General features: G+C 44.2%; 1 protein-coding gene and 1 long non-coding RNA gene across 2 annotated transcripts; one reads left to right on the forward strand and one right to left on the reverse strand.

Annotated features, from left to right (window-relative positions):
- The first annotated feature begins 3079 nt into the window (after positions 1–3079).
- Positions 3080–106336, forward strand: EFCC1 (EF-hand and coiled-coil domain containing 1). The gene is made up of 8 exons (XM_075833828.1): positions 3080–3955; positions 15585–15985; positions 95943–96058; positions 96935–97061; positions 98978–99143; positions 100374–100532; positions 103831–103900; positions 105442–106336. Exons 1-8 carry the CDS (start codon positions 3305–3307, stop codon positions 105570–105572), a joined length of 1821 nt encoding a protein of 606 aa, XP_075689943.1. The 5' UTR covers positions 3080–3304; the 3' UTR covers positions 105573–106336.
- On the reverse strand, positions 43940–49646 carry LOC142658093 (uncharacterized). The gene is made up of 3 exons (XR_012850032.1): positions 49526–49646; positions 44873–45105; positions 43940–44028 (listed from the first exon to the last, which is right to left on the reverse strand). It is a non-coding gene; the product is annotated as an uncharacterized LOC142658093 (long non-coding RNA).
- Positions 106337–144179: the final 37843 nt, after the last annotated feature.

The following is a 144179-nucleotide window of genomic DNA, read 5'->3' on the forward strand; positions in this document are numbered from 1 at the left end:
CCAGAGGAAAAACTGCAAGGTTTTATGATTATTTTTTAATAAAGATAATGACATAGAAAATAATAGTGAATCACCTAAAATTCTTTAAAAATATGTTTAAAGGGTAGCTAAACGTTTGACAAACTTCTGACATGTCATAGTGACATGTCAGAAGTTTGAATTGGTGGGGGTCCGAGCACTGAGACCCCCACCAATCGCTAGAATGAAGCAGCTGAAGTGCTCGTGTGAGCGCTCAGCTGCTTCGTGTCTGTTCGGCTTTTTCCGAAAAGCCGATGTATCGGAGTACGGGCTCATAGACTTTCTATTGAGTCCGTACACCGATACATTTATTTCCGGAATCAGCCGAATAGACACGAAGCGGCTCAGCGCTCACACAAACGCTTCAGCTGCTTCGTTCTAACGATTGGTAGGGGTCTCAGTGCTCGGACCACCACCAATCCAAACTTCTGACTTGTCAAACGTTTAGCTACACTTTAACATTAAAACGTTATTTAAACAATAGGTCATTTTCTGATGACATATTCCACATGGCATGCGCCGCTCCCACACAGTCCAAAAGTAAGGTCTTCGGCAGAGCGACATCCGGTGCCATTTTCATGTGGACCGGAAGCCGTGGCCGGACAGTAAGATGACTACTTCCGGTCGCAGCTTCCGTCCATATGTTCAGAAGCAAGGACTAGGAGCGGAGGGAGCAGAAGCAGCGGCGGCGACAGAGGCAGGAGCAGGTAAGTTATGTTTGTGTATGTGATGTGTGTGTATGTTCGTATTATACTGTGTGATTACCACTGTATCTAATCCTCCTACACTGTGCATTCGCTCAAAAAATGGCGGCACACAGTGTAGGAGGTTTGAACATTCAATCCCCTCCTTTCTCCTGGCACTAGGAGGGGGGATTGTTTGAGCACACTAGAGCGAGTGTGTCTACTCCAATTTTGCAGCATAAAGCAATGAGGTTGCTTTGCCACATGCCAATGCTGCAATTTTGGGAATTGCTCCCTCTAGTGACCAGCACATGGAAATGTTATAAATTAGAACCTAATTTATAATATTTCCTGACTTGTGAAAAAATGTAAAAAATTAGAACAATGTGTAATCATTTATATACTAACAGTTTAACTAAAAAAATAAATTAATAGATTTTTCTAGCGACACATTCCCTTTAAGGGTCAAAATACAGAAATAAAAGTGTGAAAGCAGCAGGAAACTTTCAGTTAGCAACAGGAAGGGTGATGTATTTCAGCCAGTCTGCAATTCCCTATTATAATTTTGTTATTATTGGATTCTCTCCATTTATCCAATAATAACATGCAAGGCTGAATGGGAAATTTTAATTCCCTGCCACTTGCTCAAGAGGAACCAGCATTGTCATCAAATCAGTGCATTCTATTCTAAAGATGCATTAAAGGGGTTTCCAGTCTCCAAAAATAGATGGCCTATCCATGGGTCAGGATCCGACTCCCCAGATCCCCGCCGATCAGCTGTCTTGAAGGGGGTGCAGCACTTGTACGAGCACTGCTTCCCCTTCATTTCTACTTGCTCACTGTGAATCTTCAACACGGATGTAGAGGCGATTCACAGGTTTTGCAGCCTTTTCTCCTATTCACTTCAATGGGCGAAGATGGGTGCAATACCTGTGAATTGCCGCTATATGTGTGTCGACGATTCACAGTGAGCAAGTAGAAATTGTGCAGCCCCTGTCCATACTCTCTATTAGCCAGAATGTTGAGAAAATAATGGCTATTGCTCTGACTCCACAAAGCCATGCATTATACGGTCATTCCTTGATTTGAATGCCCGCTGCAGAACTTCACATTTCCCTCCCAGCTTTTGGAAAAATGAGTAGCCACCGGCAGCTTTTAAACATTAAATATTTTAAAAAGTAATTATGAAGCCCAGTTTGTGCCAAAACGCACTAGCCAATATTTTGAAAAAAATATTTATAGCTGCATTAAGTTGTTTTTTTTCACTTACGTAGCAGACAGAGGTGAGTTATCAATGAGAATGTACAGTATAAATTTGCACCTCTCTAGACACTTAAAAAGTAACTTAACGTTTTAAAAACTTTTGACATGTCATAGTAACATGTTAGCAGTTTTGATCGGTGGGGAACGAGCACTGAGACCCCCACCGATCGCTAAAACGATACTGCAGAAGTTCTCAGGTGAGCGCTGTGCTGCCTTGTTTCTGATCGGCTTTCCTGAGACGAGCGGTGTGAGGACCATAGACTTTCTATTAAGCATGTACACCGCTCGGAGGAAAGCTGATCAGAAACATAGCCACATAGCGCTCACACGAGCGCTTCTGCCGCTTCGTTTTAGCGATTGTTGGGGGTCTTCGTGCTCGGACCCCCACTGATCAAAACTTCTGACATGTTTCTATAATATGTCAAAAGTTTTTTTAAAGTTTGTTACCCTTTAAAACAAGTTTTGAAAAAGAAAGGGGGCATGTCTTAAAAGGCGCCAAAGATATGGCTTAAAATTCTGTCGCAAATTAAGCCAAGTCAATTGTGACGAAAAGTGCCTAGCAAGTCTAGCTAGATGGATCAAATTTATCATACAGCCTGCACCCGTTATAAATTTGGTGCATCGTCTGACTGCCTGGTTTAAAATGTAGTAAATATGTCCCAATGTGGTTTTTTTCTCCCTTCTTCATGTATTATCAGACACGTTGTATGATAAAAGAGGAGATCACTCAACACAGCAAGAACCACACACATGCAGTTTTGTTGCAATATTTTGGCACAATAGTGATAGGACTCTCAGCTGCACTTATATCACTTAGAGGGTCATAATAACTATAGTGATGCAGAGTAGTACTTGGAGGGGGCGGGGGTCCTGTTACAGAGGGTGCACAGGAGCTTCATTACAACTCTAAACTCTTCTGAGAATCTGGACTACAACATAAATTGACTTTTGAACAATTGGTGAAATAAAGACAAACTCAACAGCAAGAAGGAACTTTATTAATATACAATAAGAATGTGTCAGGAATGAGGAGCAGAACAGAACACTGACCAGAGATGTCTTGTGTGAACCCTCCTCCTACAAGGGAGGTACCAGGGATAATACTAGAGGATCGCAGGGAGGTAGCTTGTTCAGCTACAGCCTCAAAGGACAGACATACAGAGCACAGCTCTCCACCGACACTTGTAGGGACTGTGCACACCACACATGGGACTCATACACCATCACACAACCCAACAATACAGCATATAACAAAGGACTTACACTGACTACAACCCGTCTACAAGTGACAGCTCACACACATCAAGGCGCAGAAAAGTTCTTGAAGACTGATAAAGTTTATGAAAGTTTTTGAAAAGTTGCCCAGAAGAAATAATCTTCACCAGGTAACCGTGGATCCAGCAGGTACCCACAGAGAATGCCCAGGAGCCTCTGAGCTGAACATGGAGCCCCTGGGGGACCAGTGTAGCCCACTGCGGCCAGCTCGCAGGACCCAGTGGCTGGTAAGTGCCCTGGCCCATAACTACGGGCTGGACCACGGGCTGGATAATGAGATCATCGTTCTAGCCACCGGTTTGGATCAGTACCTGCAGGAGGTCTTCCATCACCTGGACTGGCAGGCACAGGGCACCATCTGCAGGGATGAATTCCGGACTCTTTGCAGGGTACTGGGGCTGGAGCCCGGCATAGAGGAGTGTGAGGAGTTGCTGGATGATCTCCCGGAGCGGCTCAGCTTTAGACAGTTCCATGCCAGGCTGTGCGGGTACTTCAGCTCTAGAACCGGCGCTACCAGGTTGCCCGTGGGTCGGGAGAGAGAACAGATCCGGGATGAGATCCGGCTGAGAAGCCCGCAGATGACAAGAAGTAGGGCACGGTCTGCGGGTGAAGATGAACTCCGGAGACTGCAGGGTGAGAACCAGCATCTCCGACAACTGCAGGAGGATCTGACGGGGGCGCTGCAGAGCAGTGATGCCCGCTGCCTGGCATTGCAAGTAAGTGCCAGGGATCTGAATTACTTCAAGTGAGGATATTTAGGAGAGCGGGGTGTAAACACCGGCCATTGCAGCCAATAAGGTTACAGCTCTTATTTGACCCTTTGAAAAGTATTTTGGGGTGTGTGCCACATTATGTGCTATTGCTTTACCCACGTTTTAACCCCACTGGCTTTTTACACTTTCTAAGCAGGATTGGGGGTGGCACTCACTATCCCAGGAGCCAATACACCTTGCAATCTTCTACTTTCATTTTTTTTCTATTGATCTCTATGGAAATAGTTATTGCTGGATGAATGAAGATTGGCTACTGTTTGCTGGATTGTCCCTCCAGTAATATAGGGCAAATGCCATCATAAACCCTGCTGTTGGCATTGCACACATCGGCCATGTCATTAGTAAGAACTAAAAGGGGAATTGTATTTGTAAGGGTGCAGTCGTACTAGCTTTGTATTTCCGCAGTGTAAACATACGCTGCAGAAAACTTTACAATGTATGCCTATGGGAAAAATATTTAGCAACGCAAGAACTAGAGAAATCTGTCTGAGTTGCAGAATATTTTTGCTGTAGGTGTACATTGTAGTTCACACTGCGGAAATACAAAGCTAGTACGCCATGTGTGAGTGCACCCTAAGTTAGCCCCAAAATTTGAGCTTAAGAAGGGGTTGTCTTTTGTTCAACCTCATGGGTCATGTTGTAGAAGAGCCCCATTAACTTTACAGAAGAAGATCCTTAGGTGGGCCAGTCCAACCCAGTGCGTCAAAAAGTTATTGTATGATCATAATTTGAGCTCATATTTCTTCAAGCGCTTACAATTACGTTGGCTTTGCACACACCGGCCATGTCATCAGTAAGAACTAAGAGGTATTTAGTAAGTATTTGTAAGGATACAGTCATACTTGCTTTGTATTTCCGCAGCAGAAGCATACGCTGCAGAAACTTTACAGTGTAAGCCTATGGGAAAAATATTCAGAAACACAATAACTGGAGAAATCTGTCCGAGTTGCAGAATGTTTTTCCCATAGGCATATATTGTAGTTTTCCTTCCATATTTTTACACTGTGGAAATACAAAGCAAGTATTCCACGTGTGAGTGCACCATAAATTAGCCCTAAATATTGACCTCAAGAAGGGGTTGTCTTCTGTTCGACCTCATGGGTCATGTTGTAGCAGAGCCCCATTAACTTTACAGAAGAAGAGTCTCAGGTGGGCCAGTCTAACCCTGTGTGGCACTCATCTGTGAGGCAAGTTAGGCCAAAATGTTACTGTATGATCAGAATTTGGGCTTTTTCTTCAAGCACTTACAATTTTCACAATGGTTCTTTCATGGAAAAAAATGTTAAGCTCTGTGCACACAGCAGTATTGTGGATGCGATTGGATCCTTTCCTATGGGATCAGGAACAGGAAAGCCTTTGCCAAATCTAGCTTTGGGAAAGGCTTTCCTGATCTAACTGGACAAGAGCCAATCCTGTCCTTGGCTCTAAATATACGAGTTGTGATACGTGCACAGAGAATTATCATTTTAAGTGTTAAAAATAAGTTAAATAACACTTTGTACATTATTTAAAACTTCTGGTGCCTAATCGGATATCAACAGGGTACCCCTTCTAATGTTAAAAATCATCCTCACCTTTAAGGGAAGGTTACATTTTTTTATTTTATAGCACACAAGATGCCATTTAAATAAACTCTTTCGGGACACTCAGGCCTCTCCTGGATGTCTGCAAGAGAGACATATCATAACAAGGTTTATCTGGACTCATCTGTATACAATGAATACTGAATGTTAAAGTGTAATTACAGTTTTATTGGTAGGTGGCGCAACATTACACGTGTCTGTTGTACTATAGTTGTAATCAGTTGCAACTTTTTTCAAAATTCTGTCTTTATTAGGAATTATTAGAAAAATTTAAGGAAAATGTGGTTACAAAGGCGCAGGACATCAGTCCACCAATTTGAAAGTAACATGTCAACGTTTTACAGAATGAAGACAAAAACTGTTAAACACAATATCATGCAAGGATACATTAAGTCCCGCATCAAACACCACTCAAAACACAGAGAGGAGAATATTCAGTCAGGGCACCACATCTATGCAAAAGTAAACTCCTCACTTATGGTCACCCAGGAGAGCACTATATTCAGTCAGTTGCAACTTTGGTTCGATCGGAGGTTTCTGCAGCTTGATTTTGTACATATTGTACCACTCAATGTTTTTGTATGGAAGCTTCAGCCACGCAACTATATTGTTGCGTGACTTTTGCACAACCAAAAATATTGTGTAGCCCTAGTCTTACGGTTAAAGTTTACAGAAACGTTTTCGATTTGAATGTGTCTTTTTGGCAGCAGGGACAGATTTTCAATAGCTTGTATATTGCAAGTACATTTTTTTCTTATTTCGCTACTTCCTTTAGCAATTAAAAAATGTGGTCTAAGAAAATCTCTTAAAATCAATTGAACTTTGTTTTGCAGAAAACAATGAACTTGTAGATATTGTTGTATTCACAGCAATTGTACCATATGGTTGATCCTTCCCCTGGATCCAGTATCGCAACTATAAGGGGGTACAGAGGATGCAGGTACACATGGGCATTGGAGCCCAAGGGAGCCCAAAAGGCTTTTTGTCCCATAACAGGACATCGGTACTATAAATAATGTCCTGCCCTGGGAGCCCTGATACAGATTTTGCACTGGGGCCCAGTAGTATCATGTTTCTGTCTGGCATAAGCTCCTTCGTTGTGCAGTTATTGCATATTACATTATATGGTTGTATATTAAATATAATTTATAGTTTAGCTGGTGAGGTTATAAGATAAAGTTATCTGATTTCAGATTGTGTTGGCAGATACCACTCTGACTTAACCTTGTGCCCTGGTAGCGCTTCTTACAGGCAGATCCCTATCTTCTGACATCTGGAATGAATAGACAGACGGCTCCGAATGATTTCTGCTTTATAAAGCCGTATTTGCCAGTTTTAGGGTCAGATGCATAAAATGTAGGGAAATTGTATTCCATATGGTACAGATTATATACCGGAATACTGGCTCCTTACAGCAAAAGACTATTACTCACAGTCACAATTCTGACATTGTGAGAGCTTAAAAGTGTTCTCCATATGGAGGGAGAGACAGAAAATGCAAAGATAAAAGTAAACATATGCAAAATCAAACCACACATGTGCATTACAGAACATGTGCAGAATGGACAGCTATTACAACATATCTGTCGTTATATACAGTGTATGTTTACAATGGAACATGACCCTAAATGTAGCTTTTGAATTCTGTCCCTAAAAGTAGATCACAGGGACTTAAACGGTGTTGGTTTACATAGCTATCAAATGCCATGGATCTCTCAGGACATAGATCTCTAAGCGTACATTCACACATAGCGATTTACAGCAGTGGCCAGATGTTACAGTGTAGATAGATAAAGAGGCTTCCCCGCTGTTAGATTGCGGGGGTCCGACTGCTGGAAACTTCTCCAATCACCAGAATGCAGCTCCTTCACAGGGAACTGCGACACATCCCCATTTAATTGAACGGAAGTACTGGTTAATGGTAACTGGTATGTTATACTATTGTGGGGTGATACAATATTTCTTGTGATACAAAATATTTATTAGTGTATGCTGCTTTCCTGACAAGCATTCCAATCACATCAAATATAGGAAAGCTTGGTGATTTAGCTGCATATATTTTAGTCTCTGTGTTTCTATAATACTGACAGTCATATTGCCTCTATTATGAAGACAGCTTTTGTGCCAGCCATAGTGTCCCATAAATTCCAGATAGAGCACCTTTAGGTTTCAGCAACTGTCTCCATAAGTCTCTGTTCACACCTGCATCATGGCTTTAGTTTATAACAGAAGCCACAACGCAGTGCTGCATCACTATTTTCCAGTCTAATTTTTTTTTTTTTTAAATCAAACCAGTTTTTATTGATAATACAACATATATCATACATCTCATTTACATTAACTTGGTTCCAACCGTCAATACATTTTCAGTTTTGTACAACATATACAGTTATATGTATCATAACTCCAACTTCCCTCCATCCCAACTCCCCCCCCCCCCCGCAGTACCTCCTCCTTTACCTGACTCATATAACCATTCTCTCTCCTGCCTCCTACTGATATATCCATACTTGCCTCCTGATCATTCCACCTTAAGGTGTATTCTACCTCCCTGCAGTGCCATAATTGTGTTCCCATTTTCCCCATTGCTTATCGTATTTGTGTATTGCCCCACGTTTTAGGTATATCCGATGTTCCAATGCCACCGTGTGATTAACGTATTCCACTAGCTCAGACACCTCCGGGGGATCCGCATTCAACCAATATTTTGCTATTAGTTTCCTAGCATGATACAAAACCTTTTTTATGGCCAGTAATTCAGCTCCATCTCCTCCCTCCTCCCCCATGCAGCCCAACACATAAATCTTAGGCTCCAACGGAAAAACTCTCCCAAATACCCTCTCTACCATACCTCCAACCTCCTTCCAGTAATCATTCAGCTTCGGACAACTCCAGAACATATGCTTTATGTCTGCCCCCTCAAACGAACACCTGGGACACTCCTGCGTTGGTCTGAGTCTCATTTGCATTAACACCTTAGGCGTCCTGTACACTCTATGTAGGAGAAAAAGTTGTGACCTCCTGTGTGCTACATTAATGGAGAGCATTTTGGGCGATTCCAGTATCTCCTCCCACTCATCATCAGTTATATTCCCCACATCCTCTTCCCATTTGCATCTGATCACCCCCATCGGATCTCCAAGGAATTTGGAAAGTAATGTACCATAGATCACAGAAATAATCCCTTTAGTGTCTTTTGCTCCCAATACCTGTTCCATCACTCCCATAGTAGAGCAGCCCAAGTCCACCAATCTACCCTGGGCCTGCGCCGCATGCCGCAACTGGAGGTATTGATAAAACATCCGATGTGGGAGTCCGAACTCCTCCTGTAACTGTGAGAACAATTTGAGACTTCCCCCCTCATATACCTGGTATACATATCTGACCCCAGCTTGTTCCCACTCCTGAAAGCCGTCCAAGATATGGAATTCCCATAAGTATGGATTATCCCATAGAGGCATATAATTGGAGCACCCAGTAACGCCCAGTATTTTTTTGCATTCCCACCAGACCCTATGTATCAATAGCAAAGTCGGTTTCCCTTTCGCCTCCCTCCTCAGTTTATGAGACTCCATTGCCTCTAGTATATCCTCGCCCCGACTCAAATGATGCACCAGTTTCCCACTAGAGTCCCACTCTTCCCTATTCTTCCAACCTTTAAAATGTTGTGCTTGGGCTGCTAAGTAATATATCCACGCATTTGGAATAGCTAATCCTCCCTTTTCCGTTGGTAATTGTAATTTTTCCAATTTAATCCTGGGGATCCCCCTTTTCCACACTAAGTCCCTAAACAGATTATGTATTCTCCTGAACCAATATTTAGGCAACCACACTGGGGCATTATGCATCACATAAAGAACCTGAGGCATCAGAATCATTTTAATCAGGTTTGCTCTTCCTAACGCTGAAAGTGGTAGTCCAAGCCATATTCTGGTCTTATCTTTTAGTTTGTCCAATAATGGTTTCACATTCAGCGCAACAAAATCCTGCACCCTCCCCGAGACCTTAATCCCCAGATATTTAAATTCCTTAACACAAGGTACAGCAATTCCCCCCACCACCAGTGGCACCTCCAATGGTTTGAGTGGCAGCAATGTCGACTTACTCCAATTAATTTGAAGCCCTGAAAATTTGCCAAACCGTTCCAATATGGTCATTATCAACGGCAGTGACCGAACTATCTCTCCCAGGAATAGTAAAATATCATCCGCATATAATGCTATGCGTTCCTCCAGCTCCCCACATCGAAACCCTTCTATACCCGGATGTTGCCTTACCACATTTGCCAGAGGTTCGATCGCTAGAGCGAATAATAGCGGGGAAAGTGGACATCCCTGACGCGTCCCCCTCTCTAGTCTAAAGGAATCTGACATCCGCCCATTGGCTCGAATCCTAGCCACCGGTTCCTTATACAGCAATTTTACCCATGTTATAAAATTATTCCCAAATCCGAACCGCTCCAAAACAGCCCACAGATACCCCCACTCCACACTATCAAATGCCTTAGCCGCGTCTAAGGACAACACTGCTCTACCCTGTGTATCTGCAGCCTCTGTCTGCAAATTCAAGAATAATCTTCTTAGATTAACTGCTGTAGATCTTGATGGCATAAATCCCGACTGATCCGGGCCCACTATCTTAGTCACCACTCTTGTCAGCCTATTAGCCAGAACCTTTGCCAAAATTTTTACATCTGCAGACAGCAGGGATATTGGTCTATAAGAATCCGGCTGTGCTCGATCCTTCCCCTCTTTAGGAATGACTACTATTGCCGCTTCATACATAGTCTGTGGCAGTCGTCCCCTGGCAAAACTATCTTGGAACACCTCTAATAACTCTGGCAGAAGCTCCCCCCCATATGTTTTGTACATCTCTGTAGGTATACCATCCATGCCTGGAGCCTTTTCATTTGCCATAGAACTCACTGCTTCCTGCAATTCCTCCAATGTAATTGGCTCTTCCAGCCACTCTCTCTCCTCCTCCCCTAAGGTAACCCACTCCATTTCCTCTAGATAGTCTGTCAATAGATCTTCCGGATAATCTACCCTCGTACGATACAGCTCGGTATAGAAGGACTTCAACACATCCAGTATGTCCCCTGTTTCTCCAACCAGTGTCCCCTCTTTATCCTGCAATTGGTGGATGAACGCACCCTCCCGCTGAGGCCTAGCCATATTTGCCAACAGTCTGCCCGTCATTTCCCCCTCCTCATAATATTTTTGCTGCAAAAACAACCTTTTATTAGCTGCCTGTTCCAGTTGATGTTCCTTTAGTAATTTTAGGGCTACCTTCCACTGGGCCTTCGTTTCTGCTGTATTATTAGCTACATAAGTCTCCTCGGATAATGTCACCCTTTCCAGTAGATGTTTTCCCACCTGTCGTGATCTATTTTTAATGGTCGTGATTTCCCGGATATACACCCCCCTGATATTCGCCTTCATAGCATCCCATAAGATATCTATAGGTACCGTACCTTTATTAAACTCAAAGTACTCCTGCAAGCTCGCAGTTATTATCTCCTCCCCCACTAGTCGTATCCAGAACGGATTTAGCCTCCAATGCAGTCTTAGCCCCCCTATCTGCGGACTAGTTCGAACTTTCAATATCATTGGGGAGTGATCAGACAGTGACCTTGGCAGATATTCCACCCCTTCCACACACTCAATCCCTAACCCGTTACTAAACATCAAATCTATTCTAGACAACGATCCATATGTAGATGACACACAAGAATATTGCGTAGTAGAGGGCCACTTTGCCCGCCAAATATCCGTGTACCCCACCTCTATCATGTACTTCCCAAACCGCGTCAGAACAGCCTCACCTACCCCCCCCCCCCTTTTGGAAATTTATCACGTCTTATATCCATTACATTGTTGAAGTCTCCCATAAGTATAGTCGGGACCATCGGCCAACTAGCCAGCCTTTCCAACACTTCTCTTATTGGAACCACCGAGTATGGGGGAGGCACATACAGTACCACTATTATACATTCCCAATTAAACAACTTACAATGTACCCCTACATATCTGCCCTCTCCATCTTTAAAGGAAGCCAAACAGCAAAAAGGTACATCCCTATGAACCAGGAGACTAACCCCCCTTGAATATGTGGAATGATAGGAGTGAAAGCTGTGTCTAATCCACACCCTATGTGCCTGCTGCACAGTATCAGCGGTAAGATGCGTTTCCTGTAGTCCCATCACTCCAGCAGACTGCCCTTTCAGAAAGTCAAATATAGCTCGCCGTTTTGTTGCCTCTCCCATACCTCTCACATTCCAGGACAAAAGATTTACCCTACCCCCCATCTATCCATTTTTTTTATCTGACAGAGGCCATTACCCTTGAATCCAGTGCCAATCAGAGCGTACTGCATTTCCAACTCCCTTTCCCTCCAAAACATTCTCCTCCCTCCACCCCCCTCCCTAGCCCGCCCAACATTCCAGAAACTTACCCTCCAAAGAGGGCCCGGGCTGATGAAGAAAACTCCACCAATGTGACTGTTCAGCTTCCCATTTACACTGCAGAAACACATCTTTTCCCACAATATAAACCTGAGAACCACAAACCTCCCGCCACCTTACTACCATAGATATATAGTATTTTAGTGACTCCAACATCTTCAATTAACCTGACATCTCTGTCTTTCCTTCAGCATTATAAACATAGAGGCTGCAGCCCCAAATTAGAACAGTAAATAAAATGCAGAAAAAACAATGCCTTATTCCCCTGTGCGGCGCATCCTCCTTTTTCATAGTAAGCAGAGTCCCCTCTTCAACCATCCACCTGATAATCACGCAGCAACTTCCTCTCGATTCTGACGAAGGCGATCCTCGTGACTGTCCAGCCATCTTAACGCATCTTTTGAGTTCTCAAAAAATTGTACAGATCCCAGCGCCGCAACTCGAAGTTTCGCCGGGTACAACATGGAGTATTGAACACGCAGATCCCTCAGTCGTCGTTTGATATCCAGAAATTGCATCCTTCTTTTCTGGACCTCTACAGAAAAATCCGGGTAAAATGACACTTTCACACCATTCACCCGTATATCCTGCTTTTCCCGGGCCTGGCGAAGAATTAAATCTCTGTCCTTATAATGAAGCAGCTTTACCAGCACAGGTCTTGGCGGCCGTCCAGGTGGACCCGGGCGAGTTGGTACTCTATGGGCTCTTTCCACCGCAAACAATGGTGTCAACGACTCCTTGCCAAACACCTCCAGTAACCATTTTTCGAAATAGGAATCCGGATTGGACCCTTCCACTTTTTCGGGTATTCCCACCATCCGTACGTTATTGCGACGTAAACGGTTCTCCAGGTCATCCGTTTTAGATAACAGATAAGTAACATCCACAGCTACCGCATTTACATCTCTCCTCATGGGCAGCATTCTGTCTTCCACATCACTGACTCTACCTTCCACCGCTGTTGTACGCTCCGACACCTTCTGCAGATCGTGCCGTATTATGGAAATATCCTCCTTTATTCCGCCCACCTGGCAAGTGAGTTTAGCTAGTGTGGCATTACATAGGCTTACCGCCGAAAAAACATCTGCCAACGTAGGCCCAGGCTTATTTGAATTGTGCGGGCCTCGATCCAGCCCTCCTCCTGAGCTGCCTGCAACATCTTCTCCATTCTCCTCCTCCTCCTCTGAGTCCACCTGTGCCCGCAGCGGTTCATATCTGGACCCGGAGCAGCCTGCCTGCTTTTTCCCTCCTCCTGTCATCTCTCCTCCAGCATCTGCCTTCACGGGTGTCTTTCTGGCAAAGCGCTCCAGTCGGGATGCCGCCGCCCCTCTCAAGTCTCTGCTCTCTGCCATCACGCACATGTCGGCGCCATCTTGTAATCCCAGCTCACTTTCCTCTGCCGCCTTAGACTTCCTTGAACGGGTCATTACAGCCTCCAGATTCTACAGAATAGTGTCACCAGGTTCTCCTCCTTCTCCCCTCTCTGCACAGGTATGTCTTTGTTAGAGGAATTTAGCCACAGGATGTGTTTCAGGATATCGGCAGCGGGAGCTCCGGTTCCTGCGTCCGCTCACATATGCCGCTAAGCCACGCCCCCCCTTTTCCAGTCTAATTTGATAGAGTTTCCAACACTGATGTGAATATAGCCTAAGCGCCAGCGATAGTTCTCCCATAAATGTGAGCCACAGTGGCTCTATAAGTGTTAGCCACAGTGACCTAGAGTCCTTTCAGCAGAGCAGGAACAACATTTTACTAACATTTAATAACTTATGTGCTGTGACACCTTGTTAACACCTGAAGGACAAAGATAGTTGGCTAAAACAACTTGATTTGTGAGGTACAGACCAGTCGGCATCGGTACTGTGCCTCTCAAATGGCTACATTTGTAATGGCTGATTCTACAAACCATTCTCAATAACAGCTGCATTCAGAGTTCTGCTGGTTGCTGCTTGTGTCAGCACCTAGTTACGGTCCCATAATGCAATACAATGTTCTACGTTCTGAGAAACTTTTTATGATAACGCCTAATGTAATAAGTGCATCTGCCAGAATGTAAAGAAGAAAGGCTAGCTCTGGATAAACACTAAAGAACAGGACAGTGCTTCCCAACCAGGATTTCCTGGGGTTCCTTGGAGACTGGTCAGGGGTTCCCTAGAACATAGTAGCAAGACCTGTCACTTTTACTGTTGTCATAGCAAACTGATTAGAATTTTCTCAAAGATGCTTGGCAAAACACATCTCATCCAGAATATAGAATTATAGAATGCTTTACCTCCCTCTGAACCAAACTTCTTTAAGGTAGGAATGGAAGTAGGGGTTCCCTGGAGGGGAAAAATTGGTCAGGGGTTCCCTCATGGTTACAAAGTTGGAAAACATTGGAACAAGGAGATGCAGAGTGTATGAGGTCAGAGCTAAGAAGGAGCCATTGTCACGATCTGTGGATGTGTGGACCCACTGGGCCGCACTGCCGTAACAGGGATGACAGCTGGCCAAACTACAGTGTACCGAGTCAATATATATAGACCAAGCACAAGGGTGCCAGTGATAGTCCAGACAGTAGTAACGGCAGGCACAGATGGGACCTTTGGCAGCAGGTGATGCAAGACGTAGCGGAGGACACCAGATGTGGTATAACACAGCAGACGTAATAGACAGCACAATGCGACTCCACACTAGAGATAGCACAAGAACAAGTACAGCACGGGTTACAGGATACGGGTAGCAGGGCACGGGAACACAGGGAAAAGGATACAACTACGGGACCATTTGCAAGACTAACAGAGGAATATAAACAATGCTCAGGCAAGGAGTGAAAGGGCAGAGCCCTTTTTATAGTCCAGGGTGATCATGGATTAATTAGACCATTTTACATGTGCGCACTAGCCCTTTAAGGCCTGGCACGAGCATGCGCGTGCACCCTATGGGAGACTGCAGAGCGGAGCAGAAGTGAGTTCTGGCGTCTCCTAGGAAGGAGACGCAGGCCAGCACACACAGATCCATATCCGCGGCCGTCGAGGGGTGAGTAAGAACGACGGTCCGCCGCCGTGGACTCTACAGCCATGATGTTACTCAAGATGAGTTCAACATAAGTAACTAAATGTTGCTAAATATTTTGTGTATGTTAAATATAGTTGTATACTATAAATGATAATCAAAAGTAACCTACAATTCAAGTGAAAACACAGAACTAATTAAATGTTTTATTAGAGGAAAGACTGCAATAATATTCCATTAAATTACTGCATAGTCTCATTGTTTTCAGATAGTAATAAAAGTCATTAGCTACGCAATATAATGTAGGGTTCATAGCATCTACAAAGAAAGCATTACTTTATTTTACAATATTGATACGTGACTCATAAAAAGTAACTAAGGTTGAAAGAAGTGAAAGGTTCATCATGTTCAAATTGAAAACGTGTTATGTGGTATGGTATACAATACAGTCAAGATCTAAATACAACAAATGTGAACAAGCCTCTATATGACAAATATGTATCAAGGCTGTTTTTGTTTTATGTTTTTGCAGGTCGGCCTGTATAGAAGTGGGGCCTCACAACCAATGGAGATGACTGCGACCACTTCTAACAGAAGAGTTTTATCTCAGAGTTACACTGTGACAACAAGATGTGTCCAGAGAGAGATCAACGTGATACAAAGCTCCAAAGGTGAACAAATAGAGGAAGTCCCCAAGGTTAAAATAGACTTGGAAGAGAAATTAAGCAATACTCAAAAAGTTCTGGTTTACTTGGAGGAATCTAATCAGCAGCTGTTGAAGGAGCAGGGAGAAATGAGGAGAAGGGTGGAAGATGCCCGTCAAGCAGTCTTGGCATGTTATAGTAAAGTAAAGGACTTGGAAGAAAAATCACGTAAACTTCCTGTTCTCCAGATGCATATAGACCAGCTGGAAACTCAACTAAAGTATTATAGGTAAGTGAGAAAATAGAATATAATGGGAGATTTACTTATCAAACTAAGTTTTGGTACTTTATGTAAGTGGTAGATTTTTCTCTATGTGTTTACTCTTTATTTATGGAAGAAATGAAAAACGTAAGAAAATTTTGAAAAATTAGCATTTTCCTTAATTTGAAATCAACTTCTAAAATGTATAATGATACAACGCAATTTAGTAAATAAATAAGATTTACTATATGTCTTTTTGCTAATAGCATACTTTTTTTATTTAATTTTTTTAGGACATTATAAAGGCTTATAAGTTCACTGGCAGTTTTTCTAATTTTCAACAAAATTTGCAAAAATTTGAAGTGGTTTTGATGGTCCTATATATTAAAAGCCCCAAATAAATCACCTAATTTTTAAAACTGCACCCCTCAACGTATTCAAAACCATATTTAGGCGTTTGTTAACCATTTAGGTGTTTCACAGGAAATTAAAGCAAATTTAATGTGAAATTTAAACATTTCATTTTTTTTGCAGATATTCAATAGAAATCAATTTATTCCATTAACACAGAAGGTTTTACCAGAGAAACACAACTCAATATTTATAACCCAGATTCTGCAGTTTTCAGAAATATCCCATATGTGTCCCTAGTGTGCTGCTTGACTTAAACACAGACCTCAAAAACAAAGTAGCACCTATGGAATGTTGGCGACTCCTTTCTATTAGGATGTTTATCAGGTACCATTTCATGGTTTGAAGAGGCCTTGAGGTGCTAATACATAAGAAACACCCCCTAAAAGACCCCATATTGCAAATTGCACCTCTCAAGGAGTTTATCTAGAAATGTAGTGATCATTAGGATTCTAGAGATATTTTGCAGAAATTAGTGTACAATGGATGTTGCAGAGTGAAAATATAATTTTTTCTATGTATATGCTATTTCAGTGCCACATATGTTGCGCTCTGCTTGTGCCATTGGAGACACATGCCTCATAAATAGTTGAGTGTGTTCTCCCGAGTACTGTAATACCCCATATGTGGTCATACAGATGTGTCCTTCTTTAGTTTATCTCAACCCGACATATCCCGAGATGTATGGCATGAGATGTTAAACAAACATGTAAAAATCGTATACCCCCAATGGATATCCTTCCGACTGATGCTATACATCAGCCATCCGTCATCCATAGACTCACATGTTTAACTAATACTTTTTTTTACTGGGTAGCTGTGACGGATGCCACCTGTCGGCCATCCGTCGTCCAAAGACTCCCGCATTAATGAAATGTATATGTTAATGTATAGTTGTTTTTTTTTATGGATAGCGCAGGATTGTATTGAATTGGTATCATGGCATATTGTATAACTTAAAGTGTAGCTAAACCTTGGACAAACTTCTGACATGTCATAGTGACATGTCAGAAGTTTGGATTGGTGGGGGTCCGAGCATGGAGTCCCCCACCAATCGCTAGAACGAAGCAGCTGAAGTGCTCGTGTGAGCGCTCAGCTGCTTCGTGTCTGTTCGGCTTTTTCCGGAAATAAATGTATCAGTGTACGGACTCAATAGAAAGTCTATAAGCCCGTACTCTGATACATCGGCATTCCGGAAAAAGCCGAACAGAAACGAAGCAGCTGAGAGCTCACACGAGCACTTCAGCTGCTTCGTTCTAGCGATTGGTGGGCGTCTCAGTGCTTGGACCCCCACCAATCCAAACTTCTGAGATGTCACTATGACATTTTAGAAGTTTGTCGAACGTTTAGCTACACTTTAAGGCAGTTCAAGAAAAGTTAAGGGAGGACACATCTGTAAACTACTGTGAGGGCACACTGCCAGGCTTGGAAGGGGCGCCATTTGGCTTTTGGAGTGCAGATTTTGCTTGGTAGTAGTTCTGTTTGGGGTTTTACTGGTATTTTAATTTATAATGTGGAGGCAAATAGAAGCTTTGCAGAGTATATCAGCCGTTGATGGAACTGTGTGAGTGCTTGTTTTTTTTAGCGGGACAAACTGTTTTTATTGGTACTATTTTGGGGTACATGCAACTTTTCGATCACTTTTTATTTAATTTGTTTAGGGACAAGGTGAGAAAAAAAGCTATTATTTTTTTAGTACAACTATGGGACTTGAAGGCCTGATTTTCTAATTTAATACATTGCACCACTCATGCAGTGCAATGTAGTATAAGGGTATGTTCACACGCTGAGCCAAAAACGTCTGAAAATACGGAGCTGTTTTCAAGGGAAAACAGCACCTGATTTTCAGACGTTTTTTGAGCAACTCACGTTTTTCGCGCGTTTTTTGCGCCGTTTTTTCGGCCGTTTTTGGAGCTGTTTTCAATAGAGTCTATGAGAAAACGGCTCCAAAAACGTCCCAAGAAGTGTCCTGCACTTCTTTTGACGACGCGTAAATTACAGGTCGTCGGCACAGTACGTCGGCAAACCCATTCAAATGAATGGGCAGATGTTTGCTGACGTATTGTAGCCCTATTTTCAGGCGTAAATCGAGGCATAATACGCCTCGTTTACGCCTGAAAATAGGTCGTGTGAACCCAGCCTAAATGTCAGTTTGAGGCAGCCTATTAGGCAATGCCTATGCATATGGCAAACCAGGAGGCCATTGTTAGGTCTCCGGTTGCCATAGCAAGCCTTTGGCACTCAACAATCGCTTGCGGGGAGCCCATGGGATACAGAGAGAGCCCCTTGTCTCTGTCAACCACTTAGATGCTACGGTCGTATATTACAGTCGACTCCCGCTTTGAGAAGTGCGGGCTCAACTATACGTAATGGAAGGGGTTGTTATTCCCCCTAAAGTAATAAAAAATCAACAATAAATCTAAATCTTTTTGTTAAGTTGGTGAAACATTTTCTTCAGCTGTTTCTTTTATTTGTTTCTGGAACTGGATATATCCTCCATTACATCTCCCACAGGAGTTATCATACTGTTTTCCAGACTCCTGAAGGGCAGATCTCCCTAGCAGGGCCGTATTTACCTCTAGGCAAAGTAGGTCTGCGCTGAAGGGAACGTTTACAAATGAATACACTGAACAGTATGTATTCATATGCATGTTATGTTACTATTTAGACACTCACAGTGCTGTGGGAGTGAGAGGAGGACAGCCAGGAAGGGACAAGGGCAAGGCTGCAGAGGGAAATGATTTTAGAGGGAAATACTCTTTAACTAAAAATCCCGCCAGCATCATTACCGAACACAAGCTTCCCACATCACAGCAGGATCGCAAATTGTGTGTTTCCTGATATAACTGAACGCTAACTCAAGCTTGTAATTTTATAGGCATCAAAGAAAATACAAAACTGCCACTGGCAAAACCAGAAGGCTTTACAACACCTCAATTAAGAACTATCATTAATGATTTCTGGCTCGTTATGCCTCTGGGAGTTAACATGTTCTCAAGCAAAAGAAAGAAATCAATAACTGTTTTATCTGCAGCCGATTCCTGCCATGGGCGCCACGGCTGTAAAATTAATCTGTAAATTATAGCTGTACACAAGAAGAGACATTACACCTAAAATTCTCCTGTTTAAACGGGATTAAATCCAAGGCATGCTTAATGCAATATATCTACATTCCTGTGATGTTCCTATCAGAGCACTCAATGCTAAGAAACCTGATCTGTCACATGTAAATACTGACAACATGAAAAGACTCTTAATTTTTATTTAAAAGGTCAATTGCACAATTTGAGTAATTATACATAAATGCAGCTTCAAAAAGTTTCATGTAGCATTAAAAGGTAGTCATAAAAGTGTAATTTCTGTGTAAGCTAAGTTCACACTGTGTTTGAGCACTATGTATGGCCGGACGTACTAAATGCCTATACAGTTGCATATGCCTGGCTGTGAAAAAAATTTATACTGTGAAGTAAACAATTTTCTTGTACGCCGTTGTATTGAAGCTTAGTCGTCTGTGCTGTTCCATACTGTTGGGGCTGCGAGATCCCATTTGTAGGAGCCCCAGTTACAGGGGAAAACCGCGCCCTGTGGTGAGATTAGTCACAGGTAAAGTTGATCTGCATAGCTGATCTGTATGACCCAGGCGATCACGGTAGAGCTGATCTGCATGACCCAGGCGATCACCGTAAAGCTGATCTGGCTGGCTCAGTTGATCGTCGTAGAGCTGATCTGGCTGACCCAGGTGATCGCCGTAGAGCTGATCTCGCTGACCCAGGTGATCGCCGTAGAGCTGATCTGGCTGACCCAGGTGATCGCCGTAGAGCTGATCTGGCTGACCCAGGTGATCGCCGTAGAGCTGATCTGGCTGACCCAGGTGATTGCTGCATCCAATAGACAACTCAGCGGTTGTACAGAGCCATTACCATCTTCATGAAGCCCAGCAGGAGTAACTATAGGACATTATATCTTGGTATCCTTCAATAAAGCTCTCAGTCCCAGACACATAAAATGAAATAGATTCCTCCATTTCTCTTCTTTGCCATATTAGCTTGTAATAAATGTGATATCCAGATTAGATCCAAACGCTCTACACAGACCATATGTTGCGTATCTGAGAATTAATACAAGTTTGACTCCACCCTTTTACTTAGCGTCTGACTTCCAGGTCACAGCTGCTCATTTGTGTGATTAACATCACATTTCTCACAATTTGTCCTAGATCAGGGAGAATGAATGGTGACGGCTTTGTTCTATAGATCACAGCCACATCCATCATCAGAATAATAACACTCTGCTCATGTTGGCAAGAACAAAATGAATATGTTTCTGGGATAATATCCTAAAGACTGAGTGTCGGTATATTTTATAATATGGGTTATATTTTGTGTTATTTTGTGCTCTACTTAGTTCGGATGGACTATATTTTTTGTCATTTAAAAACTAAAAATAGACATTTTTATTACTCACGTTTTAGTCATTCATTTTTATACATACTTTGATGAGAGAAAAAAGGAGCCTCTTTTTTTTTATTTTTAGAAACAGCGCCACTTTTGTCCATAGGTTGTGTCTGGTATTGTATGTGAATATTAAGCAAAATATTAAGCAAAAAGACCTATGATAAAGAAAAGTTGCATGAAAGTAGCACAGAAGTCATGTCTGAAGAAGTATTACACCTGTACTATATGCAAGTAGTGGCGGATGGCAGATTTATAAATTGAACTACAAGTTGCAGCAGTAGTTCAAACGTAAGTATACCCCACCTTGGAGTTTGTTATGCATTACTGTGAATCCCAATGGATTTAAAAAAGCCTTTTTTATCATCAATAGCAAAAAGACTCCTTAATGGGGTTGTATTCTTTAGACAATCCTTTTTTATCAGAAGGTACCCCTATTATAAGCTGATCATAGAGTGTTCCACACTTGGGACCCCCCAGCAGTCAGCTGTAATCTGTGTGGAAACCTGAATTCTTTGATATGAGATATTTCAAAATGTTTTTTTTTAATATATAAACCAGACAACCCCTTTAATATCAAACCGAATACAAGTGCGTACAAAGTGATTGCATCCATTACAATTATGAAACAAAAAATTATTGAATCCATTACCCCCAATTAGTATGATACTTCTAAGGGTACGGGCAGACGGAGTGGACCTGACATGGTCGCAACGCGACCAACAACCGCGCCGGCACCATGTAGGAGCGGCTGACAAATACCTCGTTAAGAGGTATTCTGGTGACATGCGCATGCGCACTGCCGCTCCATTCATTCTCTATGGGAGCGCCGGAGATAGCCGAGTGCAGTGTTCGGCTTTTTCCGGCGCTGCCATAGAGAATGAATAGGAGGTAAGTTGTTGTAATTTGCAAAATCGTGCGCCCATAAAGGGTGTATTAATTCATGGCCGCACGATTTTGCAGATAAAGGGTCGGTTTACCCGCGTTAACATGCGGCCTTTAACAGGCTGTTTGACAGCCGCACCAAACATGGTGCCGGCGCGGTTGTTAGCCGCGTTGCAATCGTGTCAGGGACGCTCCATGTGGCTTTACCCTAAATCATCCCAGCCATTTGGTTGTAGAAGTCACTTATTTAGTCACACAGAGTTTACATGTGTTCCATCACCTGTATCTAGAAGGTCCAGCAGGCTAGGGCTACATTGAGACGTGCACAGTAGTTGCACGACATAAGGTCACAATGTTGTGCTAGTACATTGCACCTAATGGTAGTGAATGTGGTTGAGTTATGACCCGCAAGTTGCGATACGGCAGTAGGCAGCAATCCATACCGGCTGAATTTCTGTGCGATCACATATACCATCATTAGGTACAACATTTTCATTAAGGCTGGGTTCACACGAGCACATTAACGTACGTAATGGACGGACGTATTTCGGCCGGAAGTCCCGGACCGAACTCAGTGCAGGGAGCCGGGCTCCTAGCATCGTAGTTATGTACGACGCTAGGAGTCCCTGCCTCTCCGTGGAACTACTGTCCCGTACTGAAAACATGATTACAGTACGGGACAGTAGTCCTGCAGAGAGGCAGGGACTCCTAGCGTCGTACATAACTATGATGCTAGGAGCCCGGCTCCCTGCACTGAGTTCGGTCCGGGACTTCCGGCCGAAATACGTCCGTCCATTACGGACGTTAATGTGCTCGTGTGAACCCAGCCTTATAATTCGCGCAGCCGCATGTGTAGCCCAAGCTTAAAAACTAGTCAAATAAACAAGGCAAAAGCAATTCAGCATTTGAACGTTATTAAATGGTACCAGTCATGTGATGGATATAAAAATGTTTTAATTCCATAACTGTATTGCTAATCTATACAGACAAGAATCAGGGAGTGCTATATTGTAATAGTACATGTTGCACAGTTCTTGAGTTCGCAGCTATGATTGGACATCCATTCATTTGTTTGTTATCCGTGATGTTCACCCCATAAATTTGCTAGCTTTTTTTATTAGGATCTTTAATATGGAGCATAATGTAGTTAATAACTTTGCCACATACTGTATAGGTCCAACAATGGTGTTTTCTCCGCTACCTTATGCTTTTATTTTTCTGTTTAGTTGCAATACTTTATTTTAACCCCTTAAGCCCATGGAGACACAGCCAATCTGTGTTTTTTAATTTTCGTTTTTTCCTCCCCACCTTCCAAAAGCCATAACCTCTTTTTTTTTTTTATCGACATAGCCATATGAGGGCTTGTTTTTTGCGGCACAAGTAGTAGTAGTTTTTCTTGGCACCATTTATTATACAGCATAATGTACCGGGGAGCTGAAAAAAAATATTTGTGTGGTGAAATAGGAAAAAAACTGTGATTACGCCATTTTTTGTGGGTTTCATTTTTACGGCGTCCATCAGGTGGGAAAAACTACATGTGCACCTTATTCTACATGTTTTGGTTTATGTTTTACCACTTTTAAAAAATATATATATATATTTTCTAAAAATACTAAGAATGTTTTGTGTCACCATGTTCTGAGATCCATAACTTTTTTATTTTTCCATCAATTTAGTAATTTTTGAACGGTGTGCTGCAGTTTTCACCGATACCATTTTGGGGTATATGCGACTTTTTGATCACTTTTTATAAAAATTTTCTGGAGAGCGAAGGTGACCAAAAAACAGCATTTGCGTGTCTTATATATATATATATTTTTTATGCCGTTCACGGAGCGAGTTAAATAACACTATATTGTGATAGTTCGGACTTTTATTGATGCGGCGATACCAGTTATGTTAGCTTTTATTTTTTTAACATTAATTTAGTACTTTAGTTGACTTTTAATCTTTTATTTTTTTTGGAACATAAAAAAAAACTTTATTTAACTGTTTTTTACTAGTCCTCCTAGGGGACTTGAACCAGCGATCCTTGGATCGCTTGCATGATATACTGCAATACTAATGTATTGCAGTATATTGTGTTACTGACAGTCTCCTTTGAAGCCCTGCCAGAGGCAGAGCTTCAAAGAAATACAAAGATTGCAGACCTGGGGGCCTTCATTAGGCCCCCAGGCTGCCGTAACAACCATTGTAACCAGCAAATCACGCAGCCTGGGGGGGAGGGGGGCGCGATGGCGTGTTTGAGGGGCCGCCCCTCTGATTCTAACAATTTAAATGCCGTGGTCGGGATTGAACGCGGCATTCATGGTGTTAAGCGGGCGGAATCAAAGTGAACTTCGATTCAGCTCACTGGAGTGAGGTGTCGGCTGTATAACACAGCCATCATCCGCCGAGTATGGAGCGCGCTCAAACCGTACCAAGGCTTAGAACATAAGCAGCAATTTCTCATATTCAAGAAATCAGTTCAGTTCTGTAGTGGCCTTGAGCCCATCATATGAGGGTTTCTAAGTATATTAGAAGACCCCTTAAAACACCCCATTTTAAAAACTAGACCCCTCAAAGTATTAAAAACAGCATTTAGAAAGTTTCTTAACCCTTTAGGCGTTTCAATTTAAAGCAAAGTGGATGTGAAATTTACAAATTTCATTTTTTTTTCAGAAAATCCTTTTTATTCCATTTCTTTCTGTAGCACAGAAGGTTTTATCAAGAAACGCAACTCAATATTTATTGCCCAGATTCTACAGTTTTTAGAAATATCCCACATTTGGCCCTAGTGTTCTAATGGACAGAGGCACAGGATACAGAATCAAAGGAGCACCTAGTGGATTTTGGGGCCTCCTTTTTATTAGAATATATTTTAGGCACCATGTCAGGTTTGAAGAGGTCTTGTGGGGCCAAAACAGTGGAAATCCCCCAAAGGTGACCCCATTTGGCAAACTATACCCCTCAAAGAATTTATCGAGGGGTATAGTGAGCTTTTAGACCCCACAGGTTTTTTTTATGCATTTTGTGTATTTAACAAGAAAACAGCTCCTTATTTCCAGACGTTTTTTTAGCAACTCACATTTTTTGCTGCGTTTTTTACGGGCGTTTTTGGAGCTGTTAGAGTCAATGAAAAACGGCTCCAAAAACAGCTCAAGAATTGACATGCATTTTTTTTTGCGGGCGTCTTTTTACATGCCGTTTTTGGAAAATGAGGCCCCGTCGGAACAGAACGCCGTATTTCCCATTGAAATCAATGGGCAGATGTTTGGAGGCGTTCTGCTTCCGTTTTTTTAGGCGTTCTTCGAAGCGTAAACACCCCGAAATAAGCCTGAAAACTTTCGGTGTGAACATACCATTAGGCTGTACAATTGAAAATCACATTTTTCTGATAAAACTAGCAAATTTTTATTTTTACAGGGAATAAAGGAGGAAAAGCATTTGAAAAGCAATTTCTGCCGATTACGGCAATACCCCATATGTGGTGATAAACTGCTGGTTGGACAAACTGCAGGGCTGAGAAAGGCAGGAGCGCTATTTGGCATGTAGATTTTGCTGGATTGGTTTCTGGGCGCCATGTCGCAATTTCAGAGCTTCTGAGGTATCAGTACAGGGAAAAGCCCTTAAAAGTGACCCAATTTTGGAAACTAGACCCCTTGAGGAATTCATTGTATTTTTCATGGGGTACATGCAACTTTTTGATCAGTTTTTATTCTATTTTTAAGAGGCGTGCTGGCTAAATAACAGCAATTCTACTATTGTTGTTTATTCCTTTTTTTTCACTGTCTGTCTGCTACATTAGCGGATTTACACGAGCGTGTGCGTTTTTGCGCACGTAAAAAACGCAGCATTTTGCGTGCGCAAAAGGCACTTAACAGCTCCGTGTGTCATCACATAGGATATGCAGCTGCGTGATTTTCGCGCAGCCGCCATCATTATGACACTCCGTTTGGATGCTTTTCTGTTTCCAAACATACTTTTGACTGCTGTTGCGCGAATAACGTGCGTCCCACGGAAGTTCTTCCGTGTGGTGCGCGTGATTTTCACGCACTCATTGACTTCAATGGGTGCGTGATGCGCAAAAAAACGCAGAAATATAGGACCTGTCATGAGTTTTACGCAGCGGACTCACGCTGCGCAAAAATCACTGACAGTCTGCACTGCCCCATAGACTTGCATAGGTCCGTGCGACACGCGTGAATAACACGCGGGTGGCACGGACGTATATCGTGTTCGTGTAAATCCGCCCTCAATGACATATTCACTTTATTCTGCGTGGCGATACGATTACGGCAGTACCATATTTTTATAGTTTTTTTAATGTCTTATGGCGTTTGCACAATATAATACTTTTTAAAACAATATCATTTACTTTTTGTGTTGCCATATTCTAAGAGCCATAACTTCTTTATTTTTCCATCAAGAAAGCAGTGTGAGGACTTGTTTTTTGCGTAATAAAGTTTTGATCAGTACCATTTTTGGGTACATGCTTCTTTTTTATCTATTTTTATTACATTTTTTTGGGAAGTGAAGTGACCAAAGGAATGTGATTCTGGTATGGTTTATTATTATTTTCTTTTACGGCGTTCACTGCGCAGAATAAATATTGAAATACTTTTGTTGGCCAGGCCGTTATGGACGCGGCAATAGCAATTATGTATAGTTTTTTTTTGTTTTTTTTATTTTTTTTTAATAATAAAGGACTGATAGGGAAAAAAGGGGGATTTTGACTTTTATTACTTTAAAATGTTCATTTTTTTTATAAAATTTATTTTTTTGTCCCACTAGGGGACTTCAAGGCATTAAGCCGTGATCACTATTCTAATACACTGCACTAATGCATAGTGCAGAGTATTAGAGCTGTCAGCTTCTCACTGAAAGCAAGCATAGTGGGTCCTGCCTTTGTCAGGGCCTACCAGGCTTCCATAGATGGCATACCCGGCGGCCATTGTTAGGCCTCAGGTTGCCATAGCAACCATTGGCGCCTGCGATTATGTCGTGGGATGTCAATGGTGTTTTAACCTTTAAGAAGCCACGATCGCTACTGAACGTAGCTTCTAATGGGTTAATCAGCAGGGACCACCGCGATCAGTCCCTCGGGAAGGAGCTGCGGCAACTGCTGTACGAGACAGCAGCTGTCACAGCTCCTGTGTGCATCGGGAGGGGGGACGAAATGGCAGTTCCTCCTGTGATGTACTATTCTGTCACTGAACGCGAATGATGCGCTCATCATGACGGAATAGTAGGTCAAGGAGCGAGAAGGGGTTAAGAAAAAATCTTAAAAGTCTTAAATCTCATTAGAATTGCTGCTACCATGATTTAACCTGTGTGTTAAGGCGCAGAGCTTTGTATCACAAAGGGTGGTCAATAGATATATTTTTTCAGCATTCTTTCCATAAAACAAGATGATGTAACATTGGGAGAGCACCAAGTATCTGCAGATGTGAACTCTGCTATGTTCTCTTGAACTCAAAATAAGGACTGAACTGTTGCTCACATTCCATACCAAACAGAGCTTTTAATGTGTAATACTATTCCATAAGATAATATCACCATAGACATATAGTTTAAATATAAAATACCCGGAGTATTATACTTCTTTCTTCTAAATGTGTTCTGTTAACAAATATATGTAAAATAAAAATTACATCTACTCCTCTCCTTTTCCTGAATTGTACCACAGACTATATTATCAATTAGAGAACTACATGAGGTGATCTAGTACATAGCCATACTTGTGTGAGAAGGTAAAAGGCACAGACAAAGTAAAGTAATTCACCAAGTCTGCAGTAATAGTATTGCATATATGTCTAGGGCTAACAGAGCAAGAGAAAGACTCAGGTATACTGGTTACCAGTAAGCTAAGCAGCAGCACTTAATGCCAAGCAGCTGTTACAAAAGCAAATGCGATTTTGGAGTGTAAAAAAACTGTGATAAAAATGTAAATATAGTTGCTCTACAAATCCCTTGTAAAATCTTACTTCCCAAAATGGCTTGAAGGGGCTCTGTGCTCCTCTACACCAAACCACATCTTTATGGACCTTGCTTTGTGCCAATCATAGTCAGGATATGATCCTGGAGACCCCTGTGTCCCAGGCACTAGTATGCCATGGATGGCTTTTTGTGCTGGATTAAATCTTTAGCTTCTCTTGATTCCTGACCCTCTGTATTCCTTGCCTTGATTGGTCTCACCTTTGTGGCTCCTATATATGGCTGGACATGGCAGTACCTTCTTGATAGATTATTGAGCTTCCTGCTTATGATCTAGGGCAGGGGTCTCAAACTCGGCCGGGTAAGTGGGCCTCATATAGAAAAAATGGAAAGTTTGATGGGCCGCATTACTTTCAAATTTGATACGATACAAAATTATTGTTAATCAATTAGTTATTTGAACTACTATAACACTATATTACTATAATAATAATACTACATTACTATAATAATACCGCTAGGTTTAAAATTTGAGATATTTCTCCACGTGCTTTTTCCAACAATCCAGTTTTCCAGTTTAAGTGTCGCTAAATGCAGTCCGGCGGCTCAGTTAGCAGCGTTTGGCAGACACACATGTCGAGATTGGGCAGCCCCTTTTTAGATAGGGCCACAGTGCCCTCGGTGGATGCTGCCGCAGTGCCCTCGTTGGATTCTGCCGCAGTGCCCTCGGTGGATGCTGCCGCAGTCCCCTCTGTAGATGCTGCCGCAGTGCCCTCTGTAGATGCTGCCGCAGAGTCCTCTGTAGATGCTGCCGCAGAGTCCTCTGTAGATGCTGCCGCAGAGTCCCCTGTAGATGCTGCCACAGTGCCCTCTGTAGATGCTGCCACAGTGCTCTCTGTAGATGCTGCCACAGTGCCCTCTGTAGATGCTGCCACAGTGCCCTCTGTAGATAATGACACAGTGCCCTCTGTAGATAATGCAACACACCCCTAGATAATACCACAGTGACCTCTGTAGATAATGCCACAGTGCCTTCTGTAGATGCTGCCACAGTGCCCTCTGTAGATGCCACAGTGCCCTCTGTAGATGCTGCCACAGTGCCCTCTGTAGATGCTGCCACAGTGCCCTCCGTAGATACTGCCACAGTGCCCTCCGTAGATGCTGCCATAGTGCCCTCCGTAGATGCTGCCTCAGTGGCCTCCGTAGATGCTGCCACAGTGCCCTCCGCAGATGCTGCCCTCTGCAGATGCTGCCACAGTGCCCTTCGCAGATGATGCCACAGTGCCCTCCGCAGATGCTGCCACAGTGATGTCAGGGGCTTGCCCAGAGCTGGAGTACGGAGCAGAGCCGCTTCTAGCACTCTGCCTGGGATTCCAGCTCTGCTCCTGACATCACTGTCCATATATGTACAGAGATGTCAGGGGCAACCCCAGAGCTGGAGTCCCGGGCAGAGCGCTAGTAGTCTCTTCCTGGGACTCCAGCTGTGCTCCTGACATCACTGAGACTCCTGCTCTGGGGAAGCCCCTGACATCATTGTCGATGTATGGACCGCGATGTCAGAGGCTTCCCCAAAGTCCCAGAGCAGAGCCTATACTAGCGCTCTGCCCGGGACTCCGGCAAGCCACAGACATTGGGTGTCCAAACATGGACACCGATGTCAGGGAATTCCACAGAGACCCGGAGCAGAGCCGATACTAGTTCTCTGCCCGGTACTCCGCTCTGTGGAGGACCCTGACACACTGTCCATATATGGACAGTGATGTCAGGGAATTCCACAGAGTCCCAGAGCAGAGCCGATACTAGCGCTCTGCCCGGGACTCCGCTCTGGGGAAGACCCTGACACAGTGTCCATATATGGACAGCGATGTCAGGGAATTCCACAGAGTCCCGGAGCAGAGCCTATACTAGCGCTCTGCACGGGACTCCGGCTCTGGGGAAGCCCCAGACATCGCTGTTCATATGTAGACAGCGATGTCAGGGAATTCCAGAGTCTCGGAGCAGAGTCTGTACTAGCGGTTCTGTGTCCCGCGGGCCACATGCTTGAGACCCCTGATCTAGGGCCTCTCTGTCTCATGCTACTACTAATTCCTGTTTATCTGTGTACTGAACCTGTACTGTTTTCTGAACACGTCTCTGCCTCATGTAACTACTTATTTTAGTTTATCTGTGTACAAAAGCTAGACTGTCACTTGGTTACTATTGCTGTTTGCACCTTCCTGCCTGATCATTTCAGCCACTATACGCCGAATCTGCCAAAGTCTAGCCCAATATGGTGTCTGCTGGAACAAGTTTTTTTGACAACTATAAGGAAACAAGTTGCTGAATTACAAGCATTTGACTCTACTTATCAAGAAAAAAAGAGTTTATTGAATTATAAAAATGTAAAACTTCAAGATCTTCCACAGATTCAACTTCTCGTATGCTACTACAATCAAAGTTCAGTGGTGATCGTCGCCATTACAGAGGTTTCCTTAACCAAGGGCGCATATATTTTCAAATGCAACCTGCATTAACCAGTGAAAGGAAAAAAGTATTTATTTATAGTCAATCTTCTGACAGATGAAGCTCTAGCGTGGGCCACTCATTATGTAGAAAAGAATAGTAAAATCCTAAATTATTTGGATGATTTTAACACTCATATGAATCAAGTTTTTGATGATCCTAATAGTTATGCCACAGTTAAAGCTAAACTGCATAATCTGCGGCAATAAATACTGTCTTTTGCTGAATATACTTCAGAATTTTGCCGCTGGGTAGCTGATACCACGTGGAATCTTAAACGGAATGTGTCGCTAGAATATATATATTTTTTAGTTAAACAATTATTATTTAAATGATTACACATTGTTTTAATTTTTTTAATTTTTTCACAAGTCAGGAAATATTATAAATTAGATTCTAATATTATAAATTAGATTCTAATTTCTAACATTTCCATGTGCTGGTCACTAGAGGGAGCAGTTCCCAAAATTGCAGCATGGTCAATGTGGTAAAGCAACCTCATTGCTTTATGCTGCAAATTTGGGGTAGACACACTCGCTCTAGTGTCCTCACACAATCCCCCCTCCCTTATTCTGGCTAGTGCTATGAGAAGGAGGGGTTTGAACCTCCTACACTGTGTGCCGCCATTTTCTGAGCGACTGCACAGTGTAGGAGGATTAGATACAGTGCTAAGCAGACAGTATAACACTAACATACACGAACATAATACACACATCACATACAAAAACATAAATTACCTGCTCCTGTCGCCGCTGCCGCCTCCGCTCCTATTCCTTGCGTCTTCGCTTCCTTGAACATATGGCCGGAAGCCGCGGCCGGAAGTCATCATCTTACTGTCCGGCAGCGGCTTCCACATGAAAATGGTGCCGGATTTCGCTCTGCTAACGAGCTTTGTTTTGGTCTGTCTGGGAGCGGCGCATGCGCCGTTCCCACACAGACGGCGTACGCTGCAGAGAATGGAACGGCTCCCATTCGCATTCTCTATGGGTATGTATGTGCCGTATTCCATCTCTGTATGTGTCGTTAATCGACACATACAGAGATGAAAAAAAAATGGCAGCCCCCATAGAGAAGTAAAAGTAAGAAAAAAGTAAAAAGTAGAACACAAGAACACAAATAAATAAAATGTATTTTAATATCATACTAAAAGCAATATTATATATATATATATATATATATATATATATATATATATATAAAAAAAATCATGACACCTTCCCTTTAAAAGCCAGAGAGAGCAAATTTCGGCAAGGCCTTTCAGAGCAAGTGAAGGATGAACTTTCCTGCTGAAAACCCAGATGAGTTGGAGGACTTAAATCACTCGTGTATTCGAAATGGTCTGAGACTTACTGAAAGAAGAAAAGGAAAGACTGCGGGCATTTAGAAATAATCCTGCTGTCATGGCTATGGGGTATGTGGACCCACTGGGCTGCTCCGCCATAGTGGAGCAGCAGCTGATCAAACAAAATGTCAATGGCAGTCACTAGGGAGAGAGTACCTGGATTGCTGGCTGGTGCCGGACTATCGTGAGCTGGCTTGTGCCGGAATATTGGAAGTTGACTTGTGCTGGATAACGGGACTTGTCTGGGCTGATGGACTTGAACGCAGATGTCGTCTCGGACAATGGACTTGAACACAGAAGTTGTCTCGGACAATGGACTTGAACAATGAAGTCGTCTCGGACAATGGACTTGAACACAGAAGTCGTCTCGGACAATGGACTTGGCAAGGACACTGGACACAGATGGTAAAGTCGTCTCAGACACTTTATTTGAACACAGAAGTCATCTCGGACACTTGACTTGAACACAGAAGTCGTCTTGGACGTTTGCGTTGAACACAGAAGTCATCTCAGACACTTGACTTGAACACAGAAGTCGTCTCGGACAATGGACTTGAACACAGAAGTCGCCTCGGGCAATAGACTTGATACGGACACTGGACACAGATATGGGATACAGGATACAGCTAGGGAACCATTTGCATGACAAACGCTCTGAAGACACAACATTGCTCAGACACTGAGGAAAAAGGCAGGATTTATTTTAAGAGGCATCTTTCATCCTTCCCTTTGGGTCGTCTGTTCCGCTCCCCACCATGTCTCAGGGTATGTGTACATCCTGGTTTGTTGCATGATTCTCTGTCTTTCTACACACTACTACAGGTCTACCCTGCCCTGATTTTGTGCAGAGATTCTTTATAGCCCACTCATATTTATCTGATGTTTAGATACTCTGCATTAGATGTTTAGTCATCTTCTCCTTATTTCTTTTTACATCTGGGCATTGCCATTCCACATACACGATCATTTCCCTGTGGGTCATTTGAGTGGTTTTTTGACTTCCCTAGGTTGGCTGACTCTGTACGTTTTTGGTCTTTTTCATCTGACCGCACTGTTTTTATCTCCTTATGTGGTCCATTCGTGTTTTATATTCTGTGATTATTGTTGTATTTTTTCTTAATAAAGATTGTTCATTTTTCTATATTATATAGTTGACTATCATTCTTAGGGCTATGTCCCTTTTTTGTTCGCTTTTGGTTGTCTACTTGTAATAAGGGACCCCTTTTCATGCCATTGCTTTGGTCGAGGTTTGTGTAGGTTTTTGAACACAGAAGTCGCCTCGGGCAATAGACTTGATACGGACACTGGACACAGATATGGGATACAGGATACAGCTAGGGAACCATTTGCATGACAAACGCTCTGAAGACACAACATTGCTCAGACACTGAGGAAAAAGGCAGGATTTATTTTAAGGGCCAGGTTTCTCAGAGATAGGTTAGGGTTAATTTTACTGGTGCGCGCGCTGGCCCTTTAAGGCTTGGCTCGAGCATGCGCACGCACCCTATTGAACAGACGGGGAGAGAAAGCAGAGAGCACAGCGTGCCGGCATCCCTGGGAAGGGGGATGCTGGTGAAGGGACACATTCCTGCTGTCGCGGCCGCCGGTAAAAGCGGGATGCCGGCAGTCTGCGGGTGCTACACCTGCCTTCTCCTTCAGTCAACTGGAGACCCAGCAAAATACTTAATCAAAATATGAACCTATGCATATTGATGTTTAATGCGAAAACCTCTTACTACACAGAAAAAGAGAGACGATTTACCGAAAATGTTTGCCTTTATTGCACGGGTTCAGGGCATTATGCTATTTATTGCCCAAATGAGATCTGTAGGACAAATGCTAACAGAACAGATGAAACTGAAGACATCTGATCTGTTTGATTAAAAAACACATTCAATTTCTCCTCTGGCACAAAATGAAGACAAGTTGTTGGTACCAGAGTCTCATTTTATAGTGCCAATACACATCTGCACTAAAACATGTGAGCAGTGGCGTAACTACTGCTGTAGCAGCCATAGCAGCTGCTTCGGGTGCCCGCGGCGTGAGGGGACCCGTGCCGCCAGCCATCACGGGCCCCCATGCCTGGAGGCGCCGCTAGCAGCCTATATGGCTGCTACAGCGGTAGCGACGCCACATTCAAGAGTGTCTGCGTCACAGGGCCCCCGTAGCCACACAGCGCTGACTGTGGTGGTCCTGCTTCCTGAATGCTGGAGCAAGGAGCTGACGGCTCCTTGCTCCAGCATTCACTCTGCCATGAGCGGCTCGGCGCAGGCAGGCGCAATGTTGTGATGTCATTGCCTGTCTGCGCCGAGTCACTCACAGCACTTACTGGAGGAGAAGGAACCTCGACCAGCCATGAGAACGGGGATAAGTAATTATGTTATTATTTTTCTTTTAGGCACTATGGGGCATTATAATGGGTAGGGACAGGGGCTGATATGTGGCATATAGGAGCATTTTACAATATGAGGGGCATTATACTGAGGGGGCATTGTACTGTGGGGACAGCTATGGGGGCATTATACTGTGAGGACAACTATGGATGGCATTATACTGTGGGGGCAGCTATGGTGGGCATTATATTGTGGGGCATTATACTGTGGGGGCAGCTATGGGGGGCATTATACTGGGGGACAGCTATGGGGGGCATACTTTGGGGGCGGCTATAGGGGCATTATATTGTGTGGGGGCATTATACTGTTGGACATTATACTGTGGGGCAGCTATGGGGGGCATTATACTGCATGGGGCATTATACTGTGGGGTCTGCTATGGGAGGCATTATACTGTGTGGGGGCAACTATGGAGACCATTATACTGTGGGTCACCTATGGGGGACATTGTACTGTGTAGGGCAGCTATGGGGAGCATTATACTGTGGGGGCAGCTGGGGGTATTATGCTGCGTAGGGGCAGCTATGGGGCATTATGCTGTATGGGGGAATTTGTTTGGGCATTGTACTGTATGGGAGCATCTGTGTGGGCATTATACTGTATGGAGGCATCTGTGTGGGCATTATACTGTATGGAGCATCTGTGTGGGCATTATACTGTAAAGGGGCATCTGTGTGGGCATTATACTGTATGGGGAATTTGTGTGGGCATTATACTATATTGGGGCATTATACTGTGTTGGGGGCACTATGGGAGCATGATACTGTGTGGGCTGAACCGGGTGTGTATGGGCGGGGGTTGGGTGGAATTGGAGGCGTAGCTTAAAAGAAAAAAAATTGCCGCTGTGCGCCGCATCGATTGTCCCTCTTTGTGATACTTGAAAGTATAGCACTATCTACAGGGAGGGCTGTATAGCACTGTATGGGAAGGCTGTATAGCTCTGTCTACAGGTGGCGCTGTATAGCACTGTCTACAGGGGGGCTGTATAGCACTGTCTACAGGGGGGCTGTATAGCACTGTCTACAGGAGGGGGCTGTATTGCACTATTTTCAGTGGGGCACTATCTACAAGGGCAGGCTGTCTGTAGCACCCAGGGAATGGGGCCCCAGTCAAAAGTTTTTGATGGGGCCCAGTGTTTCCTAGTTACACCCCTGCATGTGTGAATTCTTGTTCTGCTATGCTTGACTCTGGAGCTGGTGGAAATTTCATTGAATATAGCCTTTGCTAATGGTAATAATATGGCATTGTTGACACAGTCATATCCAGTAGACACTGTACTTTGTGTAGAAAGATTCCACATCACGTCCCTGCATTGACTATAGGGAGCTTAATAACTTCACATTTAAAAAATGAAATCCTCTCCCTTTAATTCCAGAATTAATTAAAAGACTTCAAACAGGTAATATATGTATACTAAGCTTGATCTTTGAGAAGTAAATAATGCCTCAGCCACTTTTCAACATTTGATCAATGATGTTTTCAGGGACTTAATTGATCATTTTGTAATGCCTACCTGATGATATCTTAATTTTTTCTGACAATTTAGGAGCATCGCAAACATGTCTGCACCGTACTACAACGATTTGAGAACATTTATTTTACATTAAACTTGAAAAAGTGACTATAATTCAATTTCTTAGGTACATTATATCTTCAAAAGGTCTGAGTATGGAGCCTAGTAAAATCAAGGCTGTTGTTGATGGCCATTTATAACCTACAAAATACCTCTAAACTCAACAAAAAAGGGGGCCTCTTAAATAGCAAGTAGACAACCTATACACAACCAGAAAAGAGCACAAAAGCCCAAAGTAGCAAAAATATTAAAACGTATTGTTAAAAAATGTAGACAATATATAACATAGTTAAAATAGGACCATAGAGGGATAAGGATACAGTAAAGGCAAGGTGAAAATATGCCATGTGGTATACAGTACAACACCCACAGATATCACTCAACTACACATTAATTCAAGTATAAACATATAGCACATAAATATAGTTCTCACATGTGTAGATGTGAAGATGAAATAGACACCAATGAATACAGGGCATACTACAGTATATAAGCCTACAAAACGTTAATTGAAAAAAAATGTGTGTAGGACCCTCGCATAAATGCATGAAAGTCAAATACAATGTAGAGGATCCCAACAAACAAGAACGAACCAAGTAGAGGGAAAGAATATATGTACAAAAATAAAAAATGACCATACCCTGAGACATGGTGACCCGGTAGCAGGCGGTAGTGTGGGTTGCACAGGAACCTCGACGCGCGTTTCGCCTAGGAAAAGGACCGGCTTTGTCAGGAGGCTAAATAATACTAAAAACCTGAATTGTTTTATAGAGAAAACAATGATACACCCTCACCTGCGTGTAGAGACAAATCGGCGCGAGAGCGGACATGATGCATAAGCCACATCCCCGGAGCGCCGCATGCACACGTACGGACGCCACAGAAATTACGTAGACGATAACACAAAGCGGCACCAGAGGATGCAGCGCACACAGCGCATGTGCATAATCGCGTCTGTGTCTGGAGCACTGGAGAGGTTCCCTCTAGTGGGGAATATGCAGAAAACACTAGAAGGATGCTCAAACATTTGTACTAAGTGAGTAAAAGAAAGAAAACACTATGGATATATCAGTATGATTATTAGCCGAATATCAATGGTTAAATAAAAGGGGGAACCACTATGGATATATCATGACCTGCCTAGGTAGAGTCGTGTGTTAACCTTAAACCATACTATCCCCCACCCCCATTTAGTAACGACACATGACACCGAGGTTGGATGTGAAATGGCCACAGCAGCCGTTTATTAATTTCACAGTTTTATAAAAACAATTTAAATCCGAAACATTCGGATAACTAGTTAGGAATCCACCAGAGAATTCCTCCTAATAATTCACATGACCCAACATGGGTCAGAATCATAAATAACAATTAAACGTTAACATTAACCCGAGCAGAGGAAGTCCTTGAAGCCCCTTCAGATGTTCCTTTCAAGAACACACCGAATTAGCCATCTGCAAACCACTAATTACCTCCAGCCGTAAACCAGCTCGGAAGCACCGTTCACCTCTGCAGAATGGCTCCAACCACTAGAAGTCCACTTCAAGGGGATAACACCCGTTGAAGCCCTCAAGTGATATACCGACCACTAGAAGTCCACTTCAAAGGGATAACACCCGATGAAGCCTTCAAGTGACATACCTTCTACCAGAAGACCACTTCAAAGGGATAACACCCGATGAAGTCTTCAACCATGTACCTTTTTTGGGGGACGCATACCCCCGATGCGACCCCCCCACCATTTTGTACTGACTGGCCTCAAGGACTCCCCCCGCCAGCTGCCATGACAACAGAACCTACTCCGGAAAAAAGAAAAACATGTTAAATAAACACACAAAATAAAACACAACGCTCATATACGGACGTACAGAAGACCTAAGGAGTAACAAAAACAAGGGTGGGAGGGTGGGAGCTTTGCTTCTTGTGTATTACTCCTCCCGCTGCTTCCGGCTCAATGCCGAGAAACAGCGGGAAGCGCAGTAACGGCCCCCCCGTCCCCCCTAGCTCCTCCCCGTCCCTCCTTCAGCTCCTTCACCTTTCCCTCACCTCTTAACATTAACCCTTTCCCTACCAGGACGGTCATGTCGGCTTCCCTCAAGCCTGCAGCTGCGTCCAGCCTCTTCTTGACCTGCCTAGGTAGAGTCGTGTGTTAACCTTAAACCATACTATCCCCCACCCCCATTTAGTAACGACACATGACACCGAGGTTGGATGTGAAATGGCCACAGCAGCCGTTTATTAATTTCACAGTTTTATAAAAACAATTTAAATCCGAAACATTCGGATAACTAGTTAGGAATCCACCAGAGAATTCCTCCTAATAATTCACATGACCCAACATGGGTCAGAATCATAAATAACAATTAAACGTTAACATTAACCCGAGCAGAGGAAGTCCTTGAAGCCCCTTCAGATGTTCCTTTCAAGAACACACCGAATTAGCCATCTGCAAACCACTAATTACCTCCAGCCGTAAACCAGCTCGGAAGCACCGTTCACCTCTGCAGAATGGCTCCAACCACTAGAAGTCCACTTCAAGGGGATAACACCCGTTGAAGCCCTCAAGTGATATACCGACCACTAGAAGTCCACTTCAAAGGGATAACACCCGATGAAGCCTTCAAGTGACATACCTTCTACCAGAAGACCACTTCAAAGGGATAACACCCGATGAAGTCTTCAACCATGTACCTTTTTTGGGGGACGCATACCCCCGATGCGACCCCCCCACCATTTTGTACTGACTGGCCTCAAGGACTCCCCCCGCCACCGCGAAACAGGCCTTGACCACCTTAAGCCTGTGAGTTCCTCCACACCACCACCGCCCTTTCTATGCCTTCTGCTATAGCCAAGCTCCAAATATCAATGCCAACCTCGGTCAGATGAACCCCGTCACTCCTCCAGAAATTCCCCAATCCTGACTCCAAATCCCTATGCCTCACGCAAATGCCCCCGTTCTTTGCCACAAAACGGGACACCGCCCGGTTAACTTTTATCCGAGCCTTATTGACTCTCTCCACCGATCTAGCTAACCGCCAATGCTTCCTTGGGACTATGTCCGACCACACTACCACCAACTTGGGATAAGATACCCACAAACACAACAAATCATGTTTGATATCCCGCACCAACTCACGAAAAGGGCGGACTCCTAAGTCATTCCCACCCACGTGCAACACTAAAACCTCCGGAACCCTATCAAGCCGCACATATGTCTGGAATTCCGCCAACACCCTGTTCCACGACATACCTCTAAACCCCAGCCAATGCACAACCGCATCCTGTCGCGGAATGCGCAACTGGCGACCATCCGGGCGGACGTCCGCCCTCAAAGCCCCCCAGTGCACGTACGAATGACCCATCAACCACACCAGACAAGGAGGCGAATCTGAAACGGAAAACACAGTTAGGCACCACCATATAACATTTGCAAGCATAAAAAACAAAATTACAACATATGGGGGCGGACATAGGACTTAAACCTTTTTGACTCCCAACGACCAATACGCCTCACCCCCTCATCATCCAACCCCCAGCGCCCTGCTTCCGTTGCTGCGCCAATCCGGAAGGAATGAGATGAATATGAGCCTGCCGCAACCCCAACCGCCGTCAAACATTTTTTAAAAACAGCTCCAAACTGAAACCTGGACAAGAACGACCCGTCCACATGACGTAACAAAGGCAAATCTGGAGACCCCCTGTTTTTTGTAAAACCCCGCATGCACTCTACTGGGCACATGACCGACCCCGGGAGAGCGAACAAAACTATCAGTTTTCCCTTCCCTAATTGGTCAGTTTTTGATCTACGCAACCATACCTCCAACCGATCTGCAAAAAGGCTCACCTCCCCAGATCTCAGCCCCCCTGCCTGTTTAGTACTTGGCGACACCAACTCACCTATTCTAAATGCTCCGAAGAACGCCAACGAGAAAGCCAACCGAAACAAATCTATTTCATCTGAAGAACGACATACCGATGCCAATGAACCGCCCAACAAGCCCAGCAAAGCAAACGACACCGGCCTTCTACTATCCGCCTCCACCCTACCTCTGCGCAACCCCTTCAAAGCCTGCGAAACCAGAAATTCCTTCGATACATCCCGCAAGCCCCGCAACTTAAGCCCAAACGCCACCGCGGATATAAACCGGTTCACCTTCGCTACTGAAAACCCCCCCTCCCAGGCATCCCCTAACCAATACAAAAGTGCCACCAACCTGTCTCTATCCGTATTAACATCACCCAACTCTCTTACCCACTCCTCCCACTGCCTCCAACAAGCAGCATACGCCCTCCACGTCGTGCGCGCCAAAGACCTTTGTAACAGCTGCTCTACGGGACCGATACCAGATCCCATAGATGATCCGGACACGCCAAACCGAGACGTTCCGCTCCCGGGGCCAATTGCCGAAACCGGTCCCACTGCGAGCGAGAAAGAGCATCAGCAACACAATTCCGTACACCCGGGACATGCACCGCCACCACCCACGCGTTCAGCGACAAACACACCAACACTAAATGTCGCAACAATTGAACTACCGGAGGAGAGGACGCCGTGATGTTATTAATGGCAAGCACCACCCCCATGTTGTCGCAGTAAAAACGGACCTTCTTATCCCTGAGCCTGTCCCCCCAAATGGTAGCCGCCACCACGATGGGAAACAGCTCGAGCAGGGCCAGATTCCGCGTCAATCCACTGGACACCCAGCTAGCCGGCCATTGACCCGCGCACCACGGACCTCCCCCGTAAGCTCCAAAGCCACCCGCCCCAGCCGCATCCGTGAAAATATTCAGATCACTCGTATCCTGCGCTGGGGCCATCCATAGCGAGCGACCATTGTACTGGCCCAAGAAGTCATCCCAAACCTGAAGATCAGCTCGGTGCTCCTCCTTGAGCCTCACAAAATGATGCGGCGCCCGCACTCCCGCCGTTGCCGCCGCCAACCTTCTACCAAACACCCTCCCCATCGGCATAATCCGGCAGGCGAAATTCAACTTCCCCAGCAGCGACTGAAGCTCCCTCAGCGACATTTTCTTCCTTCTACAAGCCCGTCGCACCTCCAGCCTCAAAGAACCCAGCTTATCCGCCGGGAGCCGACACTCCATTGCCACCGAGTCAATTTCGATTCCCAAGAAACAAATCGTCGCTACCGGGCCCTCCGTTTTTTCCGGCGCCAAAGGGATCCCAAAATCCCTCGCCACCTTCTGCAGGGCATGAAGCAAGTTACCGCAAACCGGCGAACCCCCCGGGCCAACGCACAAAAAATCATCTAAGTAATGGATCAACGAATCGACCCCGGATACTCCCCTCGTTACCCACTCCACGAAGCTACTAAACGCCTCGAAGTATGCACAAGAAAGAGAACACCCCATCGGAAGGCACCGATCCACGTAAAAGGCCCCATTCCAAAAACAACCCAACAGCCGTTGGCTTTCTGGATGCACCGGCAACAACCTGAACGCCGCCTCGATGTCGGTTTTTGCTAGCAGCGCCCCCGGACCCGCAGCCCGCACTAACCCCACCGCCTTATCGAATGAGGTATAAACTACGGAACACAACTCGTGATCAATCCCGTCATTTACCGACGAACCTTTGGGATACGATAAATGTTGAATCAAACGAAACTTTCCGGGCTCGCGTTTAGGGACAATACCCAAAGGGGACACAACTAAATCTTTCACCGGCGACTCCACAAATGGCCCCGACATGCGCCCCAACGAAACTTCTTTTAACAACTTTTCCGACACGACTTCCGCATGCAAGTAAGCCGATTTTAAATTTCTCCGCGTAACCGGAACCTCATAAGGAGGCGGAGGAATAACAAAACCAACACTAAACCCTTCATAAAGCAACTTAGCTGCCGCCCTATCCGGATACTCATTTAGATAAGGGGCCATCCTTTCCACCCTCACCGGCGACACCCCCTTGACCAGCCCCGTGCTGGTTCCCGGACCTCTTTTTCCGCAGACATTTTGCCGCCCCGTGTGATGCCCCATTACACTCGGAGCACACGTGCTTGAACTTGCACGTGGCCCCGAACTTGCACTGGCCTTCATTGAATTGCCAGCAAAACCCCGCCTTTCCCCCGCCGCTTGGTCCACTCTGACTAGTCTGGCCTCCCTGGCCACCGCTCCCGGGAAAGGGCTGCCTAACCGGAGCCGTAACCCGTAACCAGAGAGCAATATCCTTCTGGTCCCACCGAATCGCCGGCCGAACCGCCTTCCGCTGACGGAATTGCTCATCATATCGCAGCCACGCCTGACCCCCATACGCCCTATGAGCCTCCCCAATAGCATCAAAATAACAAAATAACGCCGAACAATTTTCCGGCGCCTTTTCCCCTATCACACTAGCCAATATGGCGAACGCCTGCGACCAATTAACGAACGTCTGCGGGATAAGCCTATACCGCCGCCGTTCCTCCTCGTCCTTTTTACTCTCATCCCGCTTGCTCTTATCCAAATTGAATTTAGCCAGCGGCAAGAGAGAAAAAATTTCAACATATTCATCTTTCCAGATCCGATCACGCACCTCCTGCTTTAAATGCGCCCCCAACGGACCCTCAAAACAAACATACACCTCCCCCCGAGCACGATCGTCCATGCGCACTCGATCGCCGTCCTTCTGTGCCTCAGTCTGCACCGACACCGCGACCGCCTCTCTAACCGCCACCACAGGACGCGCCTGCAATGATCCCACTTCCCTGGGGCCTTCCCAAACTACCGCAGGGGACACTTCCGTTACTACCGGCGCCGCGGCCCTATCCAGGCGCCCCACCAGCTCCCGTAAGCAACCCACTAAATCTGCCAAACCCGCTCCGTCGCGTCCGCCCGCGCCACTACCGGCCCCCGATGCTATGCTAGCAGCCCCCCCGCCGACACCCGACATAAAAATCGCTGGATAAGACAATAATGGAGTTATACACTCACCGGGCTGCACAGGCGCTGTGTTCCCGTCAGCCGGACCATCCTGACCTCGACGATAGACGTCCAGTTCACCTTCCTCCAGTTCTTCTCTCGCCGACGACTGTCCCTCCCAACGACCTCTTCGGAAAGGGGATGAGGACGCGCTGACCGATGGGCCGGCAACCTGCCGCCCGACCGCCGGGACCCAGACTTCCGACCGGACCTGTTGCCTCGACGTCGCTGCAGATCTAGTCGTCCGTCTAGACGATCCTGACGAAGCCTGCCCCCTGGCCGGAACATCACCATGCGGGGCGGCCGTACCTTGCTCTCGACATCTTCCATCTGATGGGGGAGGGGTGACAGGGAGCCCGGCCTGCGACTCCCTGCTTACCGCCGGACCCCGTCGCGGCCTGGGATTCCTGCCAGGACGCAGGGCCTGGGAAGGGGCGGTCCTCCCAGCTGCCTGGCCTGCAGCGTCCGGGATCGGGCTCCCTCTGCGACGCCGTGTCCGCGGGACTACCTCCGGACTCAGGCGCTCTGGAGGTCGGGACCGCCGAGAGGGACGGGTCGACACAGCCTGCATCGCCGTCACCCCTGCTACCGCTCTCTGCCTGCCCAGCGCAGGAGCGGTTGTTGCCGACTCCCCCCCCGCCGCCATAGCCATGCTCGTAGGGGGGCCGGGGGAGGGGAGCCTGTCCCTTACAACAGACCCCGAACGCCGTGCCCGGCGTGGCGAAACGGCGTCCGGGATCCGCGTTAATGCAGCCACGGTCTCCTCCAGCCATCCGGGACCGTGGTGCACAGCAGCGGCACGCAGCCGCTCTAAAATCAGGGCCTCTGCCATACTAAAAAGCCGGGCAACGGGGAGCTTTGCTTCTTGTGTATTACTCCTCCCGCTGCTTCCGGCTCAATGCCGAGAAACAGCGGGAAGCGCAGTAACGGCCCCCCCCGTCCCCCCTAGCTCCTCCCCGTCCCTCCTTCAGCTCCTTCACCTTTCCCTCACCTCTTAACATTAACCCTTTCCCTACCAGGACGGTCATGTCGGCTTCCCTCAAGCCTGCAGCTGCGTCCAGCCTCTTCTATATAGTTGTTAGGCAAAAAATCGGTAGAGGAAAATAAATGGAGCAAGCAGAGTGAAATGTCCATATATATTAATGACAATAAAAGTATAAATATATAAATACTTTACACGTGCCAAAAAATAATCATCATAACCGCATATATATTAAAACATATTATATCTCCAAAGTATAATGTAACAATACAGCATATAGCTGTATAGAATTCCATATTGTATTATATTATGTCTTCAAAATAAAACAAAATTACATATAAATATATACAAGTCCATATGTAATTATACTAGAATATGTGGATGTAGAATTAAAAAGTTAATTAATGTAGAAAATGAAAAATGTGACTGAAAATGTGAAAAATAAAATAAACCTGTGCTATAAATACATATAATAAAGATGCACTAGATAATATATATAGTGTGCACAAAAATACACAGTGAGAAAAAGATGATTTAATACATACAAATTCATTATGACTAAAACATATATAGACAATTATAATACAAAATGTTATAAAGATATCTGATACAGGGACAGCAACGATTTTATTGACAGTATAGAAGGCATCACTAGACTCCATTAATCTTCTCCAGAGAGAGAAAACAGTAGAAGGTTGAGCTATAAACAAAATATAAATGAAGACAAAATTATGAATTAATAAAAAATAAAACAGAACAAACAAAACCCCAAAGATAAATATTAATATTTATAATTAAATAAAATTTGCGCTAGTTGTAAATTACAAAAAAGGCTTGAAGCTAGTAGCCTCATTCAGACCACAAGGTGCTGTGGTATTAAGTAGGGTTATCAATTTAATTTCCTTACGCAGAAGAGCTTTGCGAATATCACCACCTCTACATCCCAAAATGACATTATCTATACCCCGGATTTTCAGACCCCTGAGATTACAGTAGTGAAAGTCACGAAAATGCCAGGGTATAGGTTGCAGCCTATCCAACTCTTTAACATTAACAGCAGACTTAATCTTACAGACATATTCGAGCACCCTAACTTTAAGGGATCTGCTGGTCATCCCTATATAGATCATCTCACAGAGACATGTGGCAAAATACACCACCGCTTCTGTGTTACAATTGATGTTAAAGACAATCTTGAACTTCCTATCCTTATTGGAGTTAAAGAAAGTGGATGTGCGGATGATGTATCGACACACAGCACAATTGCCGCAATTGAAAGAGCCCCATGGAGGGCCGCAACTTCCAAACGGATTTAAGGGAGTTTTGGAAATGTAGTGGCTAGATGTCAATAAGTCCCTAAGAGTTTTGGACCTCCTCCATGTAATAGGTGCATATTCAGGTAAACACGCAGCCAAGTCACGATCTGTTAGAAGAATATTCCAATGTTTCCATACGATATCTCGTACTTCACACCACTTAGAATTAAATGTAGTAATGAATCTTATAGAGTTATAGGCCACATCTGTACTTTTCGGTTTACTCACCAACTGGGCCTCCCGAGAAGAGTATTTAGCTTTTAAATACCCTCTTCTAATATCCCTCTGATTGTAGCCGCAATTTCGAAATCTTTCTATCATATCAGAGTCCTGACGTTCAAAATTGCTGCCATTGGAGCAGATGCGTAGAGCCCTCAGAAATTGGCCCACTGGAATAGATTTTTTTGTCTTTCGGGTAATGAGAGGAGGTGGCATGGAGGGAATTGGTCGAAGTCTTCCTTCTGTAAATGTCAGTAGAGATAAGACCATCATCAACACGCATAATCAAAATGTCCACATGAGTTTAATATTGAAATCATTGATATTTAATGAAGCCAAAAATAATTCAAGTTGCGTTGTGGACCCCTGCCAGATAAAAATAATATCATCTATATACCTTGAACATTGGAGCACCGCCACATGACCAGGGGTATGTTGTACAATTTCCCTCTCCCACAGCCCCAAGAACAGGTTGGCATATAATGTGGCAGAAGTGGCCCCCAGCCCTGTACCCTGGAGCTGAAGGAAGGGGCGATCTTTGAATGTAAAAAAGTTATGCGTCAGTGCAAAATGGAGCAGGCGCAACACAAACTCCATAAGCGCAGGATCGTAATTGGTCATCTCCATAAAAAAATCTAGAGGCGCGTACTATATGATCATGGCATATAGAAGTGTACAGGGACTCCACGTCGCAAGTCACCAGTAACATATCTTCATCCAGATGTAAACCATTAAGGTGTCATAGCATATCTGTAGTGTCTTTAATGAAAGATGGCAACGTCTCCACATATTTCTGGAGAAAAAAATCGACAATTCTGCAGATATTTTCACAAAGACAACAAATTCCCGAAAGTATAGGTTGACATGGAGGGCTTTGATGGTCTTCATGAGCTTTGGGCAGCAAATGGAGAGTAGGTTTTATAGGAAAGTCTACTGTTGTTGATGGCCAACCCTATAAAATGAAAAAGAAGTTCAGAGATTTGTTGGTTTTGCGAACTTCCACAGAAAGTTAATTTGAGACTTTTCTAAAGATCGTAGCATCAATCACTCAACTAAGGGTCCTTTTACACCGGCCAATATGGGCCGTAACAATGATCACCGATCAACGAGATAGTCCATTGATCGGCGCTCGTTTGCTCCTTTCGCAAGGAGCAAAGATTGGTTATGTATGGAGACATACACAGTCGAGTCACATTATTATAACCACCGCCTACTTTTGACGTCAGCAGCACATAGCCCATGAAGGAAGTGATGTGTTGTGGGCTGGCTTGGTGGGTATATAAGGTGTGCGATAGGCTGTCTGAACACATATCACTTGTTGTTGCCATGGGTAAAAGGGGTGATTTATCAGAGTTGCAATATGGGATCATTATTGGCTTTCGGGCCAAGGGTGCGCAGTTTGTGAACTGTTCACGTGCTGCTGTGGTGAAAGTGTATAATGAGTGGACAAATGGCACCATTGGGAATAACCGACATGGAAAATGCTGAGCACCACGTGCCATTGATGTGAGAGATGAACATCGGCTACAAATGTGTGCCAGAGTCGAACTACACGCTACAGTGGAGCAGCTCACTGTGAAAATCAACCAGGGGACTACCAGACATGTGACTAAAACAACAGTTCAGCGAAACCTACCGTGTATGGGGCCCTGAAGCAGACGGATTGTCACTGCTCTTATGCTAAAAATGGTGCATCGGAAAAAAAGGCTTAAATTTACACAGCAGTATCGGAATTGGACCACCGATGATTGGCAAAGGGTTGCCTTCTCCGATGAGCCACGTTTTCTGCTTCATCAAAGGGATGGACGTTGGTGCGTCAGGCGCGAAACATCAGAGAACAAACACCCTGCAACAATTGCTGGAAGAACACAAGCTGGTGGCGGCAGTGTTATGGTCTGGGGAATTTTTTCAAGGCATTCTCTGGGCCCACTCATCCATGTGGAAGGCACTCAGAACCGATTTGGGAATGAATCCATTGTTGCAGATCACGTCCACCCATACATGTGCTTTGTCTTCACTGGGGCAGATGGAATCTCCCAACAAGACAATGCGACATGTCACATGGCTAGAAACAGGGCCAGCCTTAGGGCTGTGCGACGTGTGCCTTCGCACAGGGTGCATCACTCCAGCAGGTGGAAGGGGGCGCTGCGCTGGCTCCCTTCCCCTGCTTGTTTCAGAAGCACCCGGGCTCGGCAACTCAGCAGTCGCCTTTCCGCCAAAGCGCTGCTTCTCTCAGCGGCTGCTAGCGGCGACACCGGGTCGGGTATTCCACTCATGGAGCGCTCTGCTTGATTTTTCTGTCCATATATGGACAGTGACATCGGGGGAAACTCCTGAAGAGGAATCCCCGTCCACAGCGTTGCAGAAGCTGTGACCAGGGATTCCACTCCAGGAGAAGCCAATGTCGTCACTGTCCATAAATTGACACAGACGACAGGAGCTTCTCCTGGAGTGGAATCCCCAGTCACAGTGTCACAATGCTGTGGACGGGGATTCCGCTTCAGGAGTTTCCCCTCATGTCACTGTCCATATATAGACAGAGAAATCAAGCGGAGTTCTCCAGGAGCGGAATCCCCGGCCACACGGGGAATTTTCTCCTTCAGGGAGCTACAGTGAAGCTATCTACAGGAAGGGGGTGGGTGCTATCTACAAGGGAGCTGTGGGCTGCGTGGCACTACCAACAAGGGGGCTGTGTGGCACTACCTACCAGGGGGCCGTGTGGCACTCCCTACCAGGGGGCCGTGTGGCACTCCCTACCAGGGGGCCGTGTGGCACTCCCTACCAGGGGGCTGTGTGGCACTCCCTACCAGGGGGCTGTGTGGCACTCCCTACCAGGGGGCTGTGTGGCACTCCCTACAATAGGGCTGTGTGACACTACCTACTAGGGGGCTGTGTGGCACAACCTACCAGGGGGCTGTGTGGCCCTCTCTACAGAAGGCTGTGTGAAGCTCTCTACAAGGGGGCTGTGTGGCGCTATCTACAAGGGGGCTGTGTGTCGCTACCTACAAGTGGACTGTGTGGCGTTACCTACAAGGGGGCTGTGTGGCGCTACCTACAAGGGGGCTGTGTGGAGCTACCTACAAGGGGGTGTGTGGGGCTACCTACAAGGGGGCTGTGTGGCGCTACCTACAAGGGGCTGTGTGGCGCTACCTACAAGGGGCTGTGTGGCGCTGCCTACAAGGGGCTGTGTGGTGCTAACTACAGGGGGAATCTGTGATTCGTGGGCTGATGGTCATTTTACTGTGAGTGGGGGCTGATGGTCATTTTACTGTGAGCGGGGGGCTGATGGTCTTCAAGTGGTTTCCGCCTCTGACCTCCAATTGAAATTAATAGGAGGCATAAAATACCTGCGGCGCCAGTTTGGAGCTTTTTTTGCCTGCGTCTTTTGCGTTAGCTTCAACGGCTTAATAAAAAAACGCAAAAAAAAAAAAAAAAAGGTCAAACAACGCTGTCAATTCAAAATCTGCTTCAAAATTCCTGAAGGAATTTTGAGGCAGATATTTTTTTGCCTCACAAAAAACGTGAGTGAACATACCCTACGAGTCTAGTGCGTGTTTTTAGTCGTTTTCTGTCATTCTCGAAACAATTTTTGGTAGAGGTTCCCTGAGGAAATTTTATTTTTCCAGTGCTGCCTCGAGTCCGAAAAGGTTGGGAAACTCTGTACTAGGCTACAGGATCACCCCGGCCTACGCAAGGATCCCGTCGTGGAGAAGCTCAGTTCGCCGTGGGAACGGGGCCTAGGTGAGTACAATTTTTGTTTTTCTTTGGGGGCACTGTCTACAAGGAGGAGGTGGGGGATTATGGCATTGTCTACAGGGGGGCACTATACTGTGTGGGGGCCACTAAGCGGACATTATACTGTGTACGTGTACTACAAGGGGCCTAATACTGTGGGCAGAATTAGAGGACAAAATACTGTGTCCTTGAAGAGGTTGTAATATATTATATTATTATTCTACTGTATGGGGGCTTTATAAATTTTTTATGGGGCATTTTTTTTAATGATGTGGGTGGGGCACCGAAAGATCATTTTGCACGGGGCACCATGTATCCTAAGGCCGGCCCTGGCTAGAAATGTCTGACAGTGGTTGGAAGAGCACGACCAAGACTTCCAAGTACTACCCTGGCCCCCTAATTCGCCAGACTTGAACCCAATTAAGCATTTGTGGGACCACCTCGATCGTGTTGTTTGCTCTATGGATCCCCCCCCCCCGCACCCTCCATAAAATGTGGGATGCACTGCAGTCAGCATGACTCCAGATACCTGAGACAACCTATCAGCACCTTATTGAGTCACCCCCAGCCTGTCTAACTGCTGTCCATGCTGCACACTGCGGTTACTCTGTATATTAGCTGCTGCTTATAATAATGTGACTTAAGTGTGTACAAAGGGAGATGTGATTGCAACAACGATAATATTTTCTGCTGCATAAAAGATGCGATCAGCCGATGAACAAGCTTTTGCTCGTTCATCAGCTGATCATTGCCCTGTTTACACAGGGAAATGATCAGGAACGAGTGTTCATATGAATGCTTGTTTTCCCGATCATTAGCCCATGTAGAAGAGCCTTTACAAAGAAGAATGTTCGCTTTACTTTGGCACATGAGGCTCAGGTCTCTATACATTACCACCCATAGTAATTAATCCAAATCCAGAGTTACCTTTCACTGTCGAGGTTGATGCATTTGATTCTGCAGTGGGGGCAGTCCTGCCTCAGCGATCAGGAGACAAGATGTTTTTGCGTCCTTGTTCTTATTTTTTTTGTCAAACGTCCACAACTGAAAAGAACTACAATATTGGAAATAAAAAAGCGATAAAAAAAAAAAAAAAAGCATTTTCTGAGTGGAGACATCTCTTGGAGGGACCTGCTAATCCTATTACTGTATTTACTCATCATAGAAATCTGGAATTTATCCATGATGCCAAAAGATTATCCTCCAGACAAGCAGGATGGCGTTTATTCTTTTTTTCAATTTAATTTTGTGATTACTTATAGACCTGTATCACAAAAATGGTAAAGCTGACACCTTATCCTGGATTTTCTCTGAATCCGCACAGAAAGACAAGTGTGACAGCACAATTTTATGTGAAAGAACGATGTAATTCTTGACATTTTTATTCTGCCTTTCATCCCCAGTCAAATGGACAAACTGAAAGAACTAATCAAACGCTTGAATAGTACCATCGATGCTTCATGAGTTATCTTCAGGATTACTGACAATCAGACTGGAACAGAAAAGGGCCTTTCCGGGGCTCTTGCCACCATTTGCCTAAAATGTCTTTGTATGCTGATGCATTAACATTAACCTTTACTACAAATAAAGAGGCCTAGACCAAACCCTGAAAAACATCCCCGCATTATTATACCTCCAGCACCAAGTTGCAGTAGGCACTATGCATTTCGGCAGGTAATGTAGCATTGCCCGGGCATCTGCCAAACACAGATTTGTCGAAGATATGAAAAACAAAAAGGACCAAAAAGTGTTAGGCGGGATTCACACGACCGGGTCGCGTCCGAGCCCAATTGTCGGCCGGTAAAATCGGCCATTCTGCCCGGCCGGTTTGCATAAAGTTATGCATCCGTGCCGGGCCGGGCAGATCCGGACAGTGACATCAGCGGCAACTCCTGAAGGGGAATCCCCATGTGTTCGGGGATTCCGCTTCAGGAGTTTCCCCTGATGTCACTGCCCAGATATGGACAGAGACATCAAGCGCTCTGTCCAGGAGCGGAATCCCCGAACACACGGGGATTCCGCTCCTTCAAGGAGCTAAAGTGCGGCTAGCACATAGCAGAGCGGGGAGATACCTCCCCGCTCTGCTATAGTGGCGTCGCTACAGTAGTAGCAGCAGCAGCTGCTGCTGCAGCTGCTAGCGGCGCCATCAAAGGTGTCGTCGGGCCAGGGCGCTTTTAAAACAAGCAGGGGAAGGGAGCCAGCGCAGCGCTCCCTTCCACCTGCTGTACACCCCGGCCCTGCCACACAGTGTACAGCGATGCCATTCGTCAGAATGGCATCAACTCCTCCTCCTCACATGCACTCTGCGCTGTGAGGAGGAGGAGATAGAGCGCAAGAGCCGGAAAACCCGGCCGTCACTCGGGACACATCCCGGTGATGGCCGGGTATTACCCGGCCCCATAGACTTCTATGGGAGCCGGGCGGCCGGGTACCCGGGCGAAAATAGAGCATGTCCTATTTTTTGACGGGCGGTTTTCCCGGCCGTCAAAAAATCGGTCGTGTGAATAGCCCCATTAGGGGTCTATTATTCCTAATGCAGCCGAGTGCCGGCCGATTTATGAACGGCCGGCACCCGGCCGGGAAACCCTGCCGTGTGAATGAGGCCTTACATTGATACATATGTGTAAAAAGTTTTGGAAAGGTGATACTCTCATCTTATGGTGTTTCACTAACGATGCAACACGTATGATCGCATGTACAGTTGATCTATATCGATTCAAACAGAGCATGCCGTTTTGTGGAAATATTTTTGGTATAACCTTTGTTATTTAAACCTATACACTGTCTCTGTGCCCACCATTTAAGAGGTCAACCTGGGCTGGCTGCTTCGGTAGATCTGTCAGGGTCATCTCTTGCTCACACAATTCTTCGCTGTTCTCATTTGTCAGATAGTAAAATTGATTAATCACTCCAGAGAATAGGTACACAACTCCAGAGTCCACAGTTCCAGTTTTAGGTTTGTGTACAGCTGCTCGTCCATGGAAATACGTTTCATGAAGCGCCTGACACACATTTTTTGTGCTGTTGTCGCTTCCAGATATAGTTTGGAACTCTGTAGTGAGTAATGCAACAGAAGGTAAATTTGCATGGTCTACCCCTTTGTGGCTGACCGGTACTCCCACTTCACAATAATTGCACCTAGAATTGACCGGAGCAGATCTAGTAGATCAGAAATTTAATGAACTGACTTGTTCTTCAGCAGAACTCATACTACCGCCTATGTTTGTCTATTGAGATTGCATGGCTTTGTGCTTGATTTTATGCACCTGTTTGCACTGGATGTGTGTGAAACAGCTGAACTCAATAATTAGGCACTATTTTTTTTGCCAAAACTAAGCGTCGTTTAGGTTATATCGTAAAAAGGAGGATGGGAATAGCAGGTTCACCCCTTATATAATGCTACAATCTGTACTGATGTGCAATGATGATCAGTAAGAGATGATCTGCGTTTACATCATTAGGGTATGTTCACACTGCCAAATTTCAGACGTATACGAGGCGTATTTTGCCTCGTTTTACGTCTGGAAATACGTCTCAAATACGTCGTCAAACATCTGCCCATTACTTTCTATGGGTATAACGCTGTATTGTCCACACGACGCGTAATTTTACACGTTGTACGGCAATTACGACGCGTAAAATTACGCCTCGTAAAAAGAAGTGCAGGACACTTCTTTGGACGTTTTTGGAGCTGTTTTCTCATAGACTCCAATGAAAACAGCTCCAAAAACGGACGTAAAAAACGCAGCGAAAATGGCGCGAAAAACGCAGCGAAAAATGCGAGTTGGTAAAAAAACGTCTGAAAAGCAGGGTCTGTTTTCCCTTGAAAACAGCTCTGGATTTTCAGACGTTTTTGTTGACTACGTGTGAACATACCCTAATGGATATTCGAGTAAATAAATCCTCTCTTTAGTCTCCCTTTTTGAAGATCCCCTACAGGCCCTCCACTGGAGTGTAATTGGTGTGTAACTCCTAAGAGCCATGATCATGACACACTCTATATCTTACATCATGTGGTATCTGTTTGAGCGAGTATTTCCTACTCAGGCTCCCTGATGGCTATTTACAACACTACTTGTTTGTCATGCATCATAAGCAGAGGACATAGTTCTACAACTTTACAAATCACTAGTCAGACTGCACATGGAATACGTGGGGGGGGGGGGGGGGGGCGGATATATAAAAAGATTTGTGCCAGTTCTTTGGTGTAAAAAAGTCACTCACACATTTTGTCCTACGTCATAGTTGCACGACAATGTGCGACTTTTTCATTTTCTCGCCACTTTCCAAAATTGGTGAAGGAGGTGGGGTTTAGCTGAAGAGGGCAGGACCTCCACCGATACGACATATTTCCATAAGTTATACCAAGAACTGGAATCAGTTATGGCGCATATCTACAACTTCTTATAGCAGGCGTAGGTTTGAATTTCTGTTGCATGGACCGCCAAAGTTGCGCCAAATTTATTAAGAGGTGTACACCTCTTAATAATTTAGGCACATTTTCCGCTGGTGCAAAATAGTATAAGATTGGCATTTAAAATGCTTGTCTTAATATATTCCACCCACTATGCACAGTTTTGGAACAAGTGCTCAATAAAGACATAGTAGAGCTTCAGCGGGTTCAAAGGTGGGCAACTAAAAGTAGTTAATGGAATTGGTGGACTACAGTATCGAGAAAGATGATCAAAATTAGGTTTATTTAGTTTAGAATAAAAACGGCTAATGGGTGACCTAATAACTATGTATAAATAAATCAAAGGTAAATGTGGAGATCTCCTTCATGATCTATTTATACCCAGGGCTTAAACAGGGGAGCATCCGCTACATTTAGAGGAAAAAGGTTTCTACACCAACCTAGAAGGGGATTCTTTACTGTAAGAGCAGTGAGACTATGGAACTCTCTGCCAGAGGAAGTTGTTATGGGGAATTCACTGAAAGAGTTCAAGAGGAGCCTGGAGGCCTTTCTTTAATGTAATAGTATTACAGGTTGTGTTTACTAGATTACAGTAGGTGGGTAATTGATCCAGGAATTTATTCTGATTCTGATGGGGTTGAGGTCAGGACTCTGTGCGGTCCAGTCAAGTTCTTCCACACCAAACTCACCCAACCATGCCTTTATGGATCTTTGTTTCGTACGCTGGGGCACAGTCATGCTGGAACTAAAAAGGGCCTCACCCAAACTGTTTCCACAAAGTTGGAAGTATATAATTGTCCAAAAGCATTACGATTTCCCTTCACTGGAACTAAGGGGCCTAGTTCAATTCCTGAAAAACAACCACATAGCATTATCCCTCCTCCACCAAATTTTACAGATGGCACAATGCAGTCAATCAGGTAACGTCCTCCTGGCATTCATGAAACTTAGGCTCATCCATCAGATTGGCAGATAGAGAAGTGTGATTCCTCACTCCACAGAACACGTTTCCACTGCTCCAGAGTCCAGTGGCGGCTGCTTTACACCACTCCATTCGACGCTTGGCATTGTGCTTGGTGATGTAAGGCTGGCATGCAGCTGATCAGACATGGAAGCCCATGCCGTGAAGCTAGTGGCGCACAGTTTTTGTGCTGATATTAATGCCAGAAGAGTTTTGGAAGACTGGAGTTATTGAGTCAGCAGAGCGTTGGCGACTTTTATAAATTATGCGCCTCAGCACTATGCGACCCTGCTCTATAACTTTAGGTGGTCTGCCACTTCATGGCTGAGTTTCTCTGGTTCCACTTTGCAATAATATCACTCACAGTTGATGGTGGAATATCTAGGAGGGAAGACATTTTACTAACTGACTTGTTACAGCAGTGGCATCCTATTACAGTAGTTCGCTCAAATTCAGTGAGCTCTTTAGAATGACCCATTCTTTCACAAATGTTTGTAAGGCAGGCTGCATAGCTAGTGCTGGATTTTATACAACTGGGGCAATGGGACTGAATGAAACACCTGAATTCAATGATTAAGAGGTGTGTCCCAATACTTTTGTCCATATAGTGTTTATGCTGAAGTGTAGGTTCAAAGTAAATCTACTGCTAGCAATTTCTACTTTGTACCGTATACTTATGTTTCCTTTTTCGTTTTCAAATCACTAATGTGAATGGGCATTTAAATATATGTAGTGAAAATTACTTACATAACAAATACAAAGATTTATCCAATAAAAGGTAAAATGTTCAACGCCTTATATAAACATCATTCATCGAATTTAATCATGGCCTTTACCTGACCTGTGAGAGAAGGCTGCCTGTAAAAAAAAAAAGGTGGAAAAAAATCCAGAATGTGTGAAATAAAAGGGGCACGGAGCATTGTTAGAGGGCAATCACCAGCTGGAGACAGATGAAAATGCTCAGCTGTCTGTCCCTGCTCTGTATTATCACACAGTGCAAATGTTTCACAAAGGTTCTGCCAAGAAGAAGAGGCTTTTCTCTGTGTAACAATAACTTGAGAGTCTGGAAAATGGCAGAGACCCTTAAGCTTTGGCCTAATTCTCTAGTGAGACAAGGGCCAGCGAACGGGGAGCTGTTTGTCTCACCCCTCGACACTCCGAGACAATGGTGTGGAATAATAAGCACTGACAGCTCCAAGAGTTACATTTAATTGGTTTCCTCTTTGTAACTCCTATAAAATAGAAGAAAATGCTAATAATTCTTTATTTTATATGTTGTTCCCTGAAAAAATCAAATTTTAGTACAATAAGAACATAATATTATATAATATAATCTAAGAATATGTCTGAAAAATATATAGTGTGTATTGATATGCATGCTTGGCAGATCCGACCGTTCATATGTATGTGGTTGTTGGGGGTTTTAGCTGTATGCTCAGCTAAACTTTCTGATTGGCTGATTATCTCACATATCAATTACACCTGGTTAAAGTGGAACCCACTATGAGGTTTAAAAGCGGTTTCCCACAAAGGACATTTATCACCTATCCACAGGATAGTTGATAAATGTATGATCGATGGGGTCCCTACCACTGGGTCCCCTACCGATCTCTGCGATCGTGCAGTTAGGAGGAGTTTGAATGGAGCAGTGGTCGCACGTGCGCTGCCGCTCCATTTAATGTCTATTGGGCCAACAGGAACAGCCGAGCGCTGTACTCTGCTGTCCCCGTCGGCCCTATAGACATTGAATGGAGCAGCAGTGCACAAACTCATTCAAACTCTTCCTCACTGCACGCTTGCAGTGAGGAGCAATGTTCTAGAGACCTCTAGGGGCCCCACCACTGGTAGCCCCAGCGTTCTCTTGAACATTCCTCCTCATAGCAATCGGAGTACAAAAAAGAAACAAGTATAGGAAAAGGGGGAGGAAATCCTCCAGCTCACCATTAGTTGTGTCTATGGACAGACAGCGCCCGGAGTCCCGCAGGCCAGCGGCAAACAATAGAGAAAAAAACTAGAACTAGAATCCAGCGCTTGGACTAGTTAAAAGGAAACGGCGTTCCACTTTTATTGATGTAACAAATAGTTAAAAAAAAAGTAGTAGTATATAAATCAAAGTGCAAATGAGTAGAGGGGGGAAGGTTGAATTTGCTTCAGTTAATTTCGCCTACGCGTTTCTGACATGTCCTGTGTCATGCATGGCATCGGAGTACACCTCCTATTGATAGGTGATAAATGTTCCTTGTGGGAAAACCTCTTCAAGGGTATTCCTTCCAGTAAGGCCTCGTTCACATCTGCGTTAGGCTATGTTAGGAGCCTCCATCACAGATCCTGCCAGAAATACCGGATACAATAAGCACAGCATGCTGTTCTATTGTTTCCAGTAATACCACGCACACCCTGAAAAGAAACCCGATGAAACCCATTAAAGTCAGTGGGCTCCGTAGGCCCGGTGTACAACAGAACCGGCGCTTCTAGTATTTCCGTTGTTCTGCTCCTCTGACAGAGCAGAATAACGGAAACACTGACATAGGTGTAAACCTAGCCCAAGTTGTTCTTGTTTAGTTACATATTTTCCTGGCCTGTGCAAACTGTAACTTAAAGGGGTTGTCCATGCAAGGACAACTGATGATCCATCCACAGGATAGGTCATCAGTATATGATTGGTGGGAGTCCGACACCTGGACCTCGCACTGATCAGCTGCCTCCGGGCACCGATTGTCCATGCCGGAAGCAGATGGCTCCAGTCACAGAATAGCGGCCGAGCTGCAGTACTGCAGCTCTGCTCCTATTCAAATGAATAGGAGCAGAGCTGCAGTTCTGCAGCACAGCCGCTATGCAGTGACCGGAGCCATCTGCTTCCGGCTCTGAATACTGCCTACCCTGCATAACATCCAGCGCCCGGAGGCAACCGGGGCAGCTGATTGGTGCGAGTTTCGGGTGTCGGGCCCACACCGATCATATATTGCTGACCTATCCTGTGGATAGGTCATCAGTGGTCTGTGCCTGGACAACGCCTATAAACTTCTGTACAGATGGAGTTTAAGTTCCCCAATTGAAGTTCACATATAATGCTTGTCTGAATTATGTCTCCTCTCAACCCACACATAACAAAGTGGAAGTGGCAGTAGAAAGGCGAGTGACTGTTAAGCTGACCATAGACATGAGATTTTTTTTTCCCGTTCATCCATTCAATGGAAAAGCTCATGTCTATAGGGACAGCCCGAATGTGCCAAGATGTCTCCAATTTAGGGAAACCAGGAATTTAGCAGGTTGCAATTCCACACTGTTGAATCATGTTGTTTTCAAAATGATAAGCAGGACCAGAGGTGTCTGGAAGTGGCTTATCTTTCTTTATTGGTGAGCCGAGGAAAATAGCTGTCAACTTATCAATTGTTCGGCTTATAACTTTTTTTATGTCTATAGTCAGCTTTACTGTAAAGAACAAAGCAAATTAATGATAGTAGCAAAGTTAATTAAAAATTTGTGTGAAAACTGGTCATAAGGAGCCTACATTTTACCTGGAGAAATTAATATAAAGTTTTAGCTCAAGCAAATTGTTTAGCATATATCTTCATTAAGGTAATTTGTGAAAGGGGATAATTTTACTAGGGTAATATACAGCTTCTCTTTAATTTAGGATGCACTGATCATGTGTCTGGGAATTTAAAAAAATTTGTTTATTACAACTTTTTTCTAATAATAGATTCATTATGTAAAGTTGCTTTATTATTGGAAAATGTGTGTTGCGTTCTATCAAGGTGAACTGAAGGCCTTTCTCTTAATTTTCAATATTAAAGAAAAGATATCCCGCTGGAGCTGATTATTTTAAATGCCTCCCTAAATTTCCTCCATATCAGCATAAGCAAATTTCAGAAGTAATATACAAGCTGTGCTGAGAGGCCAGACTGACTGCAATCCAGTGAAAAACTTTTTAGATCTTGATTTATGTTGTGGGCAATTAAACTTTGCAGCCCCACTTATATTATGTTGAAAGTCTGATCTATAATAAACACCGGAAGTTACCTATCTGTAGCCAGTAACTGATAACATCTGGAGTCTCTCCCAGCATGCTCCTGAGGTCTAACATAGACCAGGTTGTCTCAAATCCAAACATCAAAGCATGAAACCTACAAACAAGAAGAGGAACTTCTCAAAAGTAAAAAAAAAACAAAAACTTTTTGTTAATTTTCCTCATTCTGAATTGAGATGTGAGCAATTTGATAACAAAGGCGATCAACACAATATAATCTCTGTAAAATATATAGAATCCTTCATTTTTTTTTTTTGGCCAATGTATTGGTATATTAAAGGGAATGTCACATGTATTTAAAGTTTCATTAATTAGATGTAAGTCGTTAGAAGAGAAATAATGTGTTTGCTAGGTTTTATAGCTACTTATATTTTAATTTAAAAAAAAACGTTCCTGGGGCAGCCATATTCCGGGCACACACTGCTTGCCTGAAGACATCTGTCTGTATAGATAGTGCAGCAGGGTATGAGTGCTTTATGACAACTGCAATGAGTAGGAGTCAATAGTCAGAGAAATGGCAGAACAGAAACTATCGCTGTAATTAAATTCCTCATCCTCTTCTTACCCTGTTCCAAACTACACAACAAAGCTGACAAGTGAGTTGCAGAAAACAACCTATTCTCTAGGAGCCATTTGGCCATTTCAAAAATTCTATCTATCTATCTAAAAAAATTAGTGAAGCCAGCCGTACAGTCACGAAATGTGGACGGGTGCAAGCTCGCCAGGGTCAAGACCAAGGATCCAAAAATATATCCAAAATTAGTCAGCACTCCAGAAATTTCAGTGAACAAGTGTGGTACTTTATTCATCCATAACTGCAATGCAACGTTTCAGCTCCTCCATAGATCTTGAGAAAGGCTCTATGGTAGAGCTGAAACATTGCATTGGACTTCTGGATGAATAAAGTACCACACTTTTATCACTAAAATGTATGGAGTCCTGTCTGATATTGGATATATATGTCTATCTCTCTATATATCCCCAACAGCCATAAAATTAAAACCACCCGCCTAAGATTGTAAAGGTCCCCATCGTGCTGCCAAAATAGCTCAGACCCATCAAGGCATGGACTTGACAAGACCTCTGAGGTGTGGCCTCCATGGATCAAACTTATTTTTCCAGAATATCTCACAGATGCTCCATTGGATTGAGATCTGGGGAATTTCGAGCCAAGTCAACACCTTGAACTCTTTGTCATGATCCTCAAACCATTTCTGAAAACTTTTTGAAATGTGGCAGGGCGCATGTTCCTGATGAAAGAGGCATCGGCCATTAGTTAATACCATTGACATGAAGGGGTGTACTTGGTCTGCAACAATGATTAGGTAGGTGGTACATTTCAAAGTAGCGTCCACATGAATGCCAGGAGCAAAGGTTTCCCAACAGAGCATTGCCCAGAGCATCACCCTGCCACCACTGGCTTGCCATCGTCCTATTCTGCATCCTGGTGCCCATGTAAGTGACCTGGTCATCTGCATGGGAAATGTGTTTTTTCAGACCAGACCACCTTCTTCCATTACTTCTTGGTCCAGTTCTGATGCTTAACGTGCCCATTGTAGGCGCTTTCGGTAGTGGACAGGGGTCAGCGGGGGCACTCTGACCGGTCTGCAGCTATGCAGCCCCAAACACAAATAGCTGCAATGCACTGTGTGTTCTGACACCTTTCTATCATAGCCAGCAGTAACTTTTTCAGTAATTTGAGCTACTTTTGTAGAAGCTCCTCGACAAATCAGAGCTGTTTTGGTGGTACAAGGGGGACCCACACAATATTAGGCAGTACTAGTCAGGTGATTTTAATGTTATGGCTAAACCGTTTATAATTATATTATTAATAATATTAAGTGCAAACTACTAAACCACCTTAGACATCCAGGAATATTACATAATAATCCATCCTAGATCATCATGGATAATGGATATCAGCAGTAACCCCTTCAACACCCTAGATCACTAGGGATGCTGGGTATTAACCGCTCAACCACTGTAGACCACCAGGGATATTCCAAAATCCTATCACTAATCCCTAAACCAACCTAGGGATGTAGCACACGTAAATAATTGGCAAAGTGAGTATAATTAAGTGGGGAAAGAGGGGAATTTTACAGTCCTGTTGAGGGGATGAACGATATCCCCCTTGGAAACCCCCGTAAATATACTTTTTGCCTTTGATATGGTACATCATAAGTGGGGCAACAATAGAAGGTATTGCACAGGGCACCATTCAACCTAAAGCTGGCCCTGTGCCTGAATTTTTTTATTTTATTGAAATTGGTAAAACCCTTTAAAGAGGCTCTGTCACCAATTATAAGTGCCCTATCTCCTACATAAGGAGATCGGCGCTATAATGTAGGTGACCAGGGCCGCCATCAGGAATTTCAGGGCCCCCTACAGCTAAATTTTCTGGGCCCCCCTACCGTGGCACCGCCTGTTAACGGTACTCCGTCCAGCACTATATCATGGTACCCAGGGCCGCCATCAGGGGGGGTATTAGGGGTACTGATGTGAGAGGCCCGGCCAAACCTAATTGAAAGGGGGGCCTGGCAAACTGCCGCGACTTGCCTTTGGTAGAAAAAAAACAGGCCCCTGCAATGGGGCCCGTTTTTTTCACCAAAAGAATGTCGTGAGCTGCGGGCCCCCCTTTCAATTAGGTTTGGCCGGGCCTCTCACATCAGTACCCATAATACCCCCCCTGATGGCGGCCCTGGGTAGCATGGGGGTCGTCATGGGGGCCGTCAAACACCGCTGACCGTGCGACCGATCGCGCGCACCCGCAAACTCCCGCGCATGCGCACCCGCGACCGCCTGGAACCGCGCACCGAATTTTGAGGCAGATATTGACCTGCCCACACTATCTTGCCGCGTTTTTTGCCCGCTGCGATTGAGGACAGCAGACAAAAAACGCAGGAAAAATGCATTTTCTGCCTCCCATTGATTTCGATGGGAGGTCAGAGGCAGAACCGTGGCAAGAAAAGATGTGCTGCTTTTTATTTTTTCCGCGACTGGCTCCCATTGATTTCAGATTAAATCAATGGGAGGCGGTTTTGGAAGTTTTTTGGTGCTGATTCTGACGCAGTGTCCGAGTCAATATCAAGGCCCAAAAACTCTGTGAACTGGGCCTTATTGTTAGGGCTTATTCAGATGAACGTGTAATACATCCGTGCAACGCGCGTGATTTTCACACACCTCGCACGGACCTATGTTACTCTATGGGGCCGTGCAGACTGTCCGTGATTTTCACGCAGCGTGTGTCCGCTGCGTAAAACTCACGACATGTCCTATATTTGTGCATTGTTCGAGCATCACGCACCCATTGAAGTCAATGGGTGCGTGAAAGTCACGCCCAGCGCTTCCGCAGCCGTATAAACTATGAATGAAAACAGAAAAGCACCACGTGCTACAAACATACAAACAGAGTGTCATAATGATGGCGGCTGCGCGAAAATCACGCAGCCGCGCATCATACGCTGCTGCCACACGGAGCTGTTATGGACCTTTTGCATGCGCAAAACGCCACGTTTTTGCGCGCGCAAATAGCACACGCTCGTGTAAATCCGGCCTTAGGGTAGGAACACACTAGGCATGAACACTGCGGATTTTATGCAACACATTTTATTGTGGAAAATCCGCAGCGTATTACAGTCGCAGCAGAGTGGATGAGATTTGAACAAATCTCATCCACACACTGCAAAAAAAATGGACCTGCAGTGTGGCTTTTGGCTTTTTAAGCCGCAGCATGTCAATTTATTCTGTGGAATCGCCGCTCCTCTGTTGTGGAAATGCTGCGGTTCTGCCGCAAAAATCACAAATGAGAAAAAATAAAAAGGCACTTTTTAAAATTTATAAAAAAGTTTAGACTTGCCCCGGCCGTAGTTTAGGTGACGCGATCCTCTAGTCTTAGCGCAGCTCGGCCTCCTGTCATGACGTTTCATCCCATGTAACTGCTGCAGCGGTCACATGGTCTACAGCGTCATCCCAGGAGGCGGGGCTACGTTCAGAAGAGAGATGCGTCACCAGGACTACGGCCGGGGCAAGTCTAAACTTTTTTTTCCCTGCAGGATTCCCGCAGCGGACAAGCCTCACGAAACCTGCGCCACTACTTGGTGCGGTTTTGCTGGCAAAATTCCCTGCGGCTACCGGGGCGGATAAGCTGTGTAGTTTTACTCAGCATATCCGCCTAGTGTGTTCCTACCCTTATGATGTCGCTCCTGGAGCTGCTGCCTGTCTCTAAATAGGCAATTGGTCCAGTAGAATTTGGAATTATTTTTTTTTGTGAACCAGCTTAAAAAAATACAAAACTTTTGTGTTAGGGCCTGTTCACATCACCGTTCGCTTCCGTTCCGGGGTTCCGTCTGAGGTTTCCGTCGGGTGAACCCCGCAAAGGAAAGTGAAAGTGACAGCACAGCTTCCGTCACAATTAGCGCAGTCGACTGCGCTATTGATTCCGTCCGAAAACCAGCCGGAATGGTGACGAACGGAAACCATTAGCGATGTTTCCGTCACCATTGAGATCAATGGTGACTGAAACGGAAGCTGTGCTGTCACTTTCACTTTCCGTTGCGGGGTTCACCCGACAGAAACCTCAGACGGAACCCCGGAACGGAAGCGAACGGTGATGTGAACAGGCCCTAACACAAAAGTTTTGTATTTTTTTAAGCTGGTTCACCCAAAAAAATAATTCCAAATTCTACTGGACCAACTGCTATTTAGAGACAGGCAGCAGCTCCAGGAGCGACATCATAAGGGACACACTAGGCGGATATGCTGAGTAAAACTACACAGCTTATCCGCCCCGGTAGCCACAGGGAATTCTGCCAGCAAAACCGCACCAAATTGTGGCGCAGGTTTCGTGAGGCTTGTCCACTGCGGGAATCCTGCAGGGAAAAAAAAGTTTCGACTTGCCCCGGCCGTAGTTTAGGTGACGCATCTCTCTCTTCTGAACGTAGCCCCGCCTCCTGGGATGACGCTGTAGACCATGTGACCGCTGCAGCGGTCACATGGGATGAAACGTCATGACAGGAGGCCGGGCTGCGCTAAGAATAGAGGATCGCGTCACCAGGACTACGGCCGGGGTAAGTATAATTTTTTTTTATTAATTTAAAAAAGTGCCTTTTTTTTTTCTCTTTTGTGATTTTTGCGGCAGAACCGCAGCATTTCCGCAACAGACGAGCCGCGATTCTGCAGCATAAATTGACATGCTGCGGCTTAAAAAGCCAAAAGCCACACTGCAGGTCAGTTTTTTTTGCAGCGTGTGGATGAGATTTGTTCAAATCTCATCCACTCGGCTGCGACTGTAATACGCTGCGGATTTTCCACAATAAAATGTGTTGCATAAAATCCGCAGTGTTCATTCCTAGTGTGTTCCTACCCTAAGGCCGGATTTACACAAGCGTGTGCTTTTTGCGCGCACAAAAAACGTGGCGTTTTGCGCATGCAAAAGGTCCATGACAGCTCCGTGTGGCAGCAGCGTATGATGCGCGGCTGCGTGATTTTCGCGCAGCCGCCATCATTATGACACTCTGTTTGGATGTTTGTAGCACGTGGTGCTTTTCTGTTTTCATTCATAGTTTATACGGCTGCGGGAGTGCTTCCATGTGCTAGGCGTGACTTTCACGCACCCATTGACTTCAATAAGTGTGGGATGCGCGAACAATGCACAAATATTGGACATGTCGTGAGTTTTACGCAGCGGACACACGCTGCGTGAAAATCACTGACAGTCTGCACGGCCCCATAGACTAACATAGGTCCGTGCGAGGCGCGTGAAAATCACGCACGTTGCACGGACGTATTACACGTTCGTCTGAATAAGCCCTAACAATAAGGCCCAGTTCACAGAGTTTTTGGGCCTTGATAATTGACTCGGACACTGCGTCAGAATCAGCACCAAAAAACTTCCAAAACCGCCTCCCATTGATTTAATCTGAAATCAATGGGAGCCAGTTGCGGAAAAAAGAAAGCAGCACGTCCTTTCTTGCCGCGGTTCTGCCTCTGACCGTTTTCTTTCTGCTGTCCTCAATCGCCGCGGGCAAAAAACGCAGCAAAAAACGCGGCAAGATAGTGTGGGCAGGTCAAAATCTACCTCAAAATTCTTTAAGGAATTTTGAGGCAGATTTTTTCGGCCTGCAAAATACTTATACTAAACATTAACAATACTGAAGTGTTTAGACAGTGAATAGACATTCCACGGGATGTCTATTCACAATCTCTGCACTTCATTACTCTGTCTGTGGTAGTTACAGCAGAGAAAGTGAGATCTCGCTGTAAATGACAGGTTACAACGAGATCACGCTTCCTCTGCTGTAATTACCATAGAAACAGTAACGAAGTGCAGAGATTGTGAATAGACATCCCGTGGAATGTCTATTCACTGTCTAAACACTTCAGTATTGTTAATGTGTTAGTATAAGACAGCTCATAAGGATCTAACAGGATCCCTATGCGCTGTGTAAATGAATGGAGAGGAGTGCATGATGCTGATTGGTCAGCGTCATACACTCCTCTGTACAACGCCCACTTGGTCTAAAGTAAAAATACGCCCACTTTGGCATTAAGCAACTCATTAGCATAAATCTAAAATCGCTAATAAAGTGGTGAAAATAGATCGTTTTTTTTTTTTAAATAAAAAGTACTGCTGCCACCTACATTATAGCGCCGATCTCCTTATATAGGAGATAGGGCACTTATAATGTGGTGACAGAGCCTCTTTAAATACATGTAAAGTATAGATATCCATTTGTCCTACACAGTATCCGGCAATGTTGCCTGTATGGTAAAGCATTGTAATGTGATGCAGTAAATGCAGAGGTAGACGAGTTATGGGCCTCAATTAGTGATTGCAGGGGCATTTAATTATTGCTCAGTGACATTAACTGTGTCACTGAAACTGATGCAGGAAGAAATAAGTGGTGCATTATTTGTGCACACATAGCACTTCCAGCATCTGTAGGGCCAATAAAACTTTGCTGACACCAGTATTAAGCTATACATCAGGCCGCGGCACACTACACCATAGCAGTCCTTTACTTGCATTATCTGTTAAACAGCCTTAATAGATTTCTCACAAGTGACAATAAAGGTTCATCTGTAAATTTCAAATTCAAATACCAATATTCTATATATATTTTACCATAAGATATTGCGCAGGGTGACTAGTATAGGTTCACTTCTAACGTTACCTAATTAAAAAGTTGTACTCTCTACATTGATTTTTATTTAATTTCTATCAATTAAGTTTTAACTCTTAACTTTTTAAATACCAAATTTAGTAGGCTGTCTCCAAATAACGGTTCTAGGTTTGTTTTCAAGAACCTCTGCTTGCTATGAGTGAATGGAAACATGATCATGTCCAAGTGACACAGGATGCAGGGCTCACCATAGCTCTCTCTTGTGACGAGCCCTACAGCTGTGTCAGTTGGAGATGACCGGGAAGGTTTTCGGATGCTGCATGTAGACAATGAATGATTTCATATACTAACAGCAAACAGAGATCTTGAAAATTATGAATTAAAACAAAGTATATCTAAAAGTTGCATAACTTTTCTTTAGACAGGAATGAGCTTTATTTACGTAAAATAAAAAATTGCGTTTTGGATGAAAATGCTTTAGGGAACCTGGTATTTCCCTAAAAAATGTGATCTAAATCTGGGCATACCTAATATGTAAAATATGTATGTCTGGGTTGTATAAAGTTATGAGGCCATAAATCATTATTGGAATGATTAAATATGAAAATGATTAAAAATTTTTGCACATGTGACATCCCATAGATTAAAATGAGGAGCACTAATTAAAAATAAGCACGAAACAAATGCACCAGAGCAGAATTAACAGCCACATTGTAATTAGGTCTAGTAGTAATTACCTGTAATTACCTAAAATGTGACCAACAAGAAATAAACGTCTTCACCTCCCTGCAAGAGTCGCACCAAAACTGTATAGCTAGAGAGTACAGAGATCCCTGCACATCTAAACATCCCTAAGAACAAAGACGGAATGAAAAAACAATACAAAACACACGACGACAGACTGACACGTAGAGTCTCTGGTTGACAAGCACTGACCTTCTGGCTTCTGTTTTCCATCCAGCTGGGATGGCTGGAGCGTGGACAGACTCTCTGATGAGCTTTTGGGTTGATCTAGAAGGCAAGTCTGTCAGCCAGAAGACACTCCACACTTCCTCAAGGTTATGGAAGTCATGAAAAATAGTTTAACTAATGCAAGACTTGAAGAGAGACAAGTAGCACAGGTCTGTCTATTGATTTGGGAACCTATGGTTAAAGATTGGCACAGACATGCTGGTAAGGTGGGTGAACTTACTGGTAATAAAACTATATTCATATCAATAATTAGAACGTCTATATGACAAACTTGGCAGAAGATGCTTACTACTTGCTTAAAACCATGTCTCAGTCACCAGTTGTACTGTATTTAATCAAGATGGTCAAAAAAAACCTCAACAGATAATAAGTCATACGGGTAATTGCAAAGAAACTGCTGCCATACACATTATAGAATTGGCCTATCTGGCATTCCCGTGTAAGCCAAGCAGATAAGGCAATGCAGGGTTAGTCGCAATAAGATAACAGTAGGCCTAAGTTATGCAAATAATAAGTATTTTATTGACTGGCGGTATAAACAAATGGGTAAAAGGGTGTAACAAACGTCTCCACAAATGTGAGGGCACCGTCTTTTTAGCGTCAATCAAATACAAAATGGCAGCTATGCAGGCAAAGGCGAGCAATGGTGGCTCACTCACCTCTCCTCAGGAAAGCGCTTTTTACTCCTCCCTGATGCACGGGTATGTCATCTGGTCTCAAGGCCCTTTTATCTCTCTGGCCTTCAACACTCTTTATCGCTTGTAGGAAGGCTCCCTGGCAACTCCATCTGCTGAATCAGCAACTCACTTGCAGTGAGGCTCCCTGGCAATTCCACCCGCCGGTTCAGTAAACTTACTTACAGGGAGGCTCCCTGGCAACTCCACCCGCCGGTTCAGTAAACTTACTTACAGGGAGGCTCCCTGGCTACTACACCCGCCGATAATGAATCCTTTCCAGCTTTAGAGTCTTTCTCTCCATCTTGTGCTCATCAGCACTCTGCTGCTTTTAACGCCATAGCAGTTAGGCAGGAGCAATCACCTTTTATCACTTAAGCTCCACACTCTGCCTACACTGATCATACCCTCCTAATGTTTTTCACCTAACATAGTCCACCATTGCCTGAACAGTATTAAGTAACAGTGAGCTTTGCCAGCTTGAGGAGCTGCACCATTCAAAACACGTGACCACAGGTCCGGGCACATAACAATACAACAGCATTCTATTAGTTAATAATGCAGCCTTCCCACTAAGTGGCAGCATAGCAATGGAAATATAGACATTATATAAGCATTAGCAGTGGTCTACTCGTGACTTGAATTTGTAGCGAGCTGTGGGAAGAACCAGGTCAGACACTGTTCACATCAGACATACATGCACCATATAATGTAGTCTCTATACATTTAAAGAGACAGTAGCATATATTCTGGGCATCTATGGTTGTGTTCAGATAGCACTGGTATCTTTGGGTGCTCGAGGTAGGGTCCCAACCCGGATGTAAGTTAAGAATTGTAGTCTGCACACCTTGATTGTGTTTCAAAAATTATATTTATTTGTTTCTCAGGATAAATGCCAGAGGCTATATGTGCAACGTCAACGTTTCGGTCATATGTATGTGACAGTTCTCTAAACTCATGATATGCTATAATTATATGTACATATTTTTCTAGTGCCCGACGAAGGTCCTACGACCGAAACGTTGACGTTGCACATATAGCCTCTGGCATTTATCCTGAGAAACAAATATCTTCTGGGCAGGCACTGCTCCACATCCTTACACAGCTTTAATCTATTGTGTGAAGTGTATAGCTAGCCACAGCTTCCCTTGGCAATTAGCTGTTATTGCCAGGGGTGTCTGAAGCCGAACCTGTGGCGATAAGCTGATAGCTGTACCACCTTCTGTTTAAAAAGAGTTTATCTTCATGAGACTCCCCTATTAACTAGTGTTATTTAATACAGGCTGAAACTCAGATTTCTGCCGCCGATGTGCTAGTGAATCCACACCCGGCTTAGCCCTATTGTGATTCCGTGCAAATAATGAACATACTCCAGATGTTTTAAATCCACAATTTGTTCATTATTCCGCACTGATATTTTCAGCTGCATGTGAACGGGGTTACAAAAATCCCTTCCACTTGAATTAAATGTGGTAGGTGTGCGGCTTCAGTGAACATGGAATGTGCGCCTTACTCCTCATCCAATCCTGAACGTGTGAACATGGTCTTACGCTTAGCAAAATATTCTCAGACTTGAGTCACACTGTACTATCACAGTGGTGCCACTTTGCCAAAAATCCCTACATCAAGGAGAACCTGTCATCACGTTTGCCTATGAAATAAACATAGCGGGGTGCACAGGTCTTCTCAGCATTACTAAGCTAGCAACTAAAATAAAAACAAAATTACCTCCAAAGCTATATATTGTGCTGCACTTATCAAAATGAAAGCATGAAGACTTGTACCCCCTGGTTGAGAACATAGGTTGTGGTGGATAATGCTAGGGGTTACCTATTTACATTTTATAAGTTGTAGTATAGGGTGGGCTCTAAGCCTTGAAATCTTTCCTGCTTACAATGTAAAATATGTTTGAAGGTGTCCACAGCGAAGTGGAAGTGCCAGTACTTGTCCTTTGAAGGAAGGATACCTTGATGGCTAAAAAAACATCATATGACAAGAACTGGTGCTTCCTCCATGCTGTGAATGGGTTCAAGCACATTTGCATCAGCAGTCGTAAAGATTTTATGGCTTATACAGCAATTAATAAAATAGCCGCTAGTACTAAGGACCTCTATACCCCACTATGTTTATTTATATGGGAAAATCCAGTGATAGGTTCTCTTTTATGACCATGCAATTGTCTTCTACAGTATAGCCAGCCACAGCAGTGCCCGTACAATATAATACCAGTCATGGCATAGAACAGGGGTCGGCAACCTGTGGCACCTGTGCCACGAGGGGCCGTGATCTCTGGCACGTGACCCTTTCCCACTGTCCAGAGCCATTGTATGTAGTGGCGCTGAACACAGGGCGAGAGAGCGGAGAGCGGCTTGGCAATCACACAATGCAGCACCGCTCTTTCTACCGGTGTTCAGCGCTTACAATCGTATAAACAAGCACTGCTCTCTGTCCTGGTGATCAGTGCCGGCGCCATCACTGGCCCCTGTAAAAGTAAGTTAAAGTCAGTTTAGAAATCCAATGCCACAGTGGCAAAGATTTCAATCTTCTTTGTCCATGTCCCCCCCCCCCCCCCGCCCCTAGGAAATCTCTGCCAGCTTTTCCTCTTATGTGCAAACCCCCCAAGAACATATCTGGCTGTTCTCTCTCCTATGTGCACATCCCATCCCCTAATCGGATGTTCAATAGCCACGGTCTGTCCAATGTGCAACCCCTAAGTTGGTGTTCAGTTGCATAGCACACTGGCTACTTCACCTCAGATTTAGTTTTTTATCGGCATGCCATACTAAAAAGGTTGCCTACCCCTGGTATAGAATATAATGTCTAGCAGTGCCGAAACAGTAGTGGCTATATAAATCCTGTTCCATAATACCCCTCCACAGATAACCAGTTAAGCACATACGTATTTCAGTAGGTCACGTTACATTTTGTAGCGGGAGACATGTCCACTTTTCCGGAAGTCCGGGAGAGCTTCTTATATTTCGGCACATATACATTATAGCTTTAATACAGGACCTGGAATATAATAGAGACATAGCATCTGCCTTCGTGTAGGAATTCTTAGGGGCCACAGACTCTCCGAACATTAATGATATGAAGAACAGTTGAAGAACTGCTTTGTCAAATATTTTTCTGGCCTTCAGAACAGTATGATAATCCAGAGCCATGAAGCATTGCTATACAGAAGGATCTTGATCTTCTATGTCTCATTGTGTCTTCAGAGCATATATTACAAGTCTTTCTTATTTCATTTTTTTCTGGTGGTAACCACTATTTCTGTAGTCCAAGAGGATACACATTTAATTAACAAAATATTGCATTTGCCAAGTAGTATCTCAGCGACTTGGCTCATTTATTACCCTGCACAAAAGACAGAGAAAGACTAAATAGATCTTAAATATTATAATTAGAATAAAGCAGATTTGCAGCCGGAGCAAAAGAGAGCAAGCAAGCATACTGCTAATTTCATGCTTGAGAGTCTTCAGCATAAAAACACAAAAAACACGAATATTACATCCAGAGAATAAACCGTCATTACAGCTCTAAGTGAGAAAACATATTTCCCCGAGAGGCTCTGACTTCCACAATAGGGCCTGCTAATCCTATTATGAAAACGGGCATTTTCCGCATTAAAAAGTCTAAGAATGTAAATCGGACTTAACTTAGCTTTAAGTGATATTATTGACTCATCCCTTATTCTTTTTTTATTAAAAATAATACAATTTGAAAGGTGATAAATCTACTTACTGCACTAAACAGCTGTATGCAAAGTAATGCATTTATGTGGTTGGCATATCTTTATATTACATATAATTGTATTATTTCACAGATGGATTTGTACAAGTTGGTGGTTTGGGCAGAGAAGTGGCAAATGAGGTTTAACATAGATAAATGTAAGATGATGGATTTACACGAGCGTGTGCGTTTTGTGCGCGCAAAAAAACGCTGCGTTTTTCGTGCGCAAAAGGCACTTAACAGCTCCGTGTGTCAGCCCCGTGATTTTCGCGCAGCCGCCATCATTATGACACTCTGTTTGTATGTTTGTAAACAGAAAAGCATGTGGTGCTTTTCTGTTTTCATTCATACTTTTTACTGCTGTTGCGCGAATCACACGCGTCACATGGAAATGCTTCCGTGTGCTGCGCGTGATTTTCACGCACCCATTGACTTCAATGGGTGCATGATGCGCGAACAACGCACAAATATCGGACATGTCGTGAGTTTTACGCAGCGGACACACGCTGCGTGAAATTCACGGACAGTCTGCACGGGCCCATAGACTAACATAGGTCCGTGCAAGGTGAGAAAATCACGCGCGTTGCACGGACGTATTACACGTTCGTCTAAATAAGCCCTAAAACTGACATTGAACAAGAACTTGGGGATGGAAAACTGCACTGTAACAACTAGTGTCAGGCAGCTGTTGTCAAGGCAAATAATATCATGGGATGCATCAAAATTGGCAAAGATATACATAGTTTTATCTCTTTAAAAATCACGAATTAGATCACACATGACATTTTCTGTACAGATTTGGCCACAAATGTATAAGATAGACATAGCAGAGCATGTTTAGGTTCAGAAGTATAAAGCCATGTTATAAATAGAATGGGTAGACCGCAGTACCCAGAAACATGATCGAAATTGGAGCTATTTACTTTAGAAAGAGAAACCAAAACGTGACACAAAGGGGAGGGGAAGAAGGTAAGAGCCACCTGTTTGAGATATAGAAATAGTTGAGTCAGTGTACTACTAAACTTTGTAAATGGTTATGTATTGTTAAAGGATATCTCCACCCAATACGATTTATATAATTCTTAGCCTGATATCTGTGTCTACTTACAAGGTATCCATGAGATCAAAGGTTGGTTATCTATAGTTTTGTGGTTTAGGATAACTGTAGTTTGTAACACAGTTGCATTATTTCAAGCTCTGGTACTTTTGGAGCATACAGAGATGGAATACGGCACATACAGCCCCATAGAGAATGCGAACGGGGGCCGTTCCATTCTCTGAAGCGTACACCGTCTGTGTGGGAACGGCGCATGCGCCGCTCCCACACAGACCAAAACGAAGCTCGTTTGAGCGAAATCCGGCGCCATTTTCATGTGGACCGGATGCCACTGCCGGACAGTAAGATGACGACTTCCGGCCGCGGCTTCCGGCCATATATTCAAGGAAGCGAAGGCGCAAGGAATAGGAGCGGAGGCTGCAGGACAAGGTAATTTATGTTCGTGTATGTGATGTGTGTATTATGTTCGTATTATACTGTCTGCTGAGCACTGTATCTAATCCTCCTACACTGTGCAGTCGCTCAGAAAATGGCGGCACACAGTGTAGGAGGTTTGAAGATTCAAACCTCTCCTTCTCTTGGCACTAGCCAGAATAAGGGAGGGGGGATTGTGTGAGTACACTAGAGAGAGTGTGTCTACCCCAAATTTGCAGCAATAAGCAATGAGGTTGCTTTACCACATTGACCATTCTGACATTTTGGGAACTGCTCCCTCTAGTGGCCAGCACATGGAAATTTTATAAATTAGAATCTAATTTATAATATTTCCTGACTTGTGAAAAAATTAAAATAATGTGTAATCACTTAAATAATAATTGTTTAACTAAAAAAAATTCTAGCGACACATTCCCTTTAAGACCAATGTTTTAGGCCCATAAAATCCTTTATTTTCCATATATTAATTCAGATATGATTTGATAAAAAGTGAGTGCTTTAAGTCCGCACATTTAAAGATAAACTGTCTATAGGTCATATAAATTTAACTGGTTAACTGACCTGACCCTGATTCCAGCACTGCTTTTCTTTTTTCCCTGGACCTACTCAATTCCAGAGCTATGGCCCACTGTTGTGTTGGCTTCCTATATGCTAATTTTCTGTAGTTAGCCAACGGTGAGGTGCTAGCTTCCCTGCCTCTGATGCTGACCAATCAACACAAGGCAGCCTGAGTCTAGTTCAAGCCCTGTTAGCTAACTACACCAAATTAGCATAGAGGGAGCTAACACAGTGGGCCAAAAAAAAAGTGTGCTGGAATCAGGGAGACAGCGCTATTCAGGTCAGTAAACCAGTTCAACTTATATGACCTTGTCACAGGTCCTCTCTAAGTTAGTTTTTGTCATGCCTGTGGGAGTAGCGGAGTGGCAGCTGGCCAAACAAAAGTCAATAACAGTCTCTGGGGTAAGGGTATCTTCACACGATTAACAAAATACGTCTGAAAATACGGAGCTGTTTTCAAGGGAAAACAGCTCCTGATTTTCAGATGTTTTTTGAGCAACTCGCGCTTTTCGCTGCGTTTTTTACGGACGTTTTTGGAGCTGTTTTCAATAGAGTCTATGAGAAAACGGCTCCAAAAACATCCCAAGAAGTGTCCTGCACTTCTTTTGACGATCCGCCATTTTACGCGACGTATTTTGACAGTGACGCGTAAAATGACAGCTCGTCTGGACAGAACATCGTAAGACCCATTGCAAGCAATGGGCAGATGTTTGCCGACATATTGAAGCCGTCTTTTCAGGCGTAATTCGAGGCGTAATAAGCCTCCATTACTTCTGAAAAGAGGTCGTGTGCACATACCCTAAGAGTACCTGGGAAGATGATCTGGCAGGTACTCAGAGAAGCAGGCACATGGTGTAGCAGACACTTGGCACAGATGATGCTTGGCGTGGTAGAGGACACTGGACGTGGTAGATGACACTAGACGTGGCAGATAAAACATGATGTGGCAGATGGAACAACATGACTCCAACACTCAATACATCTCATGACCTGCCTAGGTAGAGTCGTGTGTTAACCTTAAACCATACTATCCCCCACCCCCATTTAGTAACGACACATGACACCGAGGTTGGATGTGAAATGGCCACAGCAGCCGTTTATTAATTTCACAGTTTTATAAAAACAATTTAAATCCGAAACATTCGGATAACTAGTTAGGAATCCACCAGAGAATTCCTCCTAATAATTCACATGACCCAACATGGGTCAGAATCATAAATAACAATTAAACGTTAACATTAACCCGAGCAGAGGAAGTCCTTGAAGCCCCTTCAGATGTTCCTTTCAAGAACACACCGAATTAGCCATCTGCAAACCACTAATTACCTCCAGCCGTAAACCAGCTCGGAAGCACCGTTCACCTCTGCAGATGGCTCCCACCACTAGAAGTCCACTTCAAGGGGATAACACCCGTTGAAGCCCTCAAGTGATATACCGACCACTAGAAGTCCACTTCAAAGGGATAACACCCGATGAAGCCTTCAAGTGACATACCTTCTACCAGAAGACCACTTCAAAGGGATAACACCCGATGAAGTCTTCAACCATGTACCTTTTTTGGGGGACGCATACCCCCGATGCGACCCCCCCACCATTTTGTACTGACTGGCCTCAAGGACTCCCCCCGCCAGCTGCCATGACAACAGAACCTACTCCGGAAAAAAGAAAAACATGTTAAATAAACACACAAAATAAAAACACAACGCTCATATACGGACGTACCGAAGACCTAAGGAGTAACAAAACAAGGGTGGGAGGGTGGGAGCTTTGCTTCTTGTGTATTACTCCTCCCGCTGCTTCCGGCTCAATGCCGAGAAACAGCGGGAAGCGCAGTAACGGCCCCCCCGTCCCCCCTAGCTCCTCCCCGTCCCTCCTTCAGCTCCTTCACCTTTCCCTCACCTCTTAACATTAACCCTTTCCCTACCAGGACGGTCATGTCGGCTTCCCTCAAGCCTGCAGCTGCGTCCAGCCTCTTCTTGACCTGCCTAGGTAGAGTCGTGTGTTAACCTTAAACCATACTATCCCCCACCCCCATTTAGTAACGACACATGACACCGAGGTTGGATGTGAAATGGCCACAGCAGCCGTTTATTAATTTCACAGTTTTATAAAAACAATTTAAATCCGAAACATTCGGATAACTAGTTAGGAATCCACCAGAGAATTCCTCCTAATAATTCACATGACCCAACATGGGTCAGAATCATAAATAACAATTAAACGTTAACATTAACCCGAGCAGAGGAAGTCCTTGAAGCCCCTTCAGATGTTCCTTTCAAGAACACACCGAATTAGCCATCTGCAAACCACTAATTACCTCCAGCCGTAAACCAGCTCGGAAGCACCGTTCACCTCTGCAGATGGCTCCCACCACTAGAAGTCCACTTCAAGGGGATAACACCCGTTGAAGCCCTCAAGTGATATACCGACCACTAGAAGTCCACTTCAAAGGGATAACACCCGATGAAGCCTTCAAGTGACATACCTTCTACCAGAAGACCACTTCAAAGGGATAACACCCGATGAAGTCTTCAACCATGTACCTTTTTTGGGGGACGCATACCCCCGATGCGACCCCCCCACCATTTTGTACTGACTGGCCTCAAGGACTCCCCCCGCCACCGCGAAACAGGCCTTGACCACCTTAAGCCTGTGAGTTCCTCCACACCACCACCGCCCTTTCTATGCCTTCTGCTATAGCCAAGCTCCAAATATCAATGCCAACCTCGGTCAGATGAACCCCGTCACTCCTCCAGAAATTCCCCAATCCTGACTCCAAATCCCTATGCCTCACGCAAATGCCCCCGTTCTTTGCCACAAAACGGGACACCGCCCGGTTAACTTTTATCCGAGCCTTATTGACTCTCTCCACCGATCTAGCTAACCGCCAATGCTTCCTTGGGACTATGTCCGACCACACTACCACCAACTTGGGATAAGATACCCACAAACACAACAAATCATGTTTGATATCCCGCACCAACTCACGAAAAGGGCGGACTCCTAAGTCATTCCCACCCACGTGCAACACTAAAACCTCCGGAACCCTATCAAGCCGCACATATGTCTGGAATTCCGCCAACACCCTGTTCCACGACATACCTCTAAACCCCAGCCAATGCACAACCGCATCCTGTCGCGGAATGCGCAACTGGCGACCATCCGGGCGGACGTCCGCCCTCAAAGCCCCCCAGTGCACGTACGAATGACCCATCAACCACACCAGACAAGGAGGCGAATCTGAAACGGAAAACACAGTTAGGCACCACCATATAACATTTGCAAGCATAAACAACAAAATTACAACATATGGGGGCGGACATAGGACTTAAACCTTTTTGACTCCCAACGACCAATACGCCTCACCCCCTCATCATCCAACCCCCAGCGCCCTGCTTCCGTTGCTGCGCCGATCCGTAAGGAATGAGATGAATATGAGCCTGCCGCAACCCCAACCGCCGTCAAACATTTTTTAAAAACAGCTCCAAACTGAAACCTGGACAAGAACGACCCGTCCACATGACGTAACAAAGGCAAATCTGGAGACCCCCTGTTTTTCGTAAAACCCCGCATGCACTCTACTGGGCACATGACCGACCCCGGGAGAGCGAACAAAACTATCAGTTTTCCCTTCCCTAATTGGTCAGTTTTTGATCTACGCAACCATACCTCCAACCGATCTGCAAAAAGGCTCACCTCCCCAGATCTCAGCCCCCCTGCCTGTTTAGTACTTGGCGACACCAACTCACCTATTCTAAATGCTCCGAAGAACGCCAACGAGAAAGCCAACCGAAACAAATCCATTTCATCTGAAGAACGACATACCGATGCCAATGAACCGCCCAACAAGCCCAGCAAAGCAAACGACACCGGCCTTCTACTATCCGCCTCCACCCTACCTCTGCGCAACCCCTTCAAAGCCTGCGATACCAGAAATTCCTTCGATACATCCCGCAAGCCCCGCAACTTAAGCCCAAACGCCACCGCGGATATAAACCGGTTCACCTTCGCTACTGAAAACCCCCCCTCCCAGGCATCCCCTAACCAATACAAAAGTGCCACCAACCTGTCTCTATCCGTATTAACATCACCCAACTCTCTTACCCACTCCTCCCACTGCCTCCAACAAGCAGCATAAGCCCTCCACGTCGTGCGCGCCAAAGACCTTTGTAACAGCTGCTCTACGGGACCGATACCAGATCCCATAGATGATCCGGACACGCCAAACCGAGACGTTCCGCTCCCGGGGCCAATTGCCGAAACCGGTCCCACTGCGAGCGAGAAAGAGCATCAGCAACACAATTCCGTACACCCGGGACATGCACCGCCACCACCCACGCGTTCAGCGACAAACACACCAACACTAAATGTCGCAACAATTGAACTACCGGAGGAGAGGACGCCGTGATGTTATTAATGGCAAGCACCACCCCCATGTTGTCGCAGTAAAAACGGACCTTCTTATCCCTGAGCCTGTCCCCCCAAATGGTAGCCGCCACCACGATGGGAAACAGCTCGAGCAGGGCCAGATTCCGCGTCAATCCACTGGACACCCAGCTAGCCGGCCATTGACCTGCACACCACGGACCTCCCCCGTAAGCTCCAAAGCCACCCGCCCCAGCCGCATCCGTGAAAATATTCAGATCACTCGTATCCTGCGCTGGGGCCATCCATAGCGAGCGACCATTGTACTGGCCCAAGAAGTCATCCCAAACCTGAAGATCAGCTCGGTGCTCCTCCTTGAGCCTCACAAAATGATGCGGCGCCCGCACTCCCGCCGTTGCCGCCGCCAACCTTCTACCAAACACCCTCCCCATCGGCATAATCCGGCAGGCGAAATTCAACTTCCCCAGCAGCGACTGAAGCTCCCTCAGCGACATTTTCTTCCTTCTACAAGCCCGTCGCACCTCCAGCCTCAAAGCACCCAACTTATCCGCCGGGAGCCGACACTCCATTGCCACCGAGTCAATTTCGATTCCCAAGAAACAAATCGTCGCTACCGGGCCCTCCGTTTTTTCCGGCGCCAAAGGGATCCCAAAATCCCTCGCCACCTTCTGCAGGGCATGAAGCAAGTTACCGCAAACCGGCGAACCCCCCGGGCCAACGCACAAAAAATCATCTAAGTAATGGATCAACGAATCGACCCCGGATACTCCCCTCGTTACCCACTCCACGAAGCTACTAAACGCCTCGAAGTATGCACAAGAAAGAGAACACCCCATCGGAAGGCACCGATCCACGTAAAAGGCCCCATTCCAAAAACAACCCAACAGCCGTTGGCTTTCTGGATGCACCGGCAACAACCTGAACGCCGCCTCGATGTCGGTTTTTGCTAGCAGCGCCCCCGGACCCGCAGCCCGCACTAACCCCACCGCCTTATCGAATGAGGTATAAACTACGGAACACAACTCGTGATCAATCCCGTCATTTACCGACGAACCTTTGGGATACGATAAATGTTGAATCAAACGAAACTTTCCGGGCTCGCGTTTAGGGACAATACCCAAAGGGGACACAACTAAATCTTTCACCGGCGACTCCACAAATGGCCCCGACATGCGCCCCAACGAAACTTCTTTTAACAACTTTTCCGACACGACTTCCGCATGCAAGTAAGCCGATTTTAAATTTCTCCGCGTAACCGGAACCTCATAAGGAGGCGGAGGAATAACAAAACCAACACTAAACCCTTCATAAAGCAACTTAGCTGCCGCCCTATCCGGATACTCATTTAGATAAGGGGCCATCCTTTCCACCCTCACCGGCGACACCCCCTTGACCAGCCCCGTGCTAGTTCCCGGACCTCTTTTTCCGCAGACATTTTGCCGCCCCGTGTGATGCCCCATTACACTCGGAGCACACGTGCTTGAACTTGCACGTGGCCCCGAACTTGCACTGGCCTTCATTGAATTGCCAGCAAAACCCCGCCTTTCCCCCGCCGCTTGGTCCACTCTGACTAGTCTGGCCTCCCTGGCCACCGCTCCCGGGAAAGGGCTGCCTAACCGGAGCCGTAACCCGTAACCAGAGAGCAATATCCTTCTGGTCCCACCGAATCGCCGGCCGAACCGCCTTCCGCTGACGGAATTGCTCATCATATCGCAGCCACGCCTGACCCCCATACGCCCTATGAGCCTCCCCAATAGCATCAAAATAACAAAATAACGCCGAACAATTTTCCGGCGCCTTTTCCCCTATCACACTAGCCAATATGGCGAACGCCTGCGACCAATTAACGAACGTCTGCGGGATAAGCCTATACCGCCGCCGTTCCTCCTCGTCCTTTTTACTCTCATCCCGCTTGCTCTTATCCAAATTGAATTTAGCCAGCGGCAAGAGAGAAAAAATTTCAACATATTCATCTTTCCAGATCCGATCACGCACCTCCTGCTTTAAATGCGCCCCCAACGGACCCTCAAAACAAACATACACCTCCCCCCGAGCACGATCGTCCATGCGCACTCGATCGCCGTCCTTCTGTGCCTCAGTCTGCACCGACACCGCGACCGCCTCTCTAACCGCCACCACAGGACGCGCCTGCAACGATCCCACTTCCCTGGGGCCTTCCCAAACTACCGCAGGGGACACTTCCGTTACTACCGGCGCCGCGGCCCTATCCAGGCGCCCCACCAGCTCCCGTAAGCAACCCACTAAATCTGCCAAACCCGCTCCGTCGCGTCCGCCCGCGCCACTACCGGCCCCCGATGCTATGCTAGCAGCCCCCCCGCCGACACCCGACATAAAAATCGCTGGATAAGACAATAATGGAGTTATACACTCACCGGGCTGCACAGGCGCTGTGTTCCCGTCAGCCGGACCATCCTGACCTCGACGATAGACGTCCAGTTCACCTTCCTCCAGTTCTTCTCTCGCCGACGACTGTCCCTCCCAACGACCTCTTCGGAAAGGGGATGAGGACGCGCTGACCGATGGGCCGGCAACCTGCCGCCCGACCGCCGGGACCCAGACTTCCGACCGGACCTGTTGCCTCGACGTCGCTGCAGATCTAGTCGTCCGTCTAGACGATCCTGACGAAGCCTGCCCCCTGGCCGGAACATCACCATGCGGGGCGGCCGTACCTTGCTCTCGACATCTTCCATCTGATGGGGGAGGGGTGACAGGGAGCCCGGCCTGCGACTCCCTGCTTACCGCCGGACCCCGTCGCGGCCTGGGATTCCTGCCAGGACGCAGGGCCTGGGAAGGGGCGGTCCTCCCAGCTGCCTGGCCTGCAGCGTCCGGGATCGGGCTCCCTCTGCGACGCCGTGTCCGCGGGACTACCTCCGGACTCAGGCGCTCTGGAGGTCGGGACCGCCGAGAGGGACGGGTCGACACAGCCTGCATCGCCGTCACCCCTGCTACCGCTCTCTGCCTGCCCAGCGCAGGAGCGGTTGTTGCCGACTCCCCCCCCCGCCGCCATAGCCATGCTCGTAGGGGGGCCGGGGGAGGGGAGCCTGTCCCTTACAACAGACCCCGAACGCCGTGCCCGACGTGGCGAAACGGCGTCCGGGATCCGCGTTAATGCAGCCACGGTCTCCTCCAGCCATCCGGGACCGTGGTGCACAGCAGCGGCACGCAGCCGCTCTAAAATCAGGGCCTCTGCCATACTAAAAAGCCGGGCAACGGGGAGCTTTGCTTCTTGTGTATTACTCCTCCCGCTGCTTCCGGCTCAATGCCGAGAAACAGCGGGAAGCGCAGTAACGGCCCCCCCGTCCCCCCTAGCTCCTCCCCGTCCCTCCTTCAGCTCCTTCACCTTTCCCTCACCTCTTAACATTAACCCTTTCCCTACCAGGACGGTCATGTCGGCTTCCCTCAAGCCTGCAGCTGCGTCCAGCCTCTTCTGGAACACAGTTACAGCATACAGGAAGCAGGATACAGGAACACTGGGAGCAGGATACAACTTAGGGACCATTTTCTTAGACTAACATGAGAATACAACAACAACGCTCAGGCAAGGAGTGGAAGGGCGCACTTTGTTGGTGCGTGCACTGGCCCTTTAAGGCTGGGGACCCTAGAGGCAGGAAAGTACAGCCGCGTGTGTTGGCGTCTCATGAAATGGAGATGCTGACAGGCATTCAGTGTCCCGGGGTCGCGGCTGCCGGTGAGTACAGTGTGCCATGCCCGTGGACACAACAGTTTTCAGGCATTCGACATGTATCAGGACTCTTTGTGGAGATGAGAAGGCAGCTCTTAGAATTTTTAATGTCTGGGAAACTGGGATCTCTGTTTATTAGAGCTGGCAAAGACCCTAATGGACTATATAGCTGGCTTAGCAAGGTAGAATCTGGTTGACTTTAAAAGTTTACATAAACGAAAGATACACTTTAAAATTACTCTGCAGGATTATAGGATCTGTGTTTTCCAGCTTTAGTAAAATAAACGCCTTGCAGCTTACAGTGATTAATGTGTTCCATTAATCACTACTCTCCGTATCCTTAATTGGTTAATTGGTTGACATTAAAAACTCCAGGCAAATTAATTTATCATGGGGTCATTACCAGCAGATTCTGAAAACGCCATTGAGAACATAATTACTAAATGCATAAATTTAAGAAAAAGGTTAAATGTCACATTCATCCAGATACTAAAGTTTGTAATTTTGCAATGTAAGAACGAAAAACACCTATGGGGAAAGAAAATGTGATGTAAGATTACGGCTCTTCATGTAAACCCAGAGTGATTGATTTTATAGGACGTGCATATTATGTGTAACTAATATAAAAAAATATTTGATTAAAAGGGTTGTCTCATAACAGACAATTCCTTTAATATGGAAATCTGCAGCCAGCTGCTGCAGAGAAATGTAGTAGAAAAAGGTCTTTGTTGACTTCCCTGCAGCAATGATATGCCATTAATTTACGTAACCATTGCAGCAAATCACTGGCCTCAGTGGTGATGCTCGCATGAACGCTACGAGATTGCTCAGGCAAGAGATTGGCTGTGTCTGTTATGTACATAAACGGCACATCATCACTGCAGGACAAGTCAACAAAGACTGGTAAGGGACCACCGGAGCGGCAATGCTGGAGCGGCAGGGGATTAAACAGGTGATTTTTTTTATTTTTTTTATTTTATTAACTTTACTGGTCTTATAAAAAAAATTAAAATCCTGCACAACCCTGTTAATTTTTCACGGCTGCATCGACTTTGCCTTGGTGTAAACGGGATTTGGTACCTTGTCAAGACACAGCAAGTACTCAAGATATTAAGAGTCCAGAGTGCCCAATGGTAAAACGGGAATATGGGATATTTTTCCCTTATATTTTTTTTTCTGTTTTACATCATTGATGGCTGAAAGTGTATAGAAAGTCGCTTGTGTAGGAACTTGCAAGAAGCAAGTCTTACCTCAAGTAGGACATACTTTTTTGGGTTATTGGGCTAATTTAAAATGTCCAGTAAAACCCACTAAAATTACGTCAATGTTCCGGATTATTGTGACGTCTTCTGCCACCTCAGTGATGACTTCTGTTTGTTCTGCATCACAAATATATACAATAGTCATAGCCAATTAACTGTTTTATGGTACAAAGTAAATTTTTTAATGCTTTACTACAACTACTACACAAAAGGTTCGAGCTCCTATTGATGAAAACGCTCATTTAGTTCACAAAAGAGTCATTTATGCTGTCACTAGGACTGTGATCCACTTTATGAATGATCCACTAACTCCTGCATTCTTGTCATGGCACAAGAACACTTGAGGAATGATTGTTAAAGTGGATCTGTCACCTCAAATTCTGTCCTAGATATAGCCATAATATTACAGGGACAGGTCCATTCTCCTATTACACATAACTGAGGCCGGTTTATTCTTTGTACGCTCCTAATAGCCATATGGCACAATATTGTTTTCTGCCATTTTTGCTAATGGGAGTACGGACCTGTCAGTGTAATATTCTACCCTTACCTAGGGTGGCATATTGAGGCGACAGATTGGAATTCAGAAGGTCTAAAGGCAGATGTGATTTCAGGCCTGCAAGACATAATTCGCAGGGGAGGGGCAAATATATATAGAGCTCTTTAACCATATCTGACACATATTAATATTTTTCGATTGATATCTAATATATCCTGAGATCCTCCTCCGGACATGGCCAGTGCAAATGCCTTGCTCTGGTTGCTGCTTCATTGAGCAGAATGTGTTAATTATTAAATGATGGTTTCTAGTTACAGCGATCAAGGTCATCGAAGCATTCGTCACCTCCTCGTCAGTGTGATTATATTGCAGGTGGCACTACATTTTTGCCATGTTCACAAGTGTCAGATTTGCCATAAGCAAATCTAATGTGGATTTTTCATCCGCTGCAAAAATCAGAGACTGAAACCCGGATTTCTGCCACATATTTACTAGTAGGCTAATCCACAGCTTTTCCGCAGCCTTTGCAGATTTTAAAATCTGCAGCATGTTCATTATTCCACATTATTTTTATTTTATTTTTTTCTTCATGTGAATGGGGTTACACAAAACACATTCATGTGCTTTAGATGTGGAATGTCAGCAGATTTAGTGAGGCTTTAGACATGGAAGTGATCAATCAAGTGATCATATATTGGTATACTCCAACAGTGGGGGTTATTTATATATCTTTAACTATAAGGGATAGTTATTAGTTCCAAGGCAGCTAATACAGAAGGAAGACTAGAGCAAGTCATGGGCGGACATATAGCCGGTGTAGCCTGTTCAGCTGCACAGGGGCCCAGAGGGCAGACGGGGACATCTCTGGGTACATGGGCTTATAAAACAAGTATCCTGCTTCTCTCCCTGCCACTATCTCCTTGCGGATAGCTGATGATGCGGTATCCGTACGTCTGAGCAGTCTAAACTAGCAAATGGATGAGCAAGAAGCGTCCTTTAGCCTTCAGTACAGGTAGATAACCACTTCACAGAAACCCCTTTAATGCCCTAGACCACCAGGGTTGTAATTATTAACTCCTTTACTACTCTAGACCCCCAGGGATGTTATCATTCCCCCCTTAATTTCATTAGACAGCTAGGGATGCAACTGAAAATTCCTTCGCTGCCCTAGATCACAAGGGATGTTACATTTACATTTAGTGACATTACACATTTTAAGTACGAGAAGTTGCAGATTTGCTGGCGCTTAGTGTGTTTGCACAGGGGCCCTTAGTTATCTGTGTCTGCCTCTGGCACAAGTGCCTATATTTTTCATTGTAATAAAGTTTGTTGCCATGGAATTATATTTAAAATAATTAATCTTTTCATATGTAATTCATCTGATGCATATGAATGTATTCAATTCCAAGTAATTTTGCAGCCTATTAATTAATATAAAGTCATCAGTAAAAGAGGAGCAATGAACCAAGTAACTACGTGTGTAGAAGTTTTGTGCGAGTGCTAGAATTTTGCACTTATCTGGTCAGTTCTGCGCAGGTTGGTCCATTAATTTCCCTGTTAAGCGCGTATCATTAATTGAACAGTGTGTGAAGTGTGGCAGATGAGTGTCGACTTCAGGTTAACATCCCACATACGCAGTGACCCATTGTATGCCATTGCATTTTTAATTAATTACGGCCCCATTCAGTTCTATTGACCGCGGACACCTTTCCGTATCGCTATGGATGGGTGTCCGTGCCGTAGAACAGTGCCGGGAATTATGGAGCATGTCAGTTTTTTCGTGTTTTACAGGCTGTGCTGCCATACTCTGTATGGGAGCTCGGCCTGAAAATGCGGCGGCCGTCGGCGGCAATCGGGGGCTGTGATTTCGGGCATGGGGCCTAAAGAAAAGAACAATGTTGCCCATGACATCCTGCAACTATAAATCTATCAATGCAAAAATTTGATTTGTTCCCCAAGGAGCTTTTTTTCCTTGTTTTTCTTTGCGTTAATCTTTATACAATGCCAACATCACAGTCCTCACATTTGATCCATACCACTGTCAAACAACAGGCTGTGATAATGCAAAATATCATTAATGCTGGCTGCAATGATTTACACTGCATTAAACATACAGATGTAGCCATCTTTGACTTGATTCTGATAACTTGCTGCAGCGTGATATCACACAAAAGTCATTGAAATTTCATTGAAAAAGTCAAGATAAGAGATCTAGCCATTGTTTATTTAATGCGTTAAAAATCAAGGTAAAGACGGCTCCATCTGTACTACAACGGTTCACTTTAGTCTGTAACAATGGGCTCCCAAACTAAGGTCTTATTGTAATAACACGTTGTTCAAGTAAACCCCCACCTTTTGGAGCCACCTTAAAGGGTTGTCTCATATAGAAGGCCCGCTGATGGCTGGTCTATCAAAGTAGCCATATTAAAGCTGGTTTATTTCAAGACAAGATCTATTTTTTTTTTAATGGCACCATTTTGGGGTACATATAATGTACTGTATAGCTTTTATTAACTTTTTTTGGGGGGGGGGTAGAAAAAAAAAGCAATTCCATAGTTTTTGGGGTTTTGTTTTTACAGAGTTCACCGTGCGGTATAAAGGTCATGATAACTTAGTCCTGTGGGTCGCTACCATTTCATTGATACTAAATGCATATAGTTTTTTTTTATGTTTTTCTACTTTTGTGCAATAAAAACATTTTTTTTTAGTAAATATTTACTTTGTGTTGCCACGTTCAAAGACTTCTAACATTTTTATTTTTATGTCAAAAGAGCTTGAGGTGGACTTGTTTTTTGTGGGACAAGTTAGGGCCTGTTCGCATCACCGTTCGTTTTCACTGAGGGGTTCCGTATGAAGTTTCCGTCGGGTTAACCCTTCAGCAAATATTGTTTTGGACAGAATTAATAGCGCAGTCGACTGCGCTATCGATTCCGTAAAAATGCCGGAACCCTGTCACAACGGTGACAGACGAAAACCATTAGCTAGGTTTTAGTCACCATTGTGTTCAATGGTGAGCGAAACGGAAGCTGAGGTTTCCGTTTGACTTTCCGTTTTGACTTTCCCTCAGCGGAAACGAATGGTGATGTGAACACAGCCTTATAGTTTTCGATGGTACCATTTTGGGGTACCTACTATTATTTTTTTTCAGTTTTTATTCCCTTATTTCGGGTGCGGGTTGTTAAAAAATAAATAGCAATTTTGGCATAGTTTTTGAGTCTTCTTTTTACGGCATTCACCGTGTGGGTTAAATATTGTGTTTATTTTATTGCACGGGTTGTTATGAATAATATCAATATTTTTAGTTGTTTTCTTTTTTTTTACACTTTTTCAAAAAATGTGAACTTTTTATGGGAAAAAGGACACTCGTTTTTTTTCCGTAGAATTTTATATTTTTCCAAAACTTTTTAATACGCTTTTTTGAAAGTTAATAGTCTTCTGTGTATAGCAGACCAGGGGATCCCTGGCCTCCTTAGCAACCAATCGGCACCCCAGGATAGTGCGGTGCCAATATGGTGACAGAGGGGGTCCCCTCCATCTGTCTAACCACTGAGGTGCCGTGGTCCGCATTAACTGTGTCATCTAAGAGTTAAATTGCTGGGATAAGAGTTATCTCGGTTCCCGGCTCTTAGAGTGGTGTGTTGACTGCATATTACAGCTGACACCCGCAAGTGATGGTGCCGGTTCAGCAGCTGAGCAGGGGCCATCACAGCATCGTAATATTATGGTGGCTCGCGTTAACTAACTGTCAACTGTGACGCACTATTACACCGCAGGACTGGAAAGGGTTAAAGAGGTTGTCTACTATTTTCCCAGAAACAGTGCCACTTCTGTCCATGGGCTGTGTCTGGTATTGCAGCTAAGCCCCATTCAAGTGATCTTTTCTTCTAATCTCGGACAAGCCCTTCAGAGTTTCTAATGTATATTAGATCCCAGTTCCAAAACAATAATTTCCATAATGGAAACCACAGGATTATATTTATAATGATTCTTTCTGCTTTGTATTAAAATGCATAATTCAGGTTGATGTTTATTTAATTTGTGGAAGGATAACTTATGATTCAGTAGCCGCCCACTGTGAGCTGTAATACAGTGCATACAGAAGAATACTTTACTTTAATGACATCAGTATGACTGTTTACTCGCAATAGCGGGATATCCAGGAATGAGATCTTTTCATGTTCTCTGCAGTAGATCTCTTGTTAGTTTCTGATCTAATAAATGATCAAAGAAAAATATAATTTCATCTGCATTTATCACAGCACCCAATTGCTGGCAGTAATGGATTTGCTAATTCGGTCAGTGAAATGACTTGTCTGCCATGCTCATAGTGTAAGACTGCCTACAGGTTAGACATAATTATTCTATAATTTTTGATGTTTTATTTGATATTAAAAATGCAGTTACTGGGATAATGGGAAATAGACTGTGGTTTCACTAAGACCTGGCTCTTAAAACTCTCATAGGGTATACAGTGTATTTTCTATTAGAAGAAGTAGAGTCCTGCTGATCATAGTTAAGGTATCAGCTTCTCAAGAAGATGAATGCCAAAAGATTTACCGGCAATGCAGTTTTACCCACCCACCTCTGGTGGCTGCATCGGGCAATCTGCATTGTAACACATCTCGCCCCCGTACCTGCTCCTTCCCACTGATGACATAATTTCTGGGGTATTTTAATTACTGTACAACTGTTCTTCTTTCCGGATTATTAGCTCTGTTCATGTCTCTAGTCCAGTGTTCCCCAACCAGGATTCCTTAGAACCTGGTCAGTGGTTCCCCAGAAGAAAGCAGCATCAAGTGCTGTGACTTTTATATTATGGGTGGCAACATAATATTAACCTGTACAAAACCGCTGGGCATAAAAGCAAGCAAAGTAGCAAAAAAAATAATGGGCAGAATATAGATTATAGAATGATTTACCCGGCCCTACGTGTGTCCATTGGAGACCTTTGCTCCAGCCTGTCCTGCTATTATTCTGATTGAGATTCCTTACCTTTGATAAGTTTCCAGTTCTTTTTCTCTTTTCACTTCTGCTCCAGCAGTTTACTTCAATTTGATACATGGCTTCGCGTGAAGACTCTCTTTCACCTTGCTTCAATGTTGTTTGTGGTTCTGGTCCATTTTCCAGTTCTAAATTCATCAACGTACTCTGACTCCACTTCTGCCTGCTAGCTCTATTCTCCCTTTTCCTCCGCGACCTTACAGCAGCCACTATTTAAAAGGGTGCGATCATGGAATCCTGCAATACATCTATACTTCCATGCAGAAGTTTAGAGTGAAGACAACAGAATTCTTTCAATTCAAGTCCTCCGTTTAGTTATTGCCAATCTTACCATGGTGCCAAATTTGGAACATGCAGATGGCCAGTTAAAGTTAGCAGATACCCATCCTTGAGTTTTATAAAGTATTCTATATATTTTTAATGGTACTCCTATACAATATCAAGATCTTTATAACATGTACAATTATTTTAACACCTGAGATCTGAAGAAATTTGGAATTTCTACAGGTTTAAGAAATTGCCATGTTAAAGAAAACTGGTGAGGTGGAGAATATGTAGAATGGGAAAGTCACCTATTGAAATGTTGCTTGAAATATTTTTCAAAGGCTAATACAAATGGGGTTGTGGGGTCGATCATGTCAAAGTGATCATGTATTCAATACGCTTTCTGCATGACTGTGTTGGAATGAGCCCACACACATTCAGCAAGCATACATAGTAACACATGAAAGTGTGCAGCTGAGATACTCACAATGCATTTAAAGGCTATGTCCACCTTTGAAATAGTTCTTTTTTTTGTGTGATTGGTGCAACTTTCAAAATACTTTTTATTAAAAATTACTTTTCCTTTTTGAGATACAACTGCTTGGTATCCTGTACACAGAGCAGCGGTATCTAGCGCTGAAACCTGTATCTGTTATCTGTCAGGTCCGCACGACTGACGGGTTCAATAACAGCGGGTCCTGCATGTCTCTGAAACGCAGGATCGAGCTAATATCGATCACATCTAAGTTCATAACTTAGATGTGATAGATTAAAGGTGGATCTTTCGTGTAAGAGACACGCAGGACACGTTTTCACTGAACCCAACAGTCCCCCGGACCTGATGGATTCAGGTCTTAGCGTACAATATAGCTGCTGTTTACAGATCTTTAAAGTATTTTAAAAGTTGCACCAATCACACTTTAAAAATAAATAAATAAATGATTTCAAAGGTGTACATAGCCTTTAAAAGATCAAAATAAATAAATAGGTGAATCCACCGTATATCTAAGCAACATCAGTGATTCCTCCCCTCAGTCACTAGGGCACGGGTGCACCTGCAATATCTGTACCCTGTATTTATGCCTGTTATGCATCACATACTGACTGACTTAGTGTGGACTTCAAGAAGGTGGTGCAGTGGAAGAGGAGCCTTTTTAACAATTTAATACAGACTTTTTTTAAGATAGAATTTTATAAAATTAGCTTTAGAATGCCTCTCCTTTTAAAAGAAAACACATAATAAAGAATATAAACATTGGGTCTGATTTCTTAATTAAATCCAATCTATTATCACCCTGAATTTTTGCACATATTGATTTCGACTGCAGATTCCTACAGATCCAGCCACTATTTTCCTGAACACAATGGAAGCGGAATAAATGAGTTGTGTTTAAAGATCGCCATAGAAACCTATCCCCCATCCTACAATCCCCCATTCCCTACCAGACAGAATTAATTCTCTGGTTCTTCGGCAGTTCCTTCACTGTCTACCCTGATCTTTGTCTGAGGGCCTCATGCACACGACCGTAGTTTTTATCCACAATTACGGATCCGTAATTGCGGATAAAATACTGACACATTAATTTCTATCAGTCATGGACACCTTCCTTTATATTTACGGGTGTGTGTCCGGGCTGTGGAAATGAGCCGCAAAAAATAAGACATGTCCTATTTTTTGCATTTACGGACCGTGCTAATCTACTTATTACTGTGAGCACGTCCCGCACATGCAGATGACACTCCGCGGTCTGTCCGTGCATTATGCACTTGTGTTGTCCTGTAATGATTATATTTGGCACCTTGTTACTGACTATAAAATTGTTGAACAGGTGTCAAGTTAATGAAGACGATAAATTAAATGAATCATTTGTTTTCTACACAACTTTATATTCTCTCTACCAAGGCAAATTTAATCTTCTCTCCTCGGTATGGGAGGTGTCTCCAGATGCAGGGATTTATGTCAGATTTTGACTGATCTTTTACAAACTTGCAGCAGCTGTTAGATTAAAGATATTTTAAAGATATTTTGTCCCCATGTTTACCCATTGCTTCTTCGTAGCAATGCAAAATCAGTATTGTCAGGTCATTGAGACATGGCCAAGCAATGAACTTTCTGTTGTCGGAGTCCTGTCTTCTGACTTTAGAAGCATTTTATAATAATGAATAGTTTTCATTTTTGTGGATGAAAAAATAGTTAGGAGTCCATGTTTCGTATTCCAGATGTTATAAAATGAATAATCAGTGGGCCACATTTGTATAAACTGTCACAATTATTTGACATAGGTATGGCGCATGCATGTGTGCCATATTTAGAAAGCATCTGCGTGTTTTTTTTCCATGTTTTCTTCATGTCTAAGGCCACATGCACACGACTAGAATTTGTCCGTAATGGTCTGCAATTACGAATTAATTCACTTCTATTGACCACGGACACCTTCCCGTATATTTGCGTTAAGGTGTCTGGGCCGTAGAAAGCCTCCGCAAAGATAGGATATGTCCTATCTTTTGCTTTTTACGGACCGTGCTCCCATACTTTGTATGGGACCACAGGCCGCCGAAAATGCGGATGGCTGTCCGTGGCTGCCAGCGCCCGGCCGTGCTCGTAATCGTGTCGTAATCGACTTACCTGCAAACGCTGATGCTGCTGCAGAATCAACTGTAGCCTCTGGTGCCGATGTGGCCGTCACGATGCAGGACCTGTGAGTGACGTCACAGATCTGCACTGTCACAAGCTGGGCGTTCTGAAGAGAAGAGGATGTTACTTCTCATCAGAGCGCCCAGCTAGTGAAAGTATTAAAAACGCCCCGATGTACGCACATAATACACGCCCACTTGGACTTTTACTTTTAAACACACCCACTTGGACTTTTGCAAGCCTCATTTGCATAACTACAAAAATGGTCATAACTTGGCCAAAAATGCTCGTTTTTTTAAAATAAAAACGTTACTGTAATCTACATTGCAGCGCCTATCTGCTGCAATAGCAGATAGGGGTTGCAAAATCTGGTGGCAGAGCCTCTTTAAAGGCTAAATCTTTGCCAATGCTTCACTTTCCAATATTTTTATCTAATAAATAAAAACTCATTTTTTAAGGCCCTGTTCACATCTACGTTGGAGGCCTCATTCCGGAGTTTTTGCTAGTCAAAATGGATACAGATATTATAAGGCATTCTTCTGTTGAGGAGATTATTCTTTCCTTGGGAGGGGAGTCTGGAATAGGTTAGGGGAGCAGTCTGCTAAGGAGATATTACAAAATAAAAGAATGAGAAATAGTATAATAGTAGACTGAGCCGTAAATGTAACGTCCACAGCCACGGACCGTTGTTCTTACCTGCCCCCGATGGCCGCGGCCATGGCCTCCCTCCTGAGAGACGCCGGCACTCACTTCCGCATCGCTGCACAGGTTCCCGTAGTGTGCGCATGCGCGCGCGCTCGCGTCCGGCCTTAACGGCCAGTGCACACACTTGAGTAAGATCTGGTTTTAGTGTTAACTAAGACTGAGCCCAATGTTCTGTACCCCCAACTTACTTATGGGGATCACGTTCCTTCCCCGTTTTGATACCTTTATCCACATGTACAGGGCCAGACTGGGACTTAAAATCAGCCCTGGCATTTTTAAGCACACAGGCCTACAGCAGGCCATACGCAGCCGCCAGTGTTGGGCTGGAGTACATGGAACCATCTTTCAGCTATACAAGACATTGGAAGATTTATTAAATTAGGTGTAAATGAAAAGAGGAATAGTTCCTGATAGCTCCAACGCCAAGGAATCCACTGCTTTTCCACGAGAATAATGAACATGCTCATTATTCTAGAGGATTTTTTTTGGCGGAGTGGAAAAAAATTAAAGCAGACTTATTTCCCCTGGATATGAATGGGGTAAAAAATAGCCCATTCACTTGTAATGGATTCGGAATGTTAGTGGATTTGAAAGGGATTTAGGGGTGGAATCGGGGACTTGATTGCGTGATCATGGCCTAATACTGATATATAAAGATTGAAAATTATACACCTATACAATGCTAAAATATCACCATACTGTAACTAAATAGTATGATTTCAATTTTATATTCAGCCATATACACACACACACTCACATGCTGGACACATGACGCACCGATGCAACCCACAAGCTGGACACATGCTGCATTCGTGCCACTCACACTTAGGACACATGCGCACTCACATCACTCACATCTAGGAAACATGCGCACACACACATCACTCACACCTAGGACACATACGCACGCACACCATTCACACAAGTGACTCATGTGCACTCATGTGCACGCACGCACACCACTCACACTTATGACTCGTGCGCACACTTAAGGACACATGCGAGCGCACATCACTTACACCTAGAACACATCCCCCACTCACACCTAGGACATATGCCGCACACGGACCACTCACACCTAGCACACATGCGCACGCACACCACTCAGACCTAGGATATATCCTCCACTCTAGCCACTCACACCTAAGACATATGCCGCACGCTGTCTACTTACACCAAGGACACATGTTGGACACGCACTACTCACACCTGGCACAGATACTGCACACACCACTCACATACTAGATGCTTACCACACACTAGACACATACCGCACACACCCTACAAATGCTAAACACATACCTCACATAACACTTACACACTAGACCTATACCACACATACCACTCACACTCACATTGAAAACAACATGAATGCCACTAATACATTAGAGGAAGACACAAAACTCACACAAATTGCATATTTCACTCATACAATTGACATACACTGTTAACACTACATCAACCAGTCACACTACAAAAATCAATCAAACACTTCACTCACATGGCTATATTTACCTGCTTTCTTTTGTAGACTGCTGATTCTTGGGCACTGGCATGCAGGATGCTGGCAGTACATAGGCATTTATACCTGAGATGCCCCCTCCACCACTAAGCCCTGTCCATGTGCCCATGAAGCAACACCCCTTTTACAAAGCTCCTCCCATCTGTGGCTCAAATTAACCATAACCTGATGCTCACCCTTTTAACTCTATAGCTCCTCCTATCAACAGTATCTGGACCCCCTTCCCTCCCACAAGAATGTTGCTTGAAGATACTGTGTGCATCACCCATGTCCCTTACACTCCCTTATGCCCCCCTACCTCCCTCATTGTAGAAGGCTGCTTGCAGCTTACATGAAGCTGAAGCAGATAAAGAAATAAACCTGCTGGCGCTACAGCCATGAGCAAAATACCTGGCAGGGGCTGGAGTCTCCTTCTCCTCGGCAGCCAGACTGAAGCTGTGCTCAGGGGGCAGTAGAAAGAGCAAACCCATCGCTGATTGGTACTGATTTTCCTTTTTCTCTGCGGCGCCAGAGATGTGCGCTAAAGAGCGAGGCATCAGTGCAGAAAACAAGTCTAGAGCTGATTAGCTGTGGCTCGGCCAACAAGCACTACACCTAATTTCTGCAGTGCTCCTTCTCATCATTGAAGAGTACACAGCAATAAATCTCGGAAAAATTTGGTTTTAAACACCAGGAGGCAATAGATTTTGTAATGTCGGTGCTTGTGTTCACCACTATCCGCAGAGCCGATTCTAGCTTTTCTGCTGCCTTAGGCGAAAATTGAAATGGCGCCCCCCAGATTTTGATTGACATCCCCTGGTTGTTCTACATCACTAGCAGCCTTCTCCAACTCTTGCGGATGCGCCGTTGCCTTGTACTGGCATGCGCGGTGCAGCCGGGCATAGTACACCTCGCTGCACGATGTGTGCCCAAGTAGTACAAGGCAATGGCGCAGCCAAGAAAGTTGGAGGAGACTGGTAGTGATCTAGAACAGCTAGAGGGATGTCAAACAAGCATGGAAAGTTGGGTTTGGAGGCAGGACTATGTGACTCTTCAGGATAGCGGCACCGCCCCATGACCGTTTAATGAGCAATTAGCATATAGTGTATACCGTTTTAAAAGTTGATTTGATAGAATTTCCTGCTTCTGAAAACAACATACAGGGGAATATTTGGAAATATTGTGAGGTCATGTATTACTGCATGGTGGCGGTTCAAGGGGTTAAAATTACTTGACAGGTTCCCATTAAATACACAATGAAACAATTCCATCTGCCCTGTAATTTTGTTATTATAAATATATTCTATATAATTACAGCTCCAGAACCAAGTTCTGACATATACGGCGCCAGAACCAAGCCCAATACATATATACAGCTCCAGAATCAACTTCATATATACAGCCCCAAAACCAAGCTCAGTACATATATACAACACCAGACCCAAGCACAGTACATATATACAGCACCAGAACAAAGCTCAGTACATAAATACAGCACCAGAACAAAGCTCAGTACATAAATTCAGCACCAGAACAAAGCTCAGTACATATATACAACACCAGAACCAAGCTCAGTACATATATACAGCACCAGAACAAATATCAGTACATATATACAACACCAGAACCAAGCTCAGTACATAAATACAGCACCATCACAAATACAGCTCAATTTCGTGAAACCCCTGTCGTATAGGTTTGTACGGCATAAAACTACAGCTCCCAGCATGGACCGAACAATGGTAAGGATATGCTGGAAATGCTGTTTCACAAAAAAAAAATCATACCACCCATCATCTCGTGGCAAATCATACAGTGACTACAGTACTGATTAGAGGCAGAATAAACATTTATATTAAGTGACTCACCGGTGACGATCTCAGATTCTAGTTGTTCTTTTTCTCTTTTCTTCTCTATCTAGTCCAGACCTCTATGACGACTTCTCCCGGTCATGGCCCATTTCCATTTCTGCTGTTTGCCGCTCAGATGTCTTCAGCTTCTCACTATTCAAACATTTCTGCACCTATAAACGAAGATACAATTCTCATGATGCCACACACTACGCACCTAAATATAATAGTGCCATACACTGTGTCCCCGATTATAAAAGCACCATACACTGTGTCCCAGATTATAATAGTGCCATACACTGTGTCCCTGATTATAATAGCACCATACACTGTGTCCCCCACACACAGTGCTCCCCGTAGATAGTGCCTCCATAGAGCCCCCTGTAGATAGTGCCCCCCATAAAACCCCCTGTAGATAGTGCCCCACATATAGCCCCCTCTGTAGATAGTGTTCCAGATATAGGCCCCCTGTATATTGTGTCCCACATATAGCCCTCCTGTAGATGGTGCCCCATATATAGCCCCCATGTATATTGTGTCCCACATATGCCCCCCTGTAGATAGTGCCCCACATATTGCCCCCCTGTAGATAGTGCCCCACATATAGCCTCTCCTGTAGAGTGTTCTCCACACATATAGCCTCCCCTGTAGATAGTGTCCCACATATAGCCCCCCTGTAGATAGCGCCTCACATATAGCACCCCTGTATATTGTGTCCCACATATAGCCCCCCTGTAGATAGTGTACCACATATAGCCCCCTATATATTGTGTCCCACATATAGCCCCCCTGTATATTGTGTCCCACATATAGCCCTCCTATAGATGGTGTCCCATATATAGCCCCCTTGTATATTGTGTCCCACATATGCCCCCCTGTAGATAGTGACCCACATATAGCCTCCCCTGTAGATTGTGCCCCACATATGCCCCCCTGTAGATAGTGACCCACATATAGCCCCCCTTTAGTGTCCCACATATAGCCTTCCTGTAGACTCTGCCCCACATATAGCCTCCCCTGTAGATAGTGTCCCACATATAGCCCCCCCATAGATAATGCCACTCACACTTTTAAGTAGAAAAAAAAACAACTTTACATACCTTGAAACCCGTTCCCACGACGTCCTGTGTCAATGCAGGCCTGCTCTTTTCTGATTGGTAGGGCAGAATGACTTGCCCCGTCAATCAGCGCCTTTCAACAACGGAAGCAGCGCGATGACGTCATCACGCCACTAGCATCGTTCAAAGGCGCTGATTGGCAGGGAAGTCATTCTGCCCTGGCAATCAGTGTCATTGTAAGGCAGGTACAATTAATGCAGGAGGGGGTGGTGGCGGCGGCTAGTTTCAGTGGCGCCGCCGGCCCCCCAGAGAGGCAGTAGCCCACCGACACAGATTGTTTGGGCAGCCAGCAGGCGGCTCATTGTTCACCGGCTCTTCTGCCATTTGCCATAACTGCCAGATGGCCAGTCTGGCCCTGCTCATGTATCATTATTCTATCTATGGCACAGACAATAATGTAGGTATCGGATGAATATGTCACAGTATGTTGTCATTGGTTTCTTAATTGTTCACCTTATTCCAGGTCAGAAGAAATCATGATAAAACCAGACCAAAAGGTCAGAACCTGGAGGCCATATCATTCACTTGTCAAAACCGAACCCAGATCACCTACTGAAGATATACATGCTGATCACAATGGTAGGTGGCACTTTCCATACCTGCAGTACACTACTTACTGTTGAATCTGTGTTAAAATGCAAGAACGTTAGTATCTTATTGATGTCATATTGATGTAACAAACCAATTCAATAAATGGGAAAAATACAGGAAAAATCTGCTAACCAGGCACAGCCTATGAACAAGAGGGGCAATGTTTTGGCGGAAAAAATCAGACCTTTTTTTTTACAATCCTATACAACCCCTTTAAGTGTGGGGCATATATACTTTTTGAATTGGGCACAGTGAGCTACCGTGATACCTCAGAGCAATAGATAAAGGAGAATCTATTAGAAAATGTGCAGATGTCTCAAAAGTTGCAATATGCACAATAAATTGCAACTTTTGAGTCATTTATGGCGCTCAGCCAACAGAAGGGAAACTGGCCTTCCATGGCTTGAGAAATTTACTATAACTTACGTGAGAAACTGGCGTCAATTATAGCGCAAATCAGCTCTAGCTCATAGACACTTAGCTGCTATATTCATTATTTCCCAAAGTGATTTGACTGATTTCTGTTGAATTGGTAATGTATGTAATTACGTACTTGGGTGCAGACCACTAAACCAAAACTCTATCGATAGTGATTTCAAATACATCAATATCCATCTATACTGTACGTGCACCTATAACATTTTTAAGCATTAAAATATACACAAATGTATCAATGCCTGTCAGCTCTCAAGCCTCATATCTATTTTTGTCTGTGGGGATAGTCAAAATGAATGATATCTACCCCATGGGTTACTTTGCTTTATGACTATAAACTACAGTGCAGTCTATTGGTTTTATTGGCTAATTGCAACATGGCAATATATAATGACAATATGTATATAACCAAAATATGTGTTATTGTAGCAGAAGACCAGATATTCCGCTCCGTGGAAGGACAAGCAGCATCTGATGAAGAGGAGGACAAGTGGGCAGGAAACCCAGCAAATGCAATGCAAGGGCTTTTATCCAACATCTCATGCCGTGCAAGCGGGTATGCCATCTAAAATGCTAGAAATCAGATGATTCACACGGCTATCTTTGTGTTACACAGATCAAGGCACATCAGTTGCATAGTAAGACTGTAGACACAAGTCCATCAAGCTCAACATAGTGGGGCAGATGTACTACTGTGTCTGCGTCCATACAGTGTCGAAAAATTTCCACATTTTGGCACTGTTTTGATGTTGCACCTTACTAGACACTTTTTAAAAGTGTTCTGAAAAGGGGCCATGCCTCAGATTAAAAGGTATACTGGAAGAGGAGAAAAAAAACACACGGCGCCACATAGTGCAATTATCCACGGGTCATAAGACACGAAAACTAGGGCAAATTATGCTCATCTAGAGGGGTTATGCTGACCAGGCACAATGCTGTTAAAAGGTATAGGTCAAGCCTCCATGCAGATCACCGCTGTAGGGATACGTGAAGAGGGTGTGAGTAGACAGATCCAAGGTACAGCTGCTGCCCAGGTCCAAAAGCCGGTAAACGGAAATTTACCGCCAGGTATGAAGTCAAAGAGAGGAAAAAATAGGACCAAATATGCTAGGCGCTGCTGTACTAGTTTTGTTTAATGAATGAATTGAGAAACAGGCTACGCGTTTCGACGCAGGACATGCGTCTTCATCAGGCCATAAATATACAATAAAAGATAGGTAAAACATCCTACATATATATACATGACAATGTCAGAAGGGGCCAATCACAGGGAAGAAGTAGGGAGGGAACAAAGGAAACTCCGGAAGAAAAACGGAGTCCCGCTAGGGTACCAAAATTAATCAATTAATACAATATGTATTAAATTCATCAATCAATGCACAGTAATTGAGTTGAGAGATCAAAAGGGGCATGACTGTCCGGAAAGGGTGTGTGACTTAAAATGCGCCCATGTGCACCAAAAATGCACCAAAAAACTGGCACGAAATTATTTTGCCGCAAATAAGCCAAATTAAAAGTGGCATAAGAAAATAGTGTCTAACAGGTCATTCAAGATGAGCCAAAATTATCATGCAGCATGCACCACTGATAAATTTGGCGCATTTTGTGCCTAAATACCTAAGCTTATTCTGTCTAAAATTGGACAGCATTAATAAATGTGGGCCATTGTTTTCAGTGTTAATCCAGAGGAAGGGAAAACAAAACACGTGACGTATGTCCTCATGAAAGGAACTAGGTCTGCCCTAGTGAATATGGACAAGAGACGGTTAGGAGTTTAAAGCGTACCTGCAAAGATAAAGCTGGCCGCATCTCGTGCTAGAAGTATAAAAGGAACATCGGGAAAGGCTGCTGGAAAAATGAGTGGTCCGGTTGCCTAGGCAACTTAGCACTATTTCAATGGACCGCCTACTCTCCCAGCCGTGTCTCCCGCTGTCACTTTTAAACTTCTGGCGGAAGACGCAGCTGTCATCATCATTAGAGGTATCCTTTAATACTTATTAGCTGAACTCCCCAGAAATTATAAAAAATTTCCAGCAGAGATGCTTCAATAATGTGCAAGACCTTGTTGTCCATTTGAGAATTAGCATAGGAAATCAATATTTTGTCTAGGGTTTTCTTTTATATACAGAAATTGTAGAGTTATTTTTCAAACTATCATGTAAAAATTTATAAAGGGATTTTATTTTACATAAAAATATGGTATAACTATATTATAACATTAGAATGCATTTTAACCATATTTCAGAATATGATAATTTCCATTTATTACCAGTATCTGTTGCTATACAAAAATAACATCTACTCCCTGCAACCTGAAGATGTACAATATACCCACAATATCTTTTTAGAATGTACTTGTATGATGACTGTATTATGCATATCATTTTACCCAATAGCCGTTTAAATTCAATAATAAAAAATAATGTAAAGCGTGTTAGATCATTATATTCGTATGGGACTTTATTCTCTCAGGTGCGAGGACAGGAGGTTAAGGAAGCTCCTGACTGATATTGTTGGCACCAATGTTATTGATCCCAAGGATGGTCCTGCGTTATTGGTCGAAAGGATATCTAGACTGACTGAAGAGCTGACAGTTAAAGAGCAGGAAATGAGGGATCTAGAAGTGCTGATGGAAGAGGTAATTAGGAGGCCGAGGTAACTGGTAATCCATCCACAGCGGATGACAGAAGGTGTCACTAAAATCTACATCTAACTAGATGCTCGGACAATGCTTATTTATTTTTTACTCCTAACATGGGATGTGTTAAAAACATAGACGGGTGGTCATTAGCAGGTGGCAATTTAGTTCTATGAAGGAAAAAAATATTTATTTTTAATGGAAAGACATTTACCCAACTGTCCTGTAGTATTCACATAAAACCCTTGATAACACGATGAATGCGATAATAATTTCCTATGTATCTAGTTTTGACATTGACATTGACGTAGTGGGAAGTTAAAGGATGATTGCTATTAAACACTAAAATTGTAGTGAGAATACTTAATGATGAAAAATATTTTGTTAGTAGATCCGGTAAAATTTTCTGATCAATTGTATAAATCATCACTGTATCTGCTCAATATCAGTTGGATAATCTGAATTATTTGCAATTATGACGACCACGACTTGTATCTAAAAATTCCTTCATCCTTTCTGAAAGGCATACAATCTGAAAGCATCCTATCGACCTGAAATACCTTACTCTCTGGATTTATCTCTTTCCTTCGGATCCAAAAGAAATCACTCAGCTTAAAAAATTGCTCAACTATAATAGTTTTCCTTGCCCCCGCCCACTTGAAAAATTAATATTATAGTATTAAATTTTCAGTACGGAGGTTTTTGAGCTAATACTTTTGGTACCCAAGATCGGATACCCGTCTATGAGCTAGAACATAGAGCCAGGTCAAGAATTGTTCTCCGCTCTGGAGCACTGCTGGCTTAAATTTGCATTGGTGAACAGCCATTGATTTAATGCGGGTTATGTAATGATTCATTTACATTGTGATTCACTGAGCAATATCAGAATACTTTCAGAAGATACAGACCTATTGGCCCATCTTTTGTGCTCATTCATTAAAATCTTAAGCTGACAATACACATTAGATAAATGTTTGTGGATCCCACCAATTTTGAAGGAATCCCACTATAGCAGATGCCGGGGAAAACAAGGATTGAGCATGTTGGTTTACATTGTGCTTGTGTCCCCTTGGGAGAGCATGTATGTTTATGGGGTGTTGGGGAAGATAGCCACTAGTTCAGCCGATGGCTATCTAATATGTATGGCCAGCTTTAGCCTTTTAGCTGTGCGTTTACAGCATGTTTCCGCTGTGTACTTAAATCTTATTATTTTTCTTTCCATTTTGCTAGATTAAGGGACCTTTCTTTGATGAACTGGAAAGGAAAGTTGAGGAGATTGAGCTGCTTAGGATAGACCTTCAGATGCTGGAGACAGAAAGAGTTCGTCTATCCCTAGTCGAGGAAAAACTTCTTGATGTTTTACAGCTTCTTCAACAGCTACGAAATATGGTAAGAGATTGGTAATTTTAGCTAAACAGCAGTAAAATTTGGTCTCATTACATAACCCTTTTTAGATAAAATTCGGCCCATCGATCACTTTATTAATGTGGGTCTGGTTTCAGGAACCCACGGGATAAGCTGTTATCACCGGGGAAACAGCGACTGGCCATACATTCATATAAATGGGCGACCATGTTATCATGGATGAGCTGGGTCTGCCAGAGAGAGACCCACTCTTTTTTGGCAGCTCCCTGCTCAGGCTGATAGAAAGAGATTCAGAGGACCCCCTCTATATCGTCCATATGCCCTAACAGGACATATGAAAAGGGGTTGTCTTCATGTGACAACCCCTTTAATTGTTAAGCCTCCACCATTTTCCCTATTGATCCTACCCTAGAACTTTGCAACTCTACAACTATATTTTATGGTTCCACTATTGCATACGGTGCAAGAGAAGTATTATTACTAGGCACGGCAGTACTTTTCCTCAGGTGTAAAGCATGGTCTTTGGAAAAAGAAGAAACTTCTTTGAAAGTCTATGCTTGGTCCACTAGTGGACTTTTCTTTCTCAAAAGTCTGGCAAGATTTCAGCTGAACGCCCACAATAGCCACTCCCAGGGCATCACAATTAGAAGGTCCGATGGATACTTTCTTATATCCCATGTAAAAGTTGACATTTGAAGCAGCAGTCAACAGAAAACTGCAGTTCCCCAAGACATTCAGACATTGTCTCAAGCTTGTAGATTTAGAATATTAACACTCATTGAAGAATGGATGCCATGAAAATACCTAAGGAGAGCAAGAAATATCAAAATTAGAAAAATTTCTCTATCAGGATTTGGAATTCTTCCATTTTTAGGCTCTCTGGCTCTCTTGACCCCAGTTTGACATTCATTAGCATTTTATAGATTTTCAAAGTCTCTCATCAATAATAATTCAAATTACATTCTCACTCATTCTTTATGAATATGTATGTGTGTGATTCTCTAGAAGCGCCGAGTCGTAAATAAATATTTTTCTTTTAAATATAAGTAAGGACATGGAGAGAAGCTAGAGGATCCTGAAACAATGACAGACCATTTACCGCTGGGACACGCTACATAAATACAATGCTTATCTCTGTCATATCCTTTCTCCAGGAAGTTTCTTGGAAATTAGTCTATACTTAATGTCCACACAAATTACACTATTTTAATACTTCTCTTTATATGCAGCAGACTTGTAAAACATTCGCAAGCCTTCAGTAATCCATTCTCTTCACTGAGAAAAACATCTAGGTAATATATGTAGATCATATTCATTTGTAGCTGTTTATATGAAACCAGAGTACAAGTATACTTGTACTATTGTGGACAGTATATAATAAAACTACCTGTAATGTACACTACCGTTCAAAAGTTTGGGGTCACCCAGACAATTTTGTGTTTTCCATGAAAACTCACACTTATATTTATCAAATGAGTTGCAAAATGACTAGAAAATATAGTCAAGACATTGACAAGGTTAGAAATAATGATTTTTATTTGAAATAATAATTTTCTCCTTCAAATTTTGCTTTCGTCAAAGAATGCTCCATTTGCAGCAATTACAGCATTGCAGACCTTTGGCATTCTAGCTGTTAATTTGCTGAGGTAATCGGGAGAAATTTCACCCCATGCTTCCAGAAGGCCCTCCCACAAGTTGGATTGGCTTGATGGGCACTTCTTGCGTACCATACGGTCAAGCTGCTCCCACAAGAGCTCTATGGGGTTGAGATCTGGTGACTGCGCTGGCCACTCCATTACAGATAGAATACCATCTGCCTGCTTCTTCCCTAAATAGTTCTTGCATAATTTGGAGGTGTGCTTTGGGTCATTGTCCTGTTGTAGGATGAAATTGGCTCCAATCAAGCGCTGTCCACAGAATATGGCATGGCATTGCAAAATGGAGTGATAGCCTTCCTTATTCAAAATCCCTTTTACCTTGTACAAATCTCCCACTTTACCAGCACCAAAGCAACCCCAGACCATCACATTACCTCCACCATGCTTCACAGATGGCGTCAGGCACTCTTCCAGCATCTTTTCAGTTGTTCTGCGTCTCACAAATGTTCTTCTGTGTGATCCAAACACCTCAAACTTCGATTCGTCTGTCCATAACACTATTTTCCAATCTTCCTCTGTCCAATGTCTGTGTGCTTTTGCCCATATTAATCTTTTCCTTTTATTAGCCAGTCTCAGATATGGCTTTATCTTTGCCACTCTGCCCTGAAGGCCAGCATCCCGGAGTCGCCTCTTCACTGCAGACGTTGACACTGGCGTTTTTCGGGTACTATTTAATGAAGCTACCAGTTGAGGACCTGTGAGGTGTCTATTTCTCAAACTAGAGACTCTAATGTACTTGTCCTGTTGCTCAGTTGTGCAGCGGGGCCTCCCACTTGTCGTTCTACTCTGGTTAGAGCTAGTTTGTGCTGTCCTCTGAAGGGAGTAGTACACACGGTTGTAGGAAATCTTCAGTTTCTTGGCAATTTCTCGCATGGAATAGCCTTCATTTCGAAGAACAAGAATAGACTGTCGAGTTTCACATGAAAGCTCTCTTTTTCTAGCCATTTTGAGAGTTTAATCGAACCCACAAATGTAATGCTCCAGATTCTCAACTAGCTCAAAGGAAGGTCAGTTTTATAGCTCCTCTAAACAGCAAAACTGTTTACAGCGGTGCTAACATAATTACACAAGGGTTTTCAAGTGTTTTCTAATCATCCATTAGCCTTCTAACACAGTTAGCAAACACAATGTACCATTAGAAGACTGGAGTGATTGGTTGCTGGAAATGGGCCTCTATACACCTATGTAGATATTGCATTAAAAACCAGATGTTTGCAGCTAGAATAGTCATTTAGCACATTAACAATGTATAGAGTGTATTTCTGATTAATTTAATGTTATCTTCATTGAAAAAAACTGCTTTTCTTGCAAAAATAAGGAAATTTCTAAGTGACCCTAAACTTTTGAACGGTAGTGTATGTAATGTCAGCAATAGTGCATATATAATAGTGTCAACAATAGTGCACATATAATAGTGCCAGCAATAAAAAAAAGTTTCTGCAATATTATAATAAGCTTGGAGCAGCTCATTTATTTACAGATGAAACTGCATCTCAAATTGGACTAGAAACCACAGAATGGAATAATGTATGTAAAGCTCATTATATCGTGCACATGCCATTGTGTAATATTCCCATAAATCAACATATTATTATTTGCATTCTGTACTTCTTAGTGATTGATTGTCACAGGCCACTCATTTTACTTTAATGTGTTTATCTTAGGAAATACCTCATCAGGAATTGGGAAGAGTTTTATTGAACACCCTGGAGAGATGTAGAGAGCCTCAACATGGTATGAAAATAGATATATTTGTATACATATTTAATGATTTTTCAAGTCATACAGTACTAAAAAAAAATTATGCAATGATACTGTTAAGGCCTCGTTCACATCTGCGTTGGGGGCTTAGTTAGGGGCCTCTGCTATAGATCTGGCCGAAATTACTAAAAACAATAGCACATCATGCTGCTCTATTTCCGGTAAAATAACGGATGTCACAGATATCCCGAAACTTAACGGAACTCATTAAAGTCAATATGTTCCAATGGCCAGAGCAGAACAACGGAAACACAGACGCAGGTGTGAGCCCAGCCTAAGTAAACAGGGTAGTGATGTCTGAATGAGGTAGGCTGTACAGACTAGCAATTACAGCAGCTGGACTCCATAGATTTCTACTCAGAGGTTGTAATACTGAGACGTAATATGGTAGTGTGCTGAACCCTTAGTATCAGAATACTCTCATGGCTGAAGGGAATGTTTCCAAAAATAACATTATATTAGGAAATTGCTGTATATGCAATATAATCAATAAAATGTCTCCAAAGATGAAGATTCATGTTAAAAACCTGTGACATACATATGCTGACACATATAGCTACTGTACTATTGCTGTATGAAGTAGGCATGTGTGCTATGTGTCTAGTGTAAAATAAAAAAAACCTCATAGAAGCAGTAATTCTGCACTAAACAAGGTAGAAATGTTACCATGAATATTGAGTGGAAGTTGACAGAAATTGTTAAAAATATCACTGAGCTATCCTACAGCTATACATAATGTAATTTATTTTATAACCCCTATAGTTTTTGTTAGAAGAAAGAGTACACAGCATCCTGATTATTTTTTAAAAGCTTTGTCCACCTTCAAAACCATTTTTATTTTTTTTGCTCCATTGCATCTAAATTGATGACTGTAAATAGTCTGCAGTAAAAATATCCTACCTGTGTCTCCATGGTTACAGACGACAAACAGATCTTGTGTAGTCTGATTCTCCATTCTACTTGTCCCCTACTGCTTTCCAACCTACTGAATATATGTTAGCAAGATGTAGGGGATAATGGAGAATGACTGCAGGATCAGACTACATAGAGTTTGTTTGTAGTCTGTAACCACGGAGACACATAGCTGCTTGTAGATGTATACACAAAATGATAGGATATTTGTGATAAAGAATATTTACAATGTTTCTTAATTTTTCATTTTATATGTAAAGGTGTACATACCATTTAAATTTCAAGCTTCTTAGTGGAAAAAAATGGTATTTCAGCTTCCGATGCAGTAAGTCGTTATCCTGGTAACCCTTCCAAAACTGGGCATAGCCACAAACAATACCACATCTTGGGTGCCTTGGCACAGTGATTGTGTCAACTGGTAGTGTTACGATAAAGCATGCCATGTCCATCCTGTGACAGTTTTATTTGCCCTTATTGCATTAATGGTTGAATTATTTTTTTTACTAAGCACTGATTGTATTTCAGAATAGAGTAATGGCAAAGCAGCCATTAGTCACCAATGTAAAGTCTTTATAATCCCTTTATTCTTTTATTTTTTTTAGGAAAAGAATATATCTTTGATGTCTTGGACACATTATACCATGAATTGTCCGTCTGTGAATTACTTCATCACCAACTCAATGAAGAAGATAGCGGGCAGTCAAGGGCTGGCTCCATAGTCATATCTTGTTGAACAACAGCGCCATCTATAGGTCATCCATGACAATGCATTTAAGATGAACGTGCAACTCCTTGGATGCACAGTGGGACTGTCAATTTATCAAACCAATTGGATTGATTGACAAGGAGAAATCTACACTAATCCATCACTTGCAAGTGGCACCAGTATGTGAATTCCACACTGCTAGTTCAAGGCGGTCTGGAAAGAGACAAACAAATGAGCAAATTAAACATTTTCATTCGATGACACAGATAAAATTATTTATTCTCCTATACATGCAGATGCTACATTTGTCTGAAAAGAGTTCATCAGTCAGCACTTCCAATACCACATGAGAAAGAGTGACAGTAAATTAGAATATATTTCAAAATTAAAATGAAAATACAGCAATAAAAATGACAGATTTGCCCAGCCTAGCAGCTCCTGACTGTAATATTGCAGAGCGGACGGCAGAGCTAATAACTTATGGTTCAACAATTTAGGCATCGAGGGCTAACATCGGCGATGATGTATGATGTATGACAAAATGATCAATAAATCTCACAAATCGCTCTGTAAGGGACACGGTTGTGAAAGCTGATGGAGCAATGAAAACATTATATATCACTATATGCTACCATAAAACATTTGTTTCTCCTCTGTGAATTGTTCCTTATATATTTACTAATACGTTGAAACTTATTGTATGAATAGCATGTACGTTAGCTGGCTTTTAAATGATCAGGCATTTAAAGGGGTTGTCCATTTTAAAAAAAGAACAACAATTTAATTCTGAGTCAATAGATGGGGGTCCCCTGTTCAGGGCCCTCGTCTATGAGCCAGAGCCGAGAGCAGCTACAAAAAACATTTCACTCTGGAGGACCTGACATGTTCATGCATTATATAATCAACCAATTGATTTAGTGTAATGCATAATTTCTCCTGTGGTGGCGCTGCAGGGGAATTGCTACCAATTTTCTTCACATATTACAAGATACTGGGAGTTACAGCAGTGGGACATTCTGTGATCAGCTTATTGTTGGGGGACCCATATAAACAAAAAAAGGATTGTCCAAAAAGGACAACCCCTATAACCTCTTCCAGACATTTGACGTACAGTTATGTCATAGCCAGGAAGGAGAAGTATGGAGCGAGTTCAGGGACTGAGACCACTCCATAGTCAGTGGGTGTCAGCAGGTGTTACTGCAAAGTTATCTCCAATCCCAGCCATTTAACCGCTTAGATGCTGAGGTCAATAGCAACCTCAGCATCTAAGCCGTTAGAAAGAAGCGGGCAAAGCCCACTGTCATCCCATTCCCCCCTTCTCCTTCTATTGTGAACACCGTAAAAATGTAAAACCACCAGAATTGCTGTTGTTTGGTCAACCACGGCTCCCACAACAAATAGAATAAAAAGTGATCAAAAAGTCTTATATACCCCAAAATGGTACCATCAAAAACTACAGCTCATTAAAGACTACAGCTCATTCCACAAAAAACAAGACCTCATACCGCTCAATGAAAGGAAAAATAAAAAACTTATGGCCCTCAGAATGTGGCGACACATAACAATTTTTTTTAAGTCAACATGTCGTTTTTACCGCACGTTGAACGCCGTAAAAATGAAACCCAAAAAACAGTTTAGGAATCGTTTCCCCCCCCCCCATTCCACACCACAAATCATTATTTTTTCAGCTTCCCATTACATTATACTGTATAGTACAATAAATAGAGCCAAGAAAAACTGCAACTCGTCCTGCAAAAAAAACAAAAAATAGCCCTCATATGTTTATATGGATGGGAGAATCCAAAAGTTATGGCTTTGGGAATGTGGGGAGGAAAAAGCAAAAATGAAAAAAGTAAAGATGGCTGCGGCGGTAAAGGGTCAAAGGAAGACTACCAGAAGTGTTACAAAGAAGGAGGCCTTTTGGTGCACATCAAACATATAGTGAAAGTTGACTTAGGACCTGTTCACATCAGCCTTGTCTTTCCGTTGTAGCTTTCTATGTTGGAGCTTTCCGTTTGTCACCGTTGTGAAAGGGTTCCCTCTTTTTGTCAAAATCGACTGCACTATTGATTCCATCCAAAAAACTGAACCAATTCACAATGGTGACAAACAGAGACCATCAGCAAAGTATCCATCACCCTTGAGATCAATGGTGATGCAAATGGAAGCTATGATTTCCGTTTGCCTTTGCGTTGAGGGGTTCCCCCTGACGGAAAGCTTAGACAGAACCCCCCAACGGAAAGACAACGCTTATGTGAACAGGCCCTTACAAATTAGTGTTTAGTTACAGTCTCAAAGTGTGTGCAGCTGCTCTACATCTAAGTCCTCATGATAACACTTGTTCTGTGGTCAACAGTTCAGCCTTGTCATGGGGGGGCATTGTGTGGATTTAAATCACCCCCTCACACCGTTATCATGTACAGTAGGTAATGTTCTTCTCATTTAAAGTAGAATTATTGGTTCTGATAAAAACACAAAAAGTGACAGTAGATGAAATTATAAGAATTATTTCCTATACACATCATTAGTAGATTTTTCTCAATATTACAGGATAATGGTTTTACTTTCATTTCAGCAGTGAGGTCCAAATCTACTGAGATTCTCTTTTCTGGGAGATACCAACTGTGAAAAGGGGAAGGGGGGGGTGCTGATTCTATACATATAGCATCTGAATGGCAATGTGGAATCTTTTGCTTGTCAGAATTAGGTGTGATGACATCAATTGGTTTGTTTTACCGAATTCCTGCTCCACAGAATTCAATGGGAGAATCGATTTCCCTTTAGTTCTCATGAATTCGCTAAAATGAAATCTCAATCTTGGTGAATTAATACCCCAGTGCATTGTAGTTGGTGACAAATCAGCGAACAGCAAATCGGGAGAAAAATGTTCTTAACAGTCAAGCCTGAACTTTATACAGAATATTGTAATTTTATTAGCCATGTAATAAGATTCCCCTGTGTATTATGCAGCACAGCTATAGGAGTAGGAGACAGGATCTTGTAAAGGGTTAATCTTCTAGAGGAGTAGAAGGATACAGAATCTGATAGAGGAGGCCACAGCTGCTTGTAAAGGGTCAACCTGAGTCTCTCACTACATACACACAGAGCCGCAGTCACTGAGGAGAAAGCTGTGACAGGATTTACCTCTGCTGCTGCTTATTCTAGCTTCCTCCTCCATATTACACACGAATCGACGGCTGATAATATAACTACATTTAGCATGAAATAAGATAGCAGCTCCTCTCAGTTTACACACTCACACTCACAATCCATACCTCTAAAGTGTCCCTCTTTTGGAGGGACAGTCCCCATTTGCACCTTGTTATTCTGTCCCTCTTTTTGACCTGGGAAATAGATTTGCACTTAATAAATTTACTTCATTGCTCCAGAAACTATCTGTCTGGTTCCTTACTGTATATTACTCCAACTTATATATATTTTTTTAATTTGATACAATTCGGATCTTAACAATTTTTATATACTGTATAGATCATTGTTTGCTAATATTTAAATTAAAAACGATTCAAGCATATAGATATGCATGAAAAAATTGATCTTTCACACAATTAACCATAAGGCTGTGTTTATATGTCACGCTCAATTTGTGTTAAATTGCGGCAAAAAACACAAACTGACAGCGACGTGTGAACGCAGCCTAAAGCCTTGTCACTTCTTGAAGTGGCAAGCAACATACAGATTAGCCCCATTGAACTACCACTAGTCCCACAATAAACAAGCCCTCACACGGCTATATCTACAAAAAGATAAAAAATATATGGCTTTTGGAAGGTGGGGAAGGAGAAACGAAAATGAAAAATGGCTTAGACGGCAAGGGGTTAAAGGCTATGTACACCTGTGAGGGGCATTTTTTTTTTTTTAAATAAACAGGTAAGTGTGTTTGGTGTAACTTTATAATTAGTTTTTATGAAAAATTAGTTTTACATTTTGAGATACAGCTGCTTTATATTCTCTTTACAGTGCAGCTGTATCTTTCGTTTTGAGCTGAATCCGTCAGTCCCGTGGTCCTGACGGATGACGGGTTCAGTGTCAGCAGGTCCTGCGTGTCTCTTATGAACTTAGATGTAATAGATTACATTATTATGAACTTAGATTTGATCGATAGCAGCTCGATCCTGTGTGGAGCCGCTGTCACTGAACCCCGCGGACCTGACAGATACAGGTTTCAGCACTAGATACAGCTGCTCTGTAAGCAGGATACAAAGCAGCTGTATCTCAAAATCATTTTTAAAGTTGAACCAATCACACTGATTTTTATGTTTTTTTTTTTTCAAAGGTGTACTTAGCCTTTAAATACAACGTTACCTAAACATTCCAACATTCCCAAGGAACGTCAGATCATGGTGACATGTAGAAATATATTTACATCTGACAGATAATTAGATTAGAGTTTATATGTAGATTAGATTCCATAGAACTTGATATTTTAATTTAAAAAAAAAGGTTATTAAAGAATGTTTTTTCTATCTCTTATACCCCTTAAGGTATTTCAATAAAATATTGCTTATTGGCTTTCTTTTTATGAAATATGTCTTAAAAATATTTGATCAGCATGACACTTGGCTCTTGACGCTTGGCACTTATTATCATATTTTCATTCTATGCGGATCTATTTTAACAAAGGTTTCCAACTGTGAAAGTAAATAAAATATGAATATTTTTTAGCTAAATTATCAAGGCCTATTGTGTTCGACAACACATTTTGTTTTTGGACAAGTCAATTACTAATTATGTAAAATAATAATTTTATGATAAAGCGCATTTTGCCACAAATAATAAAATATACATGTGCTCTTAAATTATCTTTCTCTGCTAGCATGCACAGCAGTTTGTATACGTTACGTCCAAGGTAACACACTTTTAAAATCTATAAGGTATATAAGGGGTCCAGCAATGAAAACCTTCTTGTAGGGTTTCCAGCCATTTCAATGGAGAGCACAGCTTGGAAGAAAACGACTATGAAATATAGAAAGACCTGCAATAGTTAAAGTGTCCATTCAAGTCTGATCTCCCACCCGATCTGACTTTGAGTGTGGAGATATACTTGCTCATGCAGGGCGGTACAGTTTGCTGAGGCAACAGTACGATCCCCGTAGAGTATCGTGCACAGGTCTTATGCCAGTTGCACATGACCGGGTGCCACTCGGGCCGTTTTTCACGGCATTCGAGTGGCACCCGATAGTCTTCACGGACCAATTCACTTTAGCGGGTGAATCGGATCCGTTTTCACTCTCCGATGCGTGGAAAGAAAGGACATGTTCTATCTTTCCACGGATCACAGACTGGACTCGGCCGGCACAAACGGTCATGTGAAATAGACATTATTGCACGATACTGGCGCAACCCTTTCAAATTTATTGTGATCTCAATGGTTAATCTAAGCTCATTGGCCCTCAAGGTTTTTCCAATTCTGATTTTTTTTTATCCTGCAGAGCAGACAGGACAATTCTGTGGCCAGAGAGGCAGAGGTTGTGGAGAATATTGGAACCTCAGTCAAGATACTGCTTATGAGAAGATCAAACGCTATAAACCTTCTCAGCAACTTCCGACTCTCACCAAAAAACCCTCTCTGCATGTGTGTTCTCCTACCTTTCTAGTGAGGTGTTATTCTAGCATATGCATCCACAGATTTAAAAATTCAGGAATAGGAGCTACTTCTGTAATGGCCGGAAGGAGGTGAAGGGAAAGTGAGCCCTAATCTACCCACCGCCCTGTCCCTGCCTACTTGCAACGACTCGCCCTAGGCGACGAGGTACAACTGGGCGGCGGTCCCTACGCTGTCTAAGTGCACAGGAAAACAAACAGGGAACATGCAAGGGAAGGGGCAGTAGCCACGGAACGCCACGAGGAAACAGAGCGGCGAACGGACAGTCAGGACCAGGACGAAGTGAGTACACCCAAGCGGGCAAGGAGACAGAAGCAAGCCAGGGGCAAAGCAAAGCAGGTCAAGCAGAACTGCAGCAAGGCAGAAGCACGGCAGAAGCAGGCTGGAGCAAGCAGCAGTGGGGCCAGGAATCCAAAAGAATTACAAGCACTGAGGGAGAGAACAGGGCAGGTAATAAAGGACAGGGGGCGGAGCTAACTCCGACAGACCAGGCCGCGATAGGCTCTCCCACTCCTGAGCCTGCCACCCTGGTTGGTGGGAGATGGTGTCAGTCGAACAGGTCTGGCCTCAGGTGTGGATTGATTAATCCCAGGAGTATAACTAGATGAAGTACCTGGCAGATCCCTAACAGTACTCCCCCTTTTATGAGGGGCCACCGGACCCTTACTAAGGGGACCCGGTTTAGTGGGGAAGAGAAGGTGGAACCTCCTGATCAATACCCCAGCGTGAACATCACGGGCAGGTACCCAAGTCCTCTCCTCCGGCCCGTATCCTCTCCAATGGACCAGGTACTGGAGGGAGCCCTGGACCATCCTACTGTCCATAATCTTGGCCACCTCGAATTCCACCCCCTCAGGGGTGAGAACGGGAATAGGAGGTATCCTCGAGGGGGACCAGGACGGGGAGCAGCGTTTAAGGAGGGAGGCATGGAAGACGTCATGTATGCGAAATGATGGGGGGAGCTCCAGACGGAAGGATACAGGGTTGAGGACTTCAATGATCTTATAAGGTCCAATAAATCGGGGAGCAAACTTCCTGGACGGGACCTTAAGGCGCAAGTTCCTGGACGACAACCAGACCAAATCCCCGACGACAAACCGGGGGTTAGCAGAACGTCTACTATCCGCCTGAATCTTTTGTGCGCTCTGGGACGCCTCTAGGTTCTTCTGAACCTGGGCCCAGACAGTGCACAGTTCCCGATGAACATCCTCTACCTCAGGATTATTGGAACAACCAGGGGAGACGGAGGAGAATCTTGGGTTAAACCCGAAATTACAGAAAAACGGGGAGACCCCTGACGAGTTACTGACCCGGTTATTCAAGGAAAATTCAGCAAGGGGAAGGAATGAGACCCAATCGAATTGACAGTCAGAGATGAAACACCTTAAATATTGTTCCAGGGATTGGTTGGTCCTTTCCGTTTGGCCATTAGTTTCGGGATGGAAGGCGGAGGAGAAGGACAGATCAATCTCCAACTTTTTATAAAAAGCTCTCCAAAATAAGGAAACAAATTGTACCCCTCTGTCAGAAACGATATTGACTGGGGCCCCATGGAGACGCAGGATGTGTTTCACAAACAAAGAAGCTAACGTCTTGGCGTTAGGTAGCTTCTTAAGGGGCACAAAGTGGCACATCTTGCTGAAGCGGTCGACTACCACCCACTCCACCGACTTGCCCTGAGATGGAGGCAAATCGGTTATAAAATCCATGGAGATATGGGTCCAAGGTCTCTGGGGAATGGGCAAGGAATGTAGTAGGCCCGCAGGTCGGGACCTAGGGGTTTTGGACCTAGCGCAAACCTCACAAGCGGCGACGTAAGCCCTAACGTCTTTAGGCAACCCAGGCCACCAATAGTTTCTGGTAATGAGGTGTTTGGTGCCCAAGATGCCAGGATGACCAGATAGAGCGGAGTCATGGTTTTCCCTGAGTACCCTCAGCCGGTATTGCAGGGGAACAAACAGTTTGTCCCCAGGGACGTTCCCGGGAGCTGCACCCTGATCAGCCGCGATATCAGAAGCTAAATCAGAATCCGTGGCAGAGACGATTATACCAGGGGGTAAAATACAAGCAGGATCCTTCTCAGAAGGAGGATTGGCCATGAAACTACGTGACAGAGCATCAGCCTTAATATTCTTGGACCCAGCCCTATAGGTAACCAAGAAATTAAATCTGGTAAAGAATAGTGCCCACCGAGCTTGTCTAGGATTAAGCCTCCGGGCCGATTCTAGGAAAACCAGATTCTTGTGATCCGTAAGGACTGTTACCTGGTGTCTGGCCCCCTCCAGGAAGTGCCGCCACTCCTCAAAAGCCCATTTAATGGCTAGAAGTTCGCGGTTGCCAATATCATAGTTACTCTCCGTGGGCGAAAACTTCCTAGAGAAGTAAGCACAGGGGCGGAGATGGGTGAGGGAGCTGGTACCCTGGGACAAGACGGCCCCCACTCCCACCTCGGAAGCGTCAACCTCCACAATAAATGGCTCCTCTTGGTTGGGCTGAATCAGCACGGGGGCCGAGATAAAGCACTTCTTGAGGGTCTCAAAGGCCTGGACGGCCTCAGGGGGCCAATGGAGGACATCAGCACCCTTGCGGGTAAGGTCCGTAAGAGGCTTAGCGACGACCGAGAAGTTGGCAATAAATCTCCTGTAATAGTTGGCGAACCCTAAAAAACACTGTAACGCCTTAAGGGAGGCAGGTTGGACCCATTCCGCCACAGCCTGAACCTTGGCAGGGTCCATGCGGAATTCATGAGGAGTGAGGATTTGCCCTAAAAATGGTATCTCCTGTACCCCAAAGACACATTTTTCAGTCTTAGCAAACAGATTATTCTCCCGAAGGACCTGGAGCACCTTCCTGACATGCTCCACGTGGGAGGACCAGTCCTTGGAAAACACCAGTATGTCATCAAGGTACACAACAAGAAAATTACCCAGGTACTCTCTCAGGATTTCATTAATAAAATTCTGGAAGACAGCAGGGGCATTACACAACCCAAAGGGCATGACCAGGTATTCGAAATGACCCTCGGGTGTGTTGAACGCAGTTTTCCACTCATCCCCCTCTTTGATGCGGATAAGGTTATATGCCCCCCGTAGATCGAACTTAGAAAACCATTGGGCTCACTGAACCTGATTAAAAAGATCCGGAATCAAAGGAAGTGGGTACTGGTACCTTACGGTGACCTTATTCAGGTTACGATAATCAATGCACGGCCTAAGACCACCATCCTTCTTCCCCACGAAGAAGAAGCCAGCACCTACAGGAGAAGTCGAGGGGCGAATGAAACCCTTGGCCAGGCATTCTTGGATATACACCCTCATGGCTTCACGTTCAGGACATGAAAGATTAAATATCCTACCCTTAGGAAGCTTGGCACCAGGCACCAAATCGATAGCGCAATCGTAATCTCTATGGGGGGGCAACACCTCGGAGGCCTCCTTAGAAAACACATCGGCGAAGTCCTGAACAAACTCAGGAAGCGTGTTTACCTCCTCCCGGGGAGAAATAGAGTTAACAGAAAGACATGACATAAGACATTCATTACCCCATTTGGTGAGATCCCCAGTATTCCAATCAAACGTGGGATTATGCAACTGCAACCAGGGAAGACCTAATACCAGATCAGACGATAATCCCTGCATCACCAGTACAGAGCACTGCTCCAAATGCATGGAGCCAACAAGGAGTTCAAAAACAGGAGTATGCTGAGTAAAATAACCATTAGCAAGGGGAGTTGAGTCGATTCCTACTACAGGGATAGGATAAGGTAAATCAATACAAGGCATCTTTAGAGACATAGCAAATTCCGCAGACATGATATTAGCAGATGACCCTGAATCCACGAAAGCACTGCCCGTGGCAGCCCGGCCAGCAAACGAGACCTGAAAGGGAAGCAAAATTTTATTGCGTTTCACATTAACGGGAAATACCTGTGCGCCCAAGTGACCTCCCCAATGATCACTTAGGCGCGGAAGTTTTCCGGCTTCTTATTCTTGCGCCTGGGACAGGTGTTCAGTAGATGCTTGTCGTCCCCACAGTAGAAGCAGAGACCATTCATTCTGCGAAACTCCCTACGTTGTCGAGGGGACATGGAGGCCCCGAGTTGCATAGGTACCTCCGAGTCCTCCGTGGAGGGGCGAGGAGACGGGACCTCGGGGGGGATCGCAGAAAAGTCAGAGGGGAGCACACTGAAGCGTTCTAGCTGACGTTCCCTGAGACGTCGGTCAAGTCGTACTGCTAGGGCCATAACCTGGTCAAGGGAGTCAGACGAGGGGTAGCTAACCAGCAGATCCTTCAGGGCGTCAGATAATCCTAACCTAAACTGGCACCTTAGGGCCGGATCGTTCCACTGAGAAGCTACGCACCACTTCCTAAAATCAGAACAGTATTCCTCAACCGGTCTCCTACCCTGACGTAAGGTCACCAGCTGACTCTCGGCTAAGGCAGTCCTGTCAGTCTCGTCGTAAATGAGTCCGAGGGCAGAGAAAAAACGATCAACAGAGGAAAGTTCAGGGGCGTCAGGAGCCAAGGAGAAGGCCCACTCTTGGGGCCCTTCCTGGAGTCGGGATATGATGATACCCACCCGCTGGTTCTCGGAACCTGAGGAGTGGGGCTTTAGGCGGAAATACAGTCTGCAACTCTCCCGGAAGGAGAGAAACGTCTTACGGTCCCTTGAGAACCGGTCAGGTAACTTGAGGTCGGGTTCTAGAGGTGAGGTGAGGGGTACTACTAAAGCAGCGTCACCCTGATTGACCCTTTGGGCCAGGGCCTGGACCTGTAGGGAGAGGCCCTGCATCTGCTGGGCCAGGGTCTCAAGGGGGTCCATGATAGCGTCAGCGTAGGAGAAATGGTAGACTAGGTAAGGGCTTGTAATTATGTAATGGCCGGAAGGAGGTGAAGGGAAAGTGAGCCCTAATCTACCCACCGCCCTGTCCCTGCCTACTTGCAACGACTCGCCCTAGGCGACGAGGTACAACTGGGCGGCGGTCCCTACGCTGTCTAAGTGCACAGGAAAACAAACAGGGAACATGCAAGGGAAGGGGCAGTAGCCACGGAACGCCACGAGGAAACAGAGCGGCGAACGGACAGTCAGGACCAGGACGAAGTGAGTACACCCAAGCGGGCAAGGAGACAGAAGCAAGCCAGGGGCAAAGCAAAGCAGGTCAAGCAGAACTGCAGCAAGGCAGAAGCACGGCAGAAGCAGGCTGGAGCAAGCAGCAGTGGGGCCAGGAATCCAAAAGAATTACAAGCACTGAGGGAGAGAACAGGGCAGGTAATAAAGGACAGGGGGCGGAGCTAACTCCGACAGACCAGGCCGCGATAGGCTCTCCCACTCCTGAGCCTGCCACCCTGGTTGGTGGGAGATGGTGTCAGTCGAACAGGTCTGGCCTCAGGTGTGGATTGATTAATCCCAGGAGTATAACTAGATGAAGTACCTGGCAGATCCCTAACAACTTCCATCCTTGATCCTGTGATACACAATTCCTCTCCTATGTTGTATTGAATTTAATAATGAAATTCAAGGATGTTGCAGGAGCCCCCAGGAGGATAATATTGTGAAACATTACACAGATCTATCTTACTATAGAAATTAATATTTCACCCCCTATAGATCTTATCCAGTGTGAAGTCATTTGAAGTAATAGATGGTGGGTCGGGTGGGGCCTGGTACTCATGTTGCATTCGGACGAATGATGTTCTAGGTCCTCATAGCAAAATCATCTCCTGGTGTGTGCCCAATACAGATCCCACCCCATCCCTCTTCTTGGGTATCAAACACTAATAAAAACATCCAATATCCATAAAGGTTTAACATTAATTAAAGGGTACAATTTTGGCCTTCAGGACGCAGCCCCATTTTTCAAATCTGACATTTGTCATTTTGAGTGGCTTTTACTCCAAGTGATTCTAAGACTGTTTTTTTTTTTTTTTTTTTATAAAACGTTGTACTTTTTGTTAGTGGTAAATTTTGGTCAATATGTTTACTCTTTATTTATAAAGAAAAATCCAAAATGTACAGAAAATTTTGAAAAATTAGCATTTTCCTACATTTGAAATCCTCTGCATCTAAAATGGATAATGGTACCACACAAATTAGTAAGTAAATAAGCTTTACCATAAGTATTTTTTATGTTGGCATCATTTTTTTAATAAATTTTTTTAAGAACTTTAACCCCTTAAGGGCACAGCCTGTTTTCGAAAGGTTCTTAACCCTTATGGTGTGCCATGTCACAATTGCAAAGCCCCTGCGGGACCAAATCAGTGGAAACCACCCAAAAGAGCTCAGCTTCTGAGTCCGCAGCAACAACACAACGTACTAGTACGTTGTGTTGCGTTATGTGCCTAACAACAATAATGTACTAGTATGTTGGATGTCTTTAAGGGGTTAGAAGTCTACTAGCAGATTTTCAAGTATTCAACAAAATTGACAAAACATATTTTTAGGCAACAACTCATTTTTAATTTGGCCTATATATTAGAAACCCCTCATAAGTCACCCTTTTTTAAAAACGCTACCCCTCAATGTATTCAAAACAGCATTTAGGAAGTTTGTTGACCCTTTAGATGTTTTTACACAGGAATGAAAGCAAAGTGGAGGTGAAATTTACAGATTTCATTTTTTTTTTTTTGCAGATATTAAACGTTAATCCATCTATTTCAGTAACACAGCAAAACACTAGTCAATATTTTTTACCCTGATTCTGCAGTTTTCAAAAAGATCCCATATGTATACCTAGTATGCTACGTGACTGAAACAAAGGCCTCAGAAATGAGGAAGCATCTCGTGGATTTTGGGGCCTCCTTTCTATTACAATGTTTTCCAGGCAACATTTCATGTTTGAAGAAGCCTTGAGTTGTCAAAACAATAGATACAACCCCAAAAATATCCCATTTTGGAAAGTATAACCCTCAAGGAATGTATCAAGGGGTGTAGTGAGCATTTTGTCCCCACAGGTGTTTCATAGAATTTATTAGAATCGGGCCGTGAAAATGAAAAATATTTTTCTTTCAATTATATCTAGATTTAGTTAAAAAATGTTCATTTCCACAAGAAATTCAGGAGAAAAAGCACCCCAACAATTATTAGGCAATTTCCCCAGAGCATGTCAATACCCCATTTGTGGTTGTAAACTGCTGTTTGGGTACACGGCAGGGCTACGAGTGGAAGGAGCGCCTTTTTATCTTTGGAGATCAGATTTTGCTTGGATTGTTTTCTGAGGCCATGTCGCATTTGCAAAGCCCTTGAGCTACAAGTACAGTGGAATGCTAAAATCTGACTCCATTTATTAAGCTATCCCCTCAAGGAATTAATCTGGGGGTCTACAGTGCATTTTGACCCCACGTGTGTTTCAGCGAATTTATTAGAATTGGACTATAAAAATTGAAAATCATTTTTTTCTTGCCAATAATATGTTGTTTTAGCTCAAATTGTTAATTTTCACAAGGACTTTAGAAAAAAAAGTATTAGTTATGCATTTTATCTTGAGTATGGTAATCCCCAAATGTGGTCATAAACTGCTGTTTGGATAAATGGCAGGGATCAGAGAGGAAGGAGCACCATTTGGCTTTTGGAGCACAGATTTTGCTGGATTGATTTCTGGGCACTATGTTGCATTTGCAGAGGAGGGAGTAGGGCCGACGTCAGCACCCATCAGACCTGGGCAAGTGCCGGGACCCACTACCCTTGGGGGGGCCCACTTGGCTGCCGGGTGCTGACGCTGCCGTCATGGCTCCTCCAGGCGTAACTACCGCTGTAGCAGCCATAGCGGCTGCTACAAGGCCCACGGCATGAGAGGGCCCATGCCCAGTGGCCCCACTAGCAGCCCTATGGCTGCTACAGCGGTAGTGATGCCACATTCAATAGTATCTGCATCCTTAGGACGCAGATACTATTGAATGCTATGGCAGAGCAGAGAGGTAGCTCCTTACAATGCCATTTATTAGGCTACAGACTCCCAGGCAGAGTGCTAGTAGCACTCTGCCCGGGACCTGAGCTCTAGGGTTGCCCCTGACATCACTGTCCATATATGGACAGTGACATCAGGGGCTCCTCCTGAAGCAGAATCCCTGGCCAAAGCGTCGGCAATGCTTTGGTTAGGGATTCTGCTCCTAGAGGGAGTCCCAAAGGCACTACCTACAGGGAGGGGGCTGTGTGGCATTACCAGGGAGGGGAGCTTTGTGGCACTACCAGGGAGGGAGGCTGTGTAGTACGGTAATGTGTGGAGGACCACCTATCACACAATAATATGAACAGATCACATTGGTGTACACCACCCAATAAAGCTTTATATATGAGGGAAGGGAAAGAAGAAAAAGTATGTGATCTAGTAATAATTAGCTTTTATTAATATGCATTAAAATAGACAATTTCACTAAAAGTCCAATGGCGCAATCTGGTATGTGTGAGTGACCCCCAAACTCACATACCTATTGGCCATGTATTGTATGGTATAATGATGTTATAAATTATGGATTGTTATACTATCAATTGTGTTCAAGTGAAGAACGCATGAGCTTCATGAGCAGACAAGGAAGACCATCTACGCTGTCTGTGTAATCGAGCAGCGCAATTGAAATTACTGACTTGCCGTGCCGTGGGATGTAATATAAGGTTGCGACAGTGCAGAGAATCAGGGCAATAATAGCCAATTGCACTGCCATGCGGCTGTACTACGGCACAATGTGAGCATAAGCCTACCAACTACACCCTCACGTTGAGGTCTCTGTGGGCCAGAGCAACAGCGTGGGGAGCAGCCTATGGCTGCACTGCTGTCAATTATATTACAGTGGAAACCATCAATTCCTGTGCTGTAAGATAAAGGGCTGTATAGTGGTTCAATTGAGTTTATTTGTGGGCAGAGTCAGTAGGTTAAATTGTAAAGTTGACAACAGAATTGATCTGTGATTCACATAAGGTAATGTGCTGTGTGACTTCTCATGCTATATGATATAACTGCAGATCGTGACAGTGCAATGAGTCAGGGCAAATTGCCTACCGCACTGTCACACATCGTTGCCACGGCGCAGTGTAAACAGTTAGCTAGCACCTGCACTCTCACGCCGCTGTCCCTGTGCACCAGAGCAGCAGCGTGGGGAACAGCCGTGACCACCTTGCTGTGGCCGCGCTCAGCCGTCCCAGAGTACGACTCCGCTATGAACAGAGTCAGTCCCAGCGTGTGCACTGAATCTCAGAGCGGAGCGGAAGCCTCCGGCGCTGAGATGTCAAAGTGGCCCCGCAGGACAGACAGTCCTGCAAGGCAATAGCCCTACTCCCGTAAATAAACGGGGTAGGTAGCAATGAGAAGACCGCACGGCGAGTTCACCGGCGGTCGAGTTGGAGCGTAGCGGCTAGATGAAGAGACACACCCAGCTGTTAGTAAATGACAGCAGGGTGCGCTGCAACAACAACAGTGCTGTAAGCTAGACAGCTTAGAAGTAGGTGGTAGGTTAACAATCGATTGGCCTGAGTATGTCAGCTAAGGCCATGTGTTGCACCAAGGAGACATTAAAAGTACTGTCAAAAAAGACAAAAGTATAATAGGTATGATACCTAACACGGTACTACACTATTTTTTACTGTACTATTTATTCTAAATGACTTATTAACCAACAGCTCTTTTCTTCATATTTCAGGAATATCTGCATCTAACATCTCATCTACCAGAGCATGGACTCCTTTCCTCATGTCCCGATTTCAGCTTTACCATCGGCTTTCTTGTTTCTTGAGTAATTCCATCTACTCTGTATATTACATATCAGGGAGCATTACCTCCCGCATTCTCTATTGCTGCCCATGATCGATCTGGCTGGCAGATGGCTTGGAGATGTAGGACCATCATACTACACGGCGGCACTTTGGCTCGGTGATTAGCACTGTATGTCACGGACACTGGGTTTGTGGACCCACTAGGCCGCTCCGCCGTAGCGGGGAGGCAGCTGACCAGGTCACAGTCTATGTGACAGCAAGATAGCAGACAGTAATGCTTAGGTACCTGAAATAGTCCGGATGGTGACTGTGGCTTCAGCACGGATGGAGGCAGGTGCGGAAAGTGGCGCCAGACGTGGCGGGCAGTATCTGATGAGCAGATGGCACTTGACGTGGCAGATGGCACTTGACGTGGCAGATGGCACTTGACGTGGCAGATGACACTTGACGTGGCAGATGGCATTTGACGTGGCAGATGGCACTTGACGTGGCAGATGGCACTTGACGTGGCAGATGACACTTGAACACGGGCAGGCACAGGAACAATGCGGAATACAGGAACGGTAACAGGGCACGGGTAACAGCTGGAACGGGAGACACTAAGGGACCATTTGCGAGACAGACAGGGAAAGACTAACAACGCTCAGGCAAGGATCAGAAGGGCTGGGGCATTCTTATAGGGCAGGAAATCATGTGGGTTAATGAACATTGTTTTCATGTACGCGCGCTGGCCCTTTAAGAGCGGGCGCGAGCGTGCGCGCGTACCCTACGGGACCCGGCCGGACGGAGCGGAAGTGAGCGCTGGCATCTCCTAGGAGGGAGACGGAGGCCAGCGCTCACAGATCCATGGCTGCGGGCGTCGGGAGGTGAGTGAACCCGACGTCCCACGGCCATGGGCGCTACAGTATCCCCCCTCTTACGCCCCCTCTTCTTGGGACCAGAGTGAGAGAGGAACTTTTTAATAAGAGTAGGGGCGCTGAGGTTCTCTTCTGGCTCCCAGGACCTCTCCTCAGGAATAAACCCTCTCCAGTCCACCAGATAGAAAGTCCTTCCTCCAACCCTCTTGCGGTCCAGGATCTCCTTTACCTCGAATACATCAGAAGGACCGCTGGAAGCAACTGTGGAACTAGAGGTCTTGCTGTAGCGGTTCAGGACCACTGGTTTCAGGAGGGACACATGGAAGGAGTTAGGGATTCTGAGGGTAGGGGGCAGCCGCAGCTTATAGGAAACAGGGTTAATTTGTTGCAGGATCTCGAAGGGACCAAGGAACCTGGGAGCGAACTTGTATGAAGGCACCCTCAAGCGAATGTTCCGAGAGGACAGCCAGACTTTAGTCCCAGGAAGATACTGAGGCGGCTCTCTTCTTTTGGTATCTGCCTTACGCTTCATGCGATCTACCGCCTGTAAAATAGAGGACCGGGTCTGTTGCCAGATTTGCAGGAAGTCCCCATATGCAGAGTCAGCAGCGGGTACCTGAGATGAAGTCGACACTGGAAGAGGAACTCTGGGATGTTGACTGTACACGATGTGAAACGGAGTGGAGGTGGTGGACTCACTTGTGTGGTTATTATAAGATAACTCCGCCCATGGTAGAAGCTGTACCCAGTTATCGTGCTGTGAAGAGATGAAGTGGCGGAGATAATTTTCCATGATCTGGTTGATCCTCTCAACTTGCCCATTGGACTGGGGGTGATAGGCAGAGGAAAAGTCCAAACTCACATCCAGGAGTTTACAGAGGGCTCTCCAGAACTTGGAGGTAAACTGAACCCCCCGGTCGGACACAATGTGAAGAGGCAAGCCATGCAAGCGGAAGATGTGCTGAATGAAGAAGCTTGCCAGTCGAGGAGCAGAGGGTAGGCCGGTCAGCGGGATAAAATGTGCCATCTTAGAGAACCGATCCACCACCACCCAGATGGTGTTGCATCCTGCTGAGAGAGGAAGGTCCGTGACGAAGTCCATAGCGATGTGCTGCCAGGGGGCACTGGGTACAGGCAGGGGTTGAAGCAGGCCGGCAGGCTTGCTGTGAGCCACCTTGTTAGAGGCACACACCGTGCAAGCAGAGACAAAGTCCAGAACATCCTTAGGTAGCGTGGGCCACCAGAAGTGACGAGCGATCAGGTTTTGGGTCTTACGGGCACCGGCGTGCCCAGCTAGTTTAGAACTGTGTCCCCAGCGGAGAATTCTTTTTCTGTCTGCCAACCGAACAAAAGTTCTCCCTGGAGGGATATTTCTAAGCTGCAGAGGATTGGCGGTGACAACGCAGGATGGGTCTATGATCGTCTGAAGGGACTCCACCGTGTCTTCCATTTCGAATGATCTGGACAGGGCATCGGCCCTCACGTTCTTGTCAGCGGGACGGTAGTGGAGCAGAAATTGGAAACGGGTGAAGAACAGTGACCACCTGGCTTGACGAGGATTCAGTCTTTGAGCGGACTGAAGGTACGTGAGATTCTTGTGGTCGGTGAAGATCAGAATGGGGTGAGCAGCGCCCTCCAGAAGATGTCTCCACTCCAGGGACAATTTGATAGCCAGTAGCTCCCGATCTCCAATGGAATAATTGCGCTCAGCAGAGGAAAACAGTCTTGAGTAGTAGCCACACACTACTGCCTTTCCTTTGGAGCTCCTCTGGAACAGAAGTGCGCCTGCACCAACAGTGGAAGCGTCCACTTCCAGTGAAAACTGCCGAGATATGTCAGGGTGATGGAGGATCGAAGCTGAAGTGAAGGCTCTCTTGAGGCTAATGAATGCGGACTCTGTCTCCGGAGTCCACACCTTGGCGTTCACACCCTTCTTGGTAAGGGTAGAGATGGGGGCCGTCAGAGAAGAAAAGTTCGGAATAAACTGCCGGTAGAAATTGGCGAAACCAAGGAACCGCTGTATGGCCCTTAGGCCTTGAGGACGTGGCCATTCCAGGACAGACTTTAGCTTCTCAGGGTCTATCTTAAGGCCTTGATCCGAGATGACATAGCCCAGGAAGGGCAGAGACCTCTTTTCAAAGGTGCATTTCTCTAACTTGGCATACAAGTGATTCTCTCTTAGTCGCAGAAGAACTTGACGAACGTGCCTCCGATGGGTCATCAGATCTGGGGAGAAGATTAGAATATCATCGAGATAAACTACAACACACGTATAGAGAAGATCTCGGAAGATGTCATTAACGAACTCCTGAAATACTGCGGGAGCGTTACACAGTCAGAAGGGCATCACTCGGTATTCGTAGTGCCCATCGCGGGTGTTAAATGCCGTCTTCCATTCGTCACCCCGGCGAATCCGCATTAGATTATAGGCCCCTCGCAGATCTAGCTTGGAAAAAAATTTGGCTCCTCGTATGCGATCAAACAGCTCGGAAATGAGTGGCAACGGGTACTTGTTCTTGACCGTGATCTGATTGAGACCACGGTAATCAATGCAGGGTCGGAGAGATCCATCTTTCTTTTTAACGAAGAAGAATCCTGCCCCGGCCGGGGAGGAAGATTTTCGAATAAAACCCCTCTCCAAGTTCTCCTTCATATAGGCTGACATCGATAAAGTCTCTGGCAAGGAGAGAGGATATACTCGTCCACGGGGAAGAGAAGCATTGGGAACCAGTTCAATGGGACAGTCATAATTCCGATGTGGAGGCAACGTCTCAGCCTCTCGTTTGCAGAAGACATCCGCAAAACTGGCATACTGAGACGGTAGATTGGAGAGTGACTGCAGCAGAGGGGGCACAACAGGACGGACTTGTGACAGGCAATGGCTATGGCATCTGGAACCCCATTGAAGAACTTCTCCAGAACTCCAGTCGAGTGTCAGGGCGTGTAGACGGAGCCATGGCAGACCCAGCAGGATAGGATTGATAGCCTTGGGTAGTACCAGGAAGGAGATCTGTTCTGAGTGAAGAGCTCCGACCCGTAATGTCACCGGCTCAGTGATGAGCATGATTGGATCAGGCAGCGGTAGACCATTCACAGAGGCAACAGCCAGGGGTCTCTCCAGACGGACTGTGGGTAGTTGAAACCGATCCACTAGATCTTGGTGGATAAAATTAGCAGCCGCTCCAGAGTCAAGATAGGCGGAGGAAGGATGTGATGCCTGTCCGGTGACGATGGCCACAGTTATCGATAATTTGGAAGAGGTTTTAACGTTTGGAGACGTTCCACCTAGAGTTGCCTCTCCAACCAACCCTAGGTACTGGAGTTTCCCGGTTTCTGTGGGCATTGATGCACAAAATGACCCTTGAGGCCGCAATACATGCAAAGTCCAGAGGAGCGTCTGCGCTGCTTCTCCTGTTCAGATAACCGGACTCTGTCTACCTGCATGGGTTCCTCAGGTAGCGCACTAGGGGTGGACAATTGTGGTCTCTGGGCAGGGGGTGCTGGTCTGTGGGCCCAGCTCTCCTGACGAACCTCTTGAGAGCGCTCCCGGATTCTCATATCAACCCGGGTGGCTAACAGGATGAGGGCATCCAAGGTAGAAGGAAGGTCGCGGGCTGCCAGTTCGTCCTTGATGTGAGAGGACAGTCCCTGCCAGAAGGTCGCCACCAGTGCTTCATTGTTCCATGCCAGCTCGGCTGCTAGGGTACGGAAGGAGATCGAATACTCCCCTACTGTGGAGCCTTCTTGCTTGAGGGTCAACAGAGTGGCTGCGGCAGAGGATGTTCGACCCGGCTCCTCGAACACGGCACGAAAGGACTGCAGGAACAAGGCTAGGTCCGCGGATACAGGTCCTTGTTGCTCCAAGATTGGGTTTGCCCATGCGAGGGCCTTGCCAGCGAGGAGGGAGATAATGAACGCTACTTTAGCCTCCTCGGAGGGGAAGAGATGAGGCCGTAGCCTAAAATGCACCGTGCATTGATTGAGAAATCCTCTGCATGGTCTGGGGTCACCGTCATAGCGAGGAGGAAGAGGCAGAGGAACTGAGGATCCGGAACAAACAGGGAGAGCAACAGGCAGTGGCACGGCAACAGCTTCTGGAGGAAGAACCGGGGGTGGAACAGCGAGTAGATCCAGGCGGACCAGAATAGAATTCACCGCCTCAAGGAGTTGATCCTGACGAGTGCGTAGGTCATGCATCTCTGTCTGAATCTTCTGTACTGGGGTCTTGGGCTGGCCAGCGGGTTCCATGGCCTGAGCGTACTGTCACGAACACTGGGTTTGTGGACCCACTAGGCCGCTCCGCCGTAGCGGGGAGGCAGCTGACCAGGTCACAGTCTATGTGACAGCAAGATAGCAGACAGTAATGCTTAGGTACCTGAAATAGTCCGGACGGTGACTGTGGCTTCAGCACGGATGGAGGCAGGTGCGGAAAGTGGCGCCAGACGTGGCGGGCATTATCCGATGAGCAGATGGCACTTGACGTGGCAGATGGCACTTGACGTGACGTGGCAGATGGCACTTGACGTGGCAGATGACACTTGACGTGGCAGATGGCACTTGACGTGGCAGATGGCACTTGACGTGGCAGATGACACTTGAACACGGGCAGGCACAGGAACAATGCGGAATACAGGAACGGTAACAGGGCACGGGTAACAGCTGGAACGGGAGACACTAAGGGACCATTTGCGAGACAGACAGGGAAAGACTAACAACGCTCAGGCAAGGATCAGAAGGGCTGGGGCATTCTTATAGGGCAGGAAATCATGTGGGTTAATGAACATTGTTTTCATGTGCGCGCGCTGGCCCTTTAAGAGCGGGCGCGAGCGTGCGCGTACCCTACGGGACCCGGCCGGACGGAGCGGAAGTGAGCGCTGGAATCTCCTAGGAGGGAGACGGAGGCATGGCTGCGGGCGTCGGGAGGTGAGTGAACCCGACGTCCCGCGGCCATGGGCGCTACACTGTAGCCTTGCAGCACAGCAGCTCTGAGTTGGAATATCACCAAGGGCAACATCTGCAAAGAGTTTATATGTTCTGGTGATTGTACCCCTGATTTTAGCAAGATATTTAATAAAATTTACAAATTTTACTCTTTAGTCACTCACAATCAGTGAATTGCACATATGAGGTATTGCCGTAATTGGGAGAAATGGCTTTACAATTGTTGGAGTGCTTTTTCTCCTTTATCCCTTGTAAAAATTAAAAATACCTTTTATCGGAAAAATATGTGATTTTCAATTTCACAGCCTCATTTCAGAAAATGCAGCAAAAAACCTGTGGGGTCTAAATGCTCACTATACCCCTCGATAAATTCCTTAAGGGGTGTAGTTTGCCAAATGGGGTCACTTTTGGGGGTTTCCACTGTTTTGGCACCACAAGACTTCAAACCTGACATGGTGCCTAAAATATAATCTAATAAGTAGGAGACCCCAAAATCCTCTAGGTGCGCCTATGCTTCTGAGGTCTGTGATTCAGTCCATTAGCACACTAGGGCCACATGTGGGATATTTCTAAAAACTGCGGAATCTGGGCAATAAATATTGAGTTGAATTTCTCCTGTAAAGCCTTCTATGTTACAGAAAAAATTGTAATAAAATTGATTTTCTGCAAAAAAAAAATGTAATTGGTAAATTTAACCTCTACAATGCTTTAAAGTCCCGTGAAACACCTAAAGGGTTAAGAAACGTTATAAATGCTGTTTTGAATACTTTGAGGGGTCTAGTTTTTAAAATGGGGTGTTTTATGGGGGTTTGTAATATATAGGCCCCTCAAAACCACTTCAGAACTGAGGAGGTCCCTAAATAAAAAGGCTATTGAAATTTCTTCAAAATATCAGAAATTGCTGCTTATGTTCTAAGCTTTGTAACATCCTAGAAAAATAAAAGAATGTTAAAAAAAAATGATGCCAACATATAGTAGACATATGGGAAATCTGAACTAGTAACTATTTTTTGTGGTATTACTATCTGTCTTATAAGCAAATACATTTAAATTCAGAAAAATGCACATTTTTCCAAATTTTCTCAAACTTTTGCTCTTTTTCACAAATAAACACTAAATATATCGATCAAATTTTACCACTAACATAAAGTCCAATGTGTCTCGAGAAAACGCTCTCAAAAGCGCTTGGACAGGTATAAGCATTCCAGAGTTACTACCACATAAAGTGACATGTCAGATTCGAAAAATGAGCTCTGAGCCTTAAGGCCCAAATTAAGCTGGGTCATTAAGGGGTTAAAAATATAACTTATCTTATGTCATTTTTTATTTACTAACAGTGTATGATTTATATAGGTGAAAACTGGAAATGTTTTCATAACTTTCAAATACTATTACATATCTGCTATATTACAGATTTCCATGCATTGAGTGTAGTGTCCAGAATAACATAAAACACAATATTTTTTATATTTTTTTTCCAATTCTATTTCTTCATAAATAAGTTTTAGGCCTCTTGTAGTCTACCACTTGCCTTACTGCTGCCTGAGGCAAACAGTTAGGGTATGTGCACACACACTAATTACGTCCGTAATTGACGGACGTATTTCGGCCGCAAGTACCGGACCGAACACAGTGCAGGGAGCCGGGCTCCTAGCATCATACATATGTACGATGCTAGGAGTCCCTGCCTCGCTGCAGGACAACTGTCCCGTACTGAAAACATGATTACAGTACGGGACAGTTGTCCTGCAGCGAGGCAGGGACTCCTAGCATCGTACATAACTATGATGCTAGGAGCCCGGCTCCCTGCACTGTGTTCGGTCCGGTACTTGCGGCCGAAATACGTCCGTCAATTACGGACGTAATTAGTGTGTGTGCACATACCCTTAAATCATACCTCCCAACTTTTAAGTAAAGCAGGACAATCCTTGCGTGGCACGGCAATTTTTTATCCTTTTAAGCCATGCCTCTAATCCTGCCAAATCCCCGCCCATACACACCCGGTTCAGTCCACCCAGTATCATGCTCCCATAGAATCCTCCACACAGTATAATGCCTCTATAGCTGCCCCCACACAGTATAATGCCCCATAGTTCTTTCCACACAGTATAATAGCAAATAGCTGCCCCCACACAGTATAATTTCCCCATAGCAGCCCCATACAGTATAATTCCCCCAGAGATGCCCCAATACAGTATAAAGCCAACCCAGATGCCTCATACAGTATAATTCCCACATAGATGAAACTATACAGTATAATTCCCCATAGCTGCACCCATACAGTATAATGCTTTCCAAAACTTGTTTCCATACAGTATAATGCCCCATAACTGCCCCCATACAGCATAATGCTGCCATAGCTGCCCCCATGCAGTATAATGACCCTACATCTGCCCTTACACAGTATAATGCCCCCTTAGCTGTCCCATACAGTATAATGCCCCCTTAGCTGCCACCATACAGTATAATGTCTCCATAGCTGCCACCATATATTATAATGCCCCCTTAGCTGCCCAATACGGTAAAATTCCCCATAGCTGCCCCATACAGTATATACCGCCTTAGCAGCCCCCATACATTATAATGGCCCCTTAGCTTCCCCTAGTGCCAGTGCCCACGTAGATAGTGCCACACAGTGGCCATGCAGATAGCGCCACAGTGTCCATAGCTCCCAAATTATCTATATACATAACATATACAAATATTAAATCATACCACTATACCAGATGAAGTATTACCTACATAATGTTACTAAACACAATTCACTATTATATGACCAATATTACCAACAATAACACAATATAACGTCCAAATAATACTGCCACACCATAACCACGTAGTGACTGAATAATACACCAAACTGTTACTGAATAAAAACCGCTGTACAAAGACCAATATTACCACCATATAGTGACCATATAGTGGTAGATGCCAGTTATATACAGGAGCTCTGCGGACGATATAAGTGATTACAGCACATTTGTATCCAGTGACTTACAGTTGATGTTTTCTCCGATTAGAGTCGTTCACTTTCCCCTTTTTTCTCCATCTGGCCCAGACCACTGTGATGACTTATTCCAGTCACAACTCGTCTCTGCAGAACTTGACACACAGACATGTTGGTTTCTCGCTTTTCCAGCACCCTCCCTACCTATACCCCATCCTCTAAACAAACTCCTAATCCACGGTGTACCAGATGGTAATAATAATCCCTTAGTACTCAACACAATAAAAGTGCCCAATCAGAAACCATGCCCCCTTTGTGCCCCCACACAGTAATAATGCCTTCTTTGTGCCCTCTGTAGACCAGGGGATTTTGTGCCCCCTGCGCCACAGAATCCCCTGTAGATAGCACCACGCACAGACCCTCTTGAGGATAGCGCCACACACACAGCCCTCCACGCCTTGTAGATAGTGCCACACAGCCGCCTCCCTTGTAGATAGTGCCATACAGCCTCCCTAGTAGATAGTGCCATACAGCTTACCTAGTAGATAGTGCCACAGCCCTCCCCCTGTATAGTGCACACAGCTGCTCTTCGTAGATAGTGCCACACAGACCCCCTTGTAGATTGCCACACAGCCCCCTTGTAGATAGTGTCACACAGCCCTGCCCCTGTATAGTGCCACACAGCCCCCCTTTGTAGATTGTGCAAAACAGCCTTCCCCTTGTACATAGTGCCACACAGATCTCACCCCTTGTACCACCACACAGCCCCCAAAAAAAGAATTGTACTTACCTAGCCCCGTTCCCGTGACAGACGGAGCACTCCACAGCCTCCAGACGGGACCCTTGCGTAGGCTAGCGTGATGCAGTGACGTCATCACGCCAGCCTGTGCAGGGATTCTGTCCCAGCGTTTATATGCTGCAGGCCTAACGTGGCCTGGAGCCTATAGTATTCAATTGTATCTGCGTCCTGCATGATGTGCTGCCCCGCCTATAAATGTTATGTGTCGGGCGGCGCAGACGCCCTCATGCCGCGGACCCCGTAGCAGCCGCTATGACTGCTATAGTGGACAGGGGGCCCTGAGAGGATGGAGACCCTGGGCAATTGCCCAATTTGCCCCCCCTAACTCTGGCCCTGTGTGTACCACTCATAGCTTAACCCCTTAACTTTTCACGGTGGCCTAATCAATGTCCTGCACAAGCTTATTTTTTGCGGGAGGAGTTGCAGTTTCTAATGGTTTCAAATACCTTTTAAAGTACCATATAATGTACAGGGAAACTGAAAAAAAATTCTTAGCGGGCTGAAATTTGAAAAAACTCACATTGTTTTTTGGTTTTAATTTTTATGGTTACACCATGCGGTAGAAACGACAACTTAACTTTATGCTTCGGCTCAATACGATTACGTCGATACCAAATTTATATAGGTCTTTTTATATTTTACTACTTTTAAAAAACAACTTTTTTTTCTTTTTTTAAATTGTTTTGTTTCACCAAATTCTGAGAGCGATAACTTTTATATTTTTCCGTGAATTGAGCGTGGATTGAGTGGGATGAGGGCTTATTTTTTGTGGGATGAGCTGTAGTTTTTATTGGTACCATTTTTTGGTACGTATAACTTTTTGATCACTTTATATTAAATTTATTACATTACATTACATTTTATTTGAGAGCTAAGGCGAACAAAAAACAGGGATTTTGGTGTTTTCAATTTTTGTTTGTGACGGCGTTTAATAACCGTTTAAATAATGGTATATTATAATAATTCTGACTTTTACAGACGCAGCGATAGCAATTAATTTCATTTATTTTTTTTACTACTAATAACTTTATTAAACGTTTATTACTAATTTTATTAGCCCAGCTTGATCCACAGCACAGCTACAATAAAGCGCCTATTAGATTAGGTAGGAGATAGGGTAGTTATAAACTGGTGACAGAGCCTCTTTAACATGATTATGCTACTAGTCTTTGCTTACAATGCTCAGTCCCTTCACTGTTTCTTCGCTGTGTTTTTCTTTTTATGGATGTACTATATCTAGTATGCTTCACTTAATTTTAAAAATAACGTATTAGGGCGCAAAACTTTTAAAGCTGACACTTGGCTAGCAGGTCATGTCTCCAGGTAACCAAAAATAATCAGCAAACTTTTTGAATCCCAGATGTTCAATACAAACCGCCTGTCCTCTCAGTCTTTATTGGAATTCTTACTGAGTTGACAGCAAGGGATTTATACCAAGCAGATTGATTACATTGATTAATTGTCTCTACTTTTCTCTTATATCCTAGAATATTAAAGAGGCTCTATCACCAGATTTTGCAACCCCTATCTGCTATTGCAGCAGAATCAACTGTAGCCTCTGGTGCCGAAGTGTCCTCGCTCGTCCGACACAATGCAGGACCTGGGGCAGGAAGTGAGTGACGTCACAGCGTGATCTCTCGAGAACACGCTGTGTCTGCACTGCCAGAAGCTGGGCGTTCTGAAGAGAAGTGGATGATACTTCTCGTCAGAACGCCCAGCTAGTAAAAGTAGTAAAAACGCCTCGATGTACGCACATAATACACGCCCAGTTGGACTTTTACTTTAAACACGCCCACTTGGACTTTTGCAAGCCTCATTTGCATAAATACAAAAATGGTCATAACTTGGCCAAAAATGCTCGTTTTTTTAAAATAAAAACGTTACTGTAATCTACATTGCAGCGCCTATCTGCTGCAATAGCAGATAGGGGTTGCAAAATCTGGTGACAGAGCCTCTTTAAGTAACCCCACTTGCTGCCTATTTTATCTGACTTAAAGAGGCTCTGTCACCAGATTTTGCAACCCCTATCTCCTATTGCAGCAGATCGGAGCTGTATAAGGTCTTTTTTTTTGCGGGACAAGATTTTTTAATAGCACCATTTTTAGGTACATATTGATTATTGATTAACTTTGATTAACCGCTTCCCGACCGCCCACAGTAAATTCACGTCGGCGCTTGCTGGGCTCTGTGCAGCGCCGACGTGAATTCACGGTGGGTGTTAAAAGCGCTATCCGGGTGTCTCAGAGTAGCGCTGACACCCGGATCGCGCTGTTAACTCCTGCCTCTGGTCCCGGAGACATGACCGGGACCTAATTGGTTCACGTCCCGGTCATGTGATCGCAGGGAAAGTCTGTTGTAGCAACAAACTGGAAAGTTTGTTACTACAAAAAACTGGAAAGTTTGTTGCTACAACAAACTTTCCCGGGGACCGATTGCGGGTGCTGCAGTTGGTTATAAAGCACAACGGCCCCCGGGTCTGCCATGCATATCAGTCTATGAGAACCAGCCAGAGGCCGGTCCTCATAAGCTTCCTGTCAGTGTGACTCTCAGGCTGGGTTCACACAACCTATTTTCAGACATAAACGAGGCGTATTATGCCTCGTTTTACATCTGAAAATAGGGCTACAATACATCGGCAAACATCTGCCCATTCATTTGAATGGGTTTGCCGACGTACTGTGCAGACGACCTGTCATTTACGCGTCGTAGCTTGACAGCTGTCAAACGACGACGCGTAAAATGACTGCCTCGGCAAAGAAGTGCAGGACACTTCTTTGCAACGTAATTTGAGCCGTTCTTCATTGAAGTCAATCAGCTCAAGATTACAAACGTCAAAGACGCCTCTCATACGAGGAGGAGCTTTTACGTCTGAAACGAGGCAGCTGTTTTCTCCTGAAAACAGTCTGTCTTTTCAGACGTAAAAGCCTCTTATCGTGTGCACATACCCTCAGCGTCACACTGAAAGTTTATAATGCTACCTAGGTAGTGTAATGTATTATAGCAGTGATCAGTGCTGCCAGTCTTCAAGTAAAACAAGTAAAAAGTAAAAAATAAAGTAATAAAAATGTTTTATAAAAGTGTAAAAACAAGTTATAAAAGTTACAAAAACAAAAAATGCTTTTTTTCCTATAATAAGTCTTTTATTATAGGAAAAAAATGAAAATGTTAAAAGAAGTACACATATTTGGTATCACCGCGTTCACAACGACCCAAACTATAAAACTATAATATTCTTTTTACCGCACGGTGAACAGCGCAAAAAAAAGAATTAAAAAACAATGTCAGAATCACTATTTTTTTGGTCATCAACCCTCCAAAAATATAGAATAAAAAGTGATCAAAAAGTCGCATGTACCCTAAAATAGTACCAATAAAAACTACAACCCGTCCCGCAAAAAACAAGCCCTTACACAGCTTTTTGACTGAAAAATAAAAAAGTTATGGCTCTCAGAATATGGTGACACAAAAAATGTATTATTTTATCGAAAAGTGATTTTATTGAGCAAATGCCATAAAACATAAAAAAAACTATATACATATGGTATGGCTGTAATCGTATCGACCCGCAGAATAAAGTAAAATGTAATTTATAGCGCACGGTGAAAAGTGTAAAAAAAAAAGACAAAAAGCATTGTCAGAATTAGTTTTTTTGTCAATTTGCTTGCCAAAAAAATCTAATAAAAAGTGATAAAAAAATCACATGTACCCTAAAATGGTACCATTGAAAACTACAGATTGTCCCGCAACAAATAAGTCCTCGCACGGCTCCGGTGAAGAAAAAATAAAAAAAGTTCTGGCTCTCAGAATATAGCGACAGAAATTGTGCAGTGTCCAAAAGCTGATAAGATCGGGCGCCATTTATCTGTGCGACATTGGCCACATATCTGCAAATTATTATTTATTTACCGAATTACAAACACCAGCTTACGTCCACATAGATGATATTTTATATCCGGGATAACCCACTCAACATTGTATGAGGTATTTGTCTTCAGTGGCACAAACTGGGCACAACAAATTGTGCATTAAACTGGCATATCAGTGGAAAATTTTAATTTTCACTTTGCACCATCCGCTGCGCATTAACGCCTTCGCGCACCACGACTTAATAGCATGTCGTGGTGCGGGGGGGTTATATATGGAGCCGGCTCATGCGCTGCGCCCGCTCCATATTCTGCAGGTGTCTGCTGTGTATTACAGCTGACACCCGGGACTAATGGACAGGAACAGCGATCGCGCTGTTACAGGAGCCTGTAAAAATGGTATTATACTGCAATACATTAGTACTACAGTGTATTGTACCAGCGACCTAATGATCGCTCGTTCCAGTCCCCTAAAGGGACTTTTGGGAGGTTTCCGCTGTTTTGGTATCTCAGGGGCTTTGCAAATGCGACATGACACCCGAAAACCATTCCAGCTAAATTTGAGCTCCAAAAGCCAAATATTGTTCCTTCCCTTCTGAGTCTTGCCGTGGGTCCAAACAGCAGTTTATTACCACATATGGCGTATTGCTGTAATCAGAACAAATTGCTTTACAAAGTTTGGGGTGATTTTTCTCCTTTATTCATTGTAAAAATTAAACATTTCTATGTTTTTTCAGAAAAAAGTAGATTTTCATTTTCACGGCCTAATTCCATTAAATTCAGCAAAAAAACTGTGGGGTCAAAATGCTAAATATACCCCTAGAAAAATTCCTTGAGGGGTGTAGTCTACAAACTGGGGGTCACTTTTGGGGGGTTTCTACCGTTTTGCTCCCTCCAGGGCGTTGCAAACGCGACATGGCACTGAAAACCAATCCAGCAAAATCTGCGCTTCAAAATCCAAATGGCGCTCCTTCCGTTCTGAGCTCTGCCGTGGGTCCAAACAGCAGTTTAGTACCACATATGGGGTATTGCTGTAATCGGGAGAAGTAGCTTTACAAGTTTTGGTGGGCTTTTCATTCTTGATTCCTTGCAAATATAATTTTTTTTATATTTTTTCAGAAAAAAAGTAGATTTTCACTTTCACAGGCAAACTCCAATAAATATAGCAGAGGACCTGTGGGGTCAAGATGCTTACTATACCCCTAGATAAATTCCTTGAGGGGTGCAGTTTCCAAAACCGTGTCACTTTTGGGGGATTTCCACTGTTTTGGCACTACAAGACTTCTTCAAACCCGACATGGTGCCTAAAATATATTCTAAAAAAAGGGGGCCACAAAATCCACTAGGTGCGCCTTTGCTTCTGAGGCCGGTATTTTAGTCCATTATCACACTAGGGCCACATGTGGGATATTTCTAAAAACTGTAGAATCTGGGCAATAAATATTGTGTTGCGTTTCTCTGGTAAAACCTTCTGTGTTACAGAAAAAAATGTATTACAAATGAATTGCAGCAAAAAAAAAAAAAAGTGTCAATTTCCCCTCTACATTGCTTTAATTCCTGTGAAACACCTAAAGGGTTAAGAAACTTTCTGAATGCTGTTTTGAAACTTTGAGGGGTGCAGTTTTTAATATGGGGTGATTTATGGGGTCTATGTAGTACATAAGGCCCTCAAAGCCGCTTTAGAACTGAACTGGTCCCTGTAAAAATCGCCATTTGGAATTTTCTTGAAAATGTGAGAAATTGCTGGTAAAGTACTAAGCCTTGTAACGTCCTAGAAAAATAAAATAATGTTCAAAAAACGATGCAAATATAAAGTAGACATATGGAATATGTGAAATAGTAACTATTTTGTGTGGTATTACTATCTATTTTACATGCAGATACATTTAAAATGAGAAAAATCATAATTTTTGCACATTTTCTATAAAGTAGCTTTGATAGGCAAAAGCATTCCAGAGTTATTACCACATAAAGTGACACATGTCAGATTTGAAAAAATGGGGCTGGTCCTGAAGGCTAAAATGAGCTCGGTCTTGAAAGGGTTAACTTTTTTTGGGAGGAATAGAAAAAAAGCTGAAATTTCACCACACTTTTTTGCATCCTAAATCTACGCTGTTTACTGTGTAGTATAAATAACACAATAAGTTTATTCAGCGGGTTGTTACGATTGCAACGATACCAAATTTGTATAGATTTTGTATGTTTTACTACGTTTACACAGTAAAAACGCTTTTTTTTTTTTAAAAATTATTTGTTTTTGTGTCTCCATATTTGAAGAGCCATAACTTTTTTATTGCTCCGCCGATGCAATTGTATGAGGGCTTTTTATCTGCGGGACAACTTGTAGTTTTTATTTGTATCATTTTGGAGTAGATGCGACTTTTTGATCACTTTTTATCAAATTTTTTTACAGAAAACAGCAATTTTTCCATTGTTTTTTATTTTATTTTTTACGCCGTTCACCGTGTGGGTTAAATAATGTAATAGCTTTATAGTCGGGGTCGTTACGGACGAGGCGACACCAAATATGTGTAACTTTTTTACTTTATTTTGGTTTTTTAATAGTAAAGCAGTTTGTACAGGGAAAAAGTGGGTTTTTCATTATTTTTTCACATATTTTTTATTAACTTTAGGAAACTTTTTTTTTACTTTTTTACTAGTCCCACTAGGGGACTTTAATATGCGATTCTCCGATCGCTTTTATAATACACTACAATACTTTTGTATTGCAGTGTATTACTGCCTGTCCGTTTAAAACGGACAGGCATCTGCTAGGACATGCCTCCGGCATGACCTAGCAGGCATTCACTACAGGCAGACCTGGGGGCCTTTATTAGGCCCCCGGCTGCCATCGGAGACACAGACACTCGGTGATCTTATTACCGGGTGTCGGTGGGAGGAAAGGGGGCTCCCTCCCTCTCTCCAAAATCGCTATATATCACTATATACTGATATCGATCTCACCCGTTCGAGCAGGGACGCCTCCAGCCCTCAGCTACATATGGCAGCTGAGAGCAGGGAGATTTAACGGCTCCCTGCTCTGTTTATTTATTCTGATGCAGCACCGTGAAAAGGCTTATGCATCAGAATAAAGCCCATTAGTGGCTGCCGTGAAAAGGCGTATTGGCGGTCACTAACGGCTTAAAGAAAATAGCGGGGTTTTTTGGACTTGCGGATTCTGCTTCGTGTTAACGTAGCCTTCACACGTAGTGGAATTACTGCAGACTTTCCATCTGGATTTGCGGGCGGAAACTCTGCAACATATTACAGTACCAGTACAGTGGATGATTTTAACAAATCTCATCCACACACACACAGCCGAAATTTTCATGTGGAAATTGACCTGCGGTGCAGCTTGTTTTAGTAGCAAACTAAAACACAGATTCAGCAGCACTCTACGCTAAGATATATGCAAACATTAAATATATGGATTATTTTAAATTGCATTACTGCTAAACTTACTAAACTTACGTGAGGTTCTTAGGGCACATTTTGATCAAATTTTGTGAGCCCGCCTACCACGATAAAACAATCTCGATAAACGATAAACATTACAACTGTACAACAGGGGACTCACCTCCTTCTCTTGAGCCTGGGCCTACAAACAGACTTGGACAGATGGGAGGAGTGCACAACAAAAATGGAGGCTATTACCAGCCTGAAAAGTAGCAAAAGGCAAAGTAAGTTAGCAAGGGGGAATCAGAAAAACATGGCTCCAGTATGTGGGCACGGCCATCAAGTCAAACAAAACTCAGAGCGCACTCTTTGAGTTTCCTTCTCACTGGTCTCTGTGCCAGTTATAGGTATTCTTACCCTATTTTGGCTCGTGCTTATGCCCACAATATTGACCTGACCTGTTGTGACTTGGCTTGCCTGACTACTCTTTGAATTTTCCATGGTATTACATACTCTGAACTAGGTTGCCTTATCCCTGGCTTGTTTGACTACATTTCTGTCTACTCCATGGTACCACATCATGGTTCTGACTTCTGTTACAGACCACTGCTAGACTGAAGACTTCTTCATACTCCTCTATGTAGCTCATTGGACTACCATCACTGGTACGTTTTTACATTCTGATATTGTTGCCCTTTGCAACAGTACCTCCAGTCTATTACTATGTTTCTACATATTCGAAATGTTATTCAGGGAATCAAACACAGATTAGCTTAGGGCACCAAAGTCCTGGGTTCACCTGAGTATCTTGACCCAAACCGCGGTTGTGGAAAACAGAGGTCCTATAGGTGAATTGTGCCGTCTGGATCGGTTCCATCCCTTGGTATGGCAGTCCATTTAGGAGCATCAGTTGAGTTCAATGGGGATGTTGTTGTTAGTCCTGTAGGAAATAGACTTTGCTGTGTAGAGCAAGTCTTAGACTCCAGCCTTGTTAATGGTTTCTTTTCTTAAATTGAAGCCAACATCATTTATAAAAGATACTCAACTGCTTTAGGAAATGTTTATCATAAATGCGGTTCATTAACTTCCGATCAGGAACTTTAGTGCTGATTTACACATTAATAATTGTTTACATTGCTCTGACTCAATCTGTTGTTGCAGGAGGAATCCACCTGCCATAGACGCTCTGGGCTTAAAGCGCTTGTCTAATTCTGACACATGAGCAGCAGGGAGCATTTCTTCACTATAACATCACATGCTAGACTCCTTTCTGCCCCACAACTGCTGGTGCTTTGACCTTGAATTCTACACAGAACTTAATCCAATTTAATCTGTATTCATAAGCTTAATGTCAAGGGGAAAGTCATCCCTCTCCAGGTTTTTTTCCCCACATATAAATTAACCATGCTTTGCGTACTGTAGATAATTGTTGTAGTCCTGAGGTTAAAATTACACATAATTGGTAGAAGCTAACATTAAAAAATAAAAATAAATTAGATTTATAGTGAAGTAAATATATGGCATATATCTGCCCTTGTATTGCAAATTAGCACACTCCTATTAGAGGAGAGAAGATGTAGCAGTGATCAACATTGAAATTGTAACACCAAGAAGGAAAAGTTTTGGAATTGTGGAAATCACAGGATCGATAGACATGTTAATGAAATGCAAATATTCCAAACATCTTGATTTATTCAGTATCAAGTATGAGACCACCTGCAGAAATACACGCATTTACACGCCTTGGGATGCTATCAATGAGGTTACTAATAGTTGCCTGAGGAATGTTATGCCACGCTGAATGCACTTGGGCACGCAAATCATCAAGATTGGCTGCTGGCAGCTCCCTTTGAAATTGCCAACCAATGACGTCGCAGATGTTCTCGATGGGAGACAAGTCCGGAGACGCTGCAGGCCATGGTAGAACATTTAGGCCACGCAGGCTGCTCACATTAGCACAAGCAACATGCGGCCTGATGTTGTCCTCTGCATGCAGCCTCTGGGACACTTTGAAATTACAACACGAAGAAGTGCAAGCTGTAAGGTTATGCAAATAAAAGAAGTTCATCCTGACGAAGCCTGTGCAAAACGCGCGTTGGGATGCTGGACAGTAGTGTAAGCAATATATCATGGCATTTGGTGGGTAATTGTTTGACCCTAGTGGGTATTTTTTTCCCTTGTAGGCCTGTCTATATTATTATGGCAGATATAAGGACGGTGGGCCTTATATCTGCCATATCACCTGATATGGAATATAAATGAGTTATTTGTATGATATATAAACATTTCTTCCTAAAATGACATCACCAAATTTGTCAGGGATGGGGAGTACTTGGCACCCATGGCCACACCAGTAATCTGTAAATAATATTGATAGTCAAAACTAAAATAGTCGTGTGTCTTTAACCCCTTCCCGACATTTTTTGTAAGTATACGTCATGGAAAGCCAGTGTTTCCCACAAATTGAAAATCACGGACTGTCTGCATGGCCCCATTCACTAACATAGGTCTGTGCGACTTTCATGTGCGTATCACGGACATAATACACGTTCATGTGAATAAGGCCTAAGTCTACGAGGATCAGCCAGAGGCTGGTCGTCATAGGTTTCCATACATGGCAGACACGGAGGGCGTTATCTGGCCTCCGGTTGCTGTTGTCTGGCCTCCGGCTGCCATCACAAGCATCAGCAACCCCCACAAATGCATCGGGGCTGCTGATGTGCTAAAAACCCCCTAAATGCTGCAATCACAATCGATCACCGCATTTAAGGGGTTAATTGCCAAAATTAGCGGCGATGAGCCGCTGATCGGCAACAGTGGAATGTCAGCTGTCGTGGACAGCTAACCTCCCGGTTCCCGATGCACACTGTCATCAACACTACCGACAGTGTGCATTGGGAACGACACAGTGACTTCCTGTCACTCTGACAGCAGGCCTATCAGGAGGCTGGTCCTGATAGGCTTTCCTACATGGCAGACACTGGCCTCCGGTCGCCATGCTACCCATCGGCAAACCTCACGATTTCATGTACTAATTGTCTTTGTGTAACATCTTAAATGTTGTGCTTTTTTTCTAAGTCATTCATTTGTAAACTTGCCTGAAGAAGGGGCCTTAGTGCTCTAAAAGCTTGCATATATAATTTTTATGGTTAGCCAATAAAGGTATCATACCTACTGTACTTTTGTCTTTTTTTGACACAAAAGTATTTAACATTGCATAATAAAGTCAATGAAACACGTGTGGTCAAAATGCTCACTACACCCCTAGATTAATTCATCAAGGGGTGTAGTATCCCAAATGGAGTCACTTTTGGGTAGTTTCCACTGTTTTGATCCCACAGGGTCTTTGCAAAGCTACATGGTGCCACGAAAACAATCCAGCAAAATCTGTGCTGCAAAAGCCAAATGGCGCTCCTTCCCTACTGAGCACTGCCATGTGCCCAAACAGCAGTTTATGATCACATATGGGGTATTTCCATTTTCCAGAGAAGTTGCTTTACAAACATTGGGGTTCTTTTTTTCCTTTATTTGTTGAGTAAATGAATAATTTGTAGCTAAAGCTACGTCTTACTGAAGAAAAAGAATTGTTTTTATTTTCACTGCCCAATTCTAATAAAATCTATGAAACAGCTGTGAGGTCAAAATGCTCAATACACCCCTAGATTAATTCCTCAAGGGGTGGGTTTTTCATGAATGGAGTCACTTTTGGGTAGTTGCCAAAGTACTGGTACCTCAGTTTGTGCCCACATATGGGGAATTTCTGTACTCTAGAGAAGTTGCTTTACAAATGTTAGGGGGCTTTTTTTAATTTATTCCTTGTGGACATTTTTTTTTTTTTAGCTAATACGACATCTTATTGGAAAAAATGTACATTTCTCATTTTGATGTCCAAATTCTAATAAAATCTATGAAACACCTGTGGGGTCAAAATGCTCACTACACCCCTAGATGCATTCCTTGTGGGGTGTAGTTTCCAAAATTGGCTCTTTTTTTGGTGTTTCCTTTGTTTTGGCATTACAAGACCTCTTCAAACCTGACATGGTGCCTAAAATATATTTTAATAAAAAGAAGGCCCCAAAATCCACTAGGTGCTCCTTTGCTTCTGAGGCCTGTGTTTCAGTACATTACCACACTAGGGCCACATGTGGGATATTTCTAAAAACTTCAGAATCTGGGCAATAAATATTGAGTTGTGTTTTTCTGGTAAAACCTTCTGTGTTACAGAAAAAAACGGATTAAATATGAATTTCTGCAAAAAAAATAAAAAATTTGTAAATATCATCTCCACTTTGCTTTAATTCTTGTGAAACACCTAAAGGGTTAAGAAACTTTCTAAATGCTGTTTTGAATACTTTGAGGGGTACAGTTTTTAAAATGGGGTGCCTTATGGGGGTTTGTATTGTATAGGCCCCTCAAAGCCACTTCACAACTGAACTGGTCCCTGTAAAAATAGACTTTTGAAATTTTCTTGAAAATGTGAGAAATCTCTGCTAAAGTTCTAACTTTTGTAACGTCCTAGAAAAATAAAAGTAGACATATGGGGAATGTTAATTAGCAACTTTGTGTGGTATTACAGTTTTTTTTGCAAGCAGATACTTACAAATTTTGAAAAATGCTAATTTTTTCAATTTCTCGCAAAATTTTGATGTTTTTCACAATCAAATACTGAATGTATCGACCAAATTTTGCCACTAACTTAAAGTACAATGTGTCATGAGAAAACACTCTCAGAATCGCCTGGATAGGTAAAGGCATTCCAAAGTTATTACCACATAATATGGCACATGTCAGATTTGAAAAATAAGGCTCTGTCAGGAAGGTCAAAAGTGGCTACAGTGGGAAGGTGTTAATTAAGGTAATTTTACATGCTGTTATAGGATTTGTTGTATTTCCTATACATTTGGGTGTCATTCAATATGGACATAATTTGATTATAAGTTTAGACTTGTAGCATTAGGTGCAGATGTATGTGGTTGCCTTTGGTGTCAACTTGTACATACACAGAAAGTTGTGTAACTACCGACCACGGGCCACATGTTCTGCATTTGTTCTGTGCAGGAGATGCACTGGTAGAAGTTGCACATGGGCCCTGGTGCCATATAAGAATGAACCTGCATTATAAATGGCATATGGCCCTGTTGATAAATCTGGTGCACACTGCTCTAGGGACATACAGTGAGGCAGTATTAAAAAATCCCCCCCATTGTGTTATGTGAAATCAATATATTAGGGGTTGCAAATTACTGCTATAGTTCTGTAACTCAAATACACTGTATATATTCTTGTGTCGTGAGCACATTAGTATTCATGGCTCCAATGCTGTTTAACTTGGGTGCTAATGACTGCTGTGCAATGTTCCTTTAAGGGAATTACCGAGCAGTCAAGATTCTGGGTAGTCCATCTCCATTGACCTCATGGGTTCAGGGGGTTGTCTCCCAGCTTCTATAAATGACCTGCTCCCCCCTCTCCCATCCATTTTGGACTCCCTCCAACTACTGAATAGGAACCCTTAGCGCCAATCTTTTTTTCAGCGGTTTGTACAGGCCTCAGGTCTACACAAAATGGCAGACAAAGCTCTAATAGCTTTATGGCGGGACAAGCTGGCTAAGGAAGGTGCTGGCTGGCTTAGCCCGCTCCTCAGCAATGTGGCAGAGCAAGTGTCTGCTTCCCTGCCTGAAGCGGTAGGTGTTCCGGTTGCTGCTTGGCCTACACGCCGTTGCAGTGCTCCCTCCCGCCTCAGCCCATCTCCGGCTCTGCCTCGCAGATGAGGCAGAGCTCCTTCTGGAGTCCCCGCTCCCCAGCCGCCGCTCACGGCAGCTCCCGTGTTAACAAGGGCTTGGACCTCTCTCAGACAGCGCCATTCCATCAGTCACGCTGTGCACTGTGACCGCTTCTCCTGCTCTAGGCCCTGTTTAGTTACAGGGCAGGATACATTCATGGCCACGAGTGACTCTGCTGCTCAGAGCATTCAGCAGCAGAGTCAATTAGTATGTCCCCCAGCCACATCTTGGTTTGACAGAAAATCCCCAGAATAAGTACAAATGTGAACACACTCCCTGCAGCTGCCTCGTTCCCTACTACTGTACAGGGAGATGGGGGCCATGATGCTAATAGTGCGGATTAATGTTTTGAGTGTATTCCTGATTTTCCAACAGTCGCTTTGCTAGTGCCATAGATAGGCAGCGACTCGTTATTCGTAGTGAAGCCCGAGGTGATGGGTCTTTCTATAGGAGAGGATATACCCTATCAGAATCCGGGTCTGATAGAGCCGTAAGAGCTGGGCATAGATGACGTTAAAGGTCCCGTAGGTAATCTCATAGCCGAGGTGATAGTTCTGCGCATAGACTTCGTTCCCGTAGTGGACACAGCGGGTGCTCCTAAGGTACTCGCAGGGGACAGACGGTGTATCGCTTATCCTCATCTTCAGGTTCCAGTATCTGGAGTCGGCATTCTAGGCATTCACATAGGAGTCGGAGACATACAGTAGGCGGAGCAAACAATCTGT

Source organism: Rhinoderma darwinii, chromosome 7 (assembly GCF_050947455.1).
Source record: "Rhinoderma darwinii isolate aRhiDar2 chromosome 7, aRhiDar2.hap1, whole genome shotgun sequence".
In the NCBI taxonomy this organism is placed as follows: Eukaryota; Metazoa; Chordata; class Amphibia; order Anura; family Rhinodermatidae; genus Rhinoderma; species Rhinoderma darwinii.

Coding starts and splice junctions, on each gene's coding strand:
- EFCC1 (XM_075833828.1), top strand. CDS start 3,305: ATGAAAGTTTTTGAAAAGTTGCCCAGAAGAAATAATCTTCACCAGGTA. Junction 15,986..95,942: donor ACTCAACTAAAGTATTATAG/GTAAGTGAGAAA, acceptor ACCTTATTCCAG/GTCAGAAGAAATCATGATAA. Junction 103,901..105,441: donor ATGTAGAGAGCCTCAACATG/GTATGAAAATAG, acceptor TATTTTTTTTAG/GAAAAGAATATATCTTTGAT.